The 141449-nt window shown below is 51.5% G+C and overlaps 5 protein-coding genes, 2 long non-coding RNA genes and 1 pseudogene across 10 annotated transcripts in view; 3 read left to right on the top strand and 5 right to left on the bottom strand.

Annotated features, from left to right (window-relative positions):
• Positions 1–41061: 41061 nt before the first annotated feature.
• Positions 41062–43400, bottom strand: LOC125914073 (uncharacterized). The gene is made up of 4 exons (XR_007455194.1): positions 43097–43400; positions 41523–41613; positions 41321–41392; positions 41062–41173 (listed from the first exon to the last, which is right to left on the bottom strand). It is a non-coding gene; the product is annotated as an uncharacterized LOC125914073 (long non-coding RNA).
• FICD (FIC domain protein adenylyltransferase) lies at positions 42557–47222 on the top strand. Its single transcript, XM_049619207.1, has 3 exons — positions 42557–42711; positions 44196–44548; positions 45552–47222. Exons 2-3 carry the CDS (start codon positions 44248–44250, stop codon positions 46625–46627), a joined length of 1377 nt encoding a protein of 458 aa, XP_049475164.1. The 5' UTR covers positions 42557–42711; positions 44196–44247; the 3' UTR covers positions 46628–47222.
• A 129-nt stretch (positions 47223–47351) lies between these two features.
• SART3 (spliceosome associated factor 3, U4/U6 recycling protein) lies at positions 47352–86181 on the bottom strand. Of its 2 annotated transcripts, none has more exons than XM_049619198.1 (19): positions 85727–86181; positions 77196–77322; positions 75773–75877; positions 72169–72353; positions 70903–71008; positions 69528–69652; positions 65630–65785; positions 64787–64925; positions 64193–64300; positions 63444–63521; positions 63261–63319; positions 61982–62091; positions 58014–58126; positions 56995–57071; positions 56231–56399; positions 53547–54001; positions 52636–52788; positions 51540–51730; positions 47352–50790 (listed from the first exon to the last, which is right to left on the bottom strand). In XM_049619198.1, exons 1-19 carry the CDS (start codon positions 86039–86041, stop codon positions 50613–50615), a joined length of 2949 nt encoding a protein of 982 aa, XP_049475155.1. In that variant the 5' UTR covers positions 86042–86181; the 3' UTR covers positions 47352–50612. The 2 variants fall into 2 exon arrangements, with proteins under 2 accessions (XP_049475155.1, XP_049475156.1); XM_049619199.1 differs by having other exon boundaries at positions 70903–70954; positions 85727–86180.
• Positions 50900–51033, top strand: LOC125914973 (uncharacterized; annotated as a pseudogene).
• A 162-nt stretch (positions 86182–86343) lies between the features above and the next one.
• Positions 86344–99454, top strand: ISCU (iron-sulfur cluster assembly enzyme). 2 transcript variants are annotated; one of them, XM_049619216.1, is made up of 6 exons: positions 86344–86611; positions 88990–89745; positions 94565–94678; positions 95521–95631; positions 97417–97495; positions 99038–99454. In XM_049619216.1, the coding sequence occupies exons 2-6, from the start codon at positions 89512–89514 to the stop codon at positions 99121–99123; spliced, it is 624 nt and encodes a 207-aa protein (XP_049475173.1). In that variant the 5' UTR covers positions 86344–86611; positions 88990–89511; the 3' UTR covers positions 99124–99454. The 2 variants fall into 2 exon arrangements, with proteins under 2 accessions (XP_049475173.1, XP_049475174.1); XM_049619217.1 differs by lacking the exons at positions 86344–86611; positions 88990–89745 and adding an exon at positions 92811–92990.
• An 18192-nt stretch (positions 99455–117646) lies between these two features.
• On the bottom strand, positions 117647–124201 carry TMEM119 (transmembrane protein 119). The gene is given in 3 exon segments (XM_049619214.1): positions 117647–119636; positions 119638–119811; positions 123939–124201. Coding segments are annotated over 2 exon segments (840 nt in total). The 5' UTR covers positions 119800–119811; positions 123939–124201; the 3' UTR covers positions 117647–118958.
• Positions 124202–126272: 2071 nt separating this feature from the next.
• Positions 126273–134671, bottom strand: LOC125914072 (uncharacterized). Of its 2 annotated transcripts, XR_007455193.1 has the most exons (3): positions 129874–134649; positions 129627–129739; positions 126273–127192 (listed from the first exon to the last, which is right to left on the bottom strand). It is a non-coding gene; the product is annotated as an uncharacterized LOC125914072 (long non-coding RNA). The 2 variants fall into 2 exon arrangements; XR_007455192.1 differs by having other exon boundaries at positions 129627–134671.
• A 5110-nt stretch (positions 134672–139781) lies between these two features.
• The window catches only part of SELPLG (selectin P ligand), a 13853-nt gene continuing 12185 nt past the window's right edge, over positions 139782–141449 (bottom strand). Inside the window, exon 3 of the mRNA XM_049619208.1 lies at positions 139782–141449. This exon is cut by the window's right edge and continues 1652 nt beyond it. The gene's annotated coding sequence lies outside the window, so the exon portion shown is untranslated.

The raw sequence follows: 141449 nt of genomic DNA, 5'->3' as shown, positions 1-141449 counted from the left end.
GACTCCCACCCCTAACCCCAGAGGCAAGATGCTGTTCCCCCGAGGAACTTCACCACACAGCCCTCGAAAATATCCAAGTGAAACCAGGCTGTAGGGTTTGTGTTTTTTTTAACACGTGTGAAGTACCTGAAAATCCCACTGTAAAAATTAGTTTTAAGGGGGGATGGGATAGGCAGTGGAGGCAGTAAAGCATAGTGGTTCAAATCCCGACTCCGCCTCTTAAATCGGCCCCTTTGCCTCATTTCTCTGCTGTCCCGCTGCCCGCACGATTCCAGGGCCACAGTTCGTATTGTTTTCTATGCATATAGCACCCCCTGGAGTTGTGCCTTCGTTTCCTCGTGTAAAATAAGGAATCTAATCATAATTCATAAGGTCATTATTAGGATTGGGTAGGTTAACTCCTTCAAATAAAGCCCTTCAACAGTGCTTGGCCCAGAGCAAGCATTCATCAAACGTCACCTGTTACTTTAACTGCCATCGTTATTATCCACATAGACTCCACACACATAATCCCGCTGCCCTCCTTAGAAGTCACCCCAGTTATTGTTCAAGCAGGCACACTTGCGGGATTTTCTTTGCATTTACGTACACATAGAAACACATTTTTGCATTGGTTTTGTGTTTCTCAATGAATGGGACCATTCTCTGTGTATTGTTCCCCGGTGGCATGTGTCAGAGAAACACCCACACACAGGTACGGATCTGGCTCACTCTAGTGCAGATATACCATGGTTTGTCTAAGAGTCCCCACAAGATGGACACTTAGCTTATTCCCAGTTTTATGCTATTACAAACAACCCCTTTTGTTTGATGCTGCGGAAAACGTCAATACATGCCTCTTTGTCCATCACACTAGGGCTGAGACGAGATTCCTAGAGGTGGCATTTGTGGGCCATAGGGTATTTGCACTTCAAATGCTGACAGATCCTCAGGCTGTGCAACACTACAGACAGCAAGATAAGAGGAGAGCCTTTGTCACATGGAGATTAATTTAGACCCATTGGGGTTTTTTAATTTTTTTTATGTTTATTTATTTTTGAGAGAGAGAGACAGAGTGCCAGTGAGGGAGGGGCGGAGAGAGGGAGACACAGAATCCGAAGCAGGCTCCAGGCTCCGAGCTGTCAGCACAGAGCCCGACGCGGGGCTCGAACTCACCAACAGCGAGATCGTGACCTGAGCCCAAGCCACACGCTCAGCCAACTGGGTCACCAATTTAGAACCACTGTTAAGAAAGTCTCCTCTCTCTCCATCCTGAAGAGCAGACACCACATTCAAGCTCCATGACAAGGAGCTGCTCGCTGAGCACTAAAGACATTCTGGAGAAGGCGGGAGGTGGGGGCAGGGGTCTCCACCCCTCCAAGTTCCCACCCAGCTCCTTCTGGATGAAGAAAGATAAGGAAGAAGACCAACAACACCTCCTCATGAAGCAGGGAGCGTCTCCTCCGCAGAGAAGTCCTGTCACCACCTGCAGTGAGCCTCCTGGCCCAAATGAGACGACTGCATTGGCTGGCAGGACATTTACAGCTCTGTCTGCTAGGTCTTATACATCACCACTGGGAGGGAGACCAACCCTGGAGACCTGGGTCCTCCTCGCCAAACCCTCCCTTTCGCCTCCAGCCTCAGGTGACGGGAAGATCAAACCTGCACGTCCCTCCTGCCACCATCTGGCCCTCAATCCCCAACCCCAGTGAGCAAGGGCTCAGATGAGAACACACACCCCATCTCCCAAGAGCAAACAAGCACATGCAGGCCTGCAGCAGCCCACCTCCAAGTGCGGAGGCAGATTCTTCTCCAGCCCTGCAGGGGCACGTTCTGCTAACACACACACACACACACACACACACACACACACACACACACACACGGTTTGCATTAGGTTCTCCTTAGAATACCTAACAGCTTCGTCTGTGCTTCAGCATTTGGGCTTTCAGGGTCTCCCCAAGAACTGTAAATAGATCATTTTTCTTATTTTCTGCTCACCGAGAATCAAGGGATGTTCCTTCTCAAAGGTAAACTCCAGTCTTCTTCCCAGAAAGCAGGAAATGCGTGTAATGTATTAAATCAGGGTTTTCCACGCGTTCCCCGAAAATGTACAAGTTGACTCTACCCCAGGAACTCTATTAAACATGTATTTATATTTTTCATTGCTTCAACAATATTTACTGAGCACTACTACACGTAGGACATAGTGTAGGTGCTGAGGACACAGAGGCGGAAAAAACAAGCCAAGATTCTACAGGGGTTACATTTTAGCGCACAGATACATGGGGGAAAAGCCAACAAATATTTTTTAATGTTTATTTTGAGACAGAGAGAGAGCAGGGAAGCGGCAGAGAGATAGGGGGAGAAGAGAATTCCAATGCAGGGCTCGATCCCACGAACCGTGACATCATGATCTGAGCCGACGTCAAGAGTCGGAGGTCTAAGCGACTGAGCCACCCAGGTGCCCCAAGCTGAGCAATATTTTTAAGTGATAAGGGTTATCCTGAGGATTGTGAGAAGAGCAGACCTTTTTTATTTTTTTTTAATGTTTTGTGTTGTTCGAAACTTTTCCATTTGGAAAAGAAAATCATAGTTTAGAAGAATATTGATGCGGTGCGTGTTCACAATATAGTGCTGCATGAAAATCACTGAGTACAGAAGAATATTCAAAGTGCTAGCAGTGTGTGTGTGTGTGTGTGTGTGTGTGTGTGTGGTTTTTGAGTGGAGGAATCAGAGAGGAATGTGTTGCTTCATTTTCTTTGGGCCCTTCTGTGTTTTCCAAGTGTTACGCATCGAGCGCACACGGTTTTTATAAATAGGGGGGAAATGTTATTTAACAACTGGAACTGCTTCCTTGCCCCAAGGTATTCTATCCATCGGTCTGTCAGAACACCTGAATGTTCTCCATTAGAGTCACTCGTTTGATTAAACCCTGTTTTCGCGGAGGCGCCTGCTAAAATACGGAAGAGGAACCGCACGCTGGTCTCTGTGAGATCTCACACTGTGAAGCAGAAATGTGAACAAGGGAATCTAAAAATGAACTGTTGCTTTGGAGAGCGGGGAGCACCCCCCCCCCACCCTGGCCCCAGCCCCCGGCTCAGTGAGACGCAGGCAGAGAGGGAGCACGAAGAAGAGAAGAAGAAGCGATGGAGAAGCGGAGACCAGCGGGGCACAGTGGGGAGGAGGGGAGGAGGCATCTAGCCCAGCCGGGAGGCGGGAGGCGGGAGGCGGGAGGACTCCCATCCACGCCCCTCCACCTACTCCCACCACGCCGACCCCCAAGAGTTATTCTGGAAGCAAGGTCAGCGCTAATTAGCACACTAATGAACAACCTGTTTGCTGCGAGGAAAAGGAAACCTGTTTGTGCACGGTTTCCTCGGTGGTGAACGGTGTGGCCCAAGTTTCAGAAGCTCCATCTAGGGTGACGTCACTGCCCCCTGTCACAGGGGCCAGAGCTGAATGCCACAGCAGCACCCAAAGGGCTCACTCACCCATCTCTCTCTCCCTCTCTCCCTCTCTCTGTAGGTTTTCATCCAGAGTCCTGTATGGCAACACCTGACAGAGGGGAAGGCGGTCCTCAGAACCACGGCGGGAGAGCAGAGGGGAGGGGGGGGCCAGTCGGCCAAGAGATGAACCCTTCCCGATGTGATCCTACCATGCACGCCTCTGCTCCACGACCTCCTGCGCTCCGTTCCTGGTGCCCGAACCCAAGATACCCTCAAAGCCTCCCTCTGCTCCACACGGCGACCGCGCACATCGAGGGGCGGGGGGTGGGGCGGGCAGGGGGAAGCGGGGGTGCGATTTAGCCAACGTCACTTAACAAGTCAGGAGCACAGAGGACCACGAGCCAGATCTCTGACATCACGTCACTCAGCCTCCATTACAGCCCGTTTCTCCTGCCCTCCCGGGAATCTGAGGTGCGACAATATTGATCATCAAGGGAAGGTTAATATGAAAAGAGAATGTACCTAAATTAAGACAGACGAGTGCAAAAATATCAACCTTACCCCAGTCCTATCAACCGGTCCGCAAGTCTTGTTGGCTCTCCCTTCAAAATCTATTGGGGATCCAGCTCCTCCTTCTTACTGAGGCCACCTGGGGCCAAGGCACCAGGATTTCTGCTGCTGCCACCTCCCTCTCTCCCAGCTTCCACCCTTGCTCCACGACAGGCCGTTCACACACACAGCAGCCAGAGTCCTTTCTCTAAGATATAGACTGGATCATGTGTCTCTTTCCAGCTTGGAGCCTCCAGCGAATGACTTCCGGCGACACTTAAAACTTTCACTTCTCACCCTGGTCTATGAGGCAGGACATGATCTGTCTGCGTGTCCGACCTCCTCTCCTACAGCATTGTCCTCACGAACCCTGTCCTTTCTATTCCTGGAAAGCCCCCAGCTCTCCCCCGACCCCACCCTCTGCCCTTTGCACATGCTGGTCCCTAGCCCTGGAGTTCTCAGCCCCCAGTGTCTGCACAGCTGGCTCTTTCTCTCCCTTCAGGTCTCAACTCAGATGTCACCTCCTCCAAGAGGCCCTCCGTGAGTCCGTATAAAACCCTCTCCCCCATTTACTCCCTTCTCATCAGTTGGGTTCACTCTTTCAAAAGAATTTCTCACCCTCTGAAATTACTTTGTTCACCCATCTGTTTGTTAATTGTCCTCCCAGACCACCACATAGACACTACCGGGGCAGGGCCCAGGCCTGCTTTGTTCAAGCACCCGGGACACAGTAGGTGCTCAATAAATACCTGAGAAGAAAGGGAGGGAGGATGGGGGAGAGTGGGAGGGAGGAAGAGAGAGAACGGGAGACATGTTGAGCTCCTCACGCCCACGTCCATAACATAACTCCAAATACTCAAGTAACAGTCAGCTGACCAGGGCAGCAAGCCCAGAGCCGGCCCCACCCTCCATCAACACCGTGACAGCGGGTATTGTGTGTCGCTTGGCATGAGCCCCCATGTGACCGGTCATGGCTATTCAGAACAGCCAGGGCCTCTGCTAATGAGGTGAGCAGCCATTTTCTCCAAAGCTTGTAACATCACTGAGAATGCTTCTCTCCAGGTCAGGTTTATGGCTCTTACCTGACGCTCATTATAGGGTGTTATAATAGGTCTGAGAAAAATAGCCAACACCTGTGGAATTCTGCCTCCCAGGGTCCGGCCTTGGCCTTGGGTCCTGAGGTACACGGGTGCGCATATCACAGGCTCGGCAGTCTACACTGAGCTGGGGAGAAGTTCCGACCTGCCTGGTGCTGAAAATCCCTTCCCCCTGCTCTACAAGGAGCAGGGGCCCAGGCCAAACCAACCATGGATGATCCCCCTCAAATCCCACTCTCTCCCTCCGGCAAGAAGAAAGTGATATTGATTCTGCAGGCTCTGGGGATGGCAAATTTGCCCCTGTCAGGCAGGCTCTACCAAGCTGGGGAGAAAACAAACCACTCCAGCACCTAAATCTAGTAAACCGAGGAGAGGTGGCAGCCAGGATTGCTGCAGGGAGGGGAGGTAGGGGCCAGGAGAGATTTACGGGGCACCAGCAGGAGAGAAATGGGGGTGGTTGAGCCCATTCTTCTGCCAACCCCAGATTTATACACTCCAGGCCTAGTTCACTGTCCCCACGGGACCTCAGGGACCTTCTGGTCTCTCCTCCTAGCCTTGGGGAGATTAATCACACAGAGAGGAGGCGAGTGTCGGTATATCGCTGTGGGTGTGGGTGTGCCTGTGTGTGCTTGGATATGTGTGTGAACTGTGTGTCTTTGTGTGTTGGCTTCAGTGCATTTGTGCATTTTGTGTATGTATGCGTTTGTGTTTCTCTTTGGCTACTCCTTTCAAATGTATGCTATCGGTATCTCTCTGAAACAGCCTTTGGGGAGTTGAGCCTCCTCTACCAACGTCATGAAGCCTCATCTTCCCTTCTTGAATGTCAAGGCACCTTTTCCCATGCTGACCCCAGAGCAAACCTTGGAGGTGGTCTTGGGTTATATCCAGGGATAAATGAACATCTGTGATTGCAGTATGCTAAGAAAATGAGATGGGTAGCCCTAAGCCCCTAGCTGATGAATACCCTCCTCTTTCCTTCTTGCAAACCACTTCTGGTTTAGAGCAACGATTTTAAAATCCTGTGTCTGGGGGCGCCTGGGTGGCTCAGTCGGTTAAGCGTCTGACTTCGGCTCAGGTCGTGATCTCACAGTTTGTGAGTTCGAGCCCCACGTCAGGCTCTGGCTCTGTGCTGACAGCTCAGAGCCTGGAGCCTGCTTCGGATTCTGTGTCTCCCTTTCTCTCTGCTCCTCCCTGCTCACATGCTATCTCTCTCTCAAAAACAAATAAGGATTTTAAAAAAATTTTAATAAAATAAAATCCTGTGTCTGTAGTCTTTTTTATTTCAACATGAGCAGCCCTTCAATTCTCCCTACCTCTGCCTTCATGACCTGAATGTTACCAAATGAGGTGGCAGCATCAGAAAAAATCAAAGCAGGCTGAGTCCTTAAGTCATTGCATGAAGGACCACCACCTAGAGGGTTGACTGACCCTCACCAGAATTCATAGAGGAGAAATACAGCTTTGTGGTATGAAGCCATGGAGATTTCTGGGCGTGCTTGTTACTGTAGCATTAGTGGGCTTATCCTGACTAATATAACACCTAAACCATCACATATATATATATATATATATATATATATATATATATATATCTCCTTGGTGAGATACACCAAAACACTTTGGGATGTGCTGAATCTATTTCTAAGGTCCTATTCATGTCCAACATGAAGATCCTAACCTCTTATGATGGAATGGCCTTCATTCTTTCCCCAATCATATGACTAGAATCTCTACACAGATGAAATCTCATCCCGACATTGCCACCCAGCCCTCTGGAGTGTTAGGAGATAAGTCTAAAGATGCTGCCGGGTTCTCCCATTATGGCAAAACATGAAACTGAGGTGTCTTTGTTGTGACCATGAGGCTTCTATGTTTACTACTCATCTCAGGACTCGGCCAACTGTATGTCACCCTGTGCTGGGCAACTGTTCCCAACCCAACCCAAATCCCTTCTCTCCAGGTGCCTTTCTATGATCAAGACCCTTCTGATTAAGGACACCACTTTGAAATTATCCACAGAAGACTCCCCAGAAGTACCTTTTGGCTTCAAGCAAGGCCGGTGCCTTGAGGGGCTTATCCTGGCTCTTGTCCAGGTGAATTGGTCACTCATGTCTAACGACAGTGCCAGTGACCTAGGTTCAAATCCCCACTCTGGCATGTCCTAGCTGTGTGATCTCTTGTAAAGTTTCTTAGCCTCTCTGGGCCTCATATTCCTCATCTGTAAAATGTGGACAATAACAGTAGCTACCATGGGGTTGTCCTGAGGAAATATAGAACATGAAACTGGTTCTCCAAGCTGAAGTGAATCAGAGTAGCCCTTCATGTAAGCAGAATAGGGAAATACACTGTGTTCAAAAATTCTTTTCCTCCCTGATCTGGCAAAGTGTCAGTACTTTTGCCAATAGAGTCACCAGTTTGCATTAGGATATTGCCACTAGAAATAAACTCGATCTGACAGACTAGCCCTTTGACTCACTATTGCTCTCTAGCTAAGACTGACTTCTCGAATGTGTCATTGCTATCAGGAATGGGAGACAATGAGACAGGGGACCAGTGGATTTTCATGATGAGAAGGAGAGCCCATGCTTGGGCATTTCTGGAGAAGTACAGGTCAAATGATAAGAAGCCCCAGGCACTAAAGAGACAGCATGAAAGTAGTATATGAATCACTTCACTTGAGGTCACTGTTTCTTCCTGCATAAAAGCCACAGGATGCACTGAGAGTCTAAAGTGGATGCCACAAATTTTAAAGTGTAGTGGACTGACTTGTTATCATTGCTATTGCCATAACCATTATAATCTGCCCTACTCACAAAAGCCCTTACAAAACCACCCCTCCCTCAGTGCTCCTTACACCTTCTCCTTCCTGTGTGGTTGGATGAATCAAAACCAACACTCTCCAATTTCCAGGACTCTCCTGGAATCATTGTTTGTTCTCCAAGAGGGTGGATTTTAATTCCTTTGTAGGTGAGAGCCTGGCTTCCATTCCCTCTCTGCTGTCATGGAAACCAGGGCACTAGCAACCTGGCATGGAAACAAGAATATGATTTTTTTTCTTTCACCAAGCAGAGGAGAGGCTAAGACAACTTCTGGGCAGGGGGAGGAGGCCTTACAGTTCATTTGATCTCCTTTTGTGAAGGAACAGCTACCCAGAAGATGCCAACAGAAGGTGCCACCCGGAGCTGTTCAGCCACAGAGCCCTGGAACTGACTTCAGAACCATGGAAAGCTCCCTAGGACTTAAAGGTTGAGAGAGGAGGCTACACCATATCCTGACTTCTAGAAAAGCAGAGTATTAAAGATGGGGACTGTGCTGTGTTTAAGAGTGTCAGAACCACAAAGAGGAAATGTGAAATATCATTTAGTTCACAATCCCTCAAAGTGTGTTCTGAGGGCCTGCATCAGAATCATCTAAAACGCCATTCCTTCCAACATCTGAATCCTTCTCTGTGGGGCGGAGTCCTGCATTGTGCATTTTAACACACTGCCTCAAAAAATTCTGATGTACATCAAAGCTTGAGGCCAACTGATCTAGTGCCACACTCGTATTTTTCAGGTGGGGAAAGGTGCTAGTCGAAGTGACGTGCATTTTCTCAGTTCAAACAGCAAGTTGCAACCAGAATCCATGTGTCCCAATTACCAAGATTTCTCTGAACCATCCAGCACTGCTCTGAAGTCCCATTTCAAAACCCTACCCTGAGTACCTATGCTGATGGCCCTGGCGAGCACATGAGATAATCATGCCTTAGGTCATCTCTCTGAGAGCTCTCTCCTACGACACAAATTCTCACTGGGAGAGGCAAATTGTCTTACCACCATATTCATATCCCTGGAATCTAACAGAAACACGGATGCTCAGTGCATGTTGGCTGAACTAACTAATCGATTCGTGTACCAATGGATGAATGAACTGCTCAGCAATGGGGTGTGATGTCTCTTTAATGGAGCTATAATAAAAATTCACATTTATTGAGCAAGCTTACATGCCAGTTTCACGGCTAAGAAATCAACACTCAGAGCCCATTGGGTTTGCACAACAACCCAATGAGATAGGAACTATTATCGTTCTTAATTCAAAGATGAAGAAATACAGCGTGGAGAAGTGTAGTAATTTACCCAGGGTGCACACAGCTGTGGCAGAGCTGGGATTCACACCCAGGTGTGCTAAATCCAAAGGCTGAGCTCCAAGCCACATTTTTTGGACACACCAGGAAAAGGCACTTGCCCTAATGAATGGCCTCTGTGCAGTGGGAAGAAGGCTAAACAAAAGGATATTCAAGCCCCTGCGATGTGTTTGGTCACTAGCCAGAGCCTCCGCTTTGAGCTTACCAAAGAGAGGTTAAACCCACCCACCCACCCACCCATCCATCCATCCATCCATCCATTCCTTCATTCTGAAAATATTTGTTGGCCACCTAGTGTGTGCCAGGCCCTGTTCTAGATACGAGGGTACAGTAGTGAACAAGATAGACAAGGTTTCTGTTCTAGTTGAGGGAGACAATCAGCACACAAAGAACTAACAAATAGGTACTGCGATATCAGGCAGTGATGAGAGCTAAGAAGAATACAGCAGGGCAAAGGGGATAGAGAGTGACAGGGCATGGAGGGAAACAGCCAGGAGAGCTACCGACACACAGCAGCTGTGTCTGCAAGAACCCCAAACAACTAGCTGAAAAATAACATGTCAGGCAACCCACTGGTTGGCATCAGAACGACCAAACCATCTCAGTGCGTTTTCTCCACTGAACTCATCTTATGTTGTCTTATTTTTTCTGTTTTAACAGAATCATTGATGAACAGATAGAAATAGAACCCGAGAGCCGGAGGCTATGACCGATGCTCCATTCTCTGGCCCGGCCCGGGCCTTTTTTCTGGTTGAGATAGCCCTGCTGTGAACAGTAAGGACTGGCAGGAGTGCCTGCTCTGGGCTCAGAAATAAGAACAGAGGCCTGTCCATTGACAATCGTGTCAGTTGGGACTCTTTGGATACAGGTCACGGTAGTTTTCTAAATCTAACATTAGGAATAAAAGGGGACATGTAAGGGTACAGAGTGTTTCAAAAAAACCAGGCTAGGGACATTCCAGGACTCAGGAGGGACCTGAATGAGCAGGAGAAGGCTCTCAGGATGCCTGCTTCCTCTCTACGTCTGCCACTCAGCCTGCTTCTCTCTCTGCGTGTGGGCTGTCCAGTTTATGTGACGAGCCAGAAGCTAGCTGCCCACCGCTCCTGAGTTTTATAGTGCTGCTCAAAAGCATCCCTCTGACACTAAACCTTCTTAGTCCCGATCTCAGATTCCCAGGGAAGACGTTCTACTTGGCACATTTGGGGCTAGGGACTCCCACCTACGGTCAGTCGGCTCTCCAGGGAGAAGAGAACTTCATCGAACAATCATGGCGAACCTGTGTGTCAGAAGAGTAATGGGGGAATTGTTTTCAGGACTAATGGAATCAGAGTGACCGACACAGGATCTCATAAACTTGCCATGACTATGATATATCCCAGACCCTAAAAACAGAGAAAATGCACACTCCAAGGGTTGAGCAATTTGACCGGGGAAGAACTTGGGGTCCATACTACATGGAAGCCAGTGATGGGGATGAGAGAGTTAAGCCGAACCCATGAACTCTGAAAAGCACCCAACTCCACTCGGTAGTCATTGAAATGGCCTCCATAAAGCTCCGAGGCAAAATTATAGATCATCATTTTAATTGAGTGCAATTGGCTATACATTAATATTCATGATTATTAGAGCAGCTAATTTTCCTCTTTATAGAAAGTGAGTGGGGGATCGTTTCAGCTGCTACTTACTTTTCCTCCCTTAGATTTCTGCGGGGGAGGTGAAAGAATAAAAGGCATGGCACTTGAAATCAGCCATCAATTCCTGAATGTTGGGTAATTATTAAGGATTTTTAATTGCTTTGACCTCTTAGACGGGGCTGGGGAGAAGCATCTTAGGAATATAAAAAACACACACATACACGAGCCTCCGGAAATGGCTCCTCCAGTTGGATGAAAGCAGATTATCTAAATGAGAATCTGATCCATTCCTCAGCCCCACTAGCCTGCCAAGGATAATAGTAACAACAGCAACAACCACAATGATTGGATTGCCATCAGAGCCCAAGCGGGATGAGGAGTATATCTGCCTGAGGGTACAGCTAACATGGGCTAAGAGAGAACAGGCAGGGTGACAAGGGGGCCCATGCAAGGTAGCAGTGGCAGGTGTAACAGAATGATTGTTTCATTGGTCAGACAGTTAAATATACTGAGGAAAATGGCAGCCAGCTTTCTCATCATCAGAAGGGAGTTACAAATATGGAAGTGGAAAGAATCAGAATAAACTCGATGGTGATAGATTTGAATCAGAGGTACCAATGTGACTTTATGGTTTTCAGTATATAGAAAAAGTCTAGAAATAAATACAGACGTGAGCATGTCTGTGTGTGTGTGTACACATGTGTGCACACATGCGTGCACACGCGTGCGCACACACACACACACACACACACACACATCCCTGAGCTTTGTCCACGGAGGGGCTCTCAGAACTGTGATGCCCCAACAGCAATACACACACCAGGACCAACTTTACTTCTAGATATCCCCCACTAAACTGAACCAGGGCTCCCTTGAGAAATGGTTGATTCCAGGGCTGCTGGCTCAGGGAGAGTACAGGATGAGCCTAGAACATCTTGCTGGGCCAAAAAGCAAAGCAGTGCTCAGAGTAAAACGGAGGTTGTATCAAGGGACGCAGAAGACAGCTTGAAGGGACTCTCACTGGCCCAAAATGAGGCAATCTGACCACTAAAATAAATGATAATAGTAATGGATTAAATCCTCTAAGTAAAATAGCAAAGAATTAGTTCTTAATGTTATGAATGAATGAATGAATGATTTGGTGACGACATTTACATAGTTTCAAAGAGCTGGGGCTCCTGGGCGGCTCAGTTGGTTAAGCATCCGATTCTTGATTTCGGCTCAGGTCATGATCTCGTGGTCATGATATCAATCCCTGCATCAGGCTCTGCACTGACAATGCAGATCTTGCTTGGGATTCTCTTTCTCCCTCTCTCTCTACCCCTCCCCCACTCATGCTCACTCTTTTTCGCTGTCTCTCAAAATAAATAAATAAACAGTAAACAAAAAAAAAAAGAACCTTTCCACAAAAATATTAAGACAGAGGAAAAGAGTAACTTCACAGCAAAAAGAAGCTTGGCAGAAACCACCTTAGTCACATGACCAAAGAGAACAGACAAATAATGGGACACATGGAAATCGCATGCCACCTGGCAGGATTCAATAAGGACACAGAATTGCTCCTGTGCCATTCCTGCCAAAGATGCACGATCCAAAGCTAAACTCAAGGGAACATCAGACAAACCCAAACGGAGGGACATTCTGCAAAATGATGGGTCTGTCCCCTTCAAAAGGTTGAAGAATGCTCCAGACTAAAGGAGACTCAAGAGACAGGACACCTACAGGCAATGGGCAATCCTGAACTGGACCCTTCTGTTACAAAGGACATTATTGGGACAAACAGCAAACGCTGAATGGGGTCTGAGGATTAGAGGTTAGTAATGTGTCAGGGTTAATGTCCTGATCCTAACAGTTTTATTGTGACTATCTCAGAGCCTTCCTGTTTTAGGGAAATAAATTCTACTATATTCAGCGGTCACGGATCACCAGGTTGGCAGCTTTCTTTCAAATGGCTCTGGGGGGAAAAAGGTACTTGTATTGAACTTACAACTTTTTATACTACTAATAATTGCCAACTTGAGTGCCTACTGTGTGCCGTGCACTCCATCACTGCTTCTATCTTACAAATAACCTTACAAAATATTTCTAGTTCATTTTACAGGTGAGGAAACAGAAGTTCACAGAGGTTAAGCATCGTGCATAAGACTGTTACTTCTTTCATTAGACAAGTATTCATTGCATCTCTGGGGGCTGTGTGAGGCACCAGTACATAGAGTAAGGAATAAAATAAGCATGCCCGACCTTCATGAAGTCCCCAGCCCAGGAGGAATATAGGCAATAACCAAGAAAGCAAACAAGGAAATAGTTCCAGGGCGTGACGAGGGCCATGAAGGTACCAACAAGAGGTGTCAGGAAAGATAACGTTGGAGGGTAAAGGATGAGCCGGGTCGTGTGGACCTTTATAAAATTTGGATTGCATTCTAAATCAGTGGGAAATCACGAACATGATTAATGCAGGGGAGTGGCTGGATCTGATTCATATTTTAAAGGAATTCCCTCATTGTGGAGAGAGATAAGACGGGACAAGAAGAGAAAATGTAGGGGCCAGAGAGCTAGTAGATGGCAGAGCCAATGTGTCCCCCACCCCCCACCCAGATCTGTGTGACCTCACTCTCTTGACACTGAGGGCATGCACTCTGGGTGCCTTCCCATGTTCTCCTGCACTTACCAGGTCTGAGCATCCAGCCCAAATTCCATCTGTCAGCTCCCTGCCTTGGGCTTTCTTTGGCCGTGCAGAGCAGGTCGACAGTGCCCGGAATCAATGCTGGCTCTGTCACTGGGAGAGCATCCCTTGACCAGTGACCTGTCAGGCCTAGTGGATAAATACCATAGCTCCCTAGAGCAGGAAGTATTGAGCGAAATGAGCCACTTCATAGCAATCTGGGGCCAGTCCGTGTTACATAGAGTCTAAAGATGGTGGGGGGAGGTGGGGTGAGCTCTGGAATTAAATGAGATCTGGGTTCTAACCCCAGTTCTGCCACTTAGTGGGAGAGGGAAGTGAGAGGCGCACAGGCTCCTTAGGCTGGGGCCAGCGAAGACCTCCCTCCTTTTTGTTGTTTGAGTATCTTCCGTTTTGGGTCTTCCGGAACCGGGGGGCACCAGCAATGGCCAACAGAACTTTCTGCGATCCGGGGAATGTTCTTTACCTGCACTGTCCAGTCTGGTAGCCACTAGTCACATGTGGCTATGGAGTACTTAAAATCTGATTAATGCAGCTGAGGGACTGAAGTTTTCATCCGACACCATTTTCATGAATTTGAATGTAAATAGCGACACACGGCTACTGGCTTCCACGTTGGAGGGCGCGGGTCTACCCCCTTGGGACAGACGCTAGGGCCCATCCCGCTGGAATGGGCACCCGCACCCAGCTTCCGAGCTCTCCGGAGAAAGGCGGCCGGTGGGAGCAGCAAACCACACAACCAAAGCCACGTGACCCCTGTCCTCTGGTCGCCAGGATCGGCCACTGGGCTTCTCTCTCCTTTGTCCTGCCTGAACAGTGCTGTTCCTTTTCAGAGATGCACACGCATTTTCATAAGAACATACAGTGCTAAATTGCATCTCTCTCTCCTGACACAATTCTCTCTCTAACGAGATTTTCCCCATTTTCCACAGCAGCTGTGCTGAAAGGCCATCTTCTGATTGAGCCGTGACGCCTGAACGCAAGGGATGGGCGGGGCATGAGGCACAAAGCCAGAGGGATTTAGGTCTATTTTCTCACCTCTTTGGGGACAGCCAGCTAATATAATCAAGCCAAAGACGATTTCCCTAACGCCCGCTGCGAGGCCAGCTGACCGGCACCTGCCTCGGCCGCTTGTAATTGACGACGTTGCCAACAGACAGAGCCTCAGCCGTGGGACAGCCCGGGCCGGGGGCCTCGCATCTCTGAAGTGAACTTTCTGTTGCCCTTTACGAAGGGTGAAAACAGAGACCCACTTCTTGCGAGAAGATGAGCGGAATTTATTCTCTAATAGGAGATGGTGAGAGGAACTTTGGTGGTCTGAGAGCTCTTCGGGCAAGCCGAGCAGAAGTGACGCTTTCCCTTGTCCCTTAATAGCCATTCTGGAGCCCTGGTCTATTTAGCCCCCACCCGTCACTGACCCCAGCCCTTTCTCCCCACCTCCCGTCATCTCTCACCTGCAGGAACAAAATCACCTTCTCAAAGACCTCCCTGCAGGGCGCCTGGGTGACTCAGTCGGTTAAGCCTCCGACTCGATTAGGGCTCACAGTTCATGGGTTCAACCGTGTCGCGCTCTGTGCTGACAACTCAGAGACTGCTTGGGATTCTCTCTCTCCCACTCTCTCTGCACCTCCCCTCCCTCTCTCTCTCTCTTAAAAAACAACAACAACAGGCTTCCTGGCTTGCATTCTGCTCCTCTCACACCACAGCCAGAGTAACTACTGGCGGGCAGGACAGGCCATGTTATGGGGCTGTAACAAGCAGTCCTCAAAAGCTAGCTACTCCTAACCATCATGACAATCAGGGTTCAGGTCTTGCTCCGGTTCCGTTCAGCTAGGACATCGGCTCCATGGCCCCACCTGCAGGATGCCAGGACAAACGCTGAGGGCCGCTCCAGATGGAAAACGGACAGCCACCCCTCACTCCCCAGGCTCCCTGCACGCGGCAGGCTCTCGTGCCCTCCACCCTGGCCTCGTCTCCTCCTAGGCCAGGCTGTGACAAGGGCCAGGAGGCTGCAGAATCTCCGAGGGGACAAATCACCCTTCCTGTCGATTGCACTGCGACAGTTTATGTCAGGAAGAAAACAAACGCACACGGGGACACTCCCTCCCCGATTTAGCGCAGGGCCTATTCCCTCATCCCTTGGGCACCTACGCCGAGATCCACAAAGCAGTGAGTCCCAAGTGCTGATTGAGGTTTTACTTTATAGTTGTTAGGATTATGAAAAGAGTTTGTTAAAAAAGAAAAAAAAGTATTTGTAGACAGGCCACCCTACTTTTTTTTTTTTTTTTTTTTTTATGATTAAAATGAAGATTTCACACCAGTAGCAGAATCATCCGATGAACAGGGAGGAGGAATCTTTTCCTGGCCTGGCCAGTGCCTATTTCACACCCTTGTGGACAATTTTCCTGGCCAGGAAGAAAGACATTAAAAAGGTGGCTCTTGGGACGCCTGGAAGGCTCAGTCGGTTAGGCGTCTGAATTCAGCTCAGGTCATGATCTTGCAGTTTGTGAGTTCGAGCCCCACATCCGGCTGCCTGCTATGAGCACAGAGCCCGCTTCGGATCCTCTGTCCCCCTCTCTCTCTGTCCCTCCTGCACTCGTTCTCTCTCTCAAATAATTAAAAAAAAAAAAAAATTAAGGTGGTTGTTTTTTTTTTTTCTTTTTCTTTTTTTAAGCAGCCTGAGCAGAAGCTGGGGCCTGGGGTTCCTGAGTTCCTCCCTGGTGAGGGGAGAGGGGGGAAGCCGGGGACCAGGTGACTCCCAGTTCTGCCAATTAGTATCTGTGTGCGATTTAGCCTCGGTCTCCCTGTCTGTAAAATGGGGATGCAAATAAGTTTGTTTGAGGATTAAATGGTAGAGTGAAAACAAAGTGCCTTATATATTGTAAGCATTCTATATTTTGAAGTGCTTTTACATTTTGGGGTTGCTCTGGCTCCTGATGTGTCTTCCCCACGTCTCTACGAGCCGGCCACTGCCCTTCCTCCAGGGCCACCTCTGCTGGGAAGCCCTCCTTGATTGGATTTCCTCGGCCAGTGAAGATCTTGGTCACCTCCGAATCTGCATGCTCTTTAGGCCTCGACTATGAATTCTGGATAATTCTCGTCTCCCCAGCTAGACCTAAGCTAGAAACGGAGCTCTGATTTCTTCGTGTCTGTTGCTGAATCCAGCAGGGGTTGGATGCACAGCTCAACACCATTCTCTGTGTTCCCTTCTCCCTTGACCAGTCTTCAGACCACCCTTTGAGGGAGGTTTCAAGGGCAAATTAGGCCCTGCTGTGGCCCAGGTTACATGACAGATAAGTCAGGAGCACTTATGGCCACGCCCCCCCCCTCCCACCTCGCCACCCCACTCCTGCCCTCCCCACCCTCTCACCCATGCCTCCAGCCGGGCTGAGCTCTCTGCCCTTGTGCATTTTCCAGACTCCATCCCACAAGCTGCTCTGCTTTCAAAACACCCACCCTCCTCTCCGTCACTTGGTCTACTGCTGCCCTGTTCAACTCCTCTCATTCTCCTCCTCTCGGTCCCACCCTCCTTGAGGACAGGGACCTGGCCTGCCTCGGTACTTGCCATGCCCTGGGGGCCGCGGCACCCAATCACAAGCAAGGGAATGAATCCCTCTGTTCTATCTAGGGAACAGGAATTACAAACGAAGCTCTCTGCTTGGCTGGCAGGAAGAGGAGAGGCAGGAAGAGGCTGGCAGACACAGAAACCCCCTCACGCACACTCACCCCAGGAGCGGAGGTGATGGAGAAAACGATCAGGCACTGACCCATGCTACAAGCCAGGTGGACGTCAGAAACACTCTGCTAAGCGAAAGAAGCCAGACCTGAAAGGCCACATAGTGTACAATTTCATACATATGAACTGCCACGAAGAGGCAAATGTGTAAGACAGAAAATAGATTAGTGGGGGAAAGCCGGGGGGGGGGGTGTTACTAATGGGAAGTAGGCTTCTTCTGGGGCAGGTTAACGTGTTCTGGGATTAAATAGCGGTGATGGTTGTACAACCTAGGGAGTATACTAAAACCACCGAATTTTATACCTTAAAAAGGGCAAATTTTATGACATGTGGATTATAGCTCAATAAAAAAAGATGATGATAGATAGATAGATAGATATTTTTTAAGTTATACCAGCTACTTGATTACAGTTGATGATGGTTAGTATGTCGAGATCCATATGCTTTGATGAACATGTTTCTTCCTCTGCAATAATACCGCAGTATTTTTTTTTTCATAAATAAACCTGAAGTGTGGTCCTTTAAATTTATTTATTTATTTATTTATTTATTTATTTTTTAACGTTTATTTATTTTTGAGACAGAGAGAGACAGAGCATGAACAGGGGAGGGGCAGAGAGAGAGAGGGAGACACAGAATCTGAAACAGGCTCCAGGCTCTGAGCAGTCAGCACAGAGCCCGACGCGGGGCTCGAACTCACAGACCGTGAGATCGTGACCTGAGCCGAAGTTGGACGCTTAACCAACCGAGCCACCCAGGCGCCCCGGTCCTTTAAATTTAAAAAAAAAAAAAAAAAAGGAAAGGACCAGAGTGGTTAAGGTGATCTCCTCTTCCTGCTTCCCCATCAGCTCCATATGGTCAACGGTCTCACCCCCTGGGTGAACCACAGCATCCTTAGTTTGAACCCCGGATGTTACCACCCTCGGGGCAGCCAATCACAGCCACACGGCTACAAGCAAGGGACGGAAGGAAACTCTGGCACCTTTCCCCAGATACTCTCCCCGCCGGCTCCGAGCCCCCAACCAAAAGCAGGACTGGCTGAGGAAACCAGGCCCGGGAGCCCCCAAGTGTAGACAGGCAGCACAAGAAGAAGATTGCAGACCGGCCCCAACCTTCACCTCCTCCCTCGTCCGGGCCCTCTGCCGCCTTCCCGCCCCTAGAGGCACGGTGTCTGGTCCGCTGAGGTTAAGCTTGGATGGGGGTTGGATTTGCGCCAACGGTGTGCTCGCGGACGCAGCCTGTGCAAAGTCCTAAATACACTTTTGCACTTGGCTGGTGTCTCGTGCCTTGGCCGTGGGCACTGGCATGGGAAGAGAACGCCCTGGGCAGCCTGCTGGTGCCAGGAGGCCAAAGGCGAAGGTGTGGAAGCCTGAGCCTACTCTGCAGCCTGGAAGCCCGGCCCAGCTGAGCCCAGCTCCTCCTGAACCGCAGATGGGCCGCGTGAGGGGGACGGACGTGCCGGGGCTAAGCCACGGTACCTCAGCGTGGCTGCCCACGGAGCTGACTAGTGTTTCTGGACACACGTGGCCGCACATCCTGGCCTCCCGGAAGACAGGGGCCTCGGCTCCCAGGAGACGAAGCGCTGGGACTTGTCCCTGAACTCCAGTCCTGCCAGCCCCTAATACCCTGGGCCCACCAGTGTGGTGGGAGGAAGTTTCTTGGGCAGCGGTGACCCCCTGTGCACCTTGGCGACGTTGCACTGGGGTCTCCTCCCCTCCACCTGCAGGAGAGGAGTGGACGGAGGCCAAGAGGGGCTGTCAGGTCCTCTTCTCTTGAGGACTCTGGGTCGGGCAAGAACTGGGATGGAGGACCGATGATTCCTGCACAGGGGCCCAGGACCTGTGGGCTCCGCTGTGGGCCATCTTGGGGACACTGCTCTCAGGAAGGCTCAAACCTCTGTCAAAGTCCAGAAGGCAAGAGGCGGCCACCAAGTATCTGCTGAACGTGTGCCAAACTGCTTGGGTTTAAATCCCAGCTCCTTCCCTTCCTACCATGTAACCTGAGCTCTCTGTGCCTCAGTGCTCCCATCTGTGAAATGGGGATCTCGCGACAACAAGAAAACGGCATTTGTCCCACGGGATTGTTATGAAGATTAAATCAGACGGGTACTCGTAGAGCAGTCCGCACAATGCCTAGGTCATACTGAGGGCTCAGTCTTGGCTACTGTCATTACTATTATTTTCAATGTTATGAAGGGAGCCAATGGGTGGAGGGGGAAAGAGTAAGAGAGGGGATATACTTAGTGAGGATGGTCATAAAACGCTGTGCCCGACATCTCATTTCAGCTGAGGCTTGGAAGGATAAGGAGCCAGACATGTGGAAGAGGTGGAGGAAAGGGCATCCCGGACTGAGGGAACAAGTGCAAAGATCCTGAGGGGTAGGACAGAGCTTGATGCTACCGCAAAACCGAAAGGGGCTGTGGATGCAGCAAGTCCAGCTCCTTCCACCTCAGGGCCTTTGCACATGCGACGTCTTCATGGAACACTTCTCCCCCTCCCCGTCCCTCCCCTCCCCTGCAGCGCAGCCCCTTTTGCCAGCTTAATTGCTACTTATCCCACATTTGCCAGCTCAAAAGCCACTTCCTCCCAGAGCCTTCCTGGATTTCCCAGATGAGGTCAAAATTGGTTATTCCACCTGGATTCATTTCCTGAGACTGCTGTGTCAAATTTCCACCAATGTGGTGGCTTAAAACAACAGAAATTCACTTCCTCACAGTTCTAGAGGCCAGAAGTTCCAAAGTCAAGGTGTCAGTAGGCCCCTGATCCCTCTGGATGCGCTAGGAAAGAATCCTTCCTTGTGTCTCCCAGCTTCTGGTGGCTCCAAGTGCCCTTTGTCTTATGGCTGTATCACAACACCCTCACATGGCTCTCTCCTCCTTCTCTCTTATGGGGCCACTTGTCATTGGACTTAGGGCCCGACTGGATAACCCAGGATAATCTCATCTCGAGATCCTTCCTTTGTTTCGTTTTGTTTTGTTTTTTAATCTTTAAATGCTTTTCTAATGTTTGTTTATTTTTGAGAGGGACAGAGACAGAGAGACAGAGACAGAACGCAAGTGGGGGAGGGGCAGAGAGAGAGGGAAACACAAAATCCAAAGCAGGCTCCAGGCTCTGAGCTGTCAGTACAGAGCCCGACACGGGGTTCAAATTTAGGAACCACGAGATCATGACCCGAGCCGAAGTCGGACGCTCAACTGACTGAGCCACCTTGGTGGCCCCAAATGTTTATTTATTTTGAGAAAGCGATAGTGAGTGGCAAGCAGGCGAGGGGCAGAGAGAGAGGGAGAGAGAGAATCCCAAGCAGGCTCCACCCTCTCAACACAGAGCCGGACACGGGGCTCAATCCCATGAACTGCAAGAACGTGACCTGAGCCAACGTTAAGAGTTGGACACTTAACTGACTGACTGAGCCACTCAGGCTCCCTGAGAGCCTTTATTTAATTACATCTGCAAAGACCCTTTTTTTCCAAATAAGGTCATGTCCACGGGTTCCAGAAGTTAGGACATGGACAGATCTGTTTGGAGACCGCCATTCATCCCACTCAACCTTTTCACGTCATCTCGGAACCTTCCCTCACTCCCTTAACCCTCAGTCCCTTAACCGTAGTTGGAAATTCTGGAATTATTTGCAAAATCATTCGGCAATGCCAGTCTTCTTAGGAAGCTGCACGCAACAAGAAGGCAGACCCCACATCTGTGCTGCTCACCACTGGTGGCCACGGGCACCCGGTGTGTGTTTGTCGAACCAACAGGCCGCTGAGCCCCAAGCTCCTAGAGGATGCCTCTTGTCAAGGACACAGGCCAGAAGCCAGAAGCAAGGCCTCCAGCCTGCAATGTGCTCAAGCCTTTACAGCCCCATAAATCCCATGGCTTGCGGCATGATTAGGACTGAGTCAAAATGCAAGAAATTTAATTTCCCAGGGCTCAGCCTTGTAAACTCACCACCCCCCCACCCCCGAGCCAATAGCCATAAATGTTTGATAAAACACCACGCAGCTTCTGTTTCCCAGAAACGGTCCGTGGACCCAGGGAAGACACGACATCCAGCCTGCACTAGATGTGATGTGGGCATTGTAATTAATGTTTGGTGGAGCCCTTCCTAATGGCCTGGGCTCTCTGTAGCCGTAAAAATAACAACGACATTCACCCAGCCAGTCTGCTGATGTGTCTAGTCCAGAGAGGAAAAGAAAACGGAGAATCTCAGAAGCAACTTCAGACACGTTACAGGATAAGGGAACGGGGCCGTGGATGTGTACGGTGCTTTGGGCTTTTCAACACACAGCCATGTCCTTGGTCTCACTTGATCCTTGCATTGGGTCCGTGAGAAGCGCAAAGCGAGAACTGCTCGCTCTGTTTAATGGAAGAGAAAACTGAGGCCCGGAAAGGAAACTTGCCAAGTCACACAGCTCACAAAAGTCCCAGGACCTGAACCTGGGGGTCAGGACCCCTGACCCCCTCACACACCGTCAGCGGTGATGGTGGGAAGGACAGGATGCATCTACACAGCAGCAGGAAGGAGGCGAGTCAGGTTTGAGGAGGACCTTCCTGACCAAGAGCATTCTACAGCATGTAACCATAGCAATGGCCTTCTGAAGGACATCTGGATCCAGCCAAGCCTGAAGCCAGAGCCCTAGATTTTTCAACCCATTGAGCCGGCATATTACCTTGCTTCAGCCAATATGAACTGAGTTTCTAAGGCTTCCAATCAAAGGAATCCTGATTCACACACTCTCGATTCTATCCCCAAGATGAAGCCAGGGAATCAGGAGGAAAACTCCCTGTCGCATTTAAGACACGTTGGCAAGGGTGTTATTGGCATCAATAAATTCTAGAATGTCAGAGCCGGAAGAGTCACCTCACTATCCAGAGGAAGAAACAGAGGCCAAGAGAGTGGACTTGACTTTCTTAAAGCCATGCCATACAGGAACCAAAGCAGGACTCATATCCAGTTCCACATTCCTTCTTTGCACGCAGGCATTGAAGGCAGTGAAGGCATCCAGCCATGTAAGATCACCCGAGGAGCATAAAACAGCATCTCCCAAACACAAATGACCAAATCAATCAAATCACCAGATCAGAAAAGACCTCCCACTCCCTGTCACACTGCCACCGTCAGGGGGACCCAGCCCCCATCGTCTTTCTGTCTCCAAGATGCATAAACCCAGGGAAGGAGTTCCAGCGATGCCGATTGGTGGAGGGATACAGCTAGAGAAACGGTGGATTATCACTGGGTCGCTACAGGTGGGGGAAACTGAGGCTAGGAACAGGACCGTGACTGGCCTTTCCACTTTCACAGAAAGATCTGCCCACAGCAGGCCACGGGCAAGGCAGACACATCTTTGGGAACCACACTCCAGTAAGAGCCCGGGGTCAGATGGTGCTGCCTCCCCTAATTCGCCTGAACTGATGTGGGCCAGCTGGAAGCACGAGGACGGCCAGCTGAGCAGGACACGGGCCCTAGACCAAGCCCCCCTGCCTTTAAGAATCTAAAGAACACAGCAAACTCTAGTCACTCTTTCCCTGGAGTGAGAAGAGAGAACCTCATATTTTGCCCTTAAGAAATGGGTGTTGACATCTCTTTACATTATTAGAGAAAATGCCCGGCCAAGAAATAAACCATCACTGTATTTACAGTATTATTTCCCAGAACTCCGAGAAATGCTGTGCTTTTCTGCATAGACTTCAGACCGAAGCATAATTCATCACAATACACCGAACTTCACAGAACATAAAACTCTCCCTACCTTATAAAAACATACAAGGATTTGCTCCCTCTTCATATAAATTCCTTAAGAACATCCCAGCTGCACACATCATCTCGAAAGGATTTCCCTTACTGGCAAGAGCCAACTCCACCAGTGGCGATCTCTGCAGTGGCCGAGGGAACAATGAAAATGAGAAGGATAGAAGTTGTAACAAAGCATTCTGTGGGGAAGAAACCCATCCCAGATCAGCCTAGAGCAGCGAAATAAGTCACCTCCGTGCTGAAGTCCAGTCTTGGCAAGGCGGGTGATAGAAATAGAAGCGAGATTGCAAACATCCTAAGGGCGAGGACCGTATCTAATTTTGGTCGCCAATGTACCCTAGCACATAGCGGGTGCTCAGTAAATTCAAGTTGAAGGGGGGGTGGGGAGATTAGGAGGGGAGGAAGAAGGAGCCTGCAGAGCCTACAAATGTATCAGTTCTCTCCCCCTACAACAATGCCATGTAACCAGCTATCTTAAACCTCAAGCGCTTCAAACCACTGCTTCCGCGACCCTGAACAAGTCTGCGGTTGGCTGGCCGATCTTCAAGCCTCAGCCAAGCTCACACACTTGTCTGGCAGTCAGCACGTGTTGGCTGATGGCCTCCGTTGGGACAACTGGGCTCTCTCCCATGCGTCTGTCACATGCATGCATCTCGCATGTTCTAGTCTGGACGCGTTTTCCGGCCAGCTCAGGCACATTCTCTAGGCGCCTGCGGGAGTCCAAGAGAGCAAGTGGAAATATGCAAGCACTTTTTTCAGCCTCTGCTTGCCTTACGTTTGCTAGTATCCCACGGGTCAGAGAAGGTCACATGGTCAAGCCCAGAGCCAGAACAGGAGGAGATGAGGAGCTCTAGAACCAGCATGGATACGGGGAGGACATTAAGGGGACAATCCGAGCCGTACCCATTATCACCATAATGATTCCCGATTCCCAAAAGCCCTCACCCTCAAACCGCACCCCACGGTCTGGGATCTTACACCCCTGGGAACAACAACAACAAAAAAGAACAGAAAACAAGATTCTACTGACCCCACTCTCCATATGGCAAAAGTAAGGCTCCAAAGTCAGGCCCTCCAATCGGTCATATTTATTTAAAATAGCTGTTGCAAATCTTAATACCTACAGGGACAGGCAGGATAATTACTGAGCCAGACCCAGCAGGGAGCGGAGTGAACTGGGACCACTCTCCCTGCGTCCTCAAGGCCGGCGGGTATGCAGCCAAGGCCTCACAAGAATGGGGGCCCAGGGCCACCAGCTCACCTAATTATTTCTTTTTTTTTTTTTAATTTTTTTTTTAAACATTTATTTATTTTTGAGACAGAGAGAGACAGAGCATGAACAGGGGAGGAGCAGAGAGAGAGGGAGACACAGAATCCGAAACAGGCTCCAGGCTCCGAGGTGTCAGCACAGAGCCCGACACAGGGCTCGAATTCACGGACCGTGAGATCATGACCTGAGCCGAAGTCGGACGATTAACCGACCAAGCCACCCAGGCGCCCCTCACCTAATTATTTCAAGAGAAGCTGGAAATAGGCATTTGTAAGCAAAATCACATTTCCAAGTTAGCCACTATTTTTCTGTTTGATTGCAGACACATGGTGGGCACCCTCCCCCGGCGCCCCCCCCAACAGCCATGAGGCACCCCCGACGGTCAGGCCTGGGGGTGCGGGTTCTGCCTCCAAACACTGCGATGTAAGGATCGTGGGCCCCAAGCTTATTGATTTTGCCTCACAATGGGTGAGAGTCAGACATTTTCGGAGGAAATGGAGGCAGGAACTGGGTCTGCCTTGCTGACCACTCAGAGCCCCAGCCCAGAAAGGTCCCTGGAACGCGATACTGGCTAGAAGGAAGGATGAGGAGAAGGCAGGAAGGGAGGGGAGAGAAAGGAACATTTCTAGAACGTCTGCCACGCATCACGCAAGCATTCTACATGCATGTTGTGGACAGAATGATGTCCCCCCCACCCCCAAATTCACATCTTGAAGCCTTAACCCCAAAGTGACTGTGTTTGGAAATGGGGCCTTTAAGGAAGTAATTAAGGTTAAATGAGGTCATAGGGTGAGGCCTTAATCCAATAGGGCTGGTGTCCTTATACAGGAGGAAGAACCACCCGAGATAATGCCTTCTCTCTCCCTCCCTCTCTCTTCCTCTTTCTTTCTCTTTCTTCTCCTCCCCTCCCCTCTCTCCCTCTCCCTCTCTCCCTTCTCTTTTTTCTTTCTTTCTTCCCCCTCCCCTCTCTCCCTCTCTCCTTCCTTCTCTCCCTCCCTCCCTCTCCCTCTCTACCCCCCTTCCCCCCTCTCTCTCCTTCTCCCTCTCTCCCCTCTCTCTCTCCATCTCTCCCCCCCCCCCACTCCCTCCCACACAAATGCCAGGAAAGGCGAGAAGGAAAGAGGAAAGAGCGGAGGAAAGAGCGAGAAGATGCCATGGGCAAACCAAGGAGAGAGGCCTCACCAGAAACCAACCCTGTTGACGCCTTGGACTTCTAGACTCCAGAACTGTGAGAGATCCATTTCTGTGGTTTAAGCCGCTCAGTCTCTGGTATTTTCTTATGGCCGCCCAGCTGACTAATACAATGCACAGCCTCATTCCATTTAAATTATAGTAAAAAAACATGACATAAATCCCCACCCAAGAGAAAGGTAAACACCTGACCTTTGTGTAGTATTTTATTTACGAGGCCCTGGGGTGGGGTGGGGAGGTGGGGCGGGGGTGGGGGGGGGACAAATGATTGCCTTCATTTTTCAGGTGAGAAGACTGGGGCTCAGAGAGGCTGAGGCACTTGCCCAAGGTCACACAGTGAGAACACCAAGTCAGTCGCTCTTTCCCATACATCCCAGCATCTGGTCTGGCCTGGACAATATTGGTGCTCAGCCCAAACCCACTCAGATCTCTTCATTCCTTTTCTGTGTGTCCCAGCATCTACCCCAGCCTCTGCATGCATTCACCTCCACCAGCCACTCCTGTGACCCTTCGTGGAGCTCCTGGGCTGCTGAAGGCCTCTGCTGGCACTTGCGGGGGGGGCCAGGAACGCCTGAGCTTTCTTCCCGGGCAGGCCTTAGCTGATGACCATCAGGTGCCTGTGTGTGAAAGCCCCGCTCCCTCCCCAGGCTAACTCAGCTCAGGGACTCACTCTCCAGGGCACCCCTGAGGATCCGGGCTGAGGATACCCTCCGTAGGACTTTGCCCCGAAATCATACCTTGTTTGGCTTCTTCCCTTTCCCTGCCCTGCCTCCCTGACCCCCTTACTCATCTCCCCTGGGACACATAAGTCTTTCTTATGTGACCTAAGAAGACCTAAGCAGGTCTTCTCCTGGGAAACCCAACCCAAGCCCGGGTCCCCTTAAAGACGTATGCCCTACAGCAGCTAGGCTGGTTTTCTGCCCTGGCTCCTGATACAGTGGGAACCAGGCAGAGCCCAGGGCCTGATGGAGAATCGCACCTCCAGGGACACCCTGAAGGAAGCAGATGGGCAGCTCTGGAGACAGCTGTCAGCGGGGCTGGGAATGGGCACTCCGTGACAGCAGGAGAGAGGGGAAGAGAATGAGGCCCTCTGGCTTTCTTTGACCTGTCCTGTTTTCTTGTTACACAATTTCTCTACACAGGCAGAAGACCAAAAAAAATTTTTTCAACGCACATTTTGTTTTAAAGATCACCCAAAGATAAAATAAGCAGTCAACATATTGGGGTAGCTCCAGCCAGACTGTGCATGCGTTTAAACAAAAGTAGGGCCACTCCATATTTAGAAAAAGTACTGTGTAGAAAGGGAGCCAGACTGCCAGGCTGTGGGCCTCGCTCCTCACTCACAGCTTCGGGACCTGAGGCAAACAACCTCACCTCTCGGCGCCTCCGTTCCCTCATCTGCAAAGTGGAGAGGCTGACGTCTACCTTCGAAGGCCTTGGAGGGTGGTCTCGAGGATGAAATGAGCTAATGCATCCAGGGCACTTAAGACAGTCCCTCACATACACACAGTCCTGTGACAACATTTGCCGTCCTCACCAGCAGAACTGTTCTAACTGGAGGCCCTCAACCAGCAGCTTCTGGCAAGATCCAGCCTGCAGAAGTGTGTTTTCGTTCAATCCGAATAACGGGTTTGGGATCTGTTCCGTGTCGGGCGCGCGCAGGTGCCCTCTCAGAGCTGACCGGGTCGGAGGCAGGGGGATTGAAAGCGTGTACTCCAACCCCTTCTTACCTCTCGGTCTTCGGTGAAGAGCTGCCCGGAGGGGTAGGGAGCTTGAATTCCCAGCGAAATGGATCCTGGAGGGCTGAGGGCAAAGCGCCAGCAACAGAGGTGCAGGTGCTAACTGTGGGGGAGACAGTGCCCATGAAAACAGGAAAGAGGTCCACGCATGCGAGCAGGGCACTGATCGCGCTTGCTACAGAACGTGGAAGTACGCGGAGGTCCTGATCGGTTGGCAGCGATTGCCAGGAGCAGGATGTTGGCATCTGATACCAAAGGACCAGGAATACCAAATAATGTACCCTGTCTGGCTCCGTCCCACATAATGAAAACTCGCCCCACCCCCAATGTCCAATTTTCACCCCTAGAGATGAACGCTTATCTACGTCTGTCCGTCATCTGACAGATGAGGAAATTGAGGCCGAGAGAGGGAAAGTGACTTGCCCAAGGCGACACAGCAAAAAGACCACACAGCTGGGGGCTAGAATGCTGGTCTCTGCTCAGCTGCCCTTGAATCTTAATTCCTCCCCAAACCTGAAAGAGAACATTCTAGGCCCCAAGCGCAAAAATCCCTCTTGGAGTTCTAGAAGGGGGAGCCCATCCCCTGTCGTCTCTGGGTGGAGTGGGGAGAAATCAAACTTCAAGACCGTAGAGGCTAGTGCCAAAAGCAGATGTGCAAACAAAGACAAGGAAGGCAGGGTTTTCACCAGACAAATTCGTGCCCTGCTCGGTTTAGACATTAAAATGAACTAACTTAATTTCATGCCATATGCAAATCCTTACCAGCTGTCAGCTCTGTAATCACAGGAGACTTAATGTAATAACTAAACAAGAACAAAAACGCAGCAAATACAGGCTCTGGGCAAGTCCATTGACAGCGGGTTTTATGTTTCTGGGAACTCAGCAAGTGCAGAACATTTATGGCGGACATCTGGAAGCAGCTATGTGCCCAAACGCCTGCCATCTCCTTAACAAAAATGCTGGCAGCAATAATAAATAATGGTTAAGGACTGAGCTGGCCGTTGCACGCCCTGAGCCCCCGTGTACCGTGAACGTCTCTCTCCAGACCCCACAGCTTCTCTGCAATTGTCAGGGCTCAGTTCGGCCTGGCTGCCATCTGCACTGAGCTCAGAAGTAGCCAAAAGACATCGCGGGCTCGTTCGGTCTGGGTCCCCTGACTTGGAACCAAAGAAGTGGGAAGACGGCTGCTGTCACGGGGGAGGAGGGGCGGTCTTCCAACCTGAGGGCCCCGCGTTACTCTGACTGCCTGAACGAACAATCATGATGATTTAAGATCATTCATTCATTCATTCGTTCAACAACCAGGTAGTGAGCACCTATTATGTGTCAGGCGCTGGGCTGGAAATGGATTAGCAAACAAAATACAGAAACATCCCTGGCTTTGTGAAGTCTACTTTCTGGTGGGACACATTTTTAAGATACAGCTGGGACGTGTGTTAGGAAAAAGACACTTTGCGCCCTACGACGTCACCAACATTATTGCCTTAGGATGAGGGTCTAGGTTCCAAAGTTGATTTAAAGACAAGCATTGGGGCGCCTGGGTGGCGCAGTCGGTTAAGCGTCCAACTTCAGCCAGGTCACGATCTCGCGGTCCGTGAGTTCGAGCCCCGCGTCAGGCTCTGGGCTGATGGCTCGGAGCCTGGAGCCTGTTTCCGATTCTGTGTCTCCCTCTCTCTCTGCCCCTCCCCCGTTCATGCTCTGTCTCTCTCTGTCCCAAAAATAAATAAAAAACGTTGAAAAAAAAATTTTTTTTAAAAATAAATAAAGACAAGCATTAAGTAAATAATAAAACAGGTGATTCAGAGGTGGGCTAAAGGCACGAAGGGGCTTCTTGTACACAATGCTTATATGGGTGTTATTGGTATTGTCAGTCCCGTTTGACAGCTAGGGAAACTGAGGCTCAGAGAGGTGGAGTCACTTGCCTGAGGTCACATGGGAAGTGACGGAGTCCAGATTTGAACCCAGGTCCATCTTCAGAGTCAGTGTTTTAACCACTACCCTGAGCCAAAGAGATACATCAGGCGGCCCATTTCGTTCTGACACTTGGCTCCCTGCCACCAGCTACCAAAATCACTTTGCACATGGCTTATATCCCCTCTACAAAAATCCCACCAACAGGTTGTGCAATTTCCCTTTGCTTATGTTTCAGGTTAAGGAGGATTTGGGGCAGCCTATTTCATATCCTTCCTTCATTTGGGAGCCAGGACCGCCTCCCATTCGCACACAGCCTAACTCGGGGGACTGTGGAAACAACCCACTACAGGGAACCCCCCCCCCCCGAGAACCCACAGCTACTTCCGCAGCCCCGACAGGGCTGGTCCCGCGTGTCTGTGACCAGCAGGGAAACCTGCCAGCGCTCCGGCCAGGAAAGCAACTCGGAACACCTTCGTTTCCAGACAATCAATAACATCTCCCGTGTACCGCATGCCAAGAGCTCACTCACTCCTCTAACAACCTGCGTGACAACCACTGTGATCATTCCCATTTCACAGATGAGACGACAAAGCCAGGAAACCCAAGGTCACACAGTGGCAGGGCTGGGTTTTCAACCCCAGACAGTCTGGCTCCAGACCCTGAGCTCTAAACCAGGGGTCAGAAAACTTGTTCTAGGAAGGGCCCAGTAGTAAATATTTTAGACTTTGTGGGCCTTACAGTCTCTGCTGCGACCACTCTCCTCAGCCATAGACGATACCTAAACCAGTGAACATGGCCATGTTCCAATAAAACTTTATTTACAAAAACAGGCAGGGAGCCAAACTGGGCCCCCAAGCCATAATTTGCCGACCTCTACTTTATTTATTTATTGTTTTAAGTTTATTTATTTTGCGTGCAAGCAGGGTAAGGGCACAGAGAGAGAGAGAGAGAGAGAGAGAGAGAGAATCCCAAGCAGGCTCTGCACTGTCAGCACAGAGCCCGATGCAGGGCCCAAACTCACGAACCGTGAGATCATGACCTGAGCCGAAATCAAGAGTCAAACGTTCAACCAACTGAGCCACCCAGGCGCCCCACCAACCCCTACTTTAAATCACTGCACAGCACTGCCTTTTATCATTTCCAAAGCACATACCCTGAGCCACCCACTGGGGATTTGTGTCACAGAGAAAACATAGAAACAAGAAGTTGGTCTCGGGCAGTGCCACTTCTGAGGGCACCTCTGCGCCTTCCCGTCACACTGGAAGCTCATTTGCCCTCCGTCCCTGTTGTGATGGAGCCTCTTAACTCCCTCCCGGGTGACAGCCGTAAGGGCCAACATGTGAGATTTAACACCCCATTCCCCGAGTAATTAGATCCAGCCATACAAAGTAAAATGTTGGACAATTAACTTCTCTGCGGCTCCCTGAGGTGATGTGGCAACAGTGTGAACGACCCTGTCCATAAACTACTCTTTTGTTCTCTCCTGGAACCCTGAAGCCACTCATTTGTTCTCTGTTGCTGCCCGGTGTTCCATTGGAAGAGGTCCGGGATGGGGTGAGGAGAGGTCAACACCCCAAGAAAGACACTTAGCACTGAGGAAGGGGGGCGAGCCACAGGGGAGACCTTTATAAATGGAAGCAGTAAGGTTCAGTAAAATCTAATCAGCCCTGAAACAAGGTGAGCTCTTTGTACTTACTAGAATGTTCCATTCATGCCGGAACGATTTGGGGGTTCGTGTTGCACCGGGGGGGCTGCGGGCAAGGGCTGCCCTGCGAGTCCACAAGCTGCCAGGGAGACAGAGGACAAATAATTTGATACAAGAGGGACTGACACCTAGGGAGGGGGTAGGGAGCCCTGACCACACAAGGGACTAGGGTTTGAGCAAGCTCCCCAAGAAAGGAGCTGAAATGCCCTGAGGGGAGCAGGACTTTGCTCTGGGAAGCAGGGACGTGGGAAAGAACATTCCAGGTGCAAAGACTGTGTAGCAGCCCTCTGGCCGAATGGCCCTTGGTGTGCGTGAAGTCCCCGAACCCTCTCATGGATGTTGCTGCTACTCGACATCATCCTGCACAAAAGACCTTTCCTGAAGGATCTTTCTGCTCCTCCCCGATTGGCTATTCAGGGAGAGACTCTGACAGGGAGGAGGGGTGTGCAGCACAGAGTTCTCCTACAGAATCATACGACGGCCCCAGAAATCAGGAAACGAACACGAGCACCCTCGTCACTTAATCCTCAGACCTCATGTAGGTGTTACCAGTTATCCCAATAAAGCCCTTTATAATAAAAGGACATGATCCACCATCAGAACACCTCGAGGTGTCACATTTTCCTCTGTGTCTTCCAGTCTTTAACAGTTCCTCGGTCTTTCTTTGGCTCTTATGATCGGGACACTTTTGACAGGTACCGGCACGGCAGTTTGTAGAATTTCGTTCGGGGTGGATCTGTCCAGGTCGCCTGTCCGATTAGGCTGTCCCCTGCACACCTGCCCCTGCAGACCAGCGGCCCCCAGGTGAGCTGCATGCTTACCACAAGTAAGCCTGCTGACTTGCCATTGTATTTTAGGTAAACAGCACGTGGTAGGATAAAACACGAGGGGAAAAGGAAGTTGTGTCCATGAAAAGTTAAGCGTTTTTAGAAAGCCCTGAGAAAATCAACTTCCTAAATAGAAACTGCTAATTAGCTAGAGAGGTAGGTGACTGTAAAAGATCGCGGCGGCCGGGCGTGGGGGGTGGGGGGGGCTACTATTAAAATCTGGAAGGGTCTGTATTCTGCTCTGCAAGTGGCTCTAAAGTCTCATTACATTTGGAGCGCCTGGGTGGCTCAGTCGACTAAGTGTTCAGCTCTTGGTTTCAGCTCAGGTCATGATCTCATGGTTCATGGTTTGGAGCCCCACATCGGGCATTGCTCTGACAGCTCAGAGCCTACTTGGGATTCTCTCTCCTTCCCTCTCTGCCTCTCCCCTGCTCTCTCTCTCTCTCTCAAAATAAATAAATAAACTTTAAAAATAAAATAAAATAAAACAGGGGTGTCTGGGTGGCTCATTCGGTTAAGCATCCGACTTTGGCTCAGGTCATGATCTCCAGGTTCATGGGTTCAAACCCCACATCGGGCTCTGTGCTGACAGCTCGGAGCCTGGAGCTGCTTTGGATTCTGTGCCTCCCTCTCTCTCTGTACCTCCCCATTCACACTATGTCTCTTTCTCTCTCTCAAAAATAAACATTTTTTAAAAAATTAAAAATAAAAAAATTAAAATAAAATAATAATAAATTCTTATTACATTCAAGTAAGCCAAAAGAGACAATCATCTGACTTGTAAAGGAAAGACAACAGGAGGCTTTAATCACTCAACCTATCATCGATTAATTAACCCCATATTAACTAATTACCTAGGTTACTGAATTGACCTAATATTAACTAACCCCATATTAATATTGGAAAATTAATGTACAGAATATAAATTAGTATACAGGACACTTGTGTGGGTAAGTGAAAATAAAAGATAAAATATTCTAGGATATAAAATTTTCTGGTTTTCTGCTTTAACCAACGTTTTCAATTAATCTCGCCAGATACTAGCCAATGGGAAAATAATATCACGCTCCATATCACATGTCATCAGAGAAATGCAAATTACAACAACAGGATACCGTTAGGGGTGCCTGGGTGGCTCAGTCGTTGGAGGGTCCGACTTCGGCTCGGGTTGTGATCTCGCGGTCTCGCGGGATCGAGCCCCACGTCGGGCTCTGTGCTGACAGCTCGGAGCCTGGAGCCCGCTTCGGATTCTGTGCCTCCCTCTCTCTCTCACAAGTGAATAAATGTCAAAAAGAAAATTATAAAAATACAACAGGATGCCACCACACACCTGTGAGAATGGCCCAAATCTGGAACACGGTCAACACCAAATGCTGACAAAGGTGTGAAGCGACAGGTGCTCTCACTCATGGCTGCTGGGAGGTCAAAAAAGGACTTTGGGAAACAGGTTGGCAGTTTCCTCCAAAACCAAACCTACTCTTCCCACACAAGCCCGCAACCGTGCTCCTTAGTGTTTCCCCAAAGGAGTTGAACACAGGTCCACACAAAAACGTGCACACAGATATTTACAGCAGCTTTACTCATAATTGCCCAAACCCGAAAGCAGCCAAGATGCCCTTCAGGAGGTGAGTGGATAGACCATGAAGTATTCAGCGCTAAAAGGAAATGACCGATCAAGCCATGAACAGACATGGAGGAAACTTAAATGCATATTACTAAGTGAAAGAAGCCAATCGGAAAAGGCTACGTACTGAAGGATTCCAACAAAAGATGTTAACAAAAATTTTTTTTTAATGTTTATTTATTTTGGGGAGAGAGCATATAAGCGGGGGAGGGGCAGAGAGGGAAACAGAGGATCTGAAGTGGGCTCCAGGCTCCGAGCTGTCAGCACAGAGACCGACATGGGGCCCGAACTCACGAACCGTGAGATCATGACCTGAGCGGAAATCGGACACTTCAACCGACTGAGCCACCCGGGCGCCCCCCAACAGACAACATTCTGAAAAAGACGAAACCATGGAGACAGTAAAAATATCACGTTGCCCTGGGTTGGGACGGATGAGAGGGATGAAAAGGCAGAGCACAGAGGACATTTAGGACAGTGAAAATACTCTGCATGATATGGTGGTACGACACTGAGAATGAGCCTGGATGTAAACTATGGACCTTGACCTTGGTGATAATGACATGTCCACGTTGCCTCATCGATTACAACAAACATTCCGCCCTGGTCAGAGATGTTGGTAAAGGGGGTCGGGGCTGTGAATGGGGGGTGAGTAGGGTGTATGTGGGGAATCTCTGTACCTTCCTCTCAATTTTCCTGTGAACTTAAAGCTGCTCTAAAAAGTTTCTGAAAATCTTTAAAATTAAAAAAGAAACGATATCAAACTAGCATCTCAGCTGTCCATGAGGACATGTTAAAAGTGAACACTAGGAGGGGCGCCTGGGTGGCTCGGTCGGTTAAGCGTCCGACTTCAGCTCAGGTCACGATCTCACGGTTTGTGGGTTCGAGCCCCGCATCGGGCTCTGTGCTGACAGCTCGGAGCCTGGAGCCTGCTTCGGATTCTGTGTCTCCCTCTCTCTCTGACCCTCCCCCGTTCATGCTCTGTCTCTCTCTGTCTCAAAAATAAATAAAAAACATTAAAAAAAAAAATTTTAAAGTGAACACTAGGAATGTTATCCGGCCTTAAAAAGGAAGGAGATTGTGGGGAGCTTGGGTGGCTCAGTCGGTTAAGCGTCTGACTCTTGATTCTGGCTCAGGCCATCATCTCACCATATGGTGAGTTCAAGCCCGGCATTGGGTTCTGTGCTGACAGTACAGAGCCTGCTTGGGATTCTCTCTCTCCCTCTCTCTCTCTCTCTGTCCTTTCCCCACCCCCCTCTCAAAAATCAGTAAATAAACTTTAAAAATTTTTAATTAAAAAAAAAGAAAAAGGAAGGAGATTCTGAAACATGCTAACCACAAGGTGGACCTCGGAGGTATGTGAGGCTAAGCCGTCACAAAGAGACAAATACGGTCAGGTTCCACCTAGACTGGTCAGAATCATACAGACAGGAAGTAGAAGGGGGTCTCACAGGCTGGGGGGAGGCGGACTGGGGAGCTACGGTCTCAGTGTCGGCAGATGAAAAGGGGTCTGGAGACAGATGGTAGTGGTGTTTGTACAAAAGTGTGAATGTGTTTAATGCCACTATTTCAAAATAGTTAAGGTGGTAAATTTCATGTGATGTGCATTTTAATATAATAATAATACTCATCAAAGTCAAGTATCCAGACTAATGCAAGGTGAACAGTGAGATTTTTTTTTTTTGATACACACGGTTTATGGCTGAAAGAAAAGAGACAGATTATAGCTTCAGCAAAACATGGGCATGAACTAAAAGAGGCAGCTTTTAAGTGGATCCCACAAAAAGAAAAGGTGGGGGGAGCGCTTGGGTGGCTCAGCCGGTTCAGCGCCCAACTCTTGATTTCGGCTCGGGTCACGATCTCATGGTTTGTGGGGTCGAGCCCCACGTCAGGCTCTGCACTGACAGTGCGGAGTCTGCTTGGGATTCTCTCTCTCCCTCTCTCTCGCTCTCTGCCCCTCCCCCACTCATGCTTTTTTTTTTTTCCTCTCTTTCTCTCTCAATAAATAAATAAGCATTAAAGAAGAAGAAGAAAGGTTTAAAAAAGGGAGGTGGCGGGGGCGGGGGGGAGAAAAGGTCTGTAACAATGAACTAGTCCTAACACGCATGCCACTCTTAGGACGGTGCCTGGCACCTAGTGAGCGCTTGCTGGCTGTGATTAGAACTGTCCACCCCGGCCTCCAAAAGAAGGAGCGCGGTGGGGAGGCATGTCCACCCGTGCAGGCATGACACGTGGCCAGTCGTGCTCCCAACGGGCCACTTGTCCCACTACAGCCTCAAAGCGGCGGGGAAGGGTGAACATTGGTGGCCTCGGAGGAATCTGCTCCCCTCCGTCCATCTGGAGCCCGGGCGGGGGCTAATTTGGCAGCTGCACCCCTGGCCCATGAATTGTTCTCAAAGAGAACAGAGACACCTTTGTCAGGGAGACTATGAAGAACCTTAAGGAGGCAAAGAATAAAAATGCTGAAAGAAGCCAGTCACAAAAGACTACGTATTCTGTGATTCCATTTATAGGAAGAAGAATCTATAGGGATAGAAAGTAGGTTGCCGGGGCTGAGGGCGGCCGGTGGCAGAGAAATCTAAAGGGTGGGAGGTTTCTTTTCGGGGGGATGAAAAGTTCTAACCTTGACCATGATCCTGAGTGGATTGTATGGTACGAGAATCACACCTCACTAAAGTTGATATTAACAACAACAGGGGCGCCTGCTTGGCTCAGTTGGTGGAGCATGCAACTCTTGATCTCGGGGTTGTGAGTTCAAGCCCCACACTGGGTGTAGAGAATCCTAACACACACACACACACACACACACACACACGCACAAATCTGAAAGTCTTCTTAAAATAACAGTATCAATGTCAACAAGAAGCTGCCTTGGCTATAAACTTGCTCCTTGGGTTCCTCTGAGAATGCCAGAATCACCACCATCACCCTATGGGGGTTGTGCTCATTTCACTATTTATTTATCTAAAAAAAAAATTTTTTTAACATTTATTCATCTTTGAGAGACAGAGAGCAAGTGGGGGAGGGGCAGAGAGAGAGGGAGACACAGAATCGGAAGCAGGCTCCAGGCTCCGAGCTGTCAGCCCAGAGCCCGACGCGGGGCTCAAACTCACAAACCGCGAGATCGTGACCTGAGCCGAAGTCGGCCGCTTAACCGACAGCCACCCAGGCGCCCCTCATTTCACAATTTATTAAAGAGCATTTCCAGGAAAAGATCCTTTGATGTCCATCCCTAGCCTTGTCTAGTTAGAAGTGGGAAACGCAGAATAAAAGCACAGCTTTCTAGCCTAGCCAGGCACCCTTGCTAATTTCCTTGTCTCCGTGTTACTATGGCAACCGAAAGCTTCCACTGAGTGCTTCTGGGGCGTGTCCAAAGGGACTGTAATCTGGACCCAGGGTGGTTGCGGCCCCCCTGCCCCGTGGCTGCCAGGCTCTTGGCTGTCCCGCTGACGGGCGTTGCTGGAAGGGGCAGCCTCGGATCGGGTGAAGCAGGGAGATCTGAGAAGGGGGAGGAGGCAGACCGTGGGGCCTCCAGATCGGCACTTGGGCTGGCCTAGTGGCCACCCTAAGTCACCATCACCACGCAGGACGAGGAGAAGGTGTCAGTCACATCTTCTAGAGGCAACGATCTACAACGGCGTCCTGAGCACGTGAGCCAGTCTCCACGTCCGCATGACTGTGTTTTTAGGCAGGAGTAGGCAGCTTCTCAGGCCAATGAGAGTAGCAGCGCTGGAAAGCTCTCATGAAACATCTGGGGGAAAGGCACTTTGGCAACTCGGAACCCACTGTTGTGACAGGTGAGTCTCATGCCTGCAGAAGCTTCCTGTCCTGAGGCCCCCAAAGACTCGGCCACAGGGGCCTGAAGTCCATGCTGCTGGGCTGTCGGCAAGAACCACTGGGATTGAGGAGGGGCAGGCACGGTGGGTGCTGGACAGGCAGCCTCCGAGACGGCCCCCATTCACCTCCTGCTGAACGCTAGGCAGTCCCCTTCCACATGGTACCGAGGCTGCCCTGTGTTGCGGCCCATACAGTCCAGCAGAGGTGACAATGCTGTGACTTCAAAAGCTATGTCATAAAAGACACCACGCGCTTGGATCACTCAGACTGGGGGGAAGCTGCCATGTTGTGGGGACACTCAAACAGCCCTACGAAGTGACCCACATGGAGAGAAATGAAGCCCCTGGCCACCAGCCAGCACCAACTTTTCAGCCACCTTGGGAATGGCTCTTTAGCCGAGTCAAGCCTTCGGGTGACCGTAACCCCAGCCAACATCACAACTGCAATCTCGAGAGAGATCCTGAGCCACAACTACCCAACCAGGGACACCTGGGAGGCTCAGTAGGTTAAACGTCCGACTTCGGCTCAGGTCATGACCCCACGGTTCGTGAGTTTGAGCCCTGTGTTTGGGCTCTGCACCGACAGCTTGGAACCTGGAGCCTGCTTTGGATTCTGTGTCTCCCTCTCTCTCTCTCTGCCCCTCCCCAGTTTCTGCTCTCTTTCTCAAAAATAAATAAATAAACGTTAAAAAAAAAAAACGAGGGACACCTGGGTGGCTCAGCTGGTTAACCGTCCAACTTCGGCTCAGGTCACCATCTCGCAGTTTATGAGTTCGAGCCCCATGTCCGGCTCTGTGCTGACAGCTCAGAGCCTAGAGCCTCCTTCGGATTCTGTGTCTCCCCCTCTCTCTGCCCCTCCCATGCTCATGCTCTGTCTCTCCCTGCCTCTCGATAATAAATAAACGTTAAAAATTTTTTAAAAACTCACCCAGTTAAGCCACTCCTGGATTCTTGACACATATGAACTATGTAAAATAATAAATGTTTACTGTTGTGTTAAGCTGCTAAATTTGGGCATTATTTGTTACACAGCAGTGGATAACTGATAAAGAGCAGATCCAGCTGACCCTAGGAGAGCCAGAAACTGTCTTGAGAAGAAAAGATGGCTTTATTAAGATTTCTCCCTCCTTGCTTCTCATTCCCTTCTTCAAAGTACTTTTACATAAGAAAGTGATGTGTTGATGAATAAAGAGAGAGTCTACGGACTTGGATTTGTGTCCTGGCTTTGCCCTTGCACTCTGTCCGCCTCAGTTTCTCCACCTGTAGAACTGAAGAGCCTAAGCATAACCTGTCAGCTCTGAAATCATAGAGTCTCCTAGTGGTTAAAACCACAAGTTCTGAGTCAGGAAGGCTGGTTGTGAACCCTGGCTCTGCCACTTGCTTGCTGTGTGACTCAGACTAATTACTTCTATGAGCCTCAGTCTTACCTTCTGTAAAGTGGGCTTAATAATCTCTACCTCACAGCATTGTTCCAAAAGTCCAATAAAACAATACACATAAACTACTTCGTACACAGTAAGTGCTTAATAAGTGGTGGTTACCACTACCAGTAATGAGATAGTGTGACCAGTACAATTATTTCCACGTATAGCCAAGATACAGAAGGATCAGAAAGGTTGGAGGACTTTATCAGTCTAGAGCAGGCCCAGGTATAGGGTGTTTTTTTAAAAGCTCCCCAGGTGATTCGTTGAGAAGCTCTGCCCTAGAGAAACTTCCAGACACACACCAAAAGCTCATATAAGAACTTCACTGACATGTTGCTTGTAATAGAAAAGGACTGGTGGGTAAAAACAAGAGGCCATATATGGATGTAATAAGTAACAAATTCAAGACAGTGATTATCTCTCGGAGTGAAGGAAGGGAAGGTGATATGGGAGAGAGTGCCCCGGGGCTTCAGTACGTTGGTAATATAATATGATATTTCTTAAACTGGTGGGGGGGGGTGCGGGGAGGCACCCAGGGACCCATTTTACTACCTATGCCTTCTAGATGTCTGAAATATTTCATGATTTAAAAATAGATGTGCATAGGGGCGCCTGGGTGGCGCAGTCGGTTAAGCGTCCGACTTCAGCCAGGTCAAGATCTCGCGGTCCGTGAGTTCGAGCCCCGCGTCAGGCTCTGAGCTGACGGCTCAGAGCCTGGAGCCTGTTTCCGATTCTGTGTCTCCCTCTCTCTCTGCCCCTCCCCCGTTCATGCTCTGTCTCTCTCTGTCCCAAAAATAAATAAAAAACGTTGAAAAAAAAATTTAAAAAAATAAAAAAATAAAAAATAAAAATAGATGTGCATAAAAAATATCTAGTACAATTGTGCACAGGATTCTTTTTGTCTTATTGTTTATTTGTGCCTTCTATTATATCTGTGATCCCATTATGCTTTTAGGAAATAAAGTAGTTGTGATAACATTGTAAAGTGACAGACAGTAACTACACTCTTCATGGTGAGCACTGCGTGATGTACAGAATTGTCAAGTCACTGTGTTGTACACCCAAACGAACATATTGTATGTCAGCCACACTTCAATTAAAAAAAAAATTAAGTAGGTAGTTGGTTATTTGGGTTATTTAATGAGAAAAGGAAACAGTTATGGTTTAATTTTTTGAAAGTAAGAAACATCACTTCCCCAAGTGATTTGCTCTGAAAACAATACTTCTTTGCATGTCTGAGATCATCCTGAATCCCAAGCATGAGCCATCAGCCCAAGGACACCTATCCCAAACCCTGTCTCCTGTGGATGCCCCCTGGACCCCACTGGGTATGCAAACTGAGGACATCAGTAGTCAGGGAAAAGGGTTGCTGGGGGCCTCTTCTGCAGCAGCTCTAAGTTAGAAGGAGAGAGAAAAAAAAAATCCAAGCAGGCTGGGAAATGAGAAGAACCTGGGAGTTGGGAGAGAGAGAACCAGTCTGGTGTATTTTCTTTTAAATGAAGTTGAGTCATTCTGGAGCCATCAATGCAATATATAGCCTCGAGTTGGGGAGTTTTGTGTTTCCTAAGCAATAGAATCCGATTCAGCCAGCAAGAAGCGCTTGACTGCTGTTTCTTAAAGATGCATAAGGGTTTGTTTTGTTTTGCTTTGTTTTGCATAATGGACACATTTCCAAGCAGCCACTTTCCAGGTTCTTTGTCAAGTGTCAAGGTAAGCTCTTAGAAAACTCCTGCGTGGGCCACGAGGAAGCCATTTCCACCCAATATAGAATGCTTAAGGTGGAGAAAGCTGACTTTTCAATCTTGCTTCAGGGACCATATTTTGTGCATTCAACACAGCTGAATGCAGACAAAGTCAAGAAAATTGAGTGTGATCTCCTGACAAAGATTGAACGGGGGACGTGATGTTTGGTGAACTACTGTCCCCTGGTGGTCACCGACAGTGGCGCAGTCATTTGCTGAGCAGGCATTTGTGATGTTACTTCCTGGGTTCCCAGCCACCGTCTCCCGCCCATTTTAAACGCCTAAAACAGGGATTACAGTCTGGCAGCCCTGCATGGCCAGTGGGCAGAGATGCCAACTGTTAAAAAATCTGGAGAGTTTGCTTCGAGATCTAGGCCTGACATTTCTTGTGAAAAATCAGAAAATCTGTCAACTCTTAGACACAGTACATTTTTCACACAGTAAAGGGAGGCTAGAGCAGATTAGCTGTTACCCACCTTGGATAAGGCAGGTACGCTCACCTTCTCCACACTCCCCACCTCCCTCTACTGTCTCAGGCCCAGGCAGTTTCACTCCTTGATGGTTCTTTTTTTTTTTTTTTTTTTTCAACGTTTTTTATTTATTTTTGGGACAGAGAGAGACAGAGCATGAACGGGGGAGGGGCAGAGAGAGAGGGAGACACAGAATCGGAAACAGGCTCCAGGCTCCGAGCCATCAGCCCAGAGCCTGACGCGGGGCTCGAACTCACGGACCGCGAGATCGTGACCTGGCTGAAGTCGGACGCTTAACCGACTGCGCCACCCAGGCGCCCCGATTTTTTTTGTTTCTTAAAAACACCATGGTTTGTCCTGTTTTAGATATCTCTTATTTGAGTCAACAAAATCTCCTGAGCATTTGCTATGTGCCGTTCTCCATGCCAAGGGCCGGGAGCTGGGGGAATAGGGGAAGAGTTACCAGATATAAGCAGAAGCGCAGCCAGCGAGGGCCAAAGCTGTTTGGTCCCTCACCTTGCAATGCCCCGCACCCCCCCCCCCCCCCCCCCCCCACGCCCCTATGGTATCTTTCATGACAGCACACCTCTGGCCTGGGTTGGGACACTTCCTTTGTGCTGTAGGTCAGTGGCTTCCCTCAACTGGATCAGGCTGAGACCTAAGAAAGGACATGGAGTCACTCCCCCGTGGTTGGAGCAGCCTACAGCTCTGACAGTTTCTTCTGTGAATAACAAAAACAGCAAGGACTTGTGTCTTGTCTAGGAATAACTGCAACAGCGGATACTCACCAAACGTCAGCTTTGTGCCAGACATGTAGGATCTCACTTCGCCCTCACATAAAACTCTATGAAGTACTGTCATCACACTGTCCCCATTTTACTGAAAAGCAAACGGAACCGGTGAGATAGACCAAGTCACTTGCTGAATGTAACTCAGTTTGCAAGAGGGCAGAGCTGGGACTGGAACCCCGGGCTGTGTGGCTTCCAGTGGAAACGCCCACAACCACTGCCTGATAGTGGCTCCCAAGGGGAATGTGTGTCATGGAAAAGGTCAGATCTTGAAGAGTCTGGCCTGCAAATCCTGAACTTGGGGCCAAAGGCGAGGCAGTTTGTCTCCATTTTACAAATGGAAAAACTGAAGCTCGGAATAACTTGCCGAAGGTCTCACAGAGCGGAGGTGACAAAGTCTGAACTTCAGCCGGGGTCCCTCTGGCTCCAGTCTATAGGCTAACATCTTAATGCTTAGCATTTCTGGGCACGTCCTGGGTGTTTAATTTCAATATTTGTGAACTAAGACGGAAGTTTCAGCTCTCTGCTTCAAGGAAAAATCTCTATCTCCCTGGAAGCTAAATAAACCAGCCAGCTCCTTCTCGAGCGGATGCCAAGTTAAAAACTCAGGGAGGAAAAGGAAAAGAGGTCAGAAACGACGGCAACCCTGGTACAGCGTCGTGGCTAAGAACAAGGGGCTGTGACGGCAGACTAACAAGGTGGAGAGCACCCTCATTTCACACCTAAGGAAAAGGAGGCCCAGGAGAAGGGCCTCAGGACGTGGAGAGGGAAGCACAGCACTCCGGGGCTGGCGGAATTACCAGTTTCCGACCGCGGCATCTATCATACCCGCAGATCTCCGCGCCCGCGCGGGTTTTCCACGCGCTACTCCCGCCTCTCGCCCGGGCACCGCCCCGCCTGTTGCTTATTGGCCGCTGCGGCCACGAGACCAACACAGGAGCCGGCCAATGGGAGTGGCCCACGGCGCATCTTTCCCGGGGAAGCAGGAGCTGACGCGAAAACCCGGAAGTACGAGGGGCGGACAGGTTGGGGAGGCCAATCCGCCACGACGAGGATGGCGAACCACCCAATGGCGAGGCGAGGCGCCGGGGGCGGGGCCAGGAGCCGGCGGCGGAGCAGGGCCTGGGAGCCGGCGGCTGCGGGGCCTCCGAGCGTCTGAAGTCGGCTGCAGGGTCGGAAGCCGCGCGCGGTAGGAGGGGGAGAGCCCAAGGGGCTCGGAAAGAGCCAGCTGGGCAGGGGGCGGCGGGGGAGTGAGTCCTGGGCGGGGTTCAGAGGGACTGTAGCCCAGCCCCTCTGGGCGTCAGTTTCCCCCTTCCTAGGGTAGTGAGGGGTGAGATTCGCATCTCCTGCCTCCCCTGCGCAGACCCGCGTCCCTGGCGAACTCCAGCCCTTGCCGTGTATCCCGTCCCTCCGGGAGCCGCACAAAGCACCTGGATGAAGCAGTGACTCACACCCTCCTCTAAACCCCTACAGCACGCCAAGCGTACCCTCGTTAGGGCGCAGACCAAGCCATTTCAGATGTTATCAACGAGCCAGCTTCCCCATTAGACTCTAAGCCCTGAGCGATCACAAACCTCATCAGTCATTTCTGGGTCTTGGAGGCCCAGCACCAGAAGCAGGCCGGAATAGGGGTACACGGGCCCTGGTTGAGAATAAGGTAGAGGTTAAGACCTGGGCACTCTTCCTAGATGCACTGAGGATTCATTCTTCATGCTTCTGTTTACTCCCATGGCCTTCTAGAAACTGACTTGCTGATTTAGTTTCCTTTGTAAAATGGAGCTAAGGGTAGCTTTCCTTCATAAGGTGTTGAAGAGTAAGTGAGATAATGCACGGCTACCCCGCAGCCCAGTGCTCAGTACACCATAGTTGCCCAATAAATGCTTATTGTCAGCATAATGGTGCTTGCATACCTGACCCCTCCACCTCCACTGCCAGCCCCAAGCACATGCCCACTGTCCCGATGGAGGGTGAGGAGTGGGTCACCCACTGTGGCCCACGGCTGGAGGTTTTGAGATGCTTGGACTGCCTAAGCTCTAGGTGAGATCGTTGCTGGGCAGGCCAGGAAAGGAAGGCCAGAGAGGGGAGAGCAGCACTGTGGCTAATACCAGGATGAGGGCATGAAGAGGCAGTAAATCAGGCCACAAAAATAGTTGTGTGGATCAGACACTAGCCCCCAGAACTGCCTTGGCCAATCTTGATGTGTGGCCACAGAGATTTGTGGTCAAGGGAGGTTGGGGGAGAGTTCCTGAATTCAAGTCCCAAGGCTGTCACTTACTCACTGGGTGACTTGGGGCAAGGGGCTTCATCTCTGAGCCTGTTTCCTCATCTGGAGAAGTGGGAGGACGATAGATAGCATCTGCTCCTGTTGGAGACTGGTAGAGAGAGTATGCATGAGGTCCTTGGTACTTAGCATGGGGCCTGGCACACAGTAAGCGCTCAATAAATGTTGAGTGCGGTAGCATTACTGCTCAGAGTCCCAACGGCCTGGAAGTGGCACCAGTCTTTCGGGCTGGCCCCTCCCCGTTTATAAGCACTTCCTGCCTTGCCTCAATCCCCCTGGTCATAGTGAAATAAGAGGTGTGGGAGCCTCCAAGCCCCAGCTGAAGTCAGCAACATATCTTGCGTGTGTCCCCTTCCCCCACTTCATCTCCTACAACTCTTGGTCCCCTGCAGATCCTGCTCTGAGGCAACGGAGTATGTCCAGGGGGCCTGCCCCTCCGTCCAGATGACACTCATGCCGATGGCTTCAGTGATGGCAGTGACCGAACCGAAGTGGGTCTCCGTCTGGGGCCGCTTCCTGTGGGTGATGCTGCTGAGCATGGTGTTGGGGTCCCTGCTGGCGCTGCTGCTGCCCCTGGGGCCCATCGAAGAGCAGTGTCTGACCGTGCTCAAAGGCTTCTACCTGCTCAGGAGCAAGCTGGACAGGGTGCAGCATGCCGTCACCAAGTGTACCAGCCCGTCTACGGAGCTCAGTGTCACCTCCAGCGATGCGGCACTGCTGGCGGTCAGGACCAAGGCCTCTCCAGGTAAGACAGACTGGCCAGCTCTCCTCAACACTTGCTAATTTCATAGACATTTACAGTGCATACTGGGTCGTGTGTGCAGGACACAGGGCCACTATGGGGAACAAGTCTACCCTGAGCTCCCGGCTCAGACAAGCTGACAAATGACTGCCGCACGGCATCACCAGCCTGGTGATGGGGAAGGAGGGGAGCACACCAGGAAGGCTCCCTGGAGGGGAGGCCTGAGCTGAGACCCCAGTGTAAATAGGAAAATGACCGAAAGGAAAAGGCATGAGGGGAAAGTGCACCAGGCAGAGACCCGGAGGGTGAGAGGGCTTGGGCATCCAAGGAAAAGAAGCCAAGTATGTGTTAATGACCCTCAGCAGTGGGTGGAGGGCTGGTGAGGGAGGGCTAGAGCTAGAGAAGTTTCTACCCCCGCGCTGTCCTCTGTGGTGCAGTTAGGAGGCTGAGCATCCCTGGTCTCTACCCGCTGGATGCCAGTAGCACCCTCACGCCCTTAACTGTGACACCCCACCATGTCTCAGACGCTGCTGGATGTCCTCTAAAGGACAAAATCACCCCTGCTTGAGAATCACTGGGTTAAAAGATGTAAAGAACAGATCAGGGGTGGGGAAGCCCCCAGGGCCTGACACCGGGGCGTGGGGGAGGGGGGGTGGGAATGCTGTTCACAGCCTAGGCCTGAAGGGACAGGAGCAGGGATCAGCATCATCAGGACTGATCCAGGACAGCAGGGAGCTGAGAAGATCATACAGGAGGGCCACCTGACAGGAGTTGTGGCCACAGCCACTCACTTCGGCCCTCAGAAAGCTGGGGCTGGGGAGTCCGGGTGATACCTCCCAGGGTGGAGGCTGTGGCTCTGGGGACACACACACACCAGGTGTGGGGCACAAACACATCCACACACACAGAGAGTGCTGGGACGAGCCCCCTGAAGCACCGGCACAGGGGACAGCGCCCCTGAACATCCCGTGCCCTCCCTACCCATGCTTCTTTGGCTCTCTTCTAGCTGGGAAGTTGGAAGCCAAAGCAGCTCTGAACCAAGCCCTGGAAATGAAACGCCAAGGCAAGCGAGAGAAAGCCCACAAGCTCTTCTTGCACGCCCTCCAAATGGACCCAGACTTCGCAGATGCGCTCAATGAGTTCGGCATCTTTTCCGAAGAGGACAAGGACATCGTCCAGGCCGATTACTTGTACGCCAGAGCGTTGACCATCTCGCCCTACCACGAGAAAGCACTGGTCAACCGGGACCGGACACTGCCGCTGGTGGAGGAGATCGACCAGAGGTATTTCAGCATCATCGACAGCAAAGTGAAGAAGGTCATGTCCATCCCCAAGGGCAACTCCGCGCTGCGCAGGGTCATGGAGGAAACCTACTACCATCACATCTACCACACCGTCGCGATCGAGGGCAACACCCTCACCCTTTCGGAAATCAGGCACATCCTCGAGACCCGCTATGCCGTGCCAGGGAAAAGCCTGGAGGAGCAGAACGAGGTCATCGGCATGCACGCAGCGATGACGTACATCAACACAACGCTGGTTTCCCGCATCGGCTCTGTGGCCATCAGCGACGTGCTGGAGATCCATAGGCGGGTGCTGGGTTACGTGGATCCAGTGGAAGCTGGCAGGTTTCGGACGACACAGGTCCTGGTGGGACATCACATCCCCCCCCATCCTCAAGACGTGGAAAAGCAGATGGAGGAGTTCATCCAGTGGCTCAACTCTGAGGACGCCATGAACCTGCACCCGGTGGAGTTTGCGGCCCTGGCCCATTATAAACTGGTTTACATCCACCCTTTCATCGACGGCAACGGAAGGACCTCGCGCCTGCTCATGAACCTCATCCTGATGCAGGCGGGCTACCCCCCCATCACCATCCGCAAGGAGCAGAGGTCCGAGTACTACCACGTACTGGAAGTCGCCAACGAAGGCGACGTGAGGCCGTTCATCCGCTTCATCGCCAAGTGTACGGAGACCACCCTGGACACCCTGCTCTTTGCCACAACCGAGTACCCGGTGGCCCTGCCAGAGGCCACGCCCAACCATTCCGGGTTTAAGGAGACTCTGCCCGTGAGGCCCTAACCCTTGGTGCCAAGGGATGACCCAGTGGGAAGCAACACTTAGCGTTTCTAGAAACCTAGCCGTCTCCCAAAGCAAAAGGAGACCGATTAGGAACTTAAGCGTTCTTTACCTCCAAATGTTTTCGTTAAAAAAGCGACAAAACTAAATTATTAAGCCCTGTCTTTAAGGTAACTTATAACTCAGCCCAAGTTATTTATTTTCTTCTTTTGAGCTAGTAAATGTTGTGTGGCGTCCGCTGTCCGTGGTGGTGGCCCCAGTAGGCGCTGGGGCGCACCGGTGCACTTTGTGTGACCAGAACACGGGTTCTGGAGCAGAATTTGCACTCGGGTCGGGAGAGGCCGGGAGTGTGGAACGAGGTCTAGGGCCCCAGGAGTAACTCCTCCAAGTGTTTCTGTGAAACTGGCTGAGAGGTGCTGGGACTTCACCTGGGAGGTCAGCACTCTTGTTGGTGCGAACCCGGTCCCGGTTCTGAGAAATAATGGAAAGCTTTCTTTCTGAGAGAGTTTTGCTCCCCTACAAAGAGATGAGCGTTGTGACTAATTCTCACTAGTAGGGCAGACTTTTGAGATACAAAATAAAAAATGTTGACAACATCTCTGTGAGATACCTTGCTTATTTCAAGGAAGTCTTTGAGTCCTAGGTGGCTTGCGAACGCGAGTCGCAGAGGCTGGTTTTTTTTCCCTGTCAAGACTCTTTTTCTAATTAAGAATAGCCGAGCGGCCAGCTTGGTCTTCTCTGTGTCTGAATGTTTCTCACACTTCATTTGCAGCAACTCGGACCAGATGTTTTAGCCTCAAAGTTCTGAGTTCGTCACTCGACTGGGTCATACCGCAAGTCAGGTATTGTGCACGTGGCCAAGTCTGACTCTGAGTGTAACATCTTGTGTAGGCGGACATTCAAGAATACATCTGAGAAAACAGATGCCACGTATGAACACCAAATGTGCATTTTTGGTAACGAACTGGAGTGTCTCCCGAACCCAGGGAAAACCCTTAGCCATAGTCCGATGTGTCTCTCTTGTGCAGTTTGATCCACGTACTCACCTGACCCCCACCTCCCGCAGCCAGGGTACAGCAAGGTGTCCAGCATTCCCTCGGGGAAGCACAAGAGACTGCCTTGCAGTGGCCTTATTTTTCTAGGAACTTGTAAAATGATCAAATGTACCACACGGCCAAGTTTCCGCGTCGTCATTCTACGGAAGAAGGTTCTCTATCGATAATAAATGGCAGAGGCGACAATGTGACCGCTGCTGTGCTCCTCGGAGTCAAAAGGGCCACGGGTCCCCCTCCCAGTGACGGAGCACGGGACATCTCACACCGTAGTGCACTCTGTCAGGGTCCAAATGATGGTGAATACATACAAAGTGTGGTCTCTGGCTTGAGAAGTCACACTCTGACGGTAAGGAGGTCACTATTCTGAAGTAGCAGGTGTCTGTATACCTCTTTAACTGTGTAATTAGCACAGAGTAGCTTTCTGAAGGATTAAGAAAAATGTCTCAAGTGGCCCCGAGTGATATTCAAACCTCTATAAAAAATCTTTGCGTATTTGCACGTTGCCGTAAGGTAGCTCTTCAGCCTAACTCTTCTTGATGTTACAGGCACACCAAGGAAGCCTGACGGCAGCGCTCTGTACTATAGAGGAGCGTGCGCTTTAGTTCTGTTGCGAAGGATGTTATTTTAACAGATGACTGACTCTAGTAAAGTATTTTACGACAGAAAGGCCCGAGACTCGGCTGTCTTATCCAAGAGCTGTTCCCGTTTGTTACGAGGATGAAGGAGGAATTCTTGCAGAACGTGAAGTCCTATTTAGATTATCGTGGCAGAAAATAGATCCCAGACGGTAATTTCAATGGGAAAATGGGACAGAACCCTTTGGGTTAGCCACCTACCTGTGCCGGCAGGGAGAAGTCACCGACCTGTCACTGACACTCCCAACTGCGTGCCATTTCGTGCTCCTGTTTGCCAACAGTTCTTCGTTTCCTGGGGAAAACACATAGACCCACTCACATGTTCCCGACAGTCCGTTTCTAGAGCCGTCAACACCCTGAGCTCCAGCCTGAAGAGGTTCGACTCTGTGATGGGCCTGTGTTGACAGGCGAGAGCACAAAGTGAGGGCAGAAGGCTGCCCCCATCAAGAAAACAGAACAGTAAGACGGGAAGCCGCGAGAGTAAAGCCACATTAACCTGGATCAGGAAGGGAATATTCGTGGCTCCTCGGCAGCCGTCCCTGAGCATCCCCAGTCCCCTCACCCAGCGAGCAGGCTTCTGCAGGAGGGTGAGTGGCCATATTCCAAAGAGCACAGGAGGAACCAGGGTCACAGCACACGTTCTTCTGGCTGCTTCCAGCAGCCACTACTTGAATTTAATTCAGAAGTAACACCTGACAAAAAATGTTTTGTGCCAAAGAGAAAGACAAGGTAGAGGGGAACCTTCAGATTAAAAGCCTTGGGAGGTTTATCAACCGATCCTAACTTACTGGGGTGGAGGGCGGGGGAATACATTTACAGAACAGGAAACTGGCAATATGGATAGCCGAGGACACGAAGGCATGACTGCTCATGTTTCTAGGGATGATGACAATACTGTGACCTTTAGGTCTTTATCTCTTTGAGGCAGGTGCTACGCCGTTACTGGGGGAGTTCTGTGATGTCCGTAACAGGGAGGAGGGGGTGGGGGCAGAAATGAAGGCCGATGCACTAGATGGGAAATGCTGAGGCTCAGTGACAGGCACATAAGTACTTCCTTCTGCTCTTCTGTCTGTGCTTTTGTATAATGCTTACAGTTTTCCGTGAAAGACGTAGTAAAGCCTGATGCACAGAGACTTAAAAAACCAGAGAAGTGGGTTGATTTCCATCACACATGAAAGCATTTCCTGATTTCTTCCCCCAGAGTGTCTTTACAAAGTCTGTTTCCCTATCGGACTGACAATGCTGCTTTTAAAGCAATAAATATTTGATAGAAGCGGAGAGGTAAAAAAAAAAAAAAAAAAAAAAAAAGCTTAAAAGCTGCAGTGCCAACATGCTGCAAAGTAAAGTTTAAAACTGAAGACCCATCACAACGGAAAGGATTTAAATCAAAGGGACAACAGGATTGGACTTACAAAAGTTCTTATTCACACGTGTGTTAGGTAACACCAAGTGCACCCATCTCAAAACACGTCCGGGTTTGAATGAACATCTGAGTACCATTCAGCAAGAAGTTTTTAAGAGAACTTCAGTTTAATAAACAAAGCTAAGTGGGAAGAATTTAAGTTTGCACTTGACATGGCATTTAAACAAAACCAAAGGGCTGAAACGCAATGTTTAGACAAAGGATACAGTTCACTCAACACTAGGCAAAGAAAATGGTCCACGGCAGGTGGCACACAGAACTCCCGGACAAAACAAATGTCACAAAGACTCGGCTTTTAGGAAACATAAAACAATGGGTGGATGTGTCATTTACAAATACATAATATAAAAACGCGCACAGCCCCCTTGAACAAAAATCCATCAATTTTTTTTTAGGTGACTTCCCCTATCCCCCCCACCACCCCTTTACTAAAATAGGCCATTCTGGTGAATTACTAGCATCTGCCATTTTGTCTTTTAAAATGAAAAGAGTGACGGGCACGTGTGCTGTGCAAGATGTAAGAGAAGTGTCTTATAAAAGGGGGCCAGAGCTGGCCGAAAACATTTGGACAGGTGGGTCTCAAAACGGTGTTTGAGTTTCACTTCTGTTTCTCACTCCATAAGACACAAAAATATTTTAGGAAACGACACCCTGGGCCCAACCACGGAGTGATCATTTTCCTCCTATTGCCCTCAATATGAGGGAGCGCTTCAAGCCTCTTTCCTTGGACACCCTCATCTCTTTCTGTCTAACCCAGAGGAAAATGTGCAAGAGGGGTGCTGCCCCGGGCCGCTCCATACCCAGAGTACCGCTGGGTGCCGGGTGGTCTTCCTGGCCAGCATGAAGTAAGGCATTTCCCTTCTCCACAGTCCCATTCACTTTCTCAGAAGCAACTTGGCAAAATCGGCATTGGACATCTTGGGTGCCTCGGTGGCCGCTGAGGTGGTGACCGCTGGCCGCGGGGCGGGGCCGTTCTCAGCCTGAGCGGCCGGGGCGCCCGGGCGCTGCAGGGCACGAGGCAGCAGGGAGAGCTGGGTTCTTCCCTTCCCCCGCCTGGAAGAGCAAACACCGAATGTATCCTTTCCAAGCAACAATTCACGGCCCCTCATTGATTTGGGAAAAGAAGCCAGGATGGTCTTAAATCACCCAAAGCTAAACGGTGAAGACTGTACTTTCAAGGGTCATTTCTGTAGTCTGTTACGAGACAAGTTTCTCTCAATGCACAGAGCACAAAGTTAAGAGGTGAAGAGTAAAAACCAGAAAGGTAGGGATGATCCCCGTTCTCCCTGACTCTGAACTGGCGAAAACCAGTTTAACAATCTGCCCCTTCCACAATTTTGGCAAAGACCAACCCTGTGCAATACAGTCACAAGCAGGGCGGATCAAAATGCTGTCATCCTTCGGACCTCACCAACTAACGTCACAATTTTGCCGTCTCATTCCTACCGGCTGAAAACCTCGCTCTTAGAGGATTATAGCTGGGGCTACAGGTCACCCCGGCAAGCTTCTGAATCCACACGTATGCACCCTACTGCCAAAGGAGGCTTTAAAATAACCGCCGCCTAGAAACCGACTGCCCTCAAATAAATCACGTGTATAAACTGTGAACACCAGGAAGGGCTCCGCTCCCCGGCTCACGCGCCGTGCGGACCTGCTCCGGGCACCCTGCTCTGCTGAGCCACGGTGAGCGTCCCCAGCACGGCAGGCCCTGGCTCTCTGCCCAAGCACGCACGACTAGCGGGAAACCAGCTAGCGGTGCCGGCCAGGACGGAGTCTGCGCCGGGTGGCACGCAAGCACTTACGCTCCGTAAATCTGCCGCGGCACCAAGGCACCACCTGGCGCTCTCCTTGCTTCTGGCTTCTCTGGAACCTTCCTCTGAGGGGGATTGCTGATGGCCACTTTGATGACATTCTCTTTGACGGTCATGCCATCCATCTTCAGTACGGCCTGCGACGCCTGAGATTCACTTTCATACTCCACATAAGCCAGGCCCTGAAAGAGGCGGAGCCGGAGCCGTCAGGTCAGGTGCTGCGCAGCCAGACACGACTTCCTCCCTCAGTTCTGGAAGCCGGTACCGGGCAGGCACCCCGTCATCGGGTTCCCTCCCCCCACCGCCACCGTCCTTTGTCTACAGATTTATTCGCTGGCCCTACTCTTCCTCTGTTTCTGCCACCGACTGTAACTTCAGATCATCTTTGTGAGGTTGGTACACCTCATGCTTGCTCCAGCAAAAAAAAAAGAAAAAAAAAAAAAGGAAAGAAAAAAAAGATAAGAATAACGAAGGAAAGAAACGGACAGACGGACCAGTATAAATCCAGCAAAAACGAATGGATGAGGCGGCTGGACACGGGATGAGCCCTCATGTCTGCACCTCGGCCCCTCCTTGCTTCATAGTCTTCAACTCTCCATCACCCCGGACGGCCGGGGGAACGAGAGGTCATCCAAACACGTGCCTGAACAACTACTCAGAATGTCGCACAAAAAGGATCTCGCAAGGCGCCCAGGGGGGCTAAGGGGAGGACGTGATGGGGTCTCGGGGAGGGACGGGAAGTGGTGGCTAGAGGCCTAGTGAAGGGGCCAGCCTGGGCAAGAGGGCGCTCGCTCCGGAAGAGGGCACCTCGCCCACACCTCACAACCAGGGGTCTGCGCTGAGGCCCCTGCTAATTCAGGGCAGGTTCCCCGCCACGGCTGATGCCCTATTCTTTTTAGCATAATTAGCTGGAAAAGAGCCAATCCGAGTCCAAATGCAAGTAGAACCAAGTGTCCTATCATTCTGTCAACCTGTCGTTTCTCAGCAGACAAACCAGAAACCCACTCAGAACTTAACAGCCTGAACAGATGGAGAACGAGGCTGGCCCGAGCCTTGGGAGGCTAACGCATCGCGCGCAGACACTGACCTTCGGTTTGCCCGCCCGGTTGGTAACCAGCCTGATGTCCTTCACGGTGCCATGAGCCTTACAGATCTCTTCCAGTTCCTCTTTAGTGCAGGAAAAAGGCAGGCCCGAGACAAACAGCTTGTGTTTCTCCAGGGCAGTGCTGTACCTGAACACCTACAGAAAGAAGGGAGGGAAACGAAGTCAAGCACCCACAGCCCCATCCAGCACACCACACCCTAGTGCATACCAGACTCAGCCCGGAGACGGGAGCCAACCCTGGGCGCTACAGATTGGTTTTTTTGTTTGTTTTGTTTTTTAATGTTTGTTATTTTTGAGTGAGAGAGCATGAGCAGAGGAGGGGCAGAGAGCGAGGGAGACACAGAATCTGAGGCAGGCTCCAGGCTCCGAGCTGTCAGCACAGAAACTGATGTGGGGCTCGAACCCATGAACAGCCGCATCGTGACCTGAGACAAAGTCTGACGCTTAACCCACTGAGCCCCCCAGGCGCCCCCGGGTGCTGTGAATTGTTAATGGCACCACTCCAAGCAAGTCACTTTAACTTCCTCCTCCAGAACATGGCAAGAATGGAAGCCGCTGATCTCCTAGTGTGGGCAAGGAGCCGACAAGGCAGTATGTTAAATACCTCACATGGCCCCCTCCTCCCCCCTGCCCCCTCTCCACTGCTAAATTCAGCGGCAAGCAGCCATTGTTACGGTTCCTAATGTTCTCATCACGTGTCAACCAGCGCGGGCTCGAAGAAACCGAGCCAGGAGTCAGGCCTGAGCTACCCAGCTCAGAACAGACCCCGGTTAACGCGGCAGTTACCAGACTACAGATACCGCACGTGGACGCTAAATGTTAGCGGCTCCAGGAGAAAAGCATTCACTCTGTCCGCAGCAACCCAACACGGGCGTCGTGTTGCACAGACCCACCTTGAAATCGGGATTTTTGCTCTTATCCACACAGGGGGAAACAAACATCGGCCTCCCTTCTACGTTCTTCCGGTCTAACTCCAGCGCCTGCAGGGCGGACTTCTCCTCTTTAAACTCCACGTAGCAATAGCCTCGGAAATCGCCCCGGTTGCTGAAGATGGGCCGGATCTCCGCCACCTCCCCACAGGCCTCAAAGAGCGGCCGGAGCTGCACGTCCGGCTCACTCATGCTGTAGGGCAGGTTGCTGACGAAGACGGTGATGCTGTCCTTGCTGCTGTCGTGGGGCACCTTGGGCACGTCCCTCTTCAGGGCGGCCGCCCTCTCCTTCTGCTTTGAGGGGGGGTCCACGTCCACGGGCACACTTTTCCCCAAGAGTCCCGCTTCCGGCTCTCGGTCCTGTGCTTCTCCAGCTGAGGGAGTGCTGTCCTCAACCTTTCTGCGTTTGGAAGGCTGCTCTACAGGTTGAAGGAAGCAAAGTAGCAACGATTAAGATTTCTTCTCTTCAGCGAGCTGTTCCCCGTAAGTGCTCTTGCGGGGAAAGTTCTCCTCCCACCACAAACGGCTGGTCTGTGGCAGCTGCCCAGGACACACTCTCTGGACCTGGGCCATACCACACCCTCTGTCAAGTCTTGCTTGACCCATTCAACTTGTCCCCCCACTCTCTGGGCCTCAGTTACATTCAGGTAAGTGGACTAAATCAGGTGATCACTTAAGTCCTCATCACCCACTCTTTTTTCTTCCTAATTTTTTTTTATTTTTGAGAGAGTGTGTGTATCAGCGGGGGAGGGGCAGAGAGAGAGAGAGGGAGACAGAATCCGAAGCAGGCTCCAGGCTCTGAGCTGTCAGCACAGAGCCCGACGCGGGGCTCGAACTCACACACCACGAGATCATGACCTGAGCTGAAGGCGATGCTTAACTGACTGAGCCACCCAGGCGTCCCCCATCGTCCACTCTTAATTATACAGTTGATCCTTGAACAACACGGTTTTGAACTGCGCAGGTGCACTTACACGTGGACTTTTCTGATAAATACCATTCAGCATGGCAATGTACTTTCTCTTCTGGTTTTTGCAATTACGTTTTTTCTGTAGCCTCATTATAAGCATACAGTATAGAACATACGTGACGCACAAAATATGTGTTAGTCAATTGCTGACATCATCCCGGGAAGGCTCCCAGTCAACGGTAGGCTAGCAGTAGTTAAGTTTGGGGGGAATCAAAAGTTACACGCGGATTTCTGACTGTGCGGGAGGTCGGCACCCCTAACCCTCAAGGTTCAAGAGTCACCTGCATCAAAGGGCAGGGGATCTCCAACTTCAGGTGGCAAATGCTCTAGTACCCCTTTTGCTGGGGCAGCAACGGAGGGACGGGGCCGGGAGACTTGAATTTAAACAAGCCCCTTGGGTGACTCTGCAGTACGGGCTCCACATCTACACAGCACTGCAGTCCCTAAACTGTTCACTGCTGTCTCGTGTCCTTCAGCAGAGTTTAACAACATTCCACTCCAACCCATCTGCCCCACTGCCTCCAGAGGAACGGTCCTGGAAGCCAATTGGCACTGGCCCCACTTCCAGACCTTTCCATCAACTCCCCACTGCCTTCCTAATGAAGTCTAACCATTGCACGCTGCATTCAAGAGCGGCCCTGAGTGGGCAGGCCGGCCAGCTCCTCCGGCCTCGCCTCCCCCAGCCTCCCCTATGCCAGCACACCGCCCCCAGCACGCATCGGGGCTCAAACCCAGCTACCTGCCACTCAGAGAAAATGCCAGGCTCGTCTGTGCCTCGTGCCTCGCTGTCAGTGGCACTGTTTGCTTTACCTTTCCCTTCCTTTGCACTTGACAGCGACCCCTCCCGCCTCCAGATGCCGAGATGCGTGAAGTCTTTCCTGCAGACAGCTGACCCGCCAGTGGCCCTTTGGCCTCCGCCATTGATCCACACCGTGCTCTCCCACGATCCTGACTACCCACCACTACAGTCACGTCACATCTGCCTTTCCTGCTAAACCTGGAGCCCTAGGACTGTGAGCTACCCATACATGGTCATTCTGAAGGCCCCAAAAAGGTGCATAAGCAAAAGGTCGTTCAATTGGATGATGGCTCCGTTACTATTTCCCTCTGGTTGACACCATTGTACTAGGAAAACGTATGGCGTCCCTTAATGTCTAGAGACAATGCTTTTACCTTGACTGACGCTGCTGAAATAAACCTGACCCACACCTGCCCAGCCCTGGAATGGCAGGGGCAAGAGAAACACTGGCTGAAGACTCTACCAAGTCAGAACCATTTGGCAGGCCGAACAAGGCAGGTGCCCGCGCAGGCTGGGGCTGCGGTGCGGGATGCTGGAGCCTGAGAGGATGAGGGGCAGGGGCAGCTGGGGTGTGGGAGCCCGAGTGGGTGAGGGGGGTTCCACACAGCAGGCAGGCGGAGGGGGGACGATGGTACAGTGGAGGGAGTGGAGGCCGGGAAGACAGGCTGAGGTGGCTGCAGGGCAGGGAATGGCACACGGCGTGGAGCCCGAGCAGGGGGAAGTCACGCACGTGGACGGTGGAGAGGGACAGGAAGGGTGATGGGGCACCATGCGAGCAACTTATTCTCACGTGGCTTAAGACAAAAGTTCTCTGGATGTTTTTCATAACTTCACTGGAACTTGGAGATGCTCCCAAGTAGCATTTCCAGAAAGCTTTACCTTCTTCATCATCGCCCCACTCTTTCTCATCATCCTCTTCTGCTTTGCGCTTGTCTGCGCCTCTGGTCTTTTTCTTCTTTTTTAACGCTTTCTTCTCAGCCCGGGCCCTCTTCCGCTGTTCTGCCTTTTCTTCTTCTTGCTGGGCGAGCGCCGCTTCCTTCTCCGCAACCTGGGAAGTTGGGAACACGGACGCATCACTAAAATGCAGCGACTGCGGGAACTCTACGGACCCGTGGGGAGTGGCGAGGAAAGGGGACTTGGGAGTGGAAATTCACTACCCCAGGGAGAGGAGAGGTCGCCAGGAGGAGGAGGAGGGTGTCCTCACAACTTTCCCGGCCAGGGCTTATCCAGGATTCTTAGGGTTCTGTGTCTCAAGTCTACAGGATGCTCTGCAGTGTCCCCAGGAATTACTCACCAAAAGGAAGAAACACATTGTAAAACCGGGGCTCTCATTAACTGGGACAGGTTCAAGTTCCAATCACCGGGCTACGTGGGGCTCCATTCTATCTCTTTCAACTATAGCCCAATAACTTTTAGGTCCCAAATCCCCCCCCCACTACATACTTATTGCTGGGGCTCAAATTTTGAGCCAATCCAAGAAAATGATACAAGATAGGCTTCAATGCGGATTCAAGTGTTTCACTAATTAATATTCTCTGAGCAAACGATACTTAAGACCTCAAAGGTTTTGACAAGAAATATCCATACAAAACACAGTCGAAACAGCTAGCAGAGGTTCTAGGACTTCAAATAAGCATCATCACCTTAATTCTCTGCTCATTAACACGAGCTAATCGAGTTTCGGTTTTCTGAACAGCTATATCCCAATCTTCTAGAGTACCTTGACAGAAAGAGAAGCAAACTTTAACTTTTTTGCATTTGCAAGGATGCAACAGTATAAAATTTTCCTAATTTCCCCGCACCTCTACCAGAGATCTCTCCCATCAGACAATAAAAACCGGAGAGTCAGCTCCCCATTTTAGGACTTCCTTATGGCAGGCTTGAGCCTTTCAGAATGTGAATAGTCCTCCCAGATATGTCTAAAACATCCCTTTTCTTTTAGAAGAGACTTGAAAACCAGAATACGATCTATTATGGGCTCTCCACGGCAAAGATTAAGAAGACATTCTAATGTAACGGGTACAAGGCATTTACACGAAGATGAAGGATTTTAAGAGCTGCTCAAATGATAAATGTTAGGGTGTTTTTTATTTGCTTTTGTTGCTTCCGTGTTTTGTTTCCAGTTCCGAGGGGTTCGTACCCCAAATCTAGATCAACACCCATAGATAAATGCAATTTCCTACTGAGAACTTAATACAGAGGCTCTCAGCTAGGACAAGGGACGCACACCCCACCGAGGGCCATGTTCAGCCCTTTGCCCCTCAACAGGCCTTTCGTGTGCGTGACATTGTGCTAGAGCAGGGACTCTGAACTGCGAGCTGACTCCCCAGGGAACAAGTCTGGAGATGTCTCTGTCATGACCGGGGGTGACGGAGGAGTGCTGCCGGTACCTAGTGAGCAGACAGGGCTGCTTTGCCCACCGCAAAGAATGAAGAGAACCCTGTGCCAGGGTGCATCACAGAGAGCCCTCCTTGTACCCAGAGACTCTCAGAAGAGGGGCGAGAGGATGTGGACTCACTGGCGAGTGCCATCAACGCTCTAATCACTGAGTGCCATGTGAGCGGCTGTACCCGTACACAGTCTGTCCTCAGACTATAGTCTTGAGACCAAACGGCAAATGGGACAGACTCCAAGCCAGAAGCCGAGAGCGGAGGGGCCCCACCTTCTGTCCTCTCCATGGTGAGCAACACTTCACAGACGTGCTCGGGGTAGTCACTGGTGCACTGGACGGCCCGGTGCAGAGCCTTCCTACAGTGCTGGGTGTCACCGTGTGCCCTAGGACAGAAAACAAACCGTGGCTGCCACCAGGACACAAAGCAGCAGGCACAGAGAAGGAGAGGCCGTGTTCTCACAGGCAGCGACACAAGATCAGAAGCTCTGCGACAACTCTAGCTTCTGAGGAGGCTCTAGCTTCCAGAACTGTCCACAGCTCTTTGCACCACTCTGCTTCTAATACTTTCTCCTTTCTCCTCCAGTCAAAAGCTAAGGCTTTCTTCTAAGCCACTCTTGCCTTTAGCAACCAGATGCTGCTGGAAAATGCACCTGGGGCAGTAGTCTGCGACCAGGTGACCCGCCTTTACAGCACTGGCATATGCAACACAGGTGGGAGACCTAAGAATGCCACATAACTTGATCAAGTCCTTAGAGAAACTCTAGAATGCTGTCCTACCCAAGGGAAGAATCACTGATCCAGCAGACTGCCAGATTTCATGCCCAGAGTCCCATCTTTTGGTAACTGCTGTTACTAAGAGAATACTGTTTATTGTGATTAGCAGTGGAAAGACTGCTCATCCCAATAAACAATATTCTCTTAGTAACAGCAGCTATGAAACACTACGTTCCCATTTCTATTTTTTAAAAACTTACAAACATATGTAAATATTATAAATACGTATTAGGACGCTAAAAAATAAAAAATTAGAGCGGCGGTTCTCCGAGTACGATCCACGTCACCCCAGAGGGTCTCTGAGACCCTTTCAGGGAGGGGATCTGCAAAGTCAAAACTACTTTCGTTGTTACTGAACACGAACTGACTTTTTCACTGTGCTGACATTTGCACTGACGGTGCAAAAGCTACGGTGGCCCTTGGCACAAATCAAGGCAGCACAGTTTTCACATCCTGCGGGACAAAAGGAGATGTGCACACATAAGGTGCTTTTTCTGCACACCCGAGTACGACGGTTGTCCCAAAGAAGAGATCCTTTTGTTTAGGGGGCAAGCTGAACTAGTTTGTTTTCTCAGGAAATAACATTTTTACTTGAGAAAAGAGCTGAGCGACAAAACCTATGGTTATGGAGACCTGAGAATCCGGCAGACATTTCTGAAAATTAATGAAGTGGGTTCGTCACTTCAAGGAAAACCACGAACTGTATCTGTTGCCATGTTAACAGCGCAACTTTCGAGTGAAAATCCCGATTTAGGAAAATCCGTATCTGCCACTTTGAGGCTGACAGGTTCCACCGCAACAGACTTTTCTAAGATCACCGCGGACGTGAACGAAGCGATACCTTTTAAAATACCCTATTATGAAATGTGTCGATACTGTGTAGAGCTGCATGACTCAGTGATCGAGTATTTTCCACGTGAACAATGCAGGTCACAGAACCGTGCACATTTGGTAAAAGGTCCGTTCAAAGTACAAAACAGACCAATGGATATTAGCGTAAGAGTCTCAGAAATCCAATGATACGGTTTCAGGTGCCACATCGCAACTATTAAGAAACTGCTTGCTGGGGCGCCTGGGTGGCTCGGTCGGCTAAGCGTCTCACTTCGGCTCAGGTCATGATCTCAAAACTCATGAGTCTGAGCCCCGCATCAGGCTCTCTGCTGTCAGTGTGGAGCCCGCTTCAGTTCCTGTCTCCCTCTCTCTCGTGCTTTTTCTCTGTCTCAAAAATAAATAGAAACATCTAAATAAACTTTTTAAAGAAACTACTACTTGCCGAATCTTGCTCTAGTATGAAAGAATATCCATACTTATCTGAAAAGCTTATTAAAATACCCTTCTCTCTTCTAGCCTCCTATCTGCGTGAAGCCAAATTTTCTTCATATTCTTCAATGCAAATTCACAATACAGCAAATGCAAAATCCAGCAATCTTCTAACCCAAACTAATGATACTCGCAAAAATACAAAACCATGCCACTTTTCTAAGTTATTTCGGGGTTTGGAAAATAATCATTTTTCATAAATAATATATTCTTTATGTTAAACATAATGAATTTATTATCGTGACAATAAAATTATGTTTCAATCTTTCACTTTCTAATACAGTGATACTGATACTTAGGAAGATGTATCAATGTTTCTAATGTGGTCCATTAAATACACAGAACTCACATAAACAAAAGCTGTTCAGGGTTCTCGAACTTTAAGAGTGTAAAGGATCCTAACCAAAAAAATCTGAGAACTGCTGGTCTAGAGGAATATTCAACAAGCTTTTTTTTTTTTAAATGGTTAGTTATTTTTAGATAGCACATGTGTGCATAGGGGAGAGCCAGAGAGAGAGGGAGGGAGAGGGAGAGGGAGAGGGGGAGGGGGAGAGGGAGAGAGGGAGAGAAGGAGAGGGAGAGGGAGAGAGGGAGAGGGAGAGAAGGAGAGGGAGAGAAGGAGAGGGAGAGGGGGAGAGGGAGAGGGAGAGAAGGAGAGGGAGAGGGAGAGAAGGAGAGGGAGAGGGAGAGGGAGAGAAGGAGAGGGAGAGGGGGAGAGGGAGAGGGAGAGGGAGAGGGAGAGAAGGAGAGGGAGAGAAGGAGAGGGAGAGAAGGAGAGGGAGAGAAGGAGAGGGAGAGGGAGAGAATATCCCAAGCAGGCTCCATGCGGTCAGTGCAGAGCCTGATACGGGGCCCAATTCCACGAACCGTGAGGACTTGAACTAAAATCAAGAGTCAGATGCTTAACTCACTGAGCCACCCAGGCGCTGCTCATAAGCTTTAATAGTAGTCATATCTCTGGGGATGAGATGGGAAGAAACTTTCACTTTCTACCACACAGTTTTGTAACTGTCTATTTTGAGTACATGTTGTTTTTTAAATTGGGGTAAAATCCAAAATACTCAAAAAGAATATATAGACAAATATATTTATTGACACACAATGTTCTAGACACAATGAAATAGAAAAGCTGGTCATATTTTTTACATCTTCCCCCCGTGATAAATATCATTGGTTACATCTTATTTATTTAAAATAGCTTCAGAGATTTATAATGTATGCTATCATTCCATTTTCTTTAAAACAACAACAAAAAAATTACAGAGCACCTGGGTGGCTCAGTCACTTAAGCATTCAACTCTTGATTTAGGCTCAGGCCATGATCTCACAGTCATGGGATCGAGCCCCACATGGGGCTCTGCAATGGGCGTGGAACCTGCTTAAGATTCTCCCTCTCCCTGTGCCCCTCCCTAACTCGTGCATGAGCTTCCTCAAAAGAATAAAATAAAAATAATTTTTTTTTAATGTTTATTTATTTTTGAGAAAGAGAGAGAAAGAGACAGACTGTGAGCAGGGGAGGGGCCGAGAGAGAGGGAGACACAGAATCCGAAGCAGGCGCCAGGCTCTGAGCCGTCAGCCCACGGAGCTCAAACCCACAAACCGTGAGATCATGACCTAAGCCAAAGTCCGGCGCTTAACCGACTGAGCCACCCAGGTGCCCCTAAAATAAAAATAATTTTTAAAAAATTTCAATCTAAAAAAATCTCAAGGAACATACCCAAACTATTAGCTAACAGGGGTTATGTCCTCTGGGTCTGTTCGCTACAGAAAATTTGGGGTTTTTTTTCTCTTCTTTTTTTAGTATTTTCTACTCTTACATCCAAAGCAAATATAAAAAATAGTTCCCCCCAAAAGTCACATAAAACATTCATCTCCAAAAATCAAAACAAACCAAAATAACAAACAGAAAGAAACGCACGGCTGTAAGACAAGCCCAAGCATAAAAGAGGAGGTTCGGTTCCCTAGCCTCGCCCATTATACACACAGCCACCAACAAAAGAGAGGCTAATCGGGGAGTGGGGGGGGGGGGGGGGGGGGACCACCGGCCTGCGGTAAGGAGCAGGCCCAAGCTGGCAGGAGTCAGCCGGGAGGGAAGACAGGTTGCCCCTGACAAGCACCACCAAAAGCACCCCCAGATCAGTTACCTTTCCAGGTTGTAATATTCAAGCCACATGTTGGCATACTTGGCGTTCCCTTTGGTCATGATGCTGTCCCAGAGTTCCCGAGCTTTCTGCATGTTATTGCACAGTCGAGCCTGAAACGCATTAATGGGCTCCGTTAGGAAAGATTCAAACCTTACCGACGTTGGCACCCATAGCAAAACACACCTCAAACAGACAGGCTTTAAAAACCCCCCACTAACTGTGCATGTGACGTAACTCCCTGGACATTCCCAGCCACCTTCCACGGCGACGGGCTCGGCTCAACCACTCCAGCCTCTCCAAGGGGACAAGCCTCTAGCTGCCTGCCTAACCTATTTGACAGCAAAGAGCAGGAGCCCACAGGTACTTACGACAGAACTAGCTAGACAACTGTGTTTTATTTTTATCAAGCTGAACTACGAGTGTTTAATCTGAGGCAATGCGGAGAAAGAAAGACTGCTCTAGGAGGAGGCCCCCTGCTGTGCCACTTGGGCAAGTGAACCTCTCTGTGAACCTGACAGACATCCGTTTCTTTGACCTGACCCCTCTCAGAAAATAAAATGTGCTTCGAACTTCACAATTCTGGAAGTGCCTGGGGGGCTCAGTCGGTTAAGCGTCCGACTGCGGCTCAGGTGATGATCTCGCGGTTCGTGGGTTCGAGCCTGGCATCGGGCTCTGTGCTGACAGCTTGGAGCCTGGAGCCCGCTTCAGACTCTGTGTCTCCCTCTCTCTCTCTGCCCCTCCCCCGCTCTCTCCCTCTCTTTCTCTCTCTCTCTCAAAAATAAACATAATAAATATATGTTAAAAAAAAAAATTTCACAGTTCTGTGAGCTGATCAAGGGCGGGTTCCGTATCTTCTTGACTCGGGGTCCTTGGTCCAACAAGAACACTCAATTCACTGTGTCCCCTAATTATCCGTCAAACTCCTGTCTCCTACACGAGATGAGAGCCTTAGGAGCACGAGGCAGGTCTACCTCCCCAGCACACAGTGAAACACCTGGCGAACAGTCCACACCCGGTACAGCCTGACGAACAAGGCACTGAGGGACGGAGGCAAGAGGTGCAGGGTGATGGGCGTTCCAATGTCCGCCGCATAGCTTCTTAACTGCGTGCCAGTGTTTTCTCTCAGGTATAAGTGAATGTGCACCGAGCTAGATATGTAACAGAGATCCTTACAGACCCTGGACCATCACCTAAGACTCGGACCCAACTTTAGCCACATTAACGACACACACGTCCCTCAAAGCGGGCTGGAACCGACAGGCGTGTCGGAGACGTTTACCTCAATCCTAGCCCAGTTCTGCATGATCATGCAGCTTGGATCTCCGCTCTCATTGAAACCTGTAAGAACAGACTTAGTCAAAATCAGAAATCAATTTAGAGGCCCGGAGCCTCTGACTGAGAAGGCACATCCACCACGAACAGGAGACGAGCGGAAAAGGGAACAGGTCGAAGCCACACTTACGCTCCTCCACCTCCTGCTTCAGATACTCCAAGGCGCGAGTGAACGCAGACCTCAGCTCTTCCAGCTCTTTACTGGAGTCTGTCAGAAATTGCAAAAGAGGTTTGGCTTCGTGAAACCACATACCGTGTCTTTTTTTATCTTTTAAATCCCACAGTGAAGCTCCTGGGGGCCTGTTGTGCATCTGGCATCAGCGCCTGCCCTCATCACATAGCTGGGGAGAAAGGCTACAACAGCACACATCACGGACAGCACAACAAAGGTGAGCACAGGGTGCCGCGTGTGGGACCCCAGCAGAGGGGGTCTCGCCCAGCTGGGAGAAGGGCCGAAGGCCACCTGCATGAGTGCAAGTCAGGGGTTTCTGATGCTTTTTTTTTTTTTTTTTTTTTTTTTTTGAGGAGAAAAGGGAAGAAGGCAGGGGATCTTACAGAGATTCAAAGATTTCAAAGACATACAGGAGTCCTATCTAAAGAACTATTTAGGATCTACAGAAGGGAGAGAGGAGAGAAATGAGACTAAAGAGGCTGCAGGAGCCAGAATAAAAGAGAAGGACCTTAACTCTCTTCCTTTACAACTCACAGCAGGACTTGTTAGAAGACTTCAATAGCCAACATTTCTGGGGGCAAACAGTTACCAGTGGCTGGTCTACATCATTTGCCTAATCATGATGTATCCGGGCAACCTGGGACATCTCAGCAAAACGTATGTTGAGAAAAAAGTCAGAACCGCATCTGACACACGAATTGAAATACCTTGTTTGAAATCAACCCTTCTCCTCAGGTAATCAAGGTACGCCTGCCAAATTTCCACATAATCAGTGGCCTGAATGAAGCCGGCACTCAAAGCTTTCTCGAAGGTCGCTGGAATTGGAAGAAAAAGCCAGGATTTGTTACCAATTCAAAAAGAAGCTGATATAAGTTCTCAAGACTGTTACAAAAACCTCTACTGACTATCAGATACTGTATGACTTAAAACAATAATGACAGGATACAACAAAGTGAAGTGAGCTAGAGAGACATGTTCAAAAGAAAAGCTACTACAGGATTTGGACCGTGTTCTAAAAGGGGTAAATTCCACACGATGTCCTACACTAAGAGAATTCCAGACCAAGTCAGATTGGAGAGAAGACCCAACTTCTTGGAAAATCACAAAGAATGTCAGCATTCTTTGGCTCTGAGAAGACAAAAACACAACCAAGTTATCTCTCACTTAGGGCCTTTTTTGTCACTAATACCCAATATCCCAAACTCAACACCCAGGGAAAGGCTGACCTAATGACTCTGTGACAGCTATCTTTCTGGCTTGGAACAGAAAGTTTAAGAGTCTTCCCACAAAAACATTCGCACCGGAAATCACTTGATGGTCAACTCCGTGTCTTTCCATGGCCAAGAGGTAACGGCTCCACAGGGCAACTGTCCAGGGGCAGTTTCTCACGGCACGATTATGTACAGATAAAACCAAATCCTTTACTTTCAGCTGCCGATCCTACGATAAAGAAGTTCACGGTGAGGAGATAAAATGCTACTGTTACAGGCTTCACCATCCACGAGACCTTTCCAGCACGACCAGCTGACAAAAGAAATCTCCTTAGAAATTCTCGTGACTGGTCTCTTCGACAAAAAAATCGCAAAGGGGAATTGAGGAGAGGGGAGACCAGACATGAAAACAGCTTTAAGGGATATCAGCCTATCCGCGTGGATGGACCCAGTTTGCACCCTGACTCAAATCTTTCGTACGCACATACCGACGTACTCGCCAGTGAGATGTGACTTCTGGATCTGCTTCACGTGGAAGGGGGAAGAAGGTAAGCACACAGATGGAACTAGACTAGTGCCGTGAGTTAACTGTTGAAGCTGGGTGACGGCACGCCAGGTTCCGCCTTTCCTCATCTATGTGCCAGGTGTACACTTTCTCCAGAATACAAAGTGAAAAGAAAAACATCGGTGTCGCAAAGCCCTCGACAGGAAAACCGTGCCCATTTTTCCCACAGTTAGCGTGATCGGTCTGATGGGACTTGAAACAGCAGAACCTCACGGGTCGGCCAACAGGGCGAAAGGAAGATGAGGGAAAGGGGAGAGCGCAGAGAGGAGCAGCACACGGCTGACTCCCGGCGCCCTGGCTGAGTTCCTTCGCGTAGACTCTCAATCGGTAAAAAGGAAACGAAGTTAGAACAAGTCAGGTCGTCTTACTAGGTACTGACTGTAGCGGATCCACAAATCTGGGACGAGGCAGTTCTCGACCAGGGCGCGCTCGAAGATCAACTGGACGCGAGCAGGGTCGCCGATTTTCATCTCAAAATCGATGTACGCCTGATATTCGGCCAGTCTGGGTGCCTCTGCTTGCAACTAGGGAAGGCGGGGGAAGCACAATGAGGTCGAGATGCGCCACTCGACACCGGGAGGAAGCACAACACATCTTCATATTAAATCCTGGCAAGACTGGCTACGTCAATCGGAATCACCAATCCCCACCCCGGGTACCTCCGCAATCTGACCGGCAGAGTGAGGGTCGGGGTGCCTCTCCACGGCAACGGTTACAAAGACTCCATCAACCCTTTCCCGGACCCATCCCTAGGCCACAGGATTTCTGATGAGAGCATCCACCAGAAACCAAATGAAGGAGAAACACCTTTGCCAACGACCACGGCTAGCCATCGCTCCGAAGAAGTCCCTTCCTTGGCCTACTGAGCGAGTGAGGGCAACCACACTGGAGCACTTCAGTGCCGTGAGGCACTTCAGGTTTCTCATCCCACATACCAGCTCCCGCCGGGACGCAGGCACAGGCAGAAAAGGGAAGACACGAGGCCGAATGCTGACTGCTCCAAAGACCAACAGTCCGAATTCTTTTCAGACAAAAACCTTATTCAACTTTGCTTTTCAGCCACCCTCTGCTGAAGATCCTAACATCAAACTGGATGAGGATTTCACCAATGACGCTTTGAGAAACACAACCACCTCCAATCATTTACATGTGAAAAAGGGAGACAGAGCACACGCGGGCCAGCAGGAGAGCACGCACGCTCTGAACATAGAAAGAGGGTGTTGTAGAGAGCCTCGGTTTCTAGTTGTAATGACAAACTAGTTACGCAGGCAGACTGCCACTGAAAACAACTTAAAATTGCTGGAGTAAATATGAAAAACGTCTTGAAAAACATCAAACCGGCAAAGAAACAAGAAATACTAAGAACAAAATCTAAGTGAAGGTTAAGCCTTTGCTGGTATAAGATCTATTATTAAGGATGTGATCTTCACAATGAGGTGTCATTATTACCCCCTCTTACATTCAAGGCGACCAATACACAAGGCGGCTAAGAACGAAGTCTGAGAGCTAGTAACTGGCAGAGCTAACATTCAAACTCGAGGTAGCCTGGCTCTCAAAGTCTCTGTCCTTACTATGCCACAAGATACCAAAAACAGAGCCAAGAAGCCCAACTAACCCCCAAAAGGATAAATACAAAGATATCCACCCCTGGACCTACTGTAATAAAATTACAGGACATCAAACAAAACCAAAGAGATCTTAAAATGGGCCAGAGAAAAAACAAGGATTGGCATCAAAGAAGCTGACTTCTTAACAGCCAATGACAGAAGCAAGACAGGAGACGTAACTGTCAGTCGAGAATTCTACATCCTGAGAAATGAACTTTCAAGGAGACCAAAGTGAAAGACCTTGTCAAATTAAAACTGAGACCATCTGTCACCAGCAAATATCCAGTGCAGGAGACTGTCAAAGGGTATATCTGAAGCAAAAAAAAAAAAAAAAAAAAAAAAAGATCCCAGATGAAAGCTCTACGATGCAAGACGGGGAAAAAGAGCAAAGAAAAACAGGAAATGCACATAAGTGAATGCAGACAGGGTGGGGCTGTATAATGCAAGATTAACAAGGATGCCTCTCAGGTTAAATAAAAAGACAAGAAATACAAGAACACAAGAGTGTAAGTCTGAGACATGGTAAATGAAGCTGAAAGTATTCTAAGGCCAAGAAAGGCTGGAAAACACTACTTACAGACAATCTTATGGTCAAGAAAACAAAAGCCAAATACTATGGTCAACACAGAAAATCCAAAAGAATCAATAAATCATTGATAAGAATTTATAAAGAAAACAGACAAAAATTAATATAGAAAACAAAAATAAATTTATACAATTTTACAGAAAGACACAGCCTAAATAGCAAAGACCTATAAACCATGTTCATAGATTGGAAGACTCAGAATTTTAAAGATGTATATTCTTCCCCACATTGATCTACAGAGAAAATGTAATTGCAACAACAAAAAAAATTCAACAGCTTTTTAAATAAAATTTGAAAAGCTGATTCTATTCAACAGAAGCAGTAAGAACTAAAACAGGGGTGCCTGGGTGGCTCTATCAGTTAAGCGTCCAACTCTTGATTTTGGCTCAGGTCATGATCTCACAGTTTGTGGGTTTGAGCCCCGCATCGGGTTTTGTGCTGGCAGCGTGGAGCCTACTTGGGATTCTCTCTCTCCCTCTCTCTTTGCCCCTCCCCTGCTCGCACGCTCTGTCTCTATCTCAAAATAAACAAATAAACTTAATAAATAAATAACATTTATTAAAAAAAAAAAGGGACTAAAGAAAGACAAAACACTCTTGAAGAGGAACAACATGGGTGGGATTCATGTCACCTACGAGCAAAATTTATAAAACTATCAGTATTACGATAGTATAATATAAACCAGTGGGGCAGAATAGAAAGCCCAGAAACAGATACACAAATGGAGAGCTAATCTATGACAGATGTGGGCCGGCACATCAACGAGGGAAAGATGGAATGATCAAAATTGGTGCTGGAAAACTGGTTCTCATATGGAAAAATGAAACTGGACCCCATCTCATGCTATATGCAAAAATCAATTCCATACGAAGATCTAAACATGAAACACACAACTATAAACTTTCAGAAGAAAACAGAGCTAAGAACAGCCATGAGCTTGGAACATGGAGAGATTTCTTAAGCGTAACAAAAGCGCAAACTGTAAGGTAAAGAATGATAAATCCAATTAGAGTAAAATTAAGAACCAGGCATCAAAAGATGCCATTAAACACCTTGAAAAGACAAATCACAAACTTGGGGGAAGTTTCTGCGATACATACAACCAAAAGTAAGGATTAAGATCTGAGGTTCCTCCGAATTAATTTAAAAAAAACACAAATGAAAGGGAAATGAGTCACAGACTTCAACAGGTAGCTCACAAAAAAGGAAACCTGAATACCAACAGATGTGAAAAAATGCTCAACTTTAGCAGTAACCAGGGAAATGCGAATTAAAGCTACAACTCAGATCCATCAGAACGGGTAAAATTTGAGTATGTCGATATCCAAGGCTGGTGAGGGCGACGAGAACCCCGAGTTCGCTGAGAACCCCCCGCTAGGAGCGTCAGCCGATGACGCGGAAAACAGTCCCGCAGGACGGGACGATCCAGCAATTCCATTCCTAGGTGCACGCTCTGGAGGAACTCTCCTCACACGTGTACCAAGAGATACATCCAAGAACGGTCGGAAACATGCTGCTCCTCCTGGCAAAACGCGGGAAAGCGACCCAACTACCTAGGAACCACGAGTCAACAAATCGAGGCACACACATACACAACTCGATAGCCGTGGAAACAAACGGACTATACTTATCAACACGGGTACAACCCAAAAACACAGTCGATGAAAGAAAATACACAGCAGGATTCCATTATAGAAAAGCTCAAAAAACAAGCAAAATTAAACAACACGTTAATCAAAGGTATGTTCGTAGATTGTAAAACTATAAAGAAAAGCGAGGGAATGATTATCACAAAAGTCAGGAAAGTGATTACCTCTCGGGAGAGGGAAGAGGAAGCAATCGGAGAGGGGCACATAGGAGACTTCTAAGGTACTGGCAATGTTCTATTTCTTAACCTGGGTGGTGGGTACATGGACGTTCACTTTATTATTAGGATGTAAACTGCACGTACACATGTATACACTCTACATATTTCACAACAAAACAGATTTTAAAGATACTGCTTTATTTGCAACTATCGATCAGGGTAAAGTTTGCAGGGACGCGTTTACCGTAAAAGAGGCCAACACTTACCAGTGCCTCTTCATAGGGTTTGTATTTCTCCAGCTGCTGCAGTGCTTTGTTATAGTTCTGAATCACCGACTCCGGTATTGGGTCTTCTGACCATTCTTCATACTCTGCAAATGTTGCCTCCATATCTATTGAAAGATGGATTCAGCCCCGTAGGTCTTGCCGTGGGTTTTATCAACCCAACCAGAGATGAAACCACGAGACTCGGATGTTGCTAGCCCCTCCCACATCAGCGGCCACAACAGCTCTTAGGATCGGATCTTCTACTGGGCCCGGACTTGACCTTAAGATTCCGTCTCAAGGCAATTCCCCAAGCAGCCCTACCAACCAACTAAGCAGTTAATTCAATAACAGCAACACTCACCCACTGCTTCCTATGTTCTAATACTCTCCATCCACTAACTCATTTGATCCTCACAACTCTATGGAATAGGTTCTGTCGTGATCCCCATTTTGCAGGTGAGGAAACGCAAGCAGAGAGTTACATCAAATGGTAGAGCGAGGCCTTGAGCCAGGCAGTAAGGCTCCAGGTCACGTTCTACTCACTGGGCTGCGCCATGTCACGGTGGTACATGAGGGGACACCTACAAGCCACCGAGTTCTAGGCTTTTCTGCGTATCGCCCAAGGATTCAACTGGAAAGCCAGCCATTTTATAAATCTGTCAAATCAAATCCAAACAAACCGTGACGTGAAAAGAGAAATCATGCCTGGGCTCAAGGAGTTATCCAGAAGTGCCAGGGGTTTGCCACGCGTAACCAGGCCTAGGGAACAGACAAGACGGAAGCACCAAACTCTTCCCCAGAAAAATCCTCCAGGTGCCGCTCACACTCAATACCAGAGCTTCGAAGGCTTGGCTACCAAAATATATTTACCCAAAAAGGAAAATCCTTACCAAACCCCCAAGAAAGTCAGATGGGAACACTCCCAGTCAACAGTGCTCCTGAACCAAATCACACCCCCCCCCCCCCCCCCCCGGAAGAATGATAGAAGCCTGGGGAAAATCCCCATTCTGATACCGAAGAGATTAGTCCTAAAGAGAAAATGTTCACGATGGAAGCCTTACTCAATAAAGCTTCCCCAGAAAATATAGGGGGTCAGCTTCCCTACCCCTTATAGTGACCCCACCTCTCCACCACCAACGTCTTAACATAGGAAACTGAGTCGGGAAGTCTGCCGCTGACCCTCAGAATCCTCTTGAGCATTAACAATTCAAGGTATATTTTTACCAAAACACAGTGGCACTGTCCAGTGAGAGCAAGAACACCAGCGACACTTGCCTCACAGGATGCTAGGAAAGGACTAATTACAGGACAGACCCCCAGGCATTTTAAAAACCACGGAGGAAGGGCCGGCTACTGACACGTCGGTTTCTCTTACCAAAGAGTGGGATCGCCAACTGTCGCCGGAAGAGACTGTGGACTTTCTCCAGCTGTGAATCAAAGGTTTGTTCCCGGTCAAAGGGGGAAAGGAAGCCAGCTATGGGCTAAAGAAGCAAATGTGTAGTAAATTACAAACTTTTTGGTTCTTCCTACTTCAAAAAATATTTCAACAAGTTTTTAGTTGAAAGTAAAAAACTGTTTCTGACCTCTTATGCATGAGGTATTGTGACAAACGTTGCAAGGGATTCAAAAATAAACTGGTCTCTGCTACTAAGTGTTTAAGAGGGAGTGAAAAGCAAAAAGGAATATAAGAAACGCATATACGGACTATATTCTACACAAATGACTACCACGGGGCCGAATGGAGACATCACAGAAGTATCACTGGTATCGACGTCCCGTGGCTGGCTTTATTTAAGCTGGTTTTGGAGGCTGCGGTTCGTTATGAAGGGAGGAGAGCGGGAAGGACTCCCGGGGGAGCTGGCACCTGGGGTGCATCTGCAGGCTCTCCGGACGTAGCAAGAGAGAAGGAACGGCGTGGAAACAGGGGACGGCAAGCCCGAGTGTCGAGGGGGGACTGCGGGAGCAGGGCCCGCGCAGGGCCGGGTCAGCCAAAGGCGTCGGCCCTGATGCCTCAGTCGGGGTGAGCTAGAGGCACCGCTGCAGGCTCTTCAATAGGGATGTCACCAAGAAGGGAGAGCGCCACTTTAGTAATGACCTAACCGCCGGCAGGCTCCGCTAACTGCCAACACTAACTCTGTGCATACACACACACAGGGGAGAGGGGACACTGGGAGGGGCCGTAAAATCCTGTAAAGGAGAGTTTTAAAAATCTAATTATGATGGGGTCAAATCTCTTGCAGTTACTATTGGACACGACACATACACACTTACGTATATAGATGTATGTGTATATGTGCACATATATACGTGTGTGTGTGTTTGTGTGTGTGTGTGTATGTGTGTGTGTGTGTGTGTGTGTGTGTGTGTGTTTTAGAGTGACGTGGTTATTCTTGTGTATTCACCTGGAACCAGTAACTGAAATAGTAGTATTTTTAAACATCAGGAAAAAATCATAGGGTCATTTGCTTTTCAGTCCAACAAATCATCCTTGCTATTCCACAAAGACTACCAATTTACTCTACTGCCCACCCACTAGGGGACTGGCAAAGACCATTTTGTTAGCGGTGTTCCTCCAAGACCACTTACAAAGAGCCCCGACTGTTCAAAGGCAAGCACTGGGCCCAGAGACGGGGGCACTCACCCGGGCAGCTTCCACAATCGCACTTTCAAACTCCCGGTAAGCCTCCCAGATGGCGAGTCCTTTGGTCATATGTAAGCCAACCGACGAGAGTGCCCTTTCAAACACAGAGCGGACTTTCTCAAGGCCACCTTTCTGCCCAATCCCACCGACTGAGTACTGGCCGTACTCGAGCCAAATGTTAGGACCTAAGAAGAAGTGTTCTAATCAGTTCAGGATATGAAATACCCAAATATCAAAACTTTTGTTCTGATGCATCGCAAAATAAACGTGCCCACCAAAACAGTACAAGTTCATATAAAATGTTAACGGAACATCAACGAGCATCCCAACTTACATATGATGCTAATACTGCAGCTCAAAAAGAAGTGTATCTTAAACCATGTTCCTACTAGGTTTCGATTATCGAGTTTTACTTCAAAAACAGAATATGCCAGGAGGTAATATGTAATACGACTGTGATTATAAAGCTTATTTATTAAAACTGAAGGAATCCACTAACAGAGTTTAACGAAAATAGTTACGAATCTGAGTCAACCTTCAGAAAGATTGCAAAGCCCAGAATTTTTTAACTTTTGAACACCGATTCCTTTTTAAACCTACTCTTTGAAGTGAAAGAACAAATTAAAAGCACCAATCCTGTCACCAGAAGTCTGTATTTTAAGTCTCCAGGTGTAACGATGTTTACACAGCAACAACAGAAAAGACCTGGTGGCCCTGGGTTTTTTTCCCACTTTCTCTTTACACTTTTCATATACTCACCCCTGCTGCTTTTAAGAGCAGACTGATGAACTAAACTCTTCAGAAAGGCAGTGATTCTTATTGCACACATTTTGCCCACTAAGTCACTTTTCAAAGACCTGAAAATAATTTCCCGGGCCTGTGCTAACGAACCTTGTAAAATAAAAACACTTAAAAAATAAAGAAGCCTATGTGAGAATTACTGTACGTCTTCCCAAGGCTTGCTTTTTCGCTGAAACGGGTTTATTTCAAAGACCTCAGCCAAAGTTCGTCAGCTACTCTGTTTTAGTTCACCAGTACCGAGCTTCCATACAGGCTGCAAAAGAAAAAAGGAAAAGAGGGGCGCCCAGCTGACTCCATCAGAAGAGCATGTGACTCTTGATCCTGGGGTTATGAGTTTGAGCCCCACGTGGGGTGTAGAGATCACTTTAAAAAATAAAATCTTGGGGCGCCTGGGGGGGCTCAGTCGGTTGAGCGTCCGACTTCGGCTCAGGTCATGATCTCACGGTCCGTGAGTTCCAGCCCCGCATCGGGCTCTGTGCTGACGGCTCAGAGCCTGGAGCCTGCTTCAGATTCTGTGTCTCCCTCTCTCTCTGACCCTCCCCCGTTCATGCTCTGTCTCTCTCTGTCTCAAAAATAAATAAACGTTAAAATATATATATATATAAATAAATAATAAAATCTTAAAAAAAAAAAAAAAGGAAAAGAGCAGCTCTTGGAGCAGAAACCCTTGGTGATGGTTGAGTCATGTCTACAGATGGTCTGTGAAACAGCTCATCCTCTGAAGAGAAGGGAAGAGAGGGGAATTTTCAATAGATTACCTCACAACTCTTCCCAATATTTAAACAATCTAAAAAGGTGTAAAAATTATGAGTAGTATTCTAAACTCAGAAAAGCCAAGGGTACAGGGTCCACAATAATTACGAGAAGCAAATAATGAGTCACTGGACTCCAGGTTCCAAAGCAGGGCATGAAGCCCCTGCACGAGGCCTTCTCCAAAGACCAAGGAACCCGATTTTCAAAATCATCACAGAGCCAAAGGGCCACAGGCATACTCTGAACGCCTCCCAGATGGTCTGAAATCGGAGTACATGCATCTTCAAATGTGCAAAACACAATTAAAAACTAGGAAGCAGACCAAAGTGGCTTCATAGTGGTTTCTGAACATTCACAAAACATGAGACACAACTTCCACGTTCTAAAGCTCCTGAAAACAACAAAAAAGCCCTGTGGGTCCCCATTCAAAACTACTTTGAGACACATAATCTGGGGCACCTGGGTGGCTCAGTCGGTGGGGGGGTCCCACTTCGGCTCAGGTAATGATCTCACAGTTCGTGAGTTCGAGCCCCACATCCGGCTCGCTGCTGTCAGCACCGAGCCCCCTTCAGATCCTCTGTTCTCCCCTCTCAGCCTCTCGCCCACTTGCTCTCTCTCAAAAATAAATAAAACATTAAAAAAAGAGAGAGAGACAGAGAGACAGACATAATCTAAGAAGCACAGTCATCCAGCTTCCTGACCCCCAGCAGCCCTGAAGCAGTTGGGGAAAAGGAAGGCACGCTGACTTCAGCACTAAGTGGCAGTGGAGGCCGGACAGCCGGAATGACTACAAACCATAAAGGACCTAAAAACGTCACAGTCTGGGCAGAGACAAAAGATCCCTGGAGAAAAAGAGCTGGTGCTATTAAGGACAACTCTGAGACCTTAACAAAGGAGTAACAGGATCATCAGAAAACATGGGACCATCATGCCTTAAAGAGCTGTCAAGAGATTCTAAGAAGCCACAGGGGCAGCATCAGAACAGAGACACAAGTATAGCTTCTAGAAGTGCATGTGGTATAATTTCATATTCCCCAAACACCTGTAATTTTCAGTTATCCAGATTATAAAAACTAAAAACCGATCAATTCTTTTTGGCTAGCAAAAAGGTACATGAAAGGTCCTCTCCCTCAGGGCAGCCTACAGTCCAGACACCCACGCTTCTCACAAGGGGAGATGCCCACGGCGGGAAGTGGGGAAAATCACACATGGAAGAAAGATGTTTAATTTAAAAGAGGGAAAGGTGGGGGCGCCTGGGTGGCTCGGTCAGTTGGGTGACTTGATTTTGGCTCGGGTCACGATCTCACAGTTCATGAGTTCAAGCCCCGCGTCGGGCTCTGCGCTGTCAGCATGGAGCCAACTTGGGATCCTGCCTCTGCTCCCACTTGGGGTTCTCTCTCTCATGCACACGCACTCTCTCTCTCTCTCAAAACAAAAACGTAAAAAATAAAAAAAATGGGGGCACCTGGGTGGCTTAGTCGGTTAAGCATTTGACTTCAGCCTAGGTCATGAGCTTGCCATTCCTGAGTTCGAGCCCCACGACGGGCTCTGTGCCGACAGCTCAGAGCCTGGAGCCTGCTTTGGTTTCTGTGTCTCCCTCTCTCTCTCTACCCCTTCCCGACTCGTGCGCGAGTGCACACCCTCTCTCTCTCTCTCTCTCAAAAGTAAATAAACCTTAAAAAACGATTTTAATAAATAAACAATAAATAAGTAAATAAATAAAACATTCTGTCCAAAACAATCCAAACAACCCATTCAATGTGTAAAAGTCATCTGGAAATACCACATAAGTTCTCTCCGCCAGAAAAGTGCTAGGTGTAACTATATCCATTATCTTGCTAGAAATATTTCTTCCACTTGAATTTGAAAACCAAATATCCTCAAATGACAACCACAGACGATGAGAACGATGAGCAAACTCCAATCCTTCTAACTGCTAGACTAACGCTCTCCTTCCTGAGCAGTGACACCTCACAGTACGGTCCAGGGCAGGAGAGGCCGCCGCTGGGTGACGCTGCAGACGCCTCGAAGAAGCGCACGGGGAACTTACAAATGTAATCCTTCACAGCTTTCTCAAAGAGGTCGTACACGTGCTCTCTGTCCAGGCCGTCCAGAGCCATGCTGATCTCGTCATGCAGCCACTCCAGCCAGAGCTCTGCAAGACAACAGCACCTCCTGCGTCACCATCTCCTTCACCAAAGGGCAGGACGAAAGCCGGGACTTTACTGCCAGTCACGGGCACACAAACATCTCACCCATCTTATACAGCCTGGTACAGTTCGCAGAAATTCCATTCTTAAAGCCTGTACCAAGCACATAGAAGGTTTATGCTTCCAAATCAAATAATTAGAAACATAATATCCTACACCTATTGGGCATTTTATACTCTGCAAAGTACTTACATATATTTCCCATTTAATCTTTGTCAAAATTCTGTAGGTGACAGTAATGATTATTAATAAAAATGGCATCTAAGCATTGACAACACACTAAGGTATCTGTTAAGTGTTGTGCACAGAACACCTCTTCCAACCCACGTACTATAAGGCAGAAACTATTATCAGCCCCATTTTACTGCTGGGAAAACTGAGTCTTAAAACGTTTACTTAATTCACTTAAGGTCACCCAGCAGTAAGACGTACAGCCAGGAATGAACCTCGGCGATCTGATTTCAGTTTCCGTACTCGGCAGTTGTGCTTTCGGGGCAGGGAGAGCTGGATCTGGGACCAGAGTTTTCCAACTCCTCCCTAAAATATCCGTTACGAACATTCGTGAAGACTGAACCACAAAGATGCACAGTTTAATTATGTTTCAAATAAGCAAGTAAGTATAAATAACCTAAATGCCCAACGATCCTGTAACAAACAAGGTATAAAACATTTACATTAAAAACTGTTTATAATGGGTGGCTGGGTGACTCAGTCGGTTACACATCAGACTCTTGATTTCAGCTGAAATCATAATCTCACGGTTCGGTTCGTGAGTTCAAGCCCCACATCGGGCTCTGTGCTGTCAGCTTGGGATTTCCCTCCCCTCTCTCTCTGCCCCTCCCTTGCTCACGCTATCTCAAAATAAATAAATAAAATTTTAAAAACTGTTTATAAAAGTTTAATTGTAATACATTTACAATTATCTAGTTCTGAGAGAATGGATTAAATACACAAATACTGGAATGGGAAACACAAAGACGCGGGAAAAGTTTAATCACATAAAAAGTTTTCATCGTGGTACAGGATTAAAAAAAAAACAACTCAGGATCCGAAACGTGGGTCAGTATTACATGATCACGACTATGTTTCGAAAAAAACTACAAGACGAGAAACTAGAAATCCCGGACACTGGCTGATGGGCTTTCTTCTTTCCACTTTATTTCTATGTTCCAAATGCTCTGTAAGGCACACCTCCCATTGAAACACGAATGTGTATCCTGCACTTCCGTTTTTATCAAAGCAGCCTGACCGCGGAAGCGTTACCTTCAGTCAAAGGAAAGATCTCACTCATCTTCTGGCGAGCCATCCTCACTTTGGTGAGCTCGCCTTCCAGCCGCAGCAGCCGGATCAGGTCCACGTGGCAGTTGTAGTCATAGACGTTGACAGAGAGCTAAAAGGAGAACACCACAAGGTGAAATTTAATATGCCATCATCAAAATAGCTTAGCATTCTTCACCACTGGTTAGGAGGCACATGTCTGCTTACAGACCAAATACATGGGCCATCTGGGAGAGCCAAGGAAACAACAATGTAACATTTACCCCCAGGAAGAGGAAGAAAAATCAATGAATGAGGCTTTCTCTCATCAACACAAAGCTCTCCCAATCTGTTACAGTCCCTATCAGAAAGCAGTGGGGTTCTCTCTGCAACACGGGAACTTTCTGATGAAAGGAAAAAATAAATACCAAGCGTGACCTTAGGCAACTTATTAATTCTTCTAAGCCTCCAGTGTTTCACCTGTAAAACAGAGACACCACTAAGGTCTACTCCATAAAGTTCTTGCAAGGATTTTACTGTCTTTATTTTAATTTTTTTTTTAAGTAATCTCTATACCCAACATGGGGCTCAAACTCACAACCCCGAGATTAAGAGTCAACTGAGCCAGCCAGGTGCCCCTCTTGCAAGGATTTTAAAAGGTGCTTCATAACATGGTTTAGCACATGCCAGGTATGTAGGTTAAGAGCTCTTTTACTAAACAAACAAAAACACCTACTGCGAAATGAAAATGAAATGAAAATCCCTACTGCGAGGAACAAGAATGGCAACACCTGTTGAAGTTGAGTGACAGGTACACAGAGACTTGTTTTTATACTTGAAACTTTTCAAACTCAACGTTAAAACAAATCAAAATCGCTTATATAGCTATCAGACATCTGAGACCACAGCAAACTAAAAGAATTTGCCGCTAGCAGACTGACTCTTAAGGATAACAAAAGGAAATGATAAATCTTGGAGCACCAGGAAGGGAGAGGGAACAGAAAGTATAGAAATACCAGCAAGTATCAGGAATGGTGCTTCCCATGAGTTTTCTAAATTGTATGTGATAACTGAAACAAAACTTTCAAGGCCATCTGATACCCAAAACAATGATATTTAAAAGTAGGGATGGTAAAGGGACTTAAAGGGAAAGATTTCCACTCATTGGTAGAACAAATACCATGTAAGTTAAATACACTGTAATACCCAAGGCAACCACCAAGAAACTATACAAAGCAATATACTAAAAATCACTGCAAATAAATCAAGATGGAATATTAAAAGATGTTCAAGGAACTCACAGGAAGGCAAGAATAAAGATACAAAAAAAACAGAGGAAACAAACAAAATAATAAAATGCCAGGCGATCTGACCTAACATATCATTAGACCTAACATATCAACACCTATCTTAATGTTTATGGTCTCAATATACTAATTAATAAGGCAAAGAATGCAGAGCAGATAAAAACACAACCCTTGTAAGAAACTCACTTCAAATTCAAGGACATAGGCAGGCTGAAAGGAAAAGGATGGAAAAAGATATACCATGTAAACATTAGTCCAAAAAAAGCAGAAGTGGCTATGTTAATATCACATAAAGCGGACTTTAGAGAAAATTACCAAGGATAAAAATGGACACTGCAGGGGCACCTGGCTGGCTCAGTCAGTGGAGTGCATGACTCTTGATCTGGGCTCAGGTCATGATCCCAGGGTTGTGGGTTAGCGCATTAGCTTGGCACAGAGCCTGTTTAAGATCTCCCCTCCCCCCCCCCCCACCTCTGCCCCTCTCACCAGCTCACACATGCTTTCTCTCTCTCAAATTTAAAACAAAAAGGTGGGGGGGGGGGGATTACATAATGATAAAAGGATCAACCCACCAGGAAGATCACAAACAACAGATCCTTCAAAAGAGATTAAGCAAGACTGAGCTAAGAGACACGACCACGGTTATAATGGGGACTTCAACATTCTCCACTTCAGCAACTGTAGTAGTACTGGACAGATAATCAGCAAGGACACAGAACTCAGTATCATCAACCAACATGATCTAATCAACATATATAGAACACTCCATCCAAGAGCAACAGAATACACCTTTTTTTCCCTCAAGGGCCCATGGAACATTCACTGAGACTAAATCACAGGCCATAAGACAAACCTCAACAAATTTTCAAAAAACTGAAATCATATACAGTATGTTTTCTGATGACTATAGAATTAAATCAAAAATCAGTAAAAATGGGGAAATCTTTAAACATTTGGAAACAAAGTGATATACTTCTAAATAACCCATGGATCAAAGAAGAAGTATCGAGGAAAACAAAAACACACACTACTGAATGAAAATGAAAATACAATAAATTAAGGATACAGCCAACGCAGTGTGGAGAGGAACACTTAACCCAACTAAACTCAATGTATAAAAAGAATTATATGCCATGACTAAACAATTTGTTCCAGGAATGCAAGGCTAGTTCAATCTTTGAAAATCAATCACCGTAATCCACTAAATCAACAGGCTAAACAAAAATCATGATATCCACTGACACAGAAAATGTAATTGACAAAATCCAACAACCATTTACAATAAAAACTCTCAGCAAGTTGGCCCGCATTAAAATTTAAACTTTTTGCTCTATAAAAGACTCCATCAAGAGGATGCAAAGACAAGCTATAGACTTCAAAAAAAAAAAAAATGTACAAACCACATATGTAATAAAGGACTAGTATCTAAAAGCTAGAACTCTAGGGATGCCTGGGTGGCTCAGTTGGTTAAGCATCTGACTCGTGACTTCAGCTCAGGTCACGATCTCATAGTTCATGAGTTCAAGCCCCGCATCAGGCTCAGTGCTGACAGTGCAGAGCCTGTTTGGGAATTCTCTATCCTCTCTCTGCCCCATTCTTTCTCTCAAAATAAATAAATAAACTTTAAAAAATATATATATATATATATGTATATATATATATATAGATAGATAGATCTAAACTCGACAATAAAGGGGCGCTTGGGTGGCTCAGTCAGTTGAGCATCTGACTCTTGATTTGGGCTCAGTTCACAATCTCATAGTTGGTGAGTTCAAGCCCTGCGTTGGGCTCTGTGCTGACAGGGCACAGCCTGCTAAGGATTCTCTCTCTCTCTCCTTTTGTCTCTGCCCCTCCCCACTCACGTGTGCTCTCCCTCTCTCATGTAAATAAACTTAAAGTAAATTCAACAGTAAAAAACAAACAATCCAATTAAAAAATGGGTAAAAGACATAAACCAACACGTATATCCAGAGGACACTCAGATGGCAAGTAAGTCCACATGAACAGTCAAGATCATTAACTATCAGGGAAATGTAAGGTAAAACCACAATGAAACATTACACACCTAACAGAGTGACTAAAATAAAAAACAGCGACAACACCAAATGCTGGAGAAGATGCAAAAACAGAAACAAACAAAAAACCAAATGGGTCACTCACACATTGCTGCTGGGAAGGTAACATGTATACAGCAGCTTTGGAAAACAGCTGGGCTGTTCCTCATAAAATTCAACACACAATTACTTTATCATCCAGCAAGTGCACCGTGGGTATTTTTCCAGAGAAACAAAACCCATGGTCACACAAAACCTGTTCCTAACAGCTTTATTCCTATTAGCCCAAACTGGAAACAACCCAGATGTCCTTCAATGGTGAATGGCTAAAGTCACCATGGTGCACCCACACTGTGGAATACTTTTCAGCCAGAAAAAGGAAGTGAACCCCACTCAGATGAATTTTAAGGGACTTATGCTGAATAAGCTAATCCAAAAAGATTACATACTATATGATTCCATTTACATAACATCCCTGAAATGACAAAAGTATAGAAACAGAGAACAGACAGTGATGGCCAGAGGTCAGGAACTACAGCTATAAAAAAACCAGAAGGACCCCTGTTGTGACAGAACTGATCTGTGTCAACTGTGTCAACGTCAACATGTGGGTAGTGACATCATATGTAGTTTTAAGAAGATTACCACTGGGAGAAAGTGGTAAAGGGTACACAGGAGCTCTGTATTATTTCTTACAACTGCAGGGAAGTCTACGACTAGCTCAAAATGAAAATTTAACTTTCTAAAAAAGCTTTTATAGGAGGTTGGGGTATGGAGTTACCTTAGGTCTATACAAAAACACTAGTGTCTACTTTTCCAACACCTGCCACAGCGTTTCGGCAATAAATATTTCCCTCTCCTTCATTCAACTAACACTCTGAAGGTATACTCAATAATCTAGATACTAGCTGATACATTAAAATACGCATGGAAGGACTCGTCTCACCAGGTTGCAAGTCTCAGCAGAGTCAGACCGTGGAATTGACACGGGATTGACAAACTGACCAACAGAACAAAAGAGAACACCCAGCACCAGACCCACACAGACAGAAAACCTATGACAAAGTGGCACTCATTGCATCCATTAAAATGAATTCATGACCCATAACCATGACCCCGGTTTGAAAAACACTGACTCAGAGAAATTCTTTTTTTTATTTTTATTTTTTTTTAGCATTTATTCATTTTTTGAGAGGCAGAGAGAGACAGTACGAGCTGGGAAAGCAGAGAGAGAGAGGGAAACACAGAATCCGAAGCAGGCTCCAGGCTCTGAGCTGTCAGCACGGACCCCGACATGGGGCTCGAACTCCCGAACAGTGAGATCACAACCTGAGCCGAAGTTGGACACTTAACCGACAGAGCCACCCAGGTGCCCCGTAGAAATTCTTAAACATGGTGGATAATAGCATGTTTCAACAGTAACAATGTACCTTGTGGCTGGTTGGTAATAGGACAAAAGAAAAAAAACTGTAAGCAATCCAAATGCCAGAAGAACTGATAAATTGTGGGATACTCGCCCAATGTTATGCTAAATATACAGTAGTCAAAATGAATTAAGTGCAGCTACAAACAACACAGATGAATGTTAGAAACACGATGCTGAGTGGAAAGCAGTCCCAAAAGATTACATACAGCATGGTATATTTTTTAAAAGCTCATCGATGAACAAAAGTGGACAACAGATGACTTAGGCATGCATACGTGGGAAATAAAATTACACGTTTTAAGGGAAAAGGGAGCACGGCAGATTCAAGAAAGTAGTTACCCGGGTTTTGGGAGGAGAGGCAGGGCAATGGAATAGGGGAAAGACCCCTCGGTACCTGCAACAACACTGTTGAAGTTCTAACTCTTCGACCACGTGCCGGGTAAGCAGTAGTCACTTACCCCCCTTTGTAACTTACAGATGTGAACTGCTCTGCATGTATCGAATTACACGCAAAAGGACAATAAAGGCTCAATAACAGGGAAGACTATGACCTATACTTTTTTTTTTTTAAATCCTAAGACTTTTAGCAATGTTCTCCTGCTCGTGATATATAAAATTTAACAAGCGGAGCCCATCCCAAGATCCAACATGAAGGGCTGAAAAAGGACTGGACTAGGTCAGGACCCAAGCGTTCTGATCTCCCCTGGCTCTCCTCCTTTGTACCAGGAAGGCGCTGGAGTGAACCTCTGCTTGCCACGCGGGCTGTCATGACACGCTGATGTTTCAAAATGGACTGTCAAGTGTGCACTCAAGTGACACTAACTAAAGAAGTTTGCGCAAAATGTACTTTCCTTGTTAAAGAAGGGGCAAAAGCTCTCCCTGTCACCCACCGCTCTCAACTCACCTGGGTCTGAGAGTGGTTTTGGAGCACGAAGAGGAGTGGGACAGTCCTTGTCAGTCATCGTGAGTAATGTCTGTCTATACAAGCGTCCCTTACCTGCATATCACATGGAGGTCAGAAAGAATAAGTCAATGAAGTAGAGAAATGGCCTCTAAGGTGGTCTTTGGTCCAAATTTCTGATTTTTAGGCCCAAACAACGAAGATACTATACATGAAGAGGCGTTCCAGAAGTACGTGTTTGAAATGCATGCTGAGGATGCATTTAAGAGACATTTCCACAGAGTTCACTTGGCACTGACGAATGAGCACATACACAGGTCTATTCTGGTCTCAGAGCCTCATTAACGACAAAGGATGCTTTAAAGAAAGAGGCGGCTTAGCCAACGCAGAAAATGATGTGTTGATTTCCTGACTCCCTAGAGGCACAACCTGGAATAGGGGTGGAGAAGTAACAACAGGCCTGGTCCAAGAGACACAACCACTGCAATCAGGGGGAGGGCAAGGAAAGAACAGAGCAGGCCTCGGCACAGCACCTACTATGCGTCAAATGTGCCACGAACTTTCGAAGCAGCAGGTCACTTAAGCTCCACGACAGCCCCGTGAGTTTGGCCCCTGGTTTAAACCACCTGGGCCACCGAGGGACCGGCGAGTTGGAGTAACCGATAGGGCACCACGTTTAGTTTCGGGGCACAAACACAGATAACGGGAAACCCTTGCTTTTGTTCCACAGATACCACAACTTGAAGCTTTCGTAAACTACACTCAGGGATGAGCACTGGACTTCGCAAATATGACCAGGTTGAGTTTTTCACAGGCCTGTCTAGAAGTTATTCCGTGGCAGCAGGAACTAGAGGCTATGGGATTAGGAGGAGGTGGCAGAAAGGTTTGGAAAAATGGGAAAAATCAATCCCTCGACCCCATGACAAAGAGTCTGATAAAGCTAAGAGGCTCTTCAATTCACATCACTTGCCAGATCCCATCCTGTGTGGTCCCCTTCCGAACTCCATCCCGCCCTCTGTGGCCTGAGGTGGGGCAGGCAACGAGGGGACACCAGTAGCCAGGACACCTCTGCTCTGACCCATCCTCCTCTCTAGCTAGATGCTTCTCCTCATCAAGGATTTAATCTTCTGCTTCCAAGCCTGTCCTTCTGCTAAAACCAATAATCCTATTTCCCCTGCCTCACAGAAGAGAAAGATCTGAGTGAGCTAATGGCTCGCTGAAAAGCTGAAGGCTAGAAATCAGAAGGACAGACTTCCATCGGGACAGGGACACAGCCTGGCATTTTCTCAACAAACGAAAGACTGAACGAACACCAGCATGCTTATTTATAAAAAGCGAACAGGGAACCGCTTTCCTACACCCACTGGTTCCTTTGACGTTCAAATGTGATGATGAATGGAATGAGCGATACCAACGGACATCATTACTATTTCACAACAAAAGTATGACTGCCAGAGAGGCCATCCTAAGGAATCTCACACCCAACAAGGTTGAGTAACCTAGGTTAATAACTTCCCATCACTGATTTCATACAGATGTGGCATCGGGGCCGCAGACAACCCGGTTAAATTCAAATCCCCTTGTGAGTGACTTTGAGCAAATCATTTCACTCTTCACTGAGCCTGTTTCTTCATCACCAAAATGAGAATGTGCTTGATTTCTGTTTGCCCTTCCAATTCTACTCCACCTTCTCCTCCCTGTCCTGTGCCCTCCCGTGCGTACCATATCCATGGGGTCTCTGGCTCTCTTGCTTCCAGCAGGGTTCGCCAGCCAAAGGCACCAGCAGATGTTTGGAGAGAGGAAGAGAGGTCAGGGTATTCCTTCCCCCACCCCAATCCCTGATGGGAAACTACAGCTGCGCGCCCTGACTAAAGGTGTCTCACCTGCTCTCGGGTGCCCTCTCCACACGACTATTCAGAAAACTGGTCACAGTTTTCCCGCCTCATCTCTTCAGGCCTAATGGTGGTCACAAGGTCCGGCTGTTAAGGAGCCCCGAGGTACTGAACCTTCACTCCTGGTTTCTCAGCTCACGCTTTTATAAACACATTAGCCCCTTTATTGTCTTTTTCTCAAATTATCCTAATTCGAGTGTGCCACCTATTTCCTGCTGGGACCCTGGATCACACAGAAGTTACAAATTAGGGATCACGTTACCATTAGGTGCCAGGCACTGGGCCTTTAATTACTGTTATGACAACTACATGATGCATGAGTTGTTCCTCCCAATTTGCAGGTGAGAAAGCACAGGCTCAGACAAGTTAAGAAATCTGCCTAGGCACCCGTAAGCATGGAAGGGCTACAACTGGGACCTCAGCCTCCAGCCGCTGAAACCTCTACCTTCCCGTTTCTATTATCGCGGTCCCGCTGGTTACTTTGTCTATCGTACTGCAGTTCATCATTATGGTCATTCCTACCGGGAAAAAAAAAAAAAAAGAAAGAAAGAAAAAGCCACTCTCTTATGAATAACATTTTATTGCTACTGCAGACCATACTTTAACGGGTGGTTCAGAGTGGGAGCTCTGGAGTCGTTTCAAAGTTCAAGGCCTGGCCGCCACTTGCAGAAGTGTAATCTGCAGCAAGATAATTCCCTCCACGAGGAGCCTCAATCTCCTCCGGGAAAACGGGGAATAACACTACTTCCTTCACTAGGTCGCTGCGAAAGTTCAAGGGGACGACACTCGCAAAGCACCCGGCAAGCAGGAAGCGCCCCAACGATGGGAGCTGCGGTGATTAATAGCGGTTTTGCGGCCTTGGGAGCTTTAATTACCGCCGGGGGCCGGGCACCGGGGAGAAGGGCCGGCGCCTGGGAACCACAGGGAAGGAGCCCGCCGCCCCAGCCACGGACACACCTGCTCCTCCAGCCGCTCGATCTCCAGCTGGTTCTTCTCCTCCTCTTCGTCGTACTCCCACTCGTACTCCCCGGGGGAGCTCTCCGCGGAGGAAGCCATGGCGTACTCCTCGTCCCCATCGCTCTCACTCACGCCTTCCTCCTGCTGGTCCCACCCCGGCCCCATGGCCTTGTACGTCGCAGCGGCCACGGCCCGCGACAACACCTTCCTCCTCGTCCTAGCCGCCTTAACCTCATCTTCCTCGCCCTCCGCGGTGGGCCCGGCCTTAGGCTCGGCCTCCGCTTCCGAAGCCGATGTTGCGGCCGCCGTCGCCATCTTGCGCTTCCAGTGACTCTCGGGTCTTCTCTCGGCGGCCGAGGACCCGCGAAAGTAGAAGCTGCCCGCGGCGTTCGCCTGCTCAAAACCCCGCTCTCGGGCCACCGAATGGGAAACTGTGAGCCTCGGGTGACGGGAAAATCTGGGAATACACGAAATTTTGTATTGCTTTTGAGACAGGAGACAGCCTGACCTTGGGCAGTTAGGAATAAGTGGCTCCTTGATAACAACAAGAGGGCAGAAAGGACAGGACCGTCTGAGACACCCACTTCCTGGGACAATCCGCCGGGGACCCTATCCAGGTTCAGCAGCTGCACGGTTACTCCCCCTCAAAAGGTCCCGCCACTGTAACCCACAGAAGCCCTCCCCTCGGATGCCCTAGTGGCTTTCTCCTTAAGGAGCCCCTCCGGGGTGGCGAGAGTCTCTTTGTTTCGTCCTCGCCCTCATAAACCTGGTGCCTGTGCTGCTCTTAACCTTGCTGGTCGGTTCCATTCTTGAGAACACAATCCCGGCTTTTAAAAAACGGTTACAGCTTTGAAGGCTCCTTGGAGATCTCCACGTCTTCTAACCGTAAGTAAGGAGCAGTCGGCACCCTCTTTTCCTATCTCACATGAACTCTCAAACTATGGGCACCTGTTAGCCAGTTAAGAGCGAATGGGGCGTTGCCATTCTCAAAGCCTCGGGTGACAGGTTCCCTGGGTCTCCTTCCAGCTGCGCCCCAAACGGAGTTGGGAACGTGGATGTGTTGGAGACCCAGTTTCCCGATGCACGGGACTTAGGGGAGGGCAAACAACAACTGATGAGTCCTGACCGAACTACTCTTTGGTGGACGCCTGAAGGCGCTGGCGGAACCTGACCCCTGACCGCCCGTTTGGGTATCCCGCTCAATTTTCCTCTTTGTCTCGACCAGCCTCTCCCTTCGGGAAATGAGTGGAGAAGCCCAGGACTGATCCCCCGGAAATCTTCCCAGGAGTGATCCGGGAGACTTCCAAGGGGTCCTACTCATAAGTTTCCCAAACTACAGGGGAAGGTGGCTACTTGCTTCCGATTCTGACACTCTAGCGTGGCTCATCTCCCCGGTCCGCATTTTCTACCTTTCATCTTCAAACTCCTCTTGTGGAGCTTATAGCCTTCACCCGGGCCCTGGAGCTTTAGTGAAGGTAAAAAGTTCAACATCTGTACAGACTTTAAGTATGCCTACTTGGTCCTTCATGGCCATGCTGTCATCTGGAGAGAAAGAAACTTTCTAACAGCCACTGGGACTCCTATAGAGTTCCATCAGGAGATAGGTCATTTACTGATCTCGGGGTGTGTGTGTGTGTGTGTGTGTTTGTGTTTCAATGTTTATTGTTGAGAGAGTGCAAGCGGGGGAGGGGCAGAGAGAGGGGGACAGAGGATCCCAAGCAGGCTCTGCGCTGGCAGCACAGAGCCCAATATGGGGCTTGAACTCACGAACCATGAGATCATGACTTGAGCTGAAGTTGAACGCTAAGGGACAGAGCCACCCAGGTGCCCCTGACCTCAGTCTCTTCCCCCAACACACTGTAAAGGCCACCAAAAAGGACCAGATGAGGTTGCAAAGGGAAATAAAAGGACTGATGCCACAGCCAAACAGGCAGCCAATAGTGTTTCCCCTAAAAACAAAATAGCTCCTCTCTTTTGGGAACCCCCCTTACAACCCTTGAAACCCCAATACAGCGACAAAGAAACCATGAGAGCCCTGTCCTGGCGATTTACCCTCTTGCCCTCGGGATGGCTACAGGATGAAAAGGGGAAGATCTTGTTGCCCACCGCTACCAGATGGAAACTGCTTAAAACCCTGGAAAGAGACGGGACACTTCAGTGGACATGTAAGTTCTTCACAGGAAATAAAATTAGACTAGGGGCACCTGGGTGGCTCAGTCGGTTGAGCATCCGACTTCATCTCAGGTCATGATCTCACGGTCCGTGAGTTCAAGCCCCGCGTCGGGCTCTGTGCTGACAGCTCAGAGCTGGAGCCTGCTTCCGATTCTGTGTCTCCCTCTCTCTCTGCCCTTCCCCTGCTCATGCTCTGTCTCTCTCTGTCTCAAAAATAAATAAAAACATAAAAAAAAAATTTAGACTGTTGAGCAGGTGGTAGGATCCTGAGAAATATATCAAAAAATAAATAAATAAATAAATAAATAAATAACCCCAAGCACCATCAGGTGGCTCCTCCAGGAGTCCAACAAACAGGGTCTTTCATGGGGGAGGATTGGCCGGTATTTGCCAAAAACTCCAGGAATACAGTACCTACTGGTGTGGGTGGGCACCTTCACCAGTTGGATTGAGGTCTTCCCCAGTAAGATGGAAAAGGCCCTGGAAGTAATTAAGACAATTGAACATGAAATTATTCCCCGATCTGGGGCGCCTGTTAAGCGTCCGACTTCGGCTCAGGTCATGATCTCTCAGTTGGTGGGTTCAAACCCCGCATCAGGCTCTGTGCTGACCTCTCAGAGACTGGAACCTACTTCAGATTCCGTGTCTCCCTCTCTCTCTTGGCCCCTCCCCCACTCGTGCTCTGTCTCTCTCTCAAAAATAAAGAAACATTTTAAAAAATTAAAAAATATATATATTCCCCGATTTGGGTTGCTTGAAAGCATTCAGAATGATAATGGTCCATCACACAGGGCATCTCTGCTGCCCTAGGTATTCGGTACCACCTACATTGTGCCTGGAGACCCCAGTCCTCAGGAAAGGTTGAGAGGGCAAACGGGGTTCTAAAGAGGCACCTAAAAAAAGCTTGCTCAAGAGATGAGCCTCCCCTGGATACGGGTCTTGCCTATTGCCTTGCTGTGAATGAGGAATACTCCTCAGGGCTGGTCTGGCTTTAGCCCCTCCGAGACACTTTATGGAGACCCTTTCTAACCAACGACATATTATTTGACAAGTAACAGGTCAAACATGTCATTTCTCCTTCCAAATTCCAGAGGGCACTACAAGAAAACGAAAATACCACACAGCGCATACAAGGAGGACCTCTATTTGAGCCCGGGCATCCAGTTCTAGTTCAATCTCTTCCTCCTCCTTCCCCCTCTCTTCAGCCTTCCTGAGAGGACCCCTGCCTGGTGATCCTCTCCACCCCTTCTGCTGGTAAGATTTCAGGAGGAGATGCTTGGATTCACCACACTCGTCTAAAGCCCTGGCGAGCTCCAGACGATCCTCAGAAAGAAGGAGACAAGTACAACTGTGAGACTATTGAAGACCTACAATTCCTCTTCAAGAAGTTCAGAGAAGTGCTCCACCCCTTAAACGTCTCATAACAACACCATGACCCCCTAGGGCTTTAATATTTCTATATCTCACACTCTTATGGTGCCGGCTGCCACAGGGAATCCTCGAGTGGGTTCCATTAATCGCCGCTGCCTTTATCTTAACTGACTGCTGGATCTGTGGGAAGGATTCTTTAGGCACAGTCGTCCCAGCCCCCACGTCTGTGTGGCTATGAGCCAATGACACTGTCACCCCCTTCATCTCCTCTACCAGTCCTTTCCCCGGCGCTCACATTGAATGGCTGTTCTTCAAAGCCTGGAAGGAGGATACGGAAACTAAAAGGAACAACACCCCTTGGTCCAGTGGTACCCTCACCCTCGCCCGGTTGGACCGACTCCACCTCAACGCCAGTGCCGTCTTCCCAATCTGCTTTGAAAATTCAGCGTCCATCCCACACACGGGTCTCTTCACAGGTAATCTCCCCACATCTCAATGTAATCTCACATCCCAAGTCACTAGAGCCTCTGCAGAAGGAGACCTGGAACTCTTCCCGCTGCAGTTCTCTCAGTGCGTGTAAGAACACTGATAAATATCACCTTTTCCTCGACGTTTCCTCCGAGCCCAGTATCCCCCAAAGCGCACAACCTCCTGCACCGCAGGCAATGTCCGTGTAGCCAGAAGGTCTACCGTCTCTTATAATTCAGCAAATTTAAGTCTGGCGTCCACACCACTCCTCTCGTCCCAAGAATTCTTCCTCAAAACATATCCCTCCAGCTTCCTTTCATCCACCATACGGGAAAGACTCAGACGCCTCCCTAATTTGGAGCAGATTGTCAGGGGGCCCCCCTGCAACAAGTAGACCCCAAGCCCTCTTTACTTACGACTTCCACGTAAACCTCTGGGTGGCAGAGGGTTTGTTCTGTGGAACCAGGGAGTACATCACGCTGCCGCCCTTATGGAGAGGGCAGTGCTTCCTCACTTTCATAGCTGCCCCAGCTGATGATGCGCCTGGTTCCAGCAGCATGCTGCAGGTTCTAAATGATCCTTGACCAGGGTCCGAAGGGTGGCTATTGCTCCCCTTCTGGTCTCTTTGTTCACTGGATTGTTGGGAGCGTCTGGAACAGCCCTAGGAGGCACCTCCGTAGACCTCTCAGCACAACTGGCCAAGACATTGAGGGAGACCATCAAGGGGATACAAACACCTGCAGAGCAGGTGAACTCCTTGGCAGGAGTCACACTTCAAAACCGACAGGCCTATGGGGCCCCTGGGTGGCTCAGTCGGTTAAGCATCTGACTTCGGCTCAGGTCATGATCTCACGGTTCATGGGTTTGAGCCCCACATCATGCTCTGTGCTGACAGCTCAGAGGCTGGAGCCTGCTTCACATTCTCTGTCTCTCTCTCTCTCTCCCTGTCCCTCACTCATGCTCTCTCTCTCTCTCTTAAAAACAAATAAACGTTAAAAAAAAATAAAAACATTTTTAAAAATAAAAAACCGACAGGCCTGAGACTTGCTAACCTCAAGTGCAGGGGGTGATCCTGTGCCTTCCTTAAGGAAGAACGTTGTTTCTACATCAATAACGGGACAGATGGCCACACGTCTCAATTCCTCCAACAGTCTGGTCATCTCCATAGAGGCTCTTTCCAATTGGTGGGGCTCCCTAAGGGCTCAACTGTTGGCGCTGGCTTTGGCCACTAACAGCTCCCTTATTAACCCCTTCCTTAATGCTCCTCTTAGGACTTTATATTCTCAATGCACTCACCTGGTTAGTTGCTTCTCGCCTAGAGTCCTTTACACCTCCAAATGGTCCTATCAGTGTACCCAGCAATGGAAGTGCCACTAGACCTTTACTGGGGGCCACGAGACAGACCCCACAGGGAGGGACTCTAGCTGCCACTCGTCTCCATGCCCCATCCCAGCATGAAGAAGTCAGAGAGGTCACCACCCACATACCCCAAGGGCAGTTGGGGTCACCTCCTCTAAGGGGGGACTGTGACAGGAGACAGACTTACCTTGGGCAGATAGGGATAAGTGGCCCCTTGTTAATAGAGCAGAAAGTACAGGACTGTCTGAGACACCCACTTCCTGGAACAATCTGCCAGGGACCATATCCGTGTTCATTAGCTGCACGGTTACACCTCAAAAGGTCCCACCACTGTAGCCCATACAAGCCCTCCCTCTCCAACGACTTAAGGAGCCTCCTCTTTAAGGAGCCCCTTCCAGGTCACAGGGGTCTCTTTGTTTCACTCTCGTCCTAATAAACTTGGTGCTTGTGCTGCTCCTAACCTTTTCGGTCAGTTCCATTCTTTGGCTACATCAGAACACGATCGTGGGTTTTAAAAAGCGGTTACACATTTACATACATGTAAAAGTACTCATAGAGGAAAAACTCCCTAACACAGCTCATGTTCCATCGCAACTTTAGACAGAAGTTGAGTCTTTGTACAGAAGTGCAGGCCATAGAGGAAGTCATGAAGTGATGATTGAAGGGAAGGGTTTGGTGCCATCTTGAGAAGGTCAAAAGGAATCTAGGCATAAACGCCTGCCTTCCCACCTAGCCCGACCTGGTGTTTGTTTCAGTCTCCGCAGTAACCGAGCCTCAAACGCAGAGAAAACAAGTTTTCAGGGGAAGGATCAATTGCACCATTCACAAGAAAAACCCATTTCCCAAAGAGATTCCTCCCCTTTATGTAATACCTGGTGCCTACTGGGCATTAAATATATGTGTGAGTTTTCTGGTTTTTTAAGATCATATTCTGCAAACCTCGATTAATAAATCACATTACTACACTTATTTAGAAACTCTTCATTTCCAAGCATTGTCATATAAATTATCTCTTTATGAAAAGAGAAATAGATGCAGACATAAATTCATATCTGCACTTCTTTAAAAATCAGGGCATGGTGTGTTCGCGTCCTCAAGCTCATTTTTTAGTAGGAAAATACTGATGTGTATTTGTTGCCTCTCTCCCTCATTAGCAAGGTTAATTATGTAAGCAATGAATACGTTTTTTCTTTCCCTTGGATCCCCAAAGACTAGTACAACGCCTTGCCACATGGTAGGTACTCAACGTTTATTGCTCAATGAATGAATTGTCCTTGAATTAGTACAAAAGTCAGGATCAAGGCTTAAAGAGGTGATGTCATTCGCATAGGGTCACACGGGAACCAGGGTTGTCAGAGCTTCCCAAATTAGTCTGCCTGGGCAACCTTGGACAAGTTACTAAATCTCTCTGACCCTCAACTCCTGAAGCTGAAAAGTGGGGGTAAGAGAAGTAGACTGGTTGATCCACTGCGCCCACTCCGGCGGTAGGCTTTGTGAACGCAAATCTGGGTCCCCATTGCAGCTTCAGCACCCCCTCAGATCCACAACCCTACAGGAAGAACTAGCCCTCCGCCTTCCATCCTTTAGCTCCGTGTCCCGCCCACCCCCGGAGGGGCGTGGTCAAGGCGGGGCCAAACGGGGACCGGTGCACAGAGGGGAAGGACGCAGGCGCGAAGTCGCGGTGACGTAAAAGGGTGCGCGCTCTAAGCGGAGAGCCGACTCGCGGGCGCACCCCTCCCCTCGGTCTAGCGCTCGGCCTGCGCAGGCGCAAGCCCGCAAGATGGCTGCGGCTGGAGCGGGCCGTCTGAGGCGGGCGGCGTCCGCCCTGCTGCTCCGAAGCCCGCGCGTGCCCGCCCGGGAGCTGTCGGCTCCGGCCCGGCTGTATCACAAGAAGGTAGGGGCTGATGAGGGGCTGCGCGGGGCCCGCACCGGCAAGGGGGCGGGAGGACGAGGACCACCTAAGGGACTCAGGTATGTCAGCGTCCGGCGGAGGCCCGGCCTGGAGAGGAGCGGTTGCGGGGCTGTTCGCGGCCTCGGGAGCCCCCAGTGCAGCCAGGGTGGGGGCCGTCCCCTCGCGCGCCTCTGCCTGGACTAGCTTTCGTTTGCTGCGCAGTGACTACCTGCGCCTGAAATAAAACTAACCGCTGCCCGTGGGCCCCGCCGCTGGCTGCGATTTCGGGCATCCCAGCCTTAAAACGCAACAGCCCGGGAAGGAGGCCTCTGTTGTAATCTGGCAGCCTGACTTCAGGGATGAACGCACACACCGGCGCGGGCTCCGGCTTCAGCCAGGCTACTGCCCTGGCCAGGTGACCTTGGGGAAGTCACTGCTCTGCGCTGAACCTGTTTTCCCCACTTGTAAAATGAGGTCTTGGCATTCATCTACCCGAGCTAGGTAGTGCTTGTGGAGTCCTCGGCCTGGTGCCCAACACACGGAGATCATCTGTGGTGCGGTTCTTGCTGTCGGAGCCCTTAGGCTCCGAGTGGACTCAGACTCGTAATCAACAGTCACAATATTTTAATTTTTGTCTTTTTTGGCGGACGGAAAGGAAAGGAGCCGGGGGTGTAGGGATAGGTGCGTAGTTTGCAGCCCTTGCCTTCCGAGGGCGTGGAGTCCCCTAGACATGAAACTCTCCCACTCGGAAAAGGACTACCTGAAGGACGCGGTAAATCAACATGGGGCAAAAAGTCTAGATTTAGCTTACTATTTTGTACGTCCTTGGGCTTGGAGTCAAAATCCGTGGTCGGATAAGTGGGGAAAGCAAACTGGAAGGTAGGGAGACTTACGACTAACTGGTAGACAAGCCTCGAGGTTACATTAAAGCCTTTTGTATGCCAGATTATCATTCCGTTCTGGCTTCTGCACGGTCGCAGGGACTTCGCTCCTCCCCCACCCAGGGGTGTGTTTTGTTGACAATACACGCTCCGCGAACGTGGGCTAGCAGCCTTTCAACCACCAGGGTGCGCTGCTCCACCAGAGCGATTTCAGGGCCTTGAAAAACAGTCATAGGACGGTTATTTTATCACACACAAATGCATTCCATAGCATTGTTCCTCCTGGAACATTCTCCTTGAGGCTTCTGGGCAGTCCTTCAATTGCTGGACCATAATTCATTTTAAAATTGTTAACAGTAATCATTACCCTTTGAAGATGGATTTTATTTGGAAAAAACATAAATGCTATTTGATCCCAATGACTTGTGATTAAAAACCCTGTGGAATTAAGACATGATTTTGCTGATTTTTCTCCAGCATCTTAAATGTCTGAAGGTAGTTGGAGAAGAGCTACAAAAAGACGGGGTTATAAAGTCTCATGGACATAAAGTGTAAGCCCTTCTGCTGGGGTGAAGTTTGGTGTTCAGGGATTGTCAGGTTCTGCTTGCTGGCTGCAAGGAGCTTAGCATCAAGTGGGGGCGGGGGGGTGGTAACAAGAAAGAGTGATCATGTCTTCTCTTAACCTTCTCATTTCAGGTTGTTGATCATTATGAAAATCCTAGGAATGTAGGATCCCTTGACAAGACATCAAAAAACGTTGGAACCGGATTGGTGGGAGCACCAGCTTGTGGTGATGTGATGAAATTACAGGTGCCACTGGTTTTCATCTTTTAGTTCACAAACCATTTGCACGTACAGCATTTCATTTGGTCTCCATCTGGATTCCTAGGACAGGATGGGATGAGCTGCTGTCACCAGTCATTAGAGTGGGAGCTGAGTGTTAGTTCTCCTTCTTAATATACTATGCTGACCCCTTCTGACAGAGTAAACCAGTCTCCCTTTTCTGCTGTCTCAGCTTAAATTCCAACCTCAGCTTGGTAGAGTTTCAAAGGAAAACCACAACCGTTCAGTTAGCAATCCCCGGTGAGACAGGAAATGTAGTATATCAACCCTCCCCCCAAATGGGAGACAACACAAAGGGAGGGACTGGCACTTTGGGTAAACTGTAACTTTGACCACATCTACTTCACCTTGGGGAGTGAGTAGGAAGTTTGCCAGAGGTCTTCATGCCTGTCTTGGAAAACAGAAACGGGAGGCAGGAGGGAACCACTAGATGTCATTTCATGCCAAACTAAAAAGCATTAACCAGAGGCCTTTATTGCAGACTCTCCCAGGGCTTAAAGATACAGATTGACTGAGAGCCATGAGCAGCAGACCTTCATAGCCAAAAAGCAAGCTAGGATTGCAGAACAAAAACAAAACACGGAGGGAGGGGGGCACATTCTTCAGCCTGTCTTTACCAGGCAGGCCTGTATAGTTGTGATAGTTGTTCCTACACTTTTCACCACTGAGCCCTTTGCAGCAAAGCAAATTTAGTAGTCATTAATGCCAGAACTTAAAAGTGTGAAAATCAAGACCAAAGCCCTTGGGGAGAACCCAAGTTCTACACGGCGGCACCAGGAATCACTGCTTAACTCTTGTCTCTTTTTCAGATTCAAGTAGATGAACAGGGGAAGATTGTGGATGCCAGGTTTAAAACATTTGGCTGTGGTTCTGCAATTGCCTCCAGCTCATTAGCCACCGAATGGGTAAAAGGGAAGACGGTAAGGTTGCCTACAAACTGCGAGAATTAAATCACATTCCCAACAAACCTACCTCTGAATTCAGGGAAGGGTCTTGTTGGGGGCGGGGAGTCACTGTGATTTTGTTTCAAAATATTCTAATAATTTTTTAAATTTCTCCTACTCAGGTTTTGATTAAATTCTTCTCTACGTTCAGAATTATGGATAATTTTGTTAGGTGTATTTTAATGGGGGCGGGGGGGGGGTTGATCATTTTTATTTGTTCAGGGATTTTGATGGTTTTACTTTTGTTTTTAATTATGTAGAAAAAAGATCTTCACCTCCCCCTCTAACAAAAAAGAACTACAAAGAAATCTGTGGCTTTCTCCCAGGTTGCTGATAATGTTATAATTTCCTAGGAGTTTAAGGATGGGAGAGGTTATATCGTGGTTTGTGTTCTTGTTTATTTCCTTCCATCATATTTCAGGAAGGACTGCAGGTGGCTTGTAAGGATTCGTGAAATAACAAACTAGCCTGTGCTAAAAGAGGGATTAAAGAATCAAAAACAGCAAAGATGGAGGCAAAGTGAACAAATAAATCAGAACAGTGATCCCGGTGGCTGATCAGCAGGTCCTCAGAGGGTAGAAATGAGAGAGGCTGGAACATCTTTTCCGTCCTTTTCTCTGCCAAAGCCTCTTTCCCAGCAGCTGCAGAGGTAGAAGGTCCCAAATGCAGCGAAGAGCTGGAGTTTCTAAAATCCAGTCATTAAAACCTCTCTGAAAAGCCAAAACGCAGGGCTGCTTATCTTTGCAGCCCCAAGGGATCAAGTTCAGGGAGCTGAGTCATGGAGGGGTGTGCTTGGGGAGCTGGACAGCTCTACAGCAATGTGGAGTGCCAGGCCACGTGCCACCTGCCTCCTGGGGCTCAAGGCCTTCTGGCTGGCAAGCTCCTCTGGCAAGCACACACCTAACCTGTTCTGGCAGGAGGTGGCTCTGAAGTCATTTGTTAAGCACTGTCCTCAGGGAAGGGGGAAGTGAGACAAGGCACCAGTGCTCCCAGGATCTGGCCTTTGAGTTGTGACCAGAAAGTGGAGGAAAGAGGGCCTTTCTATGACCTTGAGGTCCTCCTATCTGAGTTACTAGGAACAGAATGTGAAGCATAATCATTGAAGTCAGCAGAATTGGGAAACTGGGGGGCAGATGGGGAAATCTGGCATTCCTTAAGCAGCGGGGCTCCATGCCATGTAGGCCCGCCTCACGTGCCCTTGGGCACTCAGCCAAACCCAGGCATCCTTTTCAGTGTGTTTCAAGGAGACAGGTCTTCCTTTAGGCAGAGGAGCAGCCTAAAGAGACCTCTCACCCCAAGACCTGTCTGTGCCACTGGCCTATCTGCCATCTCTCTGACCTCGCTGACACACTTTAGCACTTCTAGTTGAAGGGATTTATTCTAAACATTTGGTATAAGACCATCAGTAAAGCTGATATTCACAAAACCAGAATAGGAAATCCCTGCCTTTAAAAAAAAAAAAAAAAAAAGACTCGTGTCGCTGGCCTCCAGCAGACCCCTAAGGGACTCCTCACTGGCTGGCTCGTGGGACCGTCTTTGTCGGCCTTGCTGACCCTGGCCAGGCGCTGGGGTGTGCGAACTCCACCCTTGAGCGTCCCAGCTGCAGCCTTCATGCACAAGCGAGGGGCCTTTGGGGCTGTTAAAGGGAAATCCTCCCCCACCACCCTGTCCGGAGGGCCTCTCTGACCTTCTCTTTTCTTACTGCCTGTTCTTTAAGCGAGAGCATCGCTGCTAAAACTGTTGGTCTTTCACGTGTCTCAGGTAGAGGAAGCCCTGACCATCAAGAACACAGACATCGCCAAGGAGCTCTGCCTTCCCCCCGTGAAACTGCACTGCTCCAGTAAGTCTCTGCTCCAGAATCCAACAAGCTGGGGCAGTTGGGAGTTTGTCAGGTATCAGCTGGCATTTGTGCAGGGTACGGGCAAGTCCATTTTCATCGCGGAGTCTGTCTCTAGCCTTGAAAAGGTTAAACTCCAGGTGACACAGTCATCTCCAGGAGGATCTTCCAGGAGGTCATGTGTGCTGGGCATCATGCTGAGCACTTCGTGGCATCATTTCTCAGCCTCAGAAACGTCTGCTAGTCCACAGAAGGTGTCATTACGTCTCCCTCTTACAGACCAGGAAAGCGGGGCTCGGGTTAAAGCGCCCCAGTTCCATGGCTTCTAAGTGGGAAAGCCAGCACCTAGCCCCCAATCTCTGATGCCAGAATCTGTGCTGTTCCCACCCCATCGGAGTCCAGTTCAGACCAGTAAAGGTGAAAAGCTTTTGCCACGATCCCATCTGTTGTATGTGTGTTGTCGCGTCCTTTCCCAGGCGCTGTTCCCGTCGAGGTCTGCATCTGTGTACGGGATGACCAGGTCCGCTCGTTCACTAGTCCCCTCTACGCTGTCCTAAGCGAAAGCCCAGATGCCTTAACACCTCTACGTGGCTTTCTAGTTCAGTCTCTGCCTTAAATCTAAAGCTTTTTCCATCCTCTCTCTCAACCTTCTACGGGAAGGAGGGAAGAGAAATGGCAGCTTCACTTACTGATGGAGGTTTACTGACCACATTAGTTACAAATCAGCAGAGAGCCCGGTCTCCTGCCCAGGGTAAGACCCCCAGGAGAACAGAGTGCTGGGGCAGGGACGTGGAACACAGCCTTCAGGAAGTCTGCTGAGACCGGAGTTCTTTCCACCTGAGCTGAACTTTCAAGTACCCAGGAATACAGGCCATAGCTCAAGCATTTTCACACGGCTTCAGAAAACCCCCAGCCGCCTCTTTTGGCCGCCTCCTTGGGTACCGCAGCCTTCAGCTGCCGCTCTCTGCCGCTGGCTTGCTTGCTGCTGTCATTCCAGCACTCTTCATTTCTATTTTCCCCCATAGCGCCATTTGTAACATTGACTCCAAAGTAAAAGTGTTCAAGCTTGGGGTCTCTGGAGAGTAACATGGCAGGTGCCACCTGTTGGCAATACGTAAGTCATGCCAGCTTGCTCAGCCAGCGTCCACCACCTTTATTCCTGACCTCCACGTGAGCAGACGAGACCATTTCTCCTGTCCCTCCGATGCATCAGACACGTGGTGCAAGTCCTCACGCTATCCCAGCAAGAAAACAGTGTCCCAGTCTCATAGAAGAGAAAGGGCATTCCAGGAAGCTGAGGGACCAGGCCCAAATCCCAGGTATTTAAACCCCAGTGTGTCTCCAGAGCCACTGGACGGGAGCAGCCTGGCTCAGGAAACGGCTGGTTGGCTTTCCAGGCTTGCCCGTCACCCCCTGCACCCTGGCTGGTCGGCTCTGTTAAGCCCTTCCCAGCACCACGGCCCTCCAGCTCTTAAAGATGCGATTCCTAAGACTCTGTCTGTAGAGCCTCCAAACTTAGCTTGTCTTTCCTTGTGCCACTTCCAGTGCTGGCTGAAGATGCGATCAAGGCTGCCCTGGCCGATTACAAACTGAAACAAGAACCCAAGAAAGGAGAGGCAGAGAAGAAATGAGCCCTCGGCGAAGCGACCGGCAGGTCATATACGCTGTCTGTCCACCCGCCACACGATCACCGTAGATGTTCAGAAGCCCCTCACACTACAGTACGAGACCCTCTGAGACACGCACAGCACTTGCTGGTCACGTTGTGGCTCTAATGCAAGCAAAATACACAGTTTACTCGTTCCAGACCCCGTGCTTTCTTTCAGCCCCCTTTTATCGCCTTAACCCAGTTTGTGTATATTTTGAATTGTGTGCATGGCCTCAAAGCTGAAATCAGGAACAAAGTCTGCTGTGCTGGTCCACGAAGTGCACCGATACCTCGTTTCAGCTGACCCTGTCTGACGAAGATTACCAGTAGAAGGCCTTGGTATGATTATTTGAGAGAGCCAATTATTGTACATAAAACAGATTTGCATATATATATATAATAAAAGAATGTAAGACCATGTTTTTCTCTGGTAAGCCTTGTCTCTTGGATCCCTCACTCACCCCCAGGTGCCGCCCCGAGCCCCCTGGGGCTCCCAGGTACTGAACCGTGACAGCGTGTGCACCTTTCTCAGCAAACTGGTCAGTAAAGACCACTGACAGAGATGGCCAGATGTGTGTCACATTTTATGGAATGGGGTGAAGGTGAAAGGAGAGGGCCATCTCTGTTCGTGGTTCTTTGCAAACTAATAGATTGAGAAATAAGTCACATTAAAATACGATGTGATAAATAAATTAGCACAGGTCTTTATAGTAGGGATTCCTCCCTGTGGGAGGAAAGGCTGTTAATGTTTCAGAGAACTGTCCCAGCTATTTGGAACCTTGACTTTAAAAATGAATTCAGCTACAATTTTGACCCAAGAAATTGATTTGGGTATGTATAGATCACTGACGGAATTCAGATTCATACTAAAGACTGTGACAGTACGACTTAAAAAAAAAAAGGCCGGGGGGGGGGGGTGCCTGGGTGGCTCAGTCAGTTGGGCATCTGACTCTTGATTTTGGCCTGGGTCGTGATCTCCTGGTTTGTGGGTTCGAGCCCTCCATCAGGCTCCATGCTGACAGTGCGAGCCTGCTTGGGATTCTCTCTCTCCCTCTCTCATTGCCCCTCAACATTGCCCACTCACTCTCTCTCAAAATAAGTAAACAACAACAAAAAAAACACCCAGGGGATGAGTTGAAAATGGAGATTTCTAGACCCATCATTCCACTTTAGGTCCCCTTTAGATTCTTTTTTTTTTTTCCCAATGTTTATTTTTGAGAGAGAGAGAGAGAAACAGTGCAAGTGGGGGAGGGCAGAGAGAGAGGGAAACAGAATCCCAAGCAAGCTCCAGGCTCTGAGCTGTCAGCACAGAGCCTGATGGGGGCTTGAACCCATGAACCGTGAGATCCTGACCTGAGCTGAAGTCAGACACTTAACCGACCGAGCCACCCAGGTGCCCCCCGGCAGGTGATTCTAATGCCTCTGACTTCTGATGGCCTGGGTGGTTCTGGATAGTGGTGGAGGAGCCCAGGCGCAGGGAGGGAACTTCCTTTGTCCATTCTCTGCCATGCCCTGCACAGGGGTGGTATTTGAGTAGCTCATTCGGAGCTGTCTGCACATGTACAGTGACCTGAGGTTTTAAAACATCCGTCCCTGGCTCAGGCATGAATAACATTCTACCCAGCATCCCTCCTGACCCTCATCTGCCCCCGGAGCTGTGGGTATCATTTTGAGGTACCCCACAGTCCTGCATCAGCCAAAATCCCACTTAAAAAGGCCCAATTTTCTAGCAAAAACGTGATCTTAGAAAGTACCATCTAACCATCTCAAATCTCCAACTCTTCAAAAGTTAAAAAAAAAAAAAAAAAAAGAAAGAAAACGAAAAGTCCTCTGAGTCCTGGAGGAAGGCACAGAACTTCAAAGCCCATTCCCTCCACAGACTGGGGCCTTTATAAGAATCTCAAATTAGGGCCACCGGGTGGAGCCATGTCAAAATGTCCCGTGTGGCACACTCTACTATTTAATTCACCATCCCTCTAGGCTAAGCCGGTCCCGTTGCCTTCTTTATTATATGTGGCCACACTGCAATTCCCCACCGCTTTTCTCTGTAATTTAAAAAAATGAGACATTTCTGTCCCGGTTAACATCCCCTGAGACTCGAACCAGAATTCTACACGCCACGAGCTGCTCGCAGACGGCCACAGCAAGATTACCAGAACAGCCCAAACCTCAAAGTAGGTGTTTGTGCAGCGAAAAGAAGTGATTTTTTTTTTTTTTTTGACTTACATTCAAGACCCTCCTTTCCCCAGACAAGTCTAGTGGTAACCACACGAGGGCATCGCGTACCCTTCCATGAGCTTAAGGCTAGGTCTCTGCATCTCTAAGGAAAACCTCCACGGAGAGATCTTGACGTGCAAGTCGGAAGAGTCCATCACGCACCCAGGCCCTGACGTTTGTCATCCGTCGATTGGCACAGCAGCCCTCTGAGGGGGCCGTTATTTAAACTGACTCAAGCCACAAGGCCCAGGCTTCTTCCTGGTTTCCCGCTGGCAGGACACATCAAAGATTCCTCCCGCGGGCCCGAGGCTCACCTGGGCCTTGAGAATTCACATGAAGGGAAACCAACACGGGATAAGCCCCCCGTGCGTTCATCTGGCCAACTCGCCACCGAGCACCACGGCCCTTGGCTGGCTGTGCTTCAGGACCGTCCGGGGAGCCTGCTTTAACCCCGACGCCCGATTAAATCTGATGTCCCGAGGGTGGAGCCTGGGCGCTGGTACCTTTTAAAAAGCTCCCCAGGAGTTTCCAGTATGCACCCACGGGCGAGAACCGCGGCGCCCTTTGCAAATCAGCCTGCTAAGATTATTTCAGAGGAGGCTCATGGCCCTGTGAGGTGTCACCTCCCATCTCCAAAAGAGCTCCTGAGTCCCTTCCTCGGTGGCCCCCAGCGTCTGCCTTAGTCTAGGCCATCGTCATCTCTCTCCTGGCCCCCGCCGTGATCTCCCTGCCTCCAGCCTCACTGTTGGGATCCGTTTCACACATGGCTGCCGGAGGGGTTTTCCTAAACAAAAGTGACTCCGTCGCTCCTTTTCTTAAAACCTGTCCGTGGCTGCCTGTTGCACTTCAGACAAATTCCAAACTTCCTACCACATCGATGGATTTGCCCCAGCCATGCTGAACCTTACGGTTAGGCTTTTCCCTTGCTTCTGGCAGGAATGCCCTCACCAGGCATTCTCCCTTAACCCCCACTCAGCCTGGGAGCCTCATCTCAGGCATCACCTCCTCTGAGAAGCCTTCCCGGATTGTCCCAGGTTGAGCTAGAGCTAGGTGCCCCTCTCTGCTCCCGCAGTCCCCTATACTTCTTAATCACATACGTGTCATAGACAGCACTGCAATTTGCTTTTCTCTTGTTTTTCCGTATCATTGCACAGACATTAAGTCTCTTTTTTTTTTCAGTTTTATTTTTTTTTATTTTATTTTTGGGACAGAGAGAGACAGAGCATGAACGGGGGAGGGTCAGAGAGAGAGGGAGACACAGAATCGGAAACAGGCTCCAGGCTCCGAGCCATCAGCCCAGAGCCTGACGCGGGGCTCGAACTCACGGACTGCGAGATCGTGACCTGGCTGAAGTCGGACGCTTAACCGACTGCGCCACCCAGGCGCCCCTTTTTTTCAGTTTTAAATAGGTAACATACCACAAGAAAAAAATTCAAACAGCCTGAAATGGAAGAGTCCTATATAAGTTTCCTTGCCATCCTTAATTCCCCAGCCTCCTTCCCCAAGGCAATCTCTAACACTTGTTTCGTAGGTGTCCTTCTAGAAATTCTCTAGGCATATCCAAGTATACATGTGTTTAAGTAGACCATCCTTTTGTTTCTTTTTCACACAGGTGGTAGCATACTATACACACTTCCGCCATGCTTATTTTCCTCTTGACCATATTTCTGAAGGCCATTCCCTCTCCGTTCCTATAGACCTGCTACATTCTTCACCGCTGCACAGCATTCTATATATGAAGGTCCATAATTTAGTTTTCTGTTGATGATTATATAGATTATTTTCAAGGCAATGTCTTAATTATGGGACCCAGCATCTGGTACAGTTCTTAACTTACTAGGGGATTCCCTGAATGCTTATTCGGTGTATGAATGGATGGGTGTTTGGATTGGTGGGTGGGTGGGTGGATGGATGGATGGATGGATGGATGGATGGATAGATGGATGGATAAGTGGGTGGGTGGATGGGTGAGTGGATGGATTGGTAGGTGGGGGGGATGGATGGATGGGTTCATGGGTTAAGTGTCCACATAGATGGATGGATGGGTGGGTGGGGAATGGATGGACGGGTTCATGGGTTAAGTGTCCACATAGATGGATGGATGGGTCAATGAATGGGTGGGTAAACAGAAGGGTGGATGGATGGAGGGTATGTGAGTGGGTGGGTAGGTGGGTAGATGGATGGATGGATAAATACATGGGGGGGATGGGTGGGTTAATGGGTGAATGGATACATAGATGGATAGTGGGTGGGTGGGGAATGGATGGACGGATGGACAGACAGAGAACCAGGTTCAGAATGGTGAAATGGCTTGCCTCCGATGACACAGCCAGGAAGCAGAAGGCCAGCACTCTGCTGAGGTCCTCTATCCACCTCCCACCCCTTCCAAAGCACCACACCACAACTATGACCATGTCTCTAACTTAACCTTCCCTAGATGTTATTCCTGGATTTGGGCCACTTGGGACCACATCAGAATGCACAGTTTTAGAACCTCCCATTAAGCATGTCCTGTCAAAACTAGCGGTTTCTATCCTGGAGTCTTATTGAAATGCCAAGCAAATGAGAGGCATCTCTTGATAACTGAGGCCCCTTGAACTTCAGGGAGGAATACAGACTCTGTCCACCCTCACGACAAGACACTTATAGGTCCCACTGAGTCTCGGTAGAGTGAGGGGACACTGCAGACGACCTCCAGCCCCAACCAGAAGATGGATGAGAAGCACATCCCTCATCAATGGCTCTTTCTGGCCCATCTACTTGCTTTCTCCACCCTCCAAGGTGACATCAGCCAACCCCTCCAAAAACCACCTCCCCAGAGAAGGCCATGTCCACACAGGGAGGCAGCAGCAGCACAAAGCCGAGTGAGCTTGGAGTGCTGGAATCAGACAGGGGGGGGTTCAAGCCCTGGCTGCCACTGTGGGACCCCGAACAGGAAACCTCAACCACCCCAAGCCTCAGTTTATTCATCTGCAGAATGGGAACGATAACAGTACCTACCCGGTCGGGTTGACCTGACAACTGAATGAAAGAATGCAATAAAGCATATGATACATAGAGTTCATTATTGTTATGGTGTCTGTTATGATTACGCACAACAGCTCAGCCGTGACTACGGACCAGGCGCAGTTGCTGGGTGTTTCTATAGATTAGCTCGTTGGCTCCTCCCAGGAGACTCCTAACCTGCTATTATTATCCCATTCTGCAGATGAAGAAACCACCAGCTAAAGGGCATGTCCAAGATCACACAGCCAGGAAGTGACAGAGGAGGGATTCTAGCCCCAGGCTGCCTGATCCGGAGTCCAGGCCCTCTGCTTGTTACGACTCCACTCACGCTCTCTGCTGCCATTATTACTATGAGCGTGGGTATCATTACTACCATTACAAATAGTAGCTGTTGTTACTTCTACTGTTACTACTCCCACTATTACTGTTACTCTTTTTAAAATACCACAACCTCAAGGCTTCCAACCTATGGTATGTTCACCACGAGACCAGCCCTCACACTAAGTCCTTCAAAGTCACGCAGAGCTCTCGTCTGGCTGCACAGGGCAGGAAACACACAGATGTGACTTCTGTCACACATGGCTTGTTGGGCAAGCTCCCTCCACGGTGCTTGGCCAACCACAGGGTATGGCTATGCCCCAGGCCCAGCCTCAAATACCACCACCGCCCTCCCCTCCCAGCTGTCTTTGGAAAAGTCATGTTAGGCACCTCAGAGAAGCCCAGCTCCCAGAATAACTCCAGAAGGCCCCCCGGGTGAGGACAACTATTATTGCCCTTAGAGCTGCTTGTGCCCAAGAAGTTCCAGGGGCCTCCCATCCTGCCCCTGGCACCTCAAGCCAATGGGTCAAAGGAAGCCCCAATGTGGAAACTGGGCTGGACACCCCTCTACCCAAATACCTCCCCACCACATGCAGCCCTGCGTCACTGGCCCCCTGAGTCACTTAGGGAGCAACCCTGAATGAGGACTTGGGGGCTTGGGTTCCGACCCCAGCTCTGCCGTGACCTCTGCATGTGACTTTAAGCAGGCACTTCACCAAGCTGAGCTTTGATCTCCCTTTCTGAAAAATCAGCAGAAAGCTAGCCCCTAAGTCACAGGATCGCTGTAAGGACTGAATGAATTATCCCAGCTCCAGTCAAAAAAGACACAGAGCCAGGCATGCACTTAGTGCTCAATAAATGTTAACCATCATCACCTTCACCTTCACCACCACCACCATCCCCAGCATCATTATCATTGTCACCACCACCGTCCCATCGTCATCATCACCAGGATCCCCATTATCACTGCCACCATCATTGTCATACCCATCATCGCCATCGTTATCACCATCACTGTCCCCATCGATAGCACGTCACTGTTACAGGTCAGGTTCCCCCAAGAAGCCGACTCTGATATGCAAGTTAGCATGAGGGGTATTTATCTGGGCGTGTCCCTGGTGTCACCACCTGCAGAAGGGTGGGTAACAAAGCAGGATTGGGCAGAGGGAGGACATGGGCAGCAATGTGCCCCCGACAAAAGTGCCCGTCGATCCCACGAGGGGCTCTAAGGCTGACAGCCCCTCAGACATGTCTGGTATCTGGGCGCTTGGCACTGACAGTCTCTAGAATTTATCACAATCTGGGGTTCAGAGGAGATCTGCATATTGTAAGAAGAAGAGCCAAGGGCTTACCACCAATGAGGAATTCAGGCATCTGTGGGGTTTACTGTCAGGGGGCAAAGGAGCTTTGTGGGAGCTTCTCACACTGTCCCATTTGCCCCGCAGCCCCAGCGTCTTGCTCACTTTCCCACAACAGCAGGGCCCCTGGGGACCATCTCCCTTCAAGCGGGTGCTCATCCGTTCTAACCCCAAAGCCTTGGGACAGCGTGGCCCTGCTTCCTGGCAAGCCTTCTTGGGCGGCCGCCGGGATCTGTCTCCTCTTGACCTTTCCCACTCTTTTTTCTAGGGAGCTGAACCAAAGGATGGTCTGCTCGTGCAGGCGAGTCCCTTTCTGGCTGAGCTGACAGAGCTGAGGGCCTCAGGGAGAGAGTCTGGGTCAGGGCCACCTGCCCTTCGTGGCCACGAGCAAGCGTGGGCCTCTCTCATGTAGAAAACCCGCGAGGGGCTGTCACAGGGCAAAATGAGGTCGCGTGATCAAAGTGGCCAGGACAGCCAGGCACCCAGTAGGTGCTTACTAGATGCTCCTTCACCCACAACACAGGCCCTTAGCAGGCGCCACAGGGCAGAAAGGAGACGTCAGGATTTATGCCAAGCAGTGGCTTCCCACCGAACCTCTCTCTCTGGCCTCGGAGGCCCTACCTGCCTACCTTTTGTCCCACTCAACCCATTCCAGCCCCAGTGGCCTCTCCCTCAGACTCCCCAAGCTCATTCCCCACCTCAGGGCCTTTGCACTTGCTGGCCCCTCTGCCCAGAGCCTTCTTCCCCAGAGCTTCCCAAGACCGCCCCCTCCGTTTGGGACCTACCTCACCCCATCCACCCCTGCTCAGGTAGAAACCCATGCCTGCTGTCTAGCTCATCATACTGTTTATTTTCTCCACAGTACACAGCACCCTGGATTTACCTCGCTTGGGGAGGGCACGTCTGAGGATTCACCATTGGATCTCTGATGCCTAGAACAGGAACTGTGTACCACAGAGGAGGCCCTCCCAAAGGCCCATTCTGGTCACAGGTCCCGGAAAAGGGTAGGCAAAAGGAAGACCTGTTCTCATTCCCTGGGCAACTCTTTCTCCTCTGTGCAGTTTCTCTGCACAAGGAGGGGACCGGACCCAATGAATCCATATTCCCTTCCAGCTCCAACAAAAAGATTCCACAAACTTGGACAACTTCTCATTTTAGCCAATAACCAACTCATGCCAGAACATGATTCATCTCCGCCGATTTTGCCTAGCAACCAGCCCTTTTCCCCACACCCCGAATCAACCTCCCCCCAAGAAAAATTCCTCCCCCGCCCCACACCCCCCCCCCCCCCCCCCCCCCCCCCCCCACTTCTGGCATCCCGGAGAGGAATGCAAGCCTTCAAGATCCCCCCCTGTCTGTCTGCCACCAACATTTTAACGCAACCTCAGAATGTCTCGGGCTATGTCTGGAACAAGCTGGGGGGAGCTGTTCCCCCCCGGGATTAGTACAGGAAACAGCAGCAGAAGTCAGGCAGGCAGAAAGCGCTGACCCAGCACGGGGAGATCATTTCTATTCTGATGCCTCACCCTCCTCTTACATCCAGCTCCTGAGGCCTTGAAAAGTGTCTGCGTTTTAGGGAGGAAGCGAGGGGAGACCGGGAAAGCGAGCAGGGCAGCGGGAGAGTCCATGGTCGAGAACGAACCGGCTCATTCAGATTGCCCCAGGGATGTTTGCATACAGTCCCCCCGGTGAGAGAAAGGAATTGTCTCATCTTGGAGATACTGGAAAGCAGTTAATAAACCTCAATACCCGTTGGCAACACAAAATCTTGGCGATCTAAGAATAGAAAGGAATGTCCTTGACTTGGAAAGGGATATTTACCAGAAAACTACAGCAAACATTATGCCCAGTGGAAAACTGTATAAGCACCCCCCATCAAGATCAGGCACGAGGCAAGGATGTCCACCTCCTCAAAAAAAATTATTTTAATATGTATTTATTTTTGAGAGAGAGACAGACACGGAGTGGGGGCGGGGAGGGGCAGAGAGAGGGAGACACAGAACTGGAAGCGGGCTCCAGGCTGTCAGCACAGAGGCCGACGCGGGGCTCGAACTCACGAACTGTGAGATCACGACCTGAGCCGAAGTCAGAGGCCTAACCGACTGAGCCACCCAGGCGCCCCTCCACCTCCTCAACCGGCACCTTCTCCACCATCACCACCACAGTAACACCCATCATCGTCTCCTCCACAGCCTCTACCCTCCTCCAGCACCTCCCCCTCCCCTTCTATCACAACACCCACCCCCACCCTTCACTATCACTCTCCACCACCAGTCAACACTGACGACAGTCAGGGACGTGGGCTGGAGACCCGCCTCGGCCACTACCCTTCTCAGTTTGCCCGTCTGTACCTTGAGTGGTAGGACCGTACCAGCTGTTTGCAAACTACGCTCCACTGAGCACTCGGGGCTCGTGCAGGGGCACAGGGAGGCGAAAAGGTGCCCCCCGGGGGCAGCCCGTTTCCCCTCCAAAATACAGCTCTTCTCTCATCCAACTTAGGGTAGGAGTCCTGGTGAGAGTTTATGAGAACAAAGGATTCTGTGGCTCAACAGGGTTGAAAAATCAGCGGAAACGCAATCAACACAAGCGGAGACTAAGGATCGAAGCAGGCGACTCACGGGAGAAGGACGCTGTACGAAGCCCCCGATTCACCGATAATCCAACAGCCCACCTAGGAAAAAGACGGAAAACCTTGGCGGCATTGCCAAGGACGGAGGGGAAGGGGGGCACTCCCGGACCAAGACGGGGGTGGAAATGGTGCCACCCCTCGGACAAGTCGTTTGGGAGCACCTGTGAAAAGGCTACGCCTGGTGATCCCACCAGAAGGACCTACAGGCAGGAGTGCCCCGTGCGTGCGTCTGCAAAGACACGCACGTGCAGGGCACCCTCAGAAATATGTGAGGACACAGGGCCGCCCAGCTCTGCCACCTGTGACCTCCCTTCATGAGCTCACCTGGCGCCTGCTGTGGCCCCCGCACACCTGCCCAGAGGGACCCTGAAACTGGCTCCGTTCTGGGGCCACCCGAAGCCCAGGCGAGCGGGAGTCTGGGCTCACACCTCAAAAAGGGGAGCCGCCTGCACAAGTCCATCAGGTCAAGGCCACTTCCTGGGGCTCATCGTTCTTTCCCTTCGTGTAAGGTAGTCGGTAAACCACAAGGAGGCTGAGCTCCCAGGCCAGACCTAGGATCTGAGCCCTCTCCCCCACTCACCGGCCGTGTGACGTCGGAGGGGTCAGCTCACCTCCGTCAACAGTTCGCGGAGCAGGGACGGCTTCCTCATGGGCTAAACGAAGCTGAGCAAAGCGACTCCGTAGCGATTTTTCCAATGGGATCGTTTACGTGGAAAGCAAATCGAGAAACGTTGATGATATTAATGCTCCAGGCCCTTGCCTCGCAAAGCAAGTGCTCTCTGAACATCCTCTCACTTGACAGGAGCGCCGGCTAGAACTCTGCCACACCAGTGGGCACAGGGACGGCCTCCCTTTTCTCACTTATGAACCACACGGGCACGGGCATCCTGGCAGGCCCATCTCAGGGCCCACACGCAGGCACTTCTGTAGGCCGGCTCCTGGTAAGAACTTCTGGGGCGAAAGGCAAGGACATGATGCTGCTATCTGACCCTGGGAGAGGGCCGTATATCTGCACTCCGGTCCACTCAAAACCACACCGTGTGAAGATCTCATCTGCACAAAGACAAGCCGTTCTTATCTTACGAGAGGTCACGGGAAAAATTCAAAAGTGTTTCTAACTGGCTCCCCGATGGCTTGCCCCGTCCTTCCAGCCAGAGCTCTGCCGTCGTGGGGAAAGCGGCCCTCAGGCCCAGCCCGTCCAACTTAGGTGTGGTGGAAGGAAGGACTTCCTAACAGCGAGGAGTTTTCAGATGCTGGAGACGACAGAAGTTGCTGGAAGGATTCCTCTAGGGGTCTCTCAAGATGGGAGGCCAGAGGTAGTTTGAGCTCTCCGGTGGGAAGAAGCCAGGTTCTCCCAAGACCTTCTTGTCCAAGAACCGAGCGACTCAGGGGAAAATGGCATCCAGCCGCCCTTCCCCCCAGAGGCCGGCAATAACGCCTCATACAAGGGCGCAGGGTTTGGGGGCCCACCAGCCGTCTGAAATTCAGAGCATTGTCTTCTTCCCTTTGCCAGAGAGGTGGTCGAGGCCCAGAGAGGGCAAGCGACTTGCTCCAGGCAGCACAGCCAGGGAGGGTGTAGAGTTGCACCCCTCCCCCCCCATAACCCCGGAGCACCAGACCGGGGACCAGTGCCCATCCAGGGCCCCCCGCCTGCAAGTTCACGTCTCAGGAGAGCCGCGGGGCCGTGGGCTCGGCCTCCAGACGCGGTGGACTCTTGGCGTCCCCGCACGTGCGCAGCATCCTGGGTAGATCCAAGGCGCTGGGGTCCCAAGGCCAGCTGGTCCTTCCCCCGCCACGTGACCTCAGGCCAGCCCCGACGGCGCACTCGGGAACGTGGGGACACCCTGTCCGCAGGGCCGTGCTGCCAGAGGCTCGGGCACCCGCTCCACCAGCAAGCGAGAGCGCCCGCCCTGCAGGTGCGCGCATGCGCCGTGTGTGAGGCGGAAGGGCCTGACGCGCGGCGGGGCCTCTTGGCCGCCTTTCTGCCTGCAGACCCGAGCGCCGCGGCACCTCCTGCTGCCCCAGCTGAGCTGCAGGGGTGTGGGCACAATGGACGCGGGCCTCTCCTGCAAGCCTGCTTGCCCTGCATTCACGCACTCATTCATGCATTCATTCATTCATTCGGGAACAGGATTGCAGAAGTGTGACCTTGGGCAAGTCACTTCACCTCTCTGAGTTTCCGTGCCTTCCTCTGTGAAACGGTGGATAATACCCGTGCCTCCCTCAGCTTTGTGAGGACCCAATGCATAGAAAGCGCTTAGCGCTGTGCCTGCTACGCACCGGGTACTCAAGCAGTGACGGAAAGTGGACCCAACAGGGGGATTTCAACACTGACAAAGGATACAAGTAGGAGATCTGGGGGCCAAAGGGGTCTCTCGGAGAGCCTCGTCCCACAACCTTCCCCAGGGCAGGTGCAGGAGAGGTGTCCCACCTCCCAACGTCACTCTTCCTTTCCGCTCCTCCTTCAGAGAGCAACTTGAAGGGATTCATTGGGCTCAGCATGCATTGAGCACCTACTGCTTACCCAGCTCTGTACTGGGCTCTGACCTGCAGTGCAGCTGGGCAGGGAAGCCGCAGAATCTCAGAGATCAGAACTGCCTGCCGTTCCCTCTCTGGGGCTTCCTGGCAGCAGGAGCAACAAAGATAATCAGAAACGGAGCCCTTTCTCCCTCCCGGGCCCCAGGCCGTGAGCTCTAGGAGCATTTTCTCATCTGAGCCTCGCGACAGGGCAGGATCTGTGGTTTCACAGGTGAGGCGCTGAGGCTCCAAAAGGGGGCGGAAACTGCCTAAGGTCACACTGCCTGGAAGTGGAATTCGAACTCGGGTTTGGATCCAAGTCTTGTGGGATGCAGACACCTTAAGTCCTTCCCCCACTGCTCCTGAAGGAGTGTCCTGCCCAGAGTCAGTGCTGATAAGTATTTGGCTTGTTTTATAGACGGGAACACAACAGAGAGGGGAGGGGTGATATTCTAGGTCACCCGGCAGCGAATCCAGCTGGATACCACCCCTCCCCAACCTTTCCAACCCCCCAGAGATGGCCTTGGCACCTGCCCCAGATGGGCCCAAGTTCCTGGGCTCCCCTAACCCTGTTGTCAGCCGCGTCTCCAGCCGCACTGGCCCAGACAATATCTAAGCCCTAACTGGGGTCACCGCACCTCGGAGGGAGACAGGGAACAGCTGTCACATGACCCCTGGCCCCCGCCAGGCGCCAGACCCCTGCAGAGGGGCACACGGGGTTGCGGGGTCCTTCCCCAAAGGGCGGCACGAGCCTGTCTCTTCTCTCTGGCCACATCCTTCACCCCCTCCTTGGAGTTCACGGGACTTCCCTGGCTGCTGGCTCTGCTCTGCTCTCACCGGACACTTCCAGGCCCCTCTGCCCTGCCCCCACCCCAAGAAAAGACGTTATAACGCCAAAGTTTCAAGCGTCTGAGAATCGCTGATCTTGTGACTCTGGAGCTTCTAAACCTAGATCTGGAAAGAAGAGGTGACTCTCAGAACAGCTGGACGCTTAGAGACAGAAGTTTCCGCCCTTTTCTCTGGGCACAGCACTTCACAGTTGACAGCTAGCAGAAGCTCACATTCACTGAGCACCCGTGGGGGGCCTGCTCTAAGCATTTTAAGTGAATGACCCCAACTCCCACCGCCCCTCCGAGGCAAGGGCCACCATTATTCCCATCTCACAGCTGAGGAAACTCAGGCTCAGAGAGGTTTAGTGACTTGCCCGAGGTCACACAGCCGGGTGGTGGCAGAGCTGAGATTGGAACCCAGCTCATGGGAAGCCTGTACCCCTAACCAGCAGGCTCCACCGTCCCACACGCTGTAAGGTGCGTTCACGTCTATTAACCTTGCAGCATTCTGGCGGGTGGGGGAGCCAGGGCAAAGGCTGTGGTCCAGGGGCTTTACAAGTGAAGAACCCATAGCTCAGAGGTAAGCTGACTTGCCCAAGGCCATGCAGCTAGAAGGGGCGTGACTGGGTCTCCAAGTTCCTTATTTCCGCATCCCACTACGTCCCCCTCCCCTTGCAGTCCCCAGTCCTCCACCCCGGTACAAGCCCAGTCTCTCTTTTTCCCCCTCCAGCCCCCCTGGCTGAGTCTGGCTCCCCAAAGCCAAAGGCAGAGGTCCCAGGTGGCCACCCATAGACCTGGACCCTCCACCCTCCCAGGGCACCCCTAGGTGGCCCCTGCAGGGCCCCAGCGGGTGGTGGGATGCCCATGCCTGGCACCGCAGAGGCCTCTGGCATCAGGGACCCCGGCGAGAGCAGATTTACGAGCAGGACTATTTTATACTTTGCAGCTGCCGCTATAAACCCTGGACCCATTTGGCTGGGGGGGGGGGGGCGGGAAGCAGCTGCAGAGGAACCCCCCCGGGCCCTGGAGCCACTGCCAGATCCTCCAGGCTTTTTCTGAGCAGCCAGAGGAATCCTGAAATTAAAACCTCCTGAAAACATGGCAGATCCCTGTCTTGCCCCACATAGGCCTGCTTCTTCCCCGACACCAGCTGAAGAGCCGGAGAAGAGGCAGGGCAGAGACGGACACAACAGAGCCCCGGGTCCCCGGTCGGCTTTGGATGGGTCCCAGCCCCTGTCTGGTCCACAGGTGCCCACGCACGACACGGGGGTGCTGGTCTGGTTCAGGGTTTCTGAGACTGTCTGGACTTCAGAAGTTCCCTACAGTAACTTAGTTCAAACTGTCCCACTGTAAGATTCTGTGCTCCAACTACCTACTGGCTGTGTGACCTTGGACAAGTAACTTGACCTCTCCGAGTCTGTTGTTTTCATCTGTAAAATGGGGAGAAATAACAACCATCTCATTAAGAAGGCTGTAAAGAAGGAATAGAATACACCAGGAGTTCCCAGCAGCTTTATTGGTAATAGCCAAAAGCTGGAAAACCACCCAAACGTCCATCAGCAGGTGAACGGATAAACAAATTATAGTACATCCATACAAGGGAATACTACTCAGCAATAAAAAGCAGGGAAGTATCGGGGCACCTGGGTGGCTCCGTCCGTTGAGCATCCAACTGTCGATTTCGGCTCAGGTCACGATCCCAGGGTCATGGGATCGAGTCCCAAGTTGGGCTCCACGCTGAGGGTGGGTTCTCTCTCTCTCCCTCTGCCCCTCCCCCCAGATCGTGCACAATTTCTCTCTCTACAAAAAATAATAAAATCAAAAATAAAGAAGAGTATATGGTTCCATTTATAGAAAATTCCAGAAAACAAAAATGGATCATAGTGACATAAACAGATCAATAGTTGTCTAGGGATTGAGGTGGGGAGAAGCGGTCAGCAGAGACCACAGAGGGGTATGAAGAAACTTTCAGAGGTGACAGATATGTCCATTACCCTGATTGTGGTGATGGCTTTAAGAGATACACCTACACCTATGTCAAAATTATCAAATTGCACGTTTTTAAAAATGTGCATTTTATCGTGCGTCAGCTATACCTCTGCAAACCGGCAAGAATGAATATGTATCAGTAAAGCGCCAGAGACGCGTGTAACAGTCCATTTGTGAATGGCGGCCATTCCTGTTATTAATCACTGTGGTCGCATCTAGGGGATTCTTTGAGTCATTTTCATTTCCTCCCCGGGGTGCCCGGGTGGCTCAGTTGGTTAAGCATTTTCACCTCCTCCCCTAGAATATAGCCTCAGGTCTGTTGTGCCAATGGTGTGTCCTCGGTATCTGGCACACAGTAGGTGCTCATTAAAGGGTTGCGGTTGGAAAACGAAAAGCCGATGACCCTGGCAGTTGCTTCTCGGCCACCTTGGAACCCGGAAAGCTGATGGATCCCCTTGGGGGCAGACTCAATGATTCTAAACCTCTAGGAATGAGAACCAAGACAGGAAGGACCCACGGCACTGGCCAGTCACCGTCAACACCCCAGGGGTAGGGTGGCGTTAAAACAAGGACTGGGGACCCACGATGAAATGCAACGGACACAAAACAGGATTCCCCACCCCAGCATCAGAAGGGCTCAGCTTCTGGGCCCACAAGCGAGTTCTAAGATGAAGTAGGAGGCTCGGGGCTGAGGACCCTGGACTGAGGAGTCAGACGGACGGTTCAGATCCCAGCTACGCCTGTCCGTGTGACACCGGACAAGCCTCTTCACCCTCCGCTTCCTCGTCTGTAAAAGGGAGGCGATGATGTTGCTCGTCTCTCTGTGGGGAGTGTGGGTGAGGGTTAAATGGTGTGATGGATGCTCACGTGTGCCTTCCTTCAGCCTTACACGCGTGCACCTGTGTGCACACGCGGAGCACCTACTGTGTGCCCGGGGTGCTGGGGAGACACTGGGGACGGACCCGCAGGCAGAGACAGTTGCCCAGCCACACCCTCAGACACTCTGATTTCATTGGTCTGGGTCGGGGGACGCCTGGCTGGCTCGGTCAGTGGAGCATCTGACTTCGGCTCAGGTCATGATCTCCTTGTTCGTGAGTTCGAGCCCCACATCAGGCTCACTGCTGTCAGCGAGGAGCCTGCTTCGGATCATCTGCCCCCACCCCCCCTCTACCTCTCCCCTGCTCAGGCGCTCGCTCTCTCTCTCTCTCTCTCTCTCAAAAATCAATCAACATATAAAAAAAACTTTAAAAAATCTGAGTGGGCCTGAGTGGGGCTATGATTTTAAAAGGCTCTCAGATAATCTCCCTGTGCAGGTTGAGACCCCTGCCGGGTAGGGCAGGATCATCTCCTCTTCATACACATGGAAACGAAAGCCCAGATGGCCGAGGCCACACAGCCGAGAAAGGACGGAGGCGGCACGGACACAGGCAGATCTCATCCTAAGGGCCCAAACCTCCTTAATCACCCCAAGAAGATTACAGGTGATGTACCAGGGCAGAGCCCCTGGAAGATGGGACTTCTGCCCCTCCCGCTCTTGCCTTGACATGACCCCCAGCCAGGGGTTACCCAGACCCTCGGGCTGGTCGGAGACACGCAGGGCCTGGGGACGAGGGTTCTCCAGCAGCCCCGCCCCCACCCCCACCACACTGCACCAGCAGCCCCCATTCCCACACTGAGCTGGGGGCCGTGTCTTGGGGTGGTTTTGCTGTCCCTCCCCCTCTCTCTATACAGCAGCGGCAGCAAGCCCAGCCCCCAGACTCCCAGCCTGGGGGCAGCTGTGCGGTTTTATAAGCCCCGGGACAGTGGGGGCCTGTTCGGGCCCTGGCAGATTCCTGGATCCCTGGGAACAGGGGAACGGCCCACCCCCACCCTCAAGCCCCATTTTCCCCCTCTCCTGGACCCAACCCACACATGCCCCCAACCACTGTCTGCTCCACAGCCCGCCCTCTGCTGGTGCTTGGCCAGATGTGTGCCCACAAGAGAGGCCCTGCTGGTAACGCCAGCAAAGATGTGGGAGCACACCGGAGGGGCTCTAAGCAGAAGTGGGGCCTTGCTCTCTCCTCCCCCAGGGCCTCATTCATTCATTCATTCATTCACCAAAAAAGCTGTAGAGCCCATTTACCGATTCACTCTAGAATCAGCCTACGAGGCTGGAATCCCGGCTGTGTGACCCGGGCACCTGACATCACCTCTGTGGACCTCAGTTTCCTCATCTGTGACATGGGAAGAACAGCAGTGTCTATCTCATAGGCTTGAGAGTCCCAATAAGCAAATGATGTTCAGTGCTTAGAGCACTGCCTGGTAAGTACAGGTGCTCATTAACTATAAGCAATTATTATTAGCATTGAGCCCAGGGGACTGTGAAAGAAAGGCTGGGCGGGGGGAGGGTGCTGTCAGGAAAGGCAGGTGACATCTAAGCTGGAAGCTAAAGAAGGAGGCGGGGTTAGCAAGACAAGTGGGGGGGGGGGAAGGGTGTCATAGGCAGAGGGAATAGTAGCTGTAAAAGCTCAGAGGTAAGAGGGAGGTTGACTTCTGCACTGGGACTCAAACTACCTCCTTAATCCTCACCCCCATCATTCCCGGGAGACACAGGCCATAACTGAGGCCACCCATTACGTGTCCTGTGGCAGCTCCAGTTGACGATTCATGGGGGAGCCGTTGACCACGGAGCCGCTGGTTGGAAAACTCATCCCTGCCTGCTCCCCAGGGATCTCTAACATCTACTTCTGTCTTACCTACCCCAGCCATACCCAATCGCCTAGGACCCCGCAGGAGCTCAGGAGCAAGGAGAGAGCCTGTCACACACAGAGAGGTTGAGTGACTTGGTCAGAGCCACATAGCATGCAGACAGCCATATTGGATTTTCCCTACATTCTTGGGCGGGAGCCTGTCTGGGCTGAGAGAGGGAGGGCCCTTCCCCACTGCGCGAGACAGAGGCCATTGTGTGTTATGAAACCCAAACCCGGCGCCCCTCTGAAGGGATGTGGGGTCAGCGGAGGAGAGGGGCTGGTGGGGGGTGGGGATGGCCTCCCTGCCCCCATCACCCCGGGGATCCAGCACGTGCTCCCAGCCCAGCCACATCTGGATTCCAGCTGGCTGCTCCAGGGAGGGGGGGGGTGGCGCAGTGGCAGCAGGAACATGCCATCAAAGGCAAGGAAGAGCCTGGCGGTGAGGAGACAAAGGCTAGGGCTGCCTCCCACCCCAGGCCAAGGGTGCGGTGACCATGGCGCTGGCCATGAGACCGACTCTAGTCCTCGGCCACTCTGCCAGAGGATGGGAGACTGAAACGTCGGCTGGTAGTGTCTCTACTGCTCATATTTCCAGGGAAAGGAGGGGGGTGGCTCTCCAACAGCCACAGTAACTAGCAGACCTGCTCACAGAAGCCGGCTGGGTCTGCGTGGCCGCGAGTCCAAGGCTGGTGCCCAGTCTTGGGGGCAAGAACTCCCACCCCCTTCCCATGGGGATCCTGCTCTCCACTCCCTTCCCGAATCTGCTCATTCAGCCTGCCCGCCGTATCTCCCCCAGAAAGCTGCCTCACCCCATGGAACAGCCCGGAAGAAAGGCTCCACCCCCCCCCCCCCCCCCCCAACCCCCCCCCCCCCCCCCCCCAACCCGCCCTGCAGAAAACCAGCGACACTCGGGCCAGAATAAAGGTTTATTGTGCTGGTTTGCTATATCTCAGCACCTAAAAAATTGTGCAGAGGTTGGGGGGGGCCCCAGATGAAGGGCTGAGGAAGAGCACCCCCCAGAGCCTCCCCAGATCAGGACGGAGCTCAGTCTCCCTTGTCGAAAGCTAAAGAATGCTGTGGGCACAGGCTGCCAGACAATGCACGTGAACGACGTGGAGGGGGGCCAGGGCCCCCCCCCCGCTCCAGGCTGGGTGTTGGAAACCGCCCCCACCTTCTCAGTCTCCCCCAGAGTGGGGCCCCCTCACACACAGCCCCCCAGCTTCGGGGGCCTGACAAGAAAGCTTTGACGCATTCATCCCATGCGGGTGGCAGTGACAGGATGAGCAATTCTTCCCCGGGCAGAGATGCTTGGCAGAATTGAGGGGACCCGAGCACCCCCAGGCCCCGTACCCCTCACCCTGGACCAACCACAAACTGGGGGGGCACCTTCAGGAACATCTGGGGCACTGATTTCCAGAGTGTGCTCTGCAAGATGTTATTCTGTAACTGTAAAATAACAACGACGACGATAAAAAAAAAACCCTGTGGTCAAAAAAACCCTGTGGTCAAAAGCAGTTTGAGACAGACCAACCGGGTTCCAACCGGGGCCTTTACTGGAGTATTGGCAGAGCCCTGGGGTGCCCTAAGGGGGGCGTGCGGGGAACAGAGAGGCAGTGTTTCCTCAACTCATCGGACCCCAAAATCTTTTTTCCACAGAGCACCGCAGGGAACGCAGCTTTGGAAATGCTCATTTAGGGACGTGTCGCGATGTGCGCACGGGCCCCCGGAAGCTTCCCGATTCATCAGGCCCACGTCTACGGTAGCTCTAACTGTGCCTGCCCCAGGGGCCTTGTCCCATTCACCCTGGTCCAAAACTCCTAGGTATTCTGACTTTTCTTTCCTACCCCCGGCGAGGTCCGCACCGTCACGGGGGACCCATGATCTACGTTTCCCAAAGGACATGGCCCATGTCGTCGGCCGTGTTTTCATGTATATAACAGGGATCCTTCCCATCCCCGCCTCCCCGGAGGAGCTGTGTTTGGGGTGCCGCCCCTTGGGGCTGCAGGGGCAAGTGTTCCTGGAACGGGGGGAGCTTCCCGGGGTAGGCCGGAGACCAGCACCTCTGCCCACTGCAGGGTTGGGACGCACTGGGATTTGCGGCGGGGGCGGGAGGGGGGGCGCTGAGGAGAGGGTGTCAGGGAGCGGAAAGGGTCAAGGGCCTTCCCACATCCATGGAGGTGACCACTAGGGGTCCGACAGTCAAGGCCAGCAGCCCCAGAGGCCTGTTAGACCTTGGGGGCGATACCGGAAGCACAGGGGCCCTCGGGGGGACCAGCGGGTCCTCTGGCTTCCTGGGCTGATGAAGGAGCCGCTTCTGACTCGCCTTGGCCTTGGCCGGCCTCCAGAGCCTCCTCCGCCCCCACCGCGCATGGCTCATCTGGCACCTCGGCTTTCTCCCCCGGGACCCCACGTCCCTGGGCTTCCTGGCCCCCCTCCCGGCTGCCGCTCTCGTCTTCCTCCGACTTGCCCTCCATCCTGGTTCCGTCTCCACCGCCCGGGGCAGCTCTGGCGGGGGACTTGAGGTTCTGGGTGGCGGCAAGGATGTCAGCCTGGAGCTGCTGGGAGGAATCCAGGGCTTCCTCGGACCGGCCGTCGGGAGCCCGGTCGGGGACCTCGCTGAAGGCGCGGGGGCCCCCGGCCCGGTCACTCTGGTCCACGTACTTCTTCTTGGGGAAAGACGAGGGGTAGTAGGCCGAGGCCTTGTGCTTCTGGCGGGTGATGAGGGCGGCGCAGACGATGAACATCAGCAGGAACACCAGGGAGCCCACCACGGCGATGAGCATCACGTACTGGCGGAAGAAGTCCACAATCCCGTCCAGGAAGTTGGTGGGGGGCCTGGGGCCCGCCAGGGGCGTGGGCCGGGGCCCCAGAGACGTGGGGCTGAGGGCCGGGGTCCGGGGGGGGCGGGAGGCTCGGGGAGGAGGCCGATGAGCCCTCGGCCTCCCCGCTGCCCCCTGTGTCCTCCAGGAAGGCGGCCTGCAGGGGCACGGAGTAGGCCACCGCGGGCAGGGCCCTGAGGAGAAGCAGCAGAGACACGAGCAGCCTGGGGACCACGGCGGAAACCATGCTGTCCAGGACCTGCGGGGAAGCGAGGCGGGAGACAGGTCAGGGTGGAACGCCGGGGTCTCGGGGACCGCGGCCAGGCGCAGGAAACAGCACGTGTTCCAGAAGGCCGCTTCCCCTGCCCGCCACACAATGGACCCCGTCCGCCCATACGTGGGGGACATGCCCGCCCCCTCCTTCACTCTGAGATCCCAGAGGGACCCCTGGTGAGTCACCCCACTCCACTCTGAGGTCCTGGAGGGCGGGGACCGAATCTTACTTATCTGGGCACCCTCAGGGTTTCACATCATGCCTGGTATACAGTAAGTGCTCCATAAATGTCTCTTGACCGACCGGGCCGAATGAATAATAACTTCCCCTTCCACTGCCTGCCATGTGCCAGGTCCTATTTTAAGTTTCTGACACAGAACTTCATTGACTCCTGAGAACCACCCGATGGGAGAAGTACTATTATTATTACTCCCATTTTGCGGGTGTGAAAAACTGAGGCTCAGAGGGGTTAAGTCATTGCCAGGAGAGGGCAGGGGTTCGGATCCAGGCAGGGAGGGAGAAATGATGGTAAGGCTGAGTAAGTAAGAAACAGAGTCACTGAGGGAGTGAGCCCTTCTTCTTTTGGGGAACCCTCCCCAGCAGCCCCCAGTGACTCTGGGGTCCTGTGAAGCTTCCAGACTCCCTGAGCTCAGCAGAGGGTCTGGATGCCAAGAACACCGCTGGCCCTCACCTCAAGGCACAAAGCAGGGCGTGGAGGCCCGGGAGGGGGCGGCGGGACCTCTTGTGCCAGAGACAAAGCTGGAGACTGCGGGAGCCCCAGTCCTATGGCCCCCCGTAAACGGGAACCAGATGAACCCCGCACCTCCCTCCTCCCCTGTGGCAAGACTGCTCCCAAGATGAACCCCCAGACCCCATCCGGCCCAGATAGCCTGGCTGACCAATAAATTCTGCACAGCCTAGGTTTACAGAGGAGACCAGCTCCTGAAACACGGACTCTCCCAGCCAGCCCGAGGAGGGCTAGGCACTCAGACAAACCCAGGAGCCCCTTTCTGCAGCCCCCTCATGGGCTGCCCCGAGAACCCCTCCTGACCCAACAGAGGGCCCAGGCCCCTGGCACTGGGTGGGGCTAGAAGCTCGAAGAAAAGCCTTAGGAAGCCCTGTCTGCCACCCTGTCTCAAGGGATTGAGATGGGGAACAGGGGCCCAGAGACAGTGAGGGGCAGGCCCCTGGTCACGGAGCAAGGTCCTGGCCTGGAGGAGGAGGTCAGGTTCCCAGCACCTCGACTGCGTGTCCCCTCGAGTGCCCGGTCCCCAAGTCCTGCTCCGGAAATCGTTTGAGGGGTACCGGGTTAAGTGCGGGGGTGAGGGGAGTGAGGCCTTTGAGCGGCTTCTTCCTAACCACCCGAAGCCTCCCCATTAAGCATCGTTAGTGGAAATTAATTGTACCGACATAAATTTGGACAAACTGCCTCCGGTGGCCAAAAACAAAACAAAAGAAAACAAAAAAGATAATTCCGGGGCATAAAAAGAGGCAAATCTGTTCAGGGGTTCGTTTTGAATAATGAGCTGATGACCCTGGGCTTTCCACTGGGGGGCGGGGGGGGGGGAAAGCCCCGCCCCCTTTGCCGGGGGCCCCGCCCCAGAGCCACTCTACGGTTCAGCCCTGGGGGCCAACACCTGCCGGCTCTGCCTGACTGGCCCAGGCGACAGTGACTTGCCCAGGGACACACGGAGGGGAGTGTCAGAGCCGGGGTGTTAACCTTCCTCTGTGTGACTCAGACTACACACACTCACACACACTCACACACACACCACACACTCTTATGTGCCCGGGGCCGGCCCAGAAACGAGCCGGCACCCTGGGAGACACTACTTGTCCGCTGCAACACGGACGGACCCAGCACCCCCAGCCCCCGCGCACTTGTTAGCAAAGGTCCCCACGGACACCTTTGATCTCTGGGGTCTCTGTCCACCAGTCACCTCCCTGCCTGAGAGAGACCTTTCGTGGTGGCGGCTGAAGCTTCTCACCACAACTACTACCCCCCGGGGGGTGCCCAGGGGGCTGTCCTGGGAGGGCCTGCCGCCAGCGAAGCGGCTGGAACCCTGGCTCCACCTGGTCGAGCGCTGTGGTCCGATCCCTCCGCGCCTCACTTTCCCCGTCTGTACAGTGGGCAGGCGGCGGGGAGGTGACCACAGGCCCTAAGGACCGGGTGAGATAACGTGGAGAAGGCAGCTGGCACAGAGCACCCGGGAAAGGGCGGGCTCCAGAGCAGCCACGTTTGGACCCCAGCAGAGCCCAGGACTAGTGGCGGCATCCTCCAAGCAGGCAAATGATTAAAAATGATTTCCTTACCTGATGTGTAAACTGGCTCACTGCCCCCCCCCTCCCCCGCCGAGGAAATGATCAACTTTTTTACCCTGTTGAGTGAAATCTCAGCTCTGGCCACCCAGGAATCCAGGGCGCATGCGCGTGCAGACACACACACACACACACACACACACACACACACACACACACCACCCAGCTGGATAGAGGGAAGGGCTCCCCTCCCCCGCAGAACCTTGGGGTCAGGGACAGAGGATAAGGAAAGAGGCCACACAGGCTATCACTGGCCGTTAAAGGCCGAGACCCCGACTCTCGGGTCCCCCACACCCCACAGCCTGGCTCCCCCGGAAAGGTGCAGGCGGGGTGGGAAGCCGGTCGGGCCTCAAAGGCAAGGTGTGACCCTATCCGACGAGCCACTGCCCTCTCTGGGCCTCAGTTTCCCCTCTATAGAGTGGGAACCGTGGCCTGGACAGCTCTGAAGTGATCACTCTGCCGGCCGTCCCCACCTCCTTTCTGGGAGAAGGTGAGCCTAGCCTCCTGAGTCCTCATTTTTTTCCGGGGCTCGGAAACTCAGCTCCAGGCCATTGGAAGCTGGCGTCAGGCCAACCCCTGTCATTTTACCCAAGAGGAAATTCGCCCCCGAGGCTGGGAATGGCCTGCCCAGGATCACACAACCAGTTGAGGCAGAGCCCTGAAGGGAAGCGGGTCCGAACACCCCAGAGGAGGCCGCTCACTGCCCAGCTATGTGTCCCGGAGTGGGGCATGTCACCTCTGTGAGCCTCGGTGTCCCCATCTGTATGATGGGGATAAGGGCCACCTCTCGGGTCTATTGTCCACGGCAGTGCCAGATGAGGAGTTGGTTATCAATTAATTAGTGGGGGCCGCATGGTGGTGCAGGACCCCCAGCTTGGAGCAGGGCCTCCTCCAGCGCCAATCTCACTGGGGCTTGCGGCCTTAAATGTGCCTGGGGCATACACGGGTGCTGCAAATCCCCCCCCCCCCCAGGGCCTGGGTACCTGAGGCTGGGAGGCGAGTCACTGCCCCACCCCCACCCAGAGACTCGTGGCCAGAGGGGGAGGGGCAGCCCACAAAAACCTGGCTTCAATTAGCGGCTGTTGGGGGAGGGGTCTGGCTGAATCGCTAGGCGCCCCCGCCCCACGCCCCGGGGCAGCCGAGGACAGGGGCTTGGGTCCCTTGGAAGGGAGGCCGGGACAGGGAAGGGGAGTCCTGAGGCTCAAAAGACACAGGCACACAGAGCAGCAGCAGCAGCGCGGACACACAAGATACGGACGCACAACGCAGACACACACACACTACAACGCACACGCACGGCAACGGGGACACGCATACGCCCAGACACCCCAGAAAGTTTGCACGCCCCCCCCCCGCCCCCCCGGCGCGGATGCACACAGGGCGCACGACAGCCCCACGCCGGGCCGCCCGTCCGGCCCCGAGAGCGCATACCCAGCCCCCGGGCACGCGCTGGCTCCCCCACAGACGGGACAGGCCGGTCCGCACGAGCCCGCCGCTGACCCTGGGCCGCCCGCCCCCGCGCCCACTGGTGGAGAACACATCCCCCGCGGGGAGGCCACAACCGCACACACGCAGCCCCGCCGGCCCGGCAGCGCCCGCGGGACACCGCGACGGCGCACCCGCGTTCCGCCACGCCAGCCCGTCGCGCAGGTCCCGCGGGCGCGCGGCCTCCAACGCACCCTCCGAAGGCACGCGGACTTAGAGACGCGCCCCAAAGTGCTCGCGCCGGCACTCCCGTCCCCGAACCCCCGGCCACCGCCAGGCTCCCGGACCGAGGGGACGCGGGGACTCACCCGTCCCTCCGCGCACGCAGGCCTGGGTGCTCCCGCCAGGTGGAGCGTCGGGGAGTGCCAGCTGCCGCCGCTGCTCCGGCCCGGCGCCGCCCGCCCCCTGCCCCCGCCTCCTTCCTCCCGCCCCGCGGCCGCGGGGCCAGCTTGATTCCATTAGGCGGCTTTGGGGTGGGGACAGGGGAGGGGCGGGGCTGCGCTGGCCCCACACGGTCCCCCCTCGCTCACAGCTTGCACTCCCCCAGGCGCCCCTCCAGCTCTGGGGAGCCCCAGATGGGGCATTTCCTCCTTGACTCGGGGGTGGGGGGGGGTGGGGGGGGGGGTAGGTCCCCAGGACCGGCCCCCGGGGCGGACAGACGGACACACAGGGCTGGCCTGCAGCGCTCCCCCAGAACAGCGAGCTGGGGGCCTGCCTCCCTTCCAAAGGGGACGAGGTCAGGGAGGTTCAGGGGCCCCTGGAAGCGAGAAGGAAAATTCCCCGTCCTGGTCCTCGATTCCAGCTGTGACTCAGGTTTTCCAAGGCTCAGGGTGCAGGGTGGGAGCAGAGTGTGTTTAAGGGAGAGCCCGAGCGGAGGCCTGATGGAGGGTCCAGGTCTGCAGCAGGGAGCCGAGTTCTGGCACCCACTGGCTGGCCCTGGTTGGGCTCTTCCCTTCTCCAGGCCTCAGTTTCCTTATTTGCCAGGGTGGGCGGGAAGCTTCCTGGGCTCCCTCTGGCTCCCACTTCGAAGATCTGTGGCCTTCCTGTACCCCAAATGGAGGGGCGCCTGGGCTCAGTAGGTTAAGCGTCTGCCTTCAGCTCAGGTCATGATCTCGCAGTCCGTGAGTTCGAGCCCCGCGTCGGGCTCTGAGCTGACAGCTCGGAGCCTGGAGACTGCTTCGGATTCTGCGTCTCCCTCTCTCTCTGCCCCTCCCCGCCTCACGCTCTGTCTCGCTTTCTCTCAAAAATAAACATTAAACACACACACACAATACCCCAAATGGAGTAGCTGGAGAAGGAATCGGGACCCCATTTCACAGGTGGGAAAAGTGAGGCAGGGTGTATTCAAGTGGCTCAACCAGGAAACTGAGGCAAGTCAATAGCAGACCCTGCAACTGGGATCTCTGGCTGACCTGAGGACCCCGGTGGGTCAGTGGCCCTTGCATCCATTCATTCACGTACCCATTCATTCATTCATTCATTCACAAGTGCTTGCTGAACATGTGCCAGGCACGTTGCCCATCAGGTCTCAGAGGGAAATCCCACACAACCCAGCCCTCTGGAGAAGTCCAGGGAGAAGGACGCATATGCGAATTACTTTTACACAAAATGGAAAAGGGATCTGTAGAAGGAGAGAGGTCAGGCCAAGAGCTCGGGGAACCCCAGGGCAGGGAGAGGTGCCCTGAGAGAAAGAGGCGGGAAGTCGTCCAGGAGGACAGCAGCCAGTCTGAACAAGAGACCCCGGAGAGGCATCCTGGCAGGAGGACCAGCATGGATAAAGGCACAGTGACTGGAAAGCTGCACCGTAATTAGATCAGGCTGGAGCGTGAGGCAGAGAAAAGGGAGGTGCAGGTAATGAGGGTCGAAGTCAGCAAGAGCCAGGTTAAAGCGTCACTCATCCAGGAGGCAGTAGGGAGCCACAGAAGGTATGGGACAGGAGGAGTGCATGAGTTGACAATTCCTGTCCACCCTTTAGGAACCAGGACTCTAGATTACTATCACCTCTTCTGATGGTCCCCGCAATCCCTACTCACCTCCAAAACGGGGGAGAGCAGTTGTTTGGAAAAAACCCCAGAGAAGATCCCATTATCTCTTGGGGTCACCCCCAAACCTTGCGTCCCAAGGAAACGGATGACTGCCCGCCAGTGGACGCTCATAGATGCACATGCCCCCAGGCGCAAGTGGCCGCCCACAGACGTGATGCGACAGGGGCACCCACCTTCAAGATGACCAGGGGCATCCCAGGGCCCGCTACCCCGGGGAGGAACCCCTGCCGGCAAAGCCTGAGGGCTGCAGGGAATCTGACCCCAAGACATCAAGAGGCAGGGGTGCAACCAGCCCAAACAGGACCTGACTCCAGTTCGGATGGCCCGGATGCCCCCGCCTAAGTCAGGGTCCTGTTCTGTGCTCCTGCTTTGGTACCAGAATGGCAGAGCCCGGACCCACAGGCAGACGGACCTGGGTTCAAATTCTACCTCCGCCTCTGTTTTGTCATCTGGAAACTGAGGACAGAGAATGTCCGCTGCTCACAAGGCTTCTGGGAAAAGTCAGAGGAGCTGGAGGGCAGGAACGAGCATTGCTTAGATGCCAAGCATATGAGTTTCCTACAGCCGCCATAGCAAATGACCACAAACTTTAGAGGCTTAAACAGCACACATCTGTTGTTCACGGTACTGGCAGCCAGAAGTCAGAAACGGGGTCTCACCGGGTGAAAAGCACGGTGTCGGCAGGGCTCCGTTCATCACGGAGGGTTCGGGGGAGGGATCTAGAAGCCGCCTGAGTTCCCCTGCTTATGGGCTCTTTCTCCGTCTTCACGGCCAGCTGCCATGGGCTAGGTTCTCACACTACATCCCCCTGGCTCTCTTCCAAACCGCTCTCCCAATTTCAAGGACCCTTGGGATGACATTGGGCTCACCCAGATAGCCCAGGATGACCTCACCACCTCCTGTCCTTAACCTAATCCCATCCGCAAAGCCCTTTGCCATGCCGGGTGACACATTCCCATCTGTAGGTTCCAGGGCTCGGGATGTGGACATCTCTGGGGGAGGGGCCTCATTCTGCCTCCCACACTGAGAGCGAATGTTATTACTTGCTTCCTGCAAAGTTGAGTCAGCCACCCTCCAAAGTACCGGGCGTCCCTCCCCTCCATGGAGCCCACCGCTGTGCCTCAAGCCCAGCAGGCTCCGTAAGTGCCTGGGGGAGAGGTGGATGGATAAGCACATCCCATTTGACAGATGTGGAAACTGAGGTTCACAGCAGCGTGACCTAGCTCCAACAGCGTGTGGAGATCAGAGCCCTTGTTTCTTCGCCAGCCCCTCCCTGTGTCTCACCAACTGTGGGGGGCTGGGCAAATCGCTGCCCCTCTCTGGGCTGCAGCTAAATGGGCTTGGGCCAGATCTCTGCCACGAGGCTGCCAACGCTGAGGTCCCGACGCTCTCACACTCCGCCCTTCGTTCGTTCTACAAATATCTCGTGACGTTTACTTTACACCCAGCCGGTGTCAGGCTCTGGGAGACAGTGATGAGCAAACACGGGCACAGAGCTCACAGCGTAGAAGGGAGACCTGAAATAAACAAGTACACAAACAAATGAGTATCTAACTGCAAACCGGGCTAAGAGCTGGGCTGGGGCAGTTCTGGCATTGTAGGGGGCTAGTCTGGTCCCAGAGCTCCTGGGGCCCTCCATGAGGAGCTAATAGCAGAGTTGCTCATGGAGATGAGGAGGAGGTATTTAGGAAGGCAAGGAGGCAGGAGGATCCCCAGCAGCAAGAACAGCACGTGCAAAGGCCCCGAGGTAGTTGGAAACCAGCACCTTCAGAGCGGTTCCGGAAGGTTGTTATCCTTTAAGAATAGATGAGCCATGGGGCGCCTGGGTGGCTTAGTCCATTAAAGCGTCTGACTTTAGCTCAGCTCATGATCTCACAGCTTGTGAGTTCAAGCCCTGCATCGGGCTCTCTGCTGTCGGCACAGAGCCCGCTTCAGATCCTCGGTCCGTTCTCTCTCTGGCCCTCCCCCACTGGTTCCTTCTCTCTCTCTCTCTCTCTCTCTCTCTCTCCCTCTCTTTCAAAATAAATAATTACACTTCAACCAAACAGAGTAGATGAGCCAGGTCTGTTTTGTGCACTTCCGTAACGCCAGCATCTAGGACAGCGCCTGGCACACAGTAGGCGCTCCATAAATGCTTGTCGCTGTGCGAATGAGCATTCTGACCTCCACTCCTGCACTCTCAGGGTTTGACAACCTCGTGCTCCGAGACTTTGCCCCAGCCAGTCTTCATCTACCGGAAGGTCTCACATTCTTCACTCTCCAGCCCCAGGGCCTGTTGTGGGGCCCGGCCCAGCTGACCCCCAGGGCCCGCACCACCATGGCTCCGAGGTGAGCGGGCAGGCCTGGGGCACGGAGCAGGCCAGGCCACTCGCTTGCAACCTATAATCCCGGCCTTGAAGCAATTCCGAGACCCCGCCCGGTGCCCCCCCCCCCCCCCCCACCCCCCCCCGCCGCCCCCCCCCCCCGTACAATTACCAGCTGTGCGCCCACCCCGCTGAACAGCCGTGGCCGAGGAGGCGGAGAAGGGGAGGGGACCCCCCCACACCCCGCGGCGGCTCGGCCAAGGTCCTCCCCGGTTGAGCCTGGGGCAGCCCGGCCCACCGCAGTCCCCAGCTCCGGCCTCTGGTGGGTTCGGTGCCGCCTCTAATTACACGGCCCTCGGGCCACTGGGACCTGCCCTCCTGGCAAAAATATCCCAAGCCTTTTATGTGGCTGGAGAGGCCTGGGCTGTGGCCCCATCACAGCGTCGTCCTGGCCTTCAGAGGGACACCCATGGAGTGGCCTCCTGGCCGGGGGGGGGGGGTGCTCCAAGGAGGCAGAATGGGCAGGCCAGAGCTCTAGGTGTGCTGTGAAACCCCCCCCAGGCCTCAGTTTCCCCACCTATAAACTCGAGAGTTTCACTTGCTCCCCAGCTGTGTACCGAGCACCTGTCAACAGGATCTGTGCTGTCGATGAGCCAGAAACGGCCAGCTTTGCGCCGCCGTCCCTGCTCCCCTGCACATCATCACTCAGTCATCGCCACCTCCAGGAAGCCCTCCCCGACCCCATCTGGAGAGGGATGCCAGCAGCCTCCTCGGTGCTCCCAGCGGGCTCCCCGTTCAGAGAGCTCGAGCACGCCGGGCTCTCGTGGTCTCTCGACATATGACTCTAGACTGTCAGCTTCTCGGGTCCAGGATCAGAGCCTTTCTGTTAAGGCATCCCCACTCTACCAGCGCCTGGACACGGCAGGGGCTCCATAAATGCCGTCCACCGGCTGAATGACTTTAGCCCAATCTGTGCATGTCACAGATGTGGAAACGGAGGCCCAGGGAGGGGCTGTACAATGACGTTATTTTGCTATGCAGCAGGTCCTGTCCGGGAACAAGGCAGACCAGGGCCCGGCCTCAGGGAGCTCCTAGTAGGGGACACGGATGAGAAACAAGTCAAGTGGCAAATCGGGAAGATAATCCAACACTGCGAAATGCTGTCAAGGAGATAAAAAGGATAAAAGATAGCTTCGAAGTGAGCGGGGGCGGGGGGCAGGTGCCTGGGCAGTTATTTTAGCAACCGTGGTCAGGGACAGCCTGTCTGAAGACGTTTCTGAACTGAGGCCTGCAGGATAAGAGACACTAGGCACTCGAGGAGCAGGAGGAAGAGCTCCTGGACCAAGGGAACAGCAGGCGCAAAGGCCCTGAGGTAGGAAAGGGCTCGGCATGAGGCCTCTTCCGGGAAAACAAGACAGCGCGTTGATCCGCTAAGACCCTGGGGTAGTTAAAAGCTTGGAAATTAGGGAACCTGCGTTAGCCCCTGGCTCTGCTCCTCACACACTGCGTGGCCCCGAGCCTCGGTTTCCCTTCCTGCATCGGGGGGGTCAGCGGAGGCTCCTCCAAGCTCTGTCGCTCAGTGATCCTAAGTAAATTTTCCACGCGTTTCCATTCACTTGTCGTCGCCAGCAAACACCTGGACACTCACCCACGATGGACGGGAGAGCAAAACAGCACAGCCACTTTGGAAAACGGTCTGGCAGCTCCCACAAAGTTAGCCGTCCACTTCCCGGATGGTCCAGCAACCTCCTTCGTAGGTATCTACCCAAGAGAAATAAAAACACACATCCACACAGAGACAAAAATATCCATGACCGCGTTAATCTACCAGGGCAGAAAACACTGGAAGCAGCCCCAATGTCCACCAACAGAAAAACGGGTGAACAGACTGGTACCTCGATGCAGGAGAGCGCTTCTCAGCAGCGAAAGGAAGAGGCCGGGGGCATACGGCGTGGATAAGTCCCATCAACACGCCCAGCGAAAGAATGGACCCGGGAGAACACACACTGGGTGATGCCATTTACACGAAGTTCTAGAACAAATGCAAAACTAAGCTACGGGAACAGAAGTCAGAGGAGCAGTTACCTTGGCGGGGGGTGGTGGTGGTGTTGGCCGGAAAGAGGCACAAAGGAACCTTCTAGGGCTGGAAGCGTATGCTATCTAGACCTGGGTGGCGGTTACACGGGCGCGTGCGTAGGGAGGAATCAACATGCACCCTTGAGATTCGTGTGTTTTACGTAGGTTATGACTCGATGAAAAGTTTTCTGGAAAAAAAAAAGGAACGCTGCATCGCCCTCTTTTTTTGGAGGGGGGCACAGGAGCCGGTAGGATCTCTGGCTTCCCGTGGCTCTGGTGGCCCGGCCAGCTGCGCGCTGCCTTGTAAACATTTACATTCCCCGCGGCCCGGCCGGTGCAAGGAGCGCCTCGCCTCGCTAGCCCCGCACGGAAGCCATCTGGGAGGGCAGGAATGTAAACACCGCAGACCTGGCCTCACCCTCCCCATCTGGCCCTGCCCACTGGGTGCCCTCGGGCACGTCGTGCCCCCCCCACCGCGGTCTCCACTGCCCCCGCCCCACCCGCTACCCCATCGTGGGACGGAATCAGATGGTGCTTCTGAATTCCTTTGCAGCCCTATTGGGAAGGGGGTGGGGTGCCTGACTTTGAGGAGAGGGCTGCTGGCCAAGAGCGAGAAGTGGGGAGGGCTTGGGGCTGAACTTTGGGGGGCCCTAAGTCACCCAAACACCCAGTACCTCACCCCACATTTCTCCTGCTTTCTTTCTGCCCGCTCACTTTACACCAAGACCTTCTGTCTCCTCTTCCCTCCCTAAATTCCTTCTTCTCTTTTCTTTCTTTCTCCCTCTCTCTCTCTCTCTCTGTCTCTCTCTCAGTACTTACTGAGCACATACTACATGCCAGGTGCTTTCTAAGCTCTGGGGCTACAGCAGAGAACAACAAAGGTAAAAATCCCTGTCCTGACGGAGCTTATATTCTAGTGGAACAAGGAAGATGGTTAAAGTGACAACTTAGTGATATATAAGTCAGGAAAAGGTCAGGGAAAGGGGGACATTCCAGCGAAGCCCTGAAGGCTGTGAGAGAGTGAGTGAGAGAGATGATCAGAGGAAGAGCATTCCAGGCAGCGAGAAGAGCAGGTGCAAAGGTCCTGCGGTAGGGGGAGCCTGGCATTTTCAAGGAGAGGAAAAGAAGTATCTGGCGTGGTTGGAACAGAGTGAGTGAGGGGACAGTGGGAGGTTAGAGGGCACCGGGGCCAGACCGTGCAGGGCCTCTGTGGGCGTTGGCAGGGATCTGGGCTTTTACTGTAGGTGAAGAAGGCCAGTCATGGGTCCCTGTGTGGGCAAACCCTCCACCACATCTCTCCTTGTGTCAAGGCTTTCTCCTCTTTTCCCACCCCCAACAGACACACACACACACACACACACTCTTTCTCTCCAGGACTCTGACCAAGAGATGGCTCTGGGTCCCATCTCTGGGGAGAAGGGGCTCTGTATGAGGCCCTCACAAAAGCCACACAGATTCCCAGCCTCCCCGTGGTTCCTTCCACCCTGACCACCAGCTCCTGACTCAGCTGGGACAGAAACTTGGCTTGTGGGGGGTTCCAGCTGCCTGCTGGGCCCAGGGACATCCTCGCAGAGAGGTCCTTCCATGACATCCAGACCCACCCGCCACATGGAAAAGGGCCACATGGGGGGTGACAACAGAGAAGTCAAACCCACCCAGGAGGAGCCAAGACTACCTGCCCTTCGGGGACCTCTGGGTTCTGTTCCTTTGGAGCTGAGGGCCCTTGGGCTAGGTTACTCCACCGCCCTGGGCCTCGATTTCCTCATCTGTAAAATGGGAGTAATAATAACCCCCACACCCCTGGGTTATCGTGAGAAATCAATGAGCCTTGGCACCTGGCATTAAATAAATATGCTAATAATAATAATAATAATATCAGCAACCAAGCGACACCTGGGACTGAGAATGCTTGTCTCACCATCTGGACAGCAGCGAACACAGAAGCCTGGCATACAGCAGGCACTCCATAATGCTACCGGATGGAAAGGGGCAGAGCAATTAGGCCCGGTGGCCGTCACCCGCCAGCAGGTCAGTCGTCAGGGGGCGCCCCCATCCCTGAAGGGGGTGTGCCTGCGGGCCTGGGGCTCCCCTCCACACCCCTGCATCCGCCACGCAGCCAGGGCTCCTGAGTGTGGCCAGCGGGCTGCTCTCCCCGGGGGTTAATTCAGACCTCCTCGAGCAGGGACACACGCGGGCGCGGGCCGGGGAGGGGGGGGGGGGGGATGGGCCCGACAGCTGGAAACATCTGGTTTGAATTGTCGGTTGGAAGCACCGGCCAGGCAGCCAAGGAATTTGTGAGCTAATTTTAGGCCAAAAGACAGAGAGCTCAGCAGGGCGGGGGTTTGCGCCCCAAACCGCAGGGGCGGAGCTTTGAGGTTCGGGCCGCGGAGGCCCCCGCGGTGCCGCTCAGGTGGTCCGTGTCTGCCCGGAAGCCAGGGACCATCTCTCCCCAGATGGGCAGTAACCAGGCGCCTCCGGTGTGCCAGCCACGCGCACGGTCGTGGCCTCTCCCGTGGCCTTAGGATCAGCAAGGACTCCTCTCCCCATTTCGCAGGTGTGGAAGCTGAGGCTCCCGGAGGTTAGCGGAGTGTCCACCATCCTGCAACTGGTAAGCAGGGGAGCCGGGATTCGAACCAGGTCTGCCGGACTCCAAGCCTTACACCTAAGGTTCCCTTGGTCTCCGCCCACCCGGTGCTGACGGCTTTTGTTAATTCCGTCACTGCTCTGCCTCCCTCCCACACCCGTGCACAGCCTCCCTTGCTCGTTAGTTCATTCAGTAAATGCTCCCTGAACCTCTACTGTGCGCCAGGCACAGTGACGAGGGGAGAGGGAACATGAGGAACAGGGGCCCCGCCCTTGCACAACAAAATTCATTATCTCCACCTCGCTCCAGATGGTTATCAGTGCTGGACCGGAAAAGGGGGTGTGGGAAAGGAGACCCAAGGTCTGGGCTGCAGAGAAGACCTCTCAGAAGAGGGGACAGCAAGCTGAGGCCAAAAGGGTGAGACAAGGCCAGCCGGGCAGACATCTGGGAAGACAACATCAGATACAGGAAACAGCAAGTGCAAAGGGCCTGAGGCAGGAGCATGTGAAGAAGAAAGAGCAAGAAGGCTCATGGGGGCCAGAAGGCAGGAAGAGGGAGAATATTGTCCTGCGTGTTCATTTGCACCTGGTGATTTGCTGAGGCACCGCTGAAACTCTGTAGGAAATCGCTTGAAGCCTGTCCCTCCTGGGGGCCCAGAGCCTGGACAGCAGGGTCTCTGGAAAGAATGAACCCAAGGGAGTGGGGAGCAGCTTGGAACCAACGCTGAGACTGGAGGGGAGTGTGGTTCCCTGTGCCCATGACTCCCCTGGCAGGGTTCGTGTGCCTCGGAAAGGGGACTGTGTCAGTGCCACTTTGGCGCTCTGGTCTGTCATGAGGCCCAGAGAGGGCATTCTCGTTTTGCCCACCTCGGGCATGGGCATGCGGCTCTCCAGCCTCCCCCCGGCAGCTATGGCTACAGCCTTCCGGCCACCAGCCTCCCCCGGCACGCAGAAACCCATCTGGGTCCCTGAGAACCTCTGGGAAGGGGAGCTCTGTGGGTCTCTCACTGCCGAGTGAGGATAGCAGGGCTTCTTCACCTCGGCACCCTTGACCTCTTGGACCAGACACTTCCCCCCCCAATGGGGGGGGGGGAGGGGGAGGCTGCCCTGTGCACTGCAGGGTGGTTAGCAGCCACCCCGACCACCTACTGGATGCCAGGGGTACAACCAAAAATATTCGCAGACGTGGCAATGTCTCCTGGAGGGCAGTGTCACCCCCAGGTGAAGACCACGGGCTCACAGCCTTCCCGTGAGCACAGCAGGAAGTCTAGGACGACGGTTTACTCACCAGCCAGGGAGGTTGGGGACCCCCAATCCCCTGGCACTCATGGTTTTATTCTGTTTGTTGAGAAACACGAGGAAGACAGAGGTCGAAAGAAGCAAATGAAACTTAACGCCCGCTGGGCAGTGAACCGCTCAACAGCATGGTGTACTGCCTACCCGTCTCCTTCCCACATCAATGATCCCAACAGCTGTGATTTATCGGGCACGCACTTACTCTCTTCCGGCCTCCTCTCCTTCACCCCTCCCCCAACACCCCCGCGGGGCGACACTGTGATCATCCCATTTCACAGGGGAGGAAACTGAGGCTCAGAGTCCACGTAACATTCCAGGACGGGCATTGTTCCGTGTTGTCCTTCCAAAACGCTTCCATGCCTACTCCCAGCTGTTGGAATATTCCACGGACACCGCCCAGTCACCTGCTTGGTGCCGGGACCGTTCTAGACGCAGAGTCGCAGTCCCTGCCCCGCAAGCCTGCGGCATCCCGTGGCCCGGGACCGCGTGTGCGGGGAGCACAGGAGCAGAGGCTGAGGCTGAAGCCCCGCCATTAGGGCCACCCAGAGAGGCACGCAGCACGCCTGTCCTCGAGGCCAACCACCTTAGGACCTTGAATCCACACACCGCCTCGCACGCGGCTGCGGTTTCAACTTTTGTGAAGTGTCTCTGGGCACAGCAGGGCTACCTATGGGGGCGGGGCTCCTAGGGGGGCGGGGCTCCTATGAGGGCGGGGCCACCTATGGGGGCGGGGATACCTATGGGGGCGGTGCTACCGATGGGGCGGGGCTACATATGAGGGCGGGGCTACCTATGGAACGGGCCTCCTATGAGGGCGGGGCTACATATGGGGGTGGGGCTATCTATGGGGCGGGGCTACCTATGGGGGCGGGGCTCCTATGGAGGCGGGGCCACCTATGGGGGCCGGGCTACCTATGGGGGGCGGGACTACCTATGGAGGTAGGACTACATATGGGGGCGGTGCTACATATGGGGTGGGGCTATCTATGGGGCGGGGCTATCTATGGGGCGGGGCTACCTGTGAGGGCGGGGCTACCTATGGGGAAATGCAAGAGCCACAGTCTGTTTGTCATGACGTTTTCTGCCCCGGGGGATGGAAGCGTGCCCCCTCTGTGGGGACTGAGAACACCGGCCGTTACTAAGAGGAGCCCTGTTGGGCGAGGACCACACTCTCTTATTCCCCCCCATGGCTTCAGGTCCCACCTCCAGGAGGACCTTCTCGCAGCCCTGCCTCCAGGCTTTCGCTGGCTCCCAAGCTGCCATCCCACGCTGCCTGGTGGGTGCCCTGGCTGCCCACCATATCCTCCCTGTCGGCTCCTCCCAGTTCTGCTGCCTGCCCCGTGGTGGTGTTGTCCCTCCAGCAGGAGCTAGTGTAGATACTCCCATTCTACAGAAGGGAAAATTGGGACTCGAGAGGGTGCTGGCAGGCCCAAGGTCTCACAGAGTTGAGTCTGGGGTGGTTGAATTAGGGAATACCTCTGCCCTACAGTACTCTCTGGCATCACCCCTGGCACCACGTGGGCACCAAGGATGGGCAGAGCCCAACGGCCGCCTCCCAGCACCTCCCGCCCTCCACCGTGGGCTGGCGTGGGCACAGAACAGCCTCCGGGGAGGACTCTGCTCTGTGTGGCGGAGGGACAGTCGGGCCGAGGGTGTGGCTTTGAGCCCTGGGGATTTGGGGGAATATCCAGCCCTTCCTCAAGAAGCCAGCCTTTGGTGGCTGGTGTCCCCCTGCCCCCCAGCAAGTCCCAGATCTGTGTGGCCTCAGGCAAGTCATTCAACCTCTCTGAACCTCAGTGTGTTCATCTGTAAAATGGAGTCACAAAGAGGACCCGACTCACAAGGCGAGGATGAAATGAGAAAACACAGGCGACCAATTTAGCACAGAGTAAACTCCTGACTGGCACACAGGGGTGAGCTTCTAGTGCCATTGTTAAGGTTAACAGATGCACAAGACCCTGCCTCGGGCGGCTCACCCGAGTGGAAGGAACAGGTGAGTGAACAGTGGAACGGCATGACGGTGGCGTGAGCAGACACACGGACACCCATTTTACAGATGGAGAGATCGAGGCCCGGAGTGGAGGAGAACACACTGGAGTTATCTGTTGGTCAGCCAGGCTCGGGGCAAAGAACCAGAAGGAGGAGGAACGAGCCAACAGGGAGACCAGAGGCATGGCTGGATCCGCTCGGAGCTCAGAAAGGGCTCGGGGCCTGGGGGAGCTGACCTCAGAGAGAGGTAGTGGAAGGGGGTGATGGATGAGAGGCAGGAAGCATGTGTGAGGAGTGAGGAGTCCAGTCCGTCCAGACCACGACGCATTTAGGTCAATGCCCAGCAAGTGACAAGACTGGACACGTTTTTTGTACTTGGGTACTAGGGAGTCATGGATGGTGTCTGGGCACAGGAGCAGCCACTGAAGGAAAGAAGGGTTGCATCTACGCAGGGCATGGGTGGGACAGCCCCAGGAGCTGTGGCCTCCCAGGGCCAGATTTCCAAGCCCTTGACCCTCACGCACGCTCCTTCACCTGAGCGGACCCGCAGGCGTGCCCAGCCGGACTCACGAACGCACCTGCCCGCTCGTTCGTTGGCTTGCACTCGAGACGCACTTTCCACACTGTGAAATGCACCAGTCAGGAGAGAACAGTTGGGTGGGGGGCTTCGGGAAGTGACAATCTCGTGTGACCACCACGAAGACCAAGATCAGGCATGTTCCCATCATCCCGGTAGGCTCCTTCCAGCCCCTCCTTCCAGCTCCTTCCAGCCTCCTCCTCCCCGGCAAGGGTAACCACCGATCTGATTTCCGCCGCTATAGCTCAGTTTGGCCTGTTCTTGCCCTGCCTGTTGTTGAAGCCGCGAAATAGACAAACAGCCCTTTGTGTCTGGCCCCTTTAAACCCGCGTGTGTTTGAGATTCATCCACGTTGTGCATCAGTCAACTGTCTGTGCCCTTTTACTCTGAGTGGTGTCCTATCATCCATGTATCCATTCACCAGATGGTGGATCTTTGGATTGTTTCCAGCCTTGGGGTTATTAATAATAAAGCTGCCAAAAGTGTTATCTACAGGTCTTTGTAGGCACATATGGCTTCATTCTCTTGCAGAAATACCTAGGAAAGGGATTGCAAAGTTGCCTGGATGCGCCACTTGGTGCAAATATGCCAAATGGTGAATATGTGTCCAACGTTGTAAGAAACCGCCACACTGCTGTGCAAAGCGGCTGTGCCCTGGTGCATTTGCGGGAGCGACGCGGGAGCGTTCTGGCTTCTCTGCGTCCTCGTCAGCACTTGGTATTGTCGGTCTTCAGTTTTAGTCCTTCCGGTGGCACAAAGTGACATCTCGGGCGGCTTTCATTTGCATTTCCCTGATGGTCAGTGACGTTGAGCCTGTTTTCCAGGAGCCTTCTGGACACCTCCGCCTGGAGGTTGACCAGACCCTGCAGACGCGACGTGGCGGAAGCCCAACCCACCGCCCGACCTGCTTCTTCCATGGATGATACCCAAGTAGCAGACGAGATTTCACTTCCTTCCCTCTCCTCCTCATCTTGCCAATCCATCACCGACTCCTCCCCTTCCTCCTTCCCAGTTATCCCTCGATTCCTCACCTTCTCGCACCCCTTCTCCGGCCCAGCCCCCCCCCCATCCTCGCACAGCCTCGCCCTCCTCCCTGAAGCCATTCTGGCTCCTTCCCACCACCCCGGCCTCGTCCATTCTCCCAATGTCCCCACCCTGTTCTCTACGCTGTCCTCAGTGGCTGGAACATTCTCCTCCCTGCACCCACCCTCCACAACTCTGCACCTTTCCAGCCTCATACCATTTCCTGACTCCTTTCCACCCCACCACCAAAGTCTGGCTACATCGCACATGCCCAGCAACCCCCCCCCCCCCCCCCCCCCCCCCCCTGGGCCCCCGGCCCCGCCCCCCACCTTTTCTTTTTTGGGTGACCGTTTGACAAATCTCTTACTCCCTCCAGGCCATGAGCCCCAGTGGGCATCCCATGTCTTAACCACATGGCATCCCCGGGGACATAGCACAGAGTGGACATACCCTGACATTTGAGTTATGTGGCTCAGCAGAGCAGCACATGGGGAGGGATATGGAGGGCAAGCTTGACGAGCCTCTGCCCAGATCAGCTTCCAGAAGAACCCCCGCAAGGCTGACCCCCCCGCCCCCATTTCCTGATTTCCCGTCTACCCTCCTTCCTTCCCCACCGCCAGAGCTGAAGTCAGTACAGTCTGCTTTCTTAGCAGAGCAACCTGCCAGAGCAAGTGATCCAGCTTTCTGAGCCTTAGTTTCCCCAGCAGTAAAATGGGATAATAATTGTGTGTCCCCAGCAGTAAAATGGGATAATAATTGTACCCACATCATGGGGTGGTTGTGAGGTCTGGTAGGTCATGCAGGTGACGTGTTTGCATGGGGTTGCATGTGCCCTGACTGCCCAGTCAATGTCCCCAGCCACCTCTCTTTGTCTTAGACCCCAGCATGGCTGTGTCCTGCTGTCTGCGAGGAGAGAGCTGGCTTCGGGCTTGTCACCCTCCCAAGTACCAGCGCCTTCCCTCGGCAGCCAGGAGCCACAAGGGTGACTGATGGGGACTTCCAGGCACCAGGACAGGTCAGCAGGGGTGAGAGCTCGGGGCATGGCATTCCCCCAGAACCCCACCGCGACCTCAAGAATAGCATAGCACTGTGGTAGGAATGTGGCTTTCGGATTCAGGCTTGAGTTCCGGTCCCAGATCCTATGGGTGACCTGAGACAGGTGACTTCGCCTGTCTGAGCCTCAGTTTCCTCTTCTGTAAAATGAGAATACGAGTTCCTCCTTCCCAGGCTGTTTGAGGGGACTCATGGAGATACTGCAGATGTTCTGTGCTCAGAATATATTTGCTGAATAGATGGTTGGGGTGATTCAGGTGGTGATGGTCAAGGCCAAGGGGAGGTCCGGGCAGGAGGAGGGCACAGTGGGACGTAGGAGCCAGCCTATAGCAGTCTCCGAGGGCCAACTGTTAGAGTTTCAGAATTTTGTAAGCCAGTTGTTTAATAAGTTAAATTAGAAAAAACCAAGGCCCGGGGCGCCTGGGTGGCTCAGTCGGTTAAGTGTCCGACTCTTGATTTTGGCTCCGCTCACGGTCTCACAGTGTGTGAGCTCTAGCCCCGCATCGGGCTCTGTGCTGACGGCGCGAGCCTGCTTGGGCTTCTCCGTCTCCCTCTCTCTCTGCCCCTTCCCCCTTCACGTTCTCACTCAAAAATAAATAAACACAAAAAACAACAAAAACCCAAGGTCCTCCAGTACTCAAAGCTCACCACTTCCTAGTTATTTTACTACATTCTACTCTTCTATGTTCTTGAGATTATTTGCATTTATGGTACCATTTACTATATACATAGTTGGTTGCTCCAAATCAGCCAAGGGGGTATTTACACCAAGGAAATTGGCAAGCATCGCAAATCATGGCTGGGATACAAATCCACCCAAGGGGCTGGAGGTTAAACACTCACCAGCACCCTCCCGGGTTCGCAGCGCTCCTGGCCCAGCAATCTCTGCTGCTCCTTTGTCCTCTGGGAAGCTCCCGGCTTTCGAGAGCTCCAAGAGCCGGTGGCGGGTGCCGCCTGGTGGCTGCTTCAAGCACCTGTCATCCCCAGACTTCAATTCCGCGCCTTGGAGAGAGCCAGAGAGCCGTCAAGGGGAGCCCTCTGCGGTCACAGTGTCCTCCAGTGGGGGTGGGGGGACGTGGAGACCTGCTCCCTACTCAGGAGGACAGGGTGACAAGACCCCAGAGGGACGCTTGCCCCCCAAGTCCTTCAGCCTCTGTGTCCCCAGCTCCACGATATCGAGTCCCCCACACGATTTTTCTCATCGCTCCCAAAGGGCAAGTAAACGCACGTTTCCCCTAACGCACAATTCTGCCTTTTCCAGGGTGAGCTGCCCCGGCCCAGGGTGGGCACCCCTCCCCCACCAAAGTGCCCGGAACACCTTGGGTGTCACACTTGTTCCAGAGCGTCAGGGGGCGGGGCAGACAACCCTCCACTTCTCACTAACTCTGCCCCCACTGCCCCTGGCCCGCCACCTTCCCTCCTGTCTGTCCCTGGTCTCTCCCACCCCCTTTCCAGCTTCAGCCAATACCCCCCAGACTCCACCCTGTCTTTGAACTCTCTCTCACCCTGAAGGGTCCGGCACTCCCAAAGAAGCCACCGGAGGTATTTTTCTAGAAGAGAAAAAGTCCACCAAAACGAGTTGTAGTCCTCCCCCAGAAGGTAGAACAGGGGCTCAAAGCAGTAGTCCCTTCTGATCAAAAAGCATCAAGAGACAGAAGAACCCAGGTCTGAATCCTGGCTCAGCCACTGGTTTGGGGGGTTTGTTTGTTTTTGTTTTGTTTTTGAGAGAGAGGGAGCGCACAAGCAGAGGAGGGGCAGAAAGAGAGGGAGACACAGAATCCGAAGCAGGCTCCGGGCTCCGAGCTGTCAGCACAGAGCCCGACGCGGGAATCGAACTCACGAACTGTGAGATCACGACCCGAGCCAAAGTCCGACGCTTAACCGACTGAGCCCCCCCCAGGCGCCCCCGGGCTCAGCTACTGTTGAAGCCACTGTGGAAGCCTTGGCTTTCTGATCCGACCCTCGGGGTCAGCGTGGGTCCGAATGTGGTAATGCACGCACACGGTGAGTGTTGCTTAAATAGGGCAGCCAACTTCTTGATTTGCTGGGGCTGAGTGGTTTCCCCCAACATAGGGCTCCCGGTGCTACATTCACCAAAGTCCCACGCAAACCGGGCCAGCTGCTCACCCGATGCTCAGACCAGGGGTCAGCGAACACAGAGCCAAATCCAGCCTGCCGCTTTGTTTGTAAATAAAAGTTTTATTAGAACGCAGCCAACCCTATTCATTTGTGACACATCGTCAACGATCACCCACAATCTACGAGGACCAAGGATGGAACTGACGAGTTGCAACGGGGACCGCGCGGTCTGCAAAACGTCACATATTTTTGGTCTGGCCATTTAAGAAAAAGGTTTGCTGACCCCAAATTTTGTACGAAAACCTTGTAGGCCGCAGCTGTGCTCAGCCCTGTGAGGAGTGGGTGTTAAATGGGCGACAGGCCACCCCCTCCTCCCCAGGAGAGGTCAGGGTGAGTTTCTGGGGAGGATGGCACTGACCTTGAGAGGACGCGTTTGTCTGAGAGTTGGGGCGGGAACCAAATTCTGTATGCCAGAACTGGGTCATGGGGGGGGAGTTGAATAAAGTGGATTCGGGGAACAGTTTCCCTACCCCCCCCCAACGGCCTAAAACCTTCCCGGCTGCCCAAGGATGTACCAAGATGCCCCCAGTGTCCAAGAGACAATACTGAAAACTTAAGGCACAGGCCGGGGGGTTGGGGGGGTTCTGGAGCGGGCCGGGGCCGGGGTGAACAGCAAGGGACCAAAGCCCCAGCAGGAGACACCTTGACGCCCTGAAACAGCCACCATTAGTTCATCGAATGTTTATTGAGCACCTGCGCTGTCCCGGGCTGCGGGCTGGGGAGTGGGATATTTCA

Source organism: Panthera uncia (genome assembly GCF_023721935.1).
Source record: "Panthera uncia isolate 11264 chromosome D3 unlocalized genomic scaffold, Puncia_PCG_1.0 HiC_scaffold_8, whole genome shotgun sequence".
In the NCBI taxonomy this organism is placed as follows: domain Eukaryota; kingdom Metazoa; phylum Chordata; class Mammalia; order Carnivora; family Felidae; genus Panthera; species Panthera uncia.
The sequence above is the reverse complement of the archived record's forward strand: the minus strand, read 5'-3'. Positions and strand labels throughout refer to the sequence as shown.

What these genes read in the sequence shown, in the direction of transcription:
- FICD (XM_049619207.1), top strand. Translation starts at nt 44,248, where the DNA reads ATGACACTCATGCCGATGGCTTCAGTGATGGCAGTGACCGAACCGAAG. An exon ending in CAGGACCAAGGCCTCTCCAG is followed by an intron (nt 44,549 to 45,551) that starts GTAAGACAGACT and finishes GCTCTCTTCTAG; the next exon opens with CTGGGAAGTTGGAAGCCAAA.
- SART3 (XM_049619198.1), bottom strand. Translation starts at nt 86,041, where the DNA reads ATGGCGACGGCGGCCGCAACATCGGCTTCGGAAGCGGAGGCCGAGCCT. An exon ending in AGAACTGGGCTAGGATTGAG is followed by an intron (nt 62,092 to 63,260) that starts GTAAACGTCTCC and finishes AATGCGTTTCAG; the next exon opens with GCTCGACTGTGCAATAACAT. An exon ending in GTGGGGCGATGATGAAGAAG is followed by an intron (nt 54,002 to 56,230) that starts GTAAAGCTTTCT and finishes TTCAACCTGTAG; the next exon opens with AGCAGCCTTCCAAACGCAGA.
- ISCU (XM_049619216.1), top strand. Translation starts at nt 89,512, where the DNA reads ATGACACTGTCACCCCCTTCATCTCCTCTACCAGTCCTTTCCCCGGCG. An exon ending in ACACACGGGTCTCTTCACAG is followed by an intron (nt 89,746 to 94,564) that starts GTAATCTCCCCA and finishes TTCTCATTTCAG; the next exon opens with GTTGTTGATCATTATGAAAA. An exon ending in CGTGAAACTGCACTGCTCCA is followed by an intron (nt 97,496 to 99,037) that starts GTAAGTCTCTGC and finishes TGCCACTTCCAG; the next exon opens with TGCTGGCTGAAGATGCGATC.